The sequence below is a fragment of the Rhinatrema bivittatum genome, chromosome 5, assembly GCF_901001135.1.
Source record: "Rhinatrema bivittatum chromosome 5, aRhiBiv1.1, whole genome shotgun sequence".
Classification (NCBI taxonomy): Eukaryota; Metazoa; Chordata; class Amphibia; order Gymnophiona; family Rhinatrematidae; genus Rhinatrema; species Rhinatrema bivittatum.
Genome location: NC_042619.1, coordinates 351717352 through 351831389, shown reverse-complemented (window position 1 = coordinate 351831389; position 114038 = coordinate 351717352). Strand labels below are relative to the sequence as shown.

The 114038-nt window shown below is 43.8% G+C and overlaps 2 protein-coding genes across 3 annotated transcripts; one reads left to right on the top strand and one right to left on the bottom strand.

Moving 5' to 3' along the window:
- Window positions 1-9908: 9908 nt before the first annotated feature.
- Window positions 9909-12279, bottom strand: SOWAHC (sosondowah ankyrin repeat domain family member C). Its single transcript, XM_029604601.1, has one exon. It carries the CDS (start codon window positions 11810-11812, stop codon window positions 10277-10279), a length of 1536 nt encoding a protein of 511 aa, XP_029460461.1. The 5' UTR covers window positions 11813-12279; the 3' UTR covers window positions 9909-10276.
- A 39-nt stretch (window positions 12280-12318) lies between these two features.
- On the top strand, window positions 12319-100218 carry SEPTIN10 (septin 10). Of its 2 annotated transcripts, none has more exons than XM_029604602.1 (10): window positions 12319-12692; window positions 32948-33062; window positions 34553-34748; window positions 37341-37527; window positions 67066-67227; window positions 71709-71805; window positions 77078-77246; window positions 87418-87550; window positions 95802-95983; window positions 99998-100218. In XM_029604602.1, the coding sequence occupies exons 1-10, from the start codon at window positions 12663-12665 to the stop codon at window positions 100005-100007; spliced, it is 1281 nt and encodes a 426-aa protein (XP_029460462.1). In that variant the 5' UTR covers window positions 12319-12662; the 3' UTR covers window positions 100008-100218. The 2 variants fall into 2 exon arrangements, with proteins under 2 accessions (XP_029460462.1, XP_029460463.1); XM_029604603.1 differs by lacking the exon at window positions 12319-12692 and adding an exon at window positions 32644-32688.
- Window positions 100219-114038: the final 13820 nt, after the last annotated feature.

Genomic DNA, 114038 nt, shown 5'->3' with positions numbered 1-114038 from the left:
TGGGGTCGAGGTCATTACTCCATCTATTTTGTTGTCCCAAAGAAGGAGGGTACTTTTCGTCCCATCCTGGACCTCAAGATGGTGAACAGGTCTCTACGAATCCCCCGTTTTCGCATGGAGACTCTTCGGTCGGTTCTAGCAGCGGTACATCGAGGAGAATTTCTAGCTTCCTTGGATCTCACCGAGGCCTACTTGCATATTCCTATTCTCAAGGATCATCAGCGCTACCTAAGATTCAAGATCTTAGGTCAACATTTTCAGTTCCGGGCCTTACCTTTCGGTCTAGCGACGGCTCCACGAGTCTTCACGAAAATCATGGTAGTGGTGGCAGCTGCATTGCGCCGGCAGGGCGTTCTGGTACACCCTTACCTGGACGATTGGCTCATACGAGCGAAGTCATGGGACCAGGGTTGCCGGATGGTCAGAATAGTGCTCCGCATGCTCCAGTCTCTCGGGTGGATTGTCAACTATGCCAAGAGTCACCTAGTTCCTTCCCAGTCCCTGGAATTCCTGGGAGCACATTTCGACACGAAACAGGGCATGGTATTCCTCAAGAAAGAAAGGGCTCAGTCCCTTCGCGATCAGGTTCTCCGATTCTTGGATCTTCAAGAACCCACATCATGGGATTACCTTCAGCTCCTGGGCACGATGGCCTCCACTATCGATCTTGTTCCTTGGGCCTTTGCCCACCTCCGCCCTCTTCAAAGGTCTCTGCTCTCCAGATGGAAACCGTCCTCACAAGACTACCAGATGGTACTCCCAATTCCGATGGATACCGTCCACAGTCTCCACTGGTGGCTAGAATACCGAAACCTAGCTCAAGGAGTATCTCTGGACATACCAGAATGGATAGTGGTCACCACGGATGCCAGTCTATCAGGATGGGGGGCGGTCTGTCAGGAGAGCTCTCTACAAGGTCAATGGACGGCGGAACAAGCCCGGTGGCCCATCAATCGTCTGGAGACCAGAGCGGTACGTCTGGCGTTAAAAGGGTTCCTTCCTCGGTTGCTTCACAGAGCTGTCAGGGTCCTTTCCGACAATGCAACCACGGTGTCTTACATCAACAGACAGGGGGGTACACGAAGTCTTCAAGTATCCTTGGAAGCGGACAAATTAATGCTCTGGGCGGAAAGGCATCTGTTGCGTTTGGCAGCCTCCCACATAGCGGGAGTAGACAATATACAGGCAGACTTCTTAAGTCGTCAACGCCTGGATCCCGGAGAATGGGAACTCTCGGGGGAGGCAATGGATTTGATAATCTCCCGATGGGGTCCTCCCCACCTGGATCTCATGGCCACAGCAAGCAATGCAAAGACTCCGCGTTTCTTCAGCCGCAGAAGAGAACACGGCGCAGAAGGAATCGATGCTCTAGCCCTGCCTTGGCCGCGGAACATCCTACTTTATGTCTTTCCACCGTGGCCTCTCGTGGGAAAAGTGATTCGAAGAATCGAGAATCACCACGGTCCAGTGGTCCTAGTGGCGCCGGAATGGCCTCGTCGACCGTGGTTTGCGGATCTTCTTCTCCTAACCATGGAAGGCCCTCTACGTCTCAGCCACATTCCACGCCTACTTCGGCAGGGACCCATATTTTTACAGCAGGCCGATCGCTTCTGTCTAGCGGCCTGGCTTTTGAGAGGCGCAAACTGAGGTACAGAGGCTACCAGGAGGAGGTCATTTCGACTCTATTACTAGCTCGTAAGAGATCTACTTCAGTCACTTATATAAGAGTTTGGAAGGTCTTCGAAAATTGGTGCGGATCTCACGACATCCACCCCACCAATGCTTCCGTATCTCAAATTCTCTCCTTCCTTCAGGAAGGACTAGATCTCGGCCTCTCTTACAACTCACTTCGAGTACAGGTCGCGGCTTTGGGCGCCCTCTTATATAGTGGCGAAGGATCGCGTCTCTCCTCTCATCCGGATGTGGGTCGCTTCCTTAGAGGGGTGCGTCACTTGAAGCCTCCGTTACGTCCTCCTTGTCCGTCCTGGAATCTGAACTTAGTTTTACGAGCACTTAGCGGTTCACCTTTTGAACCCTTAAGATTTTCCTCTCTTAAAGATCTGACCTTTAAAACTATCTTCTTGGTGGCAATCTGTTCAGCGCGACGCATTTCAGAACTACAGGCACTATCCTGTCGAGAACCGTATCTCCGTTTTTCAGATGACGGCGTGTCTCTCCGCACGGTCCCATCTTTTCTTCCTAAAGTGGTTTCGGCCTTCCACCTCAATCAGTCAGTTGAGTTGCCTTCCTTCAAATCAAACGAACCCAGGGATTTACGTCTTTTGGATGTAAAGCGATGTCTGTTGCGTTATTTGGAAGTTACCAATGAATTTCGTCTTTCCGACCATCTCTTCGTTCTCTGGTCGGGCCCCAGGAAGGGTCACATGGCATCCAAAACGTCTATTGCTCGCTGGCTGAAGGGGACAATTGCTTCGGCTTATATTGGGGCCGGTATGCAACCTCCTTTGGGGGTTAAAGCCCATTCCGTTCGCGCACAGGCAGCATCATGGGCAGAGTCTAGCTCTGTTTCAGTCCAGGAGATTTGCAGAGCGGCGACGTGGAAGTCTCTCCATACTTTCGCAAGGCACTATCGTCTGGATGTTTCCACATCATCAGACGGTTCTTTTGGGGATCGAGTCATCCGAGCAGGGCTATCCACGGCCCGCCCATAAGAGGGAAGCTTGGGTACATCCCATCGTCTGGAATGATCCTGGTATGTACAGGGAAAAGAAAATTATTCCTTACCTGCTAATTTTCGTTCCTGTAATACCATGGATCATTCCAGACACCCTCCCATTACTATTGAAAGTTTTAATTAAGGTGGGCTATCTCTGCTCGACTATGCTCTCCTTATTTTTCTACTCACTCTAGCACTCAAAGTTGTTTTGTTCAAATATTTATGTGTTAATAAGTTCTCTGTTGAGGTTATCATTCTGTTCTTTAACAGTTTTCAAACTTTAAATTTTAGTTAATACATTTACTTGATCCCTCTCTTCCTCTTGGGCTTGGCTTTGCTAGGCTAGATACTGGGGATGATGACGAGGGTGGTGACGTAGTGTAGCACCTCCCCCAGAAATCTGTTTCTGACTCCATCTGCTGGACAGGGCACATAACCCATCGTCTGGAATGATCCATGGTATTACAGGAACGAAAATTAGCAGGTAAGGAATAATTTTCTTATTTGTTAACTTCATGGAGTGCCCCCCTAGACCTCCTATTATCCGAAAGAGTAAATAATGGATTCACATTAACTTGTTCAAGTCTTTTCATGATTTTGTAGACTTCTATAATATCCTCCCTCTGTTGTCTCTTTTCCAAACTGAACAGCCCTAACTTCCTTAGCCTTTCCTCATAGGGCAACCATTCTATACCCCTTATCATTTTGGTTGCCCTTTTCTGCACTTTCTCCAGTGCAGCTACATCCTTTTTGAGATGTGGTAACCAGAACTGCACACAGTATTCAAGGTGCAGTCTCATCCATCATTTTATTTCCCATTCCCTTCCTAATAATTCCTAACATTGTTTGCTTTTTTGACTGCTGCAGCACACTGGGCTATTTCAAAGTATTATCCACTATGATGCCTAGATATTTTTCCTGGGTGGTAACTCCCAAGACAGAACCTATAATTGTGTAACTACAGCAAGGGTTATTTTTCCCTATTTGCATCACTTTTCACTTGCCCACGTTAAATTTCATCTGTCGTTTAGAAGCCCAATCTTCCAGTCTCACAAGGTCCTCCTGCAATTCATCACAATCTGCTTGAGATTTAATTTCTCTGCATAATTTTGTGTCATCCGCAAATTTGATCACATCACTCATTGTACCCCTTTCCAGATCATTTTTAAATATATTAAAAAGCACTGGTCCAAGTACAGATCCCTGAGGCACTCCACTGTTTACCCTTTTCCACGAGAAAATTGACCATTTAATCCTACTCTCTGTTTCCTGTCTTTTAACCAGCTTGTAATCCACGAAAGGACATCACCTCCTATCCCATGACTTTTTAGTTTTCTTAGAAGCCTCTCATACGGGACTTTATCGAACGCCTTCTGAAAATCCAAATAAACAGCATCTACCGGTTCACCTTTGTTCACACGTTTATTCACCCTTTTAAAAAAAATGTAGATTTGTGAGGTAAGACTTCCCTTGGGTAAATCCATGCTGTATCCCAAACATGTCTATCTAAATGTTTTGTGATTTTATTCTTTATAACAGTTTCCATGATTGTTCCTGGCTCTGAACACAAGGGAGATGTGTTACAGTTGTCTTGGCAATACTTTCCTAGAAAACCTAGCAGGAATCCTTCCTATGCAAAAATCTGACACAGATTTTAACAGGGGTCCTGCAAGTCTGGCGCTATAGCTGTCTATAACCTTTCAGGTATCTCCCAGCATGGTAGGAGTGGTGGGGGTTGGGAGAAGGCTCCAATCTATATGGACAGACATGGCAATAGGCTCTCGGCAACGATAAAACATGTCTTTAAATAAAAAAAAAAAATCCAGTGACAAAACTAGAGCCAAGAAAAAGGAAAAAAAACCCAAAATAATAAAACAGAGTTGACAGGAATTTGAATGCAAGGCATCAATGGTGAAACTCTCCTGGATTATTGGGGCCCCACTATCAGGCCTCCAACAGGACACCAGACACCAGGTGTCTGCACTAGAATCTGGTTTCAAGCAGCATTATCAGAAAATATCCATAAGCCTTTACAACAAAAAGAATTTTAAACAATGTAAAAAGATTATTCTCAACTACTTTAGATAAAAACATGAAATGAGCCATGGTGAGCTGGTTACACTGCTTCCCTTTCAGTATGTTTCTTAAAATTCCTGCATTGTATTCTCAACAAGGTTTTGGAAACATAGTCTGGCACCCTGCTTCACTTAGAAACTTTATTACATGGCACTTCAGGGAGCTCAGGATTGCTTTGAATTAAGCTGCTCAGGTAGCACTTCACTAGAATTGCACTCCCGGCATAAAAAAAAAATAAACATAACATGAGAAGTTAATCAGACAAGGAGAATCTGAACCTGTTAGACCCATAAAATATATTTATTAGTCATCTACTTTCCAGACTGAAAGCTCTGTCAGTTGTACCTTGGTTATGACAAAACCCAGCAACTTTTGCTGCATAGGTGCAATATTCACATTCAGAAACATGGAACATAAAGATGCAAGGCAGGCGTGAGGGGGAAATCAGTGATTTTTGCAAGGCCCTGCTTACAACCATTGTGAAGACAAAAAAAAAACCCAAACATTTTTTTGGGCAATTAAGTAGTCAAACTAACACGCAATTATTTATTCAACTGTCAAAGCATCCAGGCTTCAACTTTTTTTTTTTTTTTAGGAACACAACAAAAAGATTTTAAAAAATGTTTTAAAAGTGATGCAGACTCACTGCCTCACATTACTGCCATTTAAAATCAAGGAGGAAAAAGTGCCACATGCATTATAATTCAATACAAGTGTAAGTGAAACACTGGCTTGCAAAAAAAATCTAATGGAGGTGAGCAGTGCTCTCGGGAATGTCTGAAACATTTTTGTCAGCTAGTAGATTCTTTTCCTTTTGGATCAGTGTGTAAAACTGAACTGAGCTGGCATATAAAGAATTAAGCATAATGGAGCGCATAACAGAGGTCTGGCAGTTTCCTCCTTCTCCTTTTGGACTTCCAGCTCGACTGGAACCAACTTCTACTGGGCTACGACATCAATGGCCTTCATTTGCAACTACCCCGGGAATTTCCCTCATTTTTATATCTCTCACCCGACTCAGCCTAGTCCTTGCAGTGACAGTTCTTGGCCAGAGACCACAAATAAGAGGCTCCTTCCAGACCCCAGCTAAGGCTGACCATAAGTGTGGCAACCAGCAACACTCCCTCCCAGTAGCAGAGGAGTTTGCTGCCTATGTTCTAACCATTGGGGGTCCTGCACTCTTCTTGAGGGACTTGGAGGCCCTGTTCAGGGTCAAACCACGAGACAGCTGCAAGACCGATGCAATAATCTGGGTGCAAAGAAAATGTGTGTTTTTAACCCCTGATGCAGTAAGCTACTGCTATGCTAGTGCATTGGGAGATTAACTAAAACTTTAAAACGGGCCAAACATTTTAACTCAGAAGGGGGGGGAGGAGGATGTCCCTGACAGGCTATCTCCTAAGTGTGGCAACCACTGCTGCCACCTAGCCAGACAAAAACAGATCTATCCATTTATGTGGCAGCGGAAAGCAGCTGCCAGATAAGTCGGTACTTTATTCAGCTAAGTAGCAGTGATCCGCTCCAGGTAGCTGGATCTGACGTATCCGGCAGCTGCTTCCTGATGCCAGATAGACAATAGTATGGCTATCTGGCAGTAGTTGCCAGCACTTATCCGTATAATTAGTACTTTTCTGGGTAAGTGCTGGCAGCCGTCATCACTTCCCTGGATAAGTCAATAATTATCCAGATAGTTACAAGCTTTTTTTTTTTTTTTTAGTCTTTACTATATTTTCCTTAGTGCTGGAAACGTAACTCCAGCCCTGACCCAGAGTTAAGTTTCCAGCACTAAAGGTGGTGTTCTGGCCAGATGCAGTCTGCATCTGGCCAGAACGCCCTCATGTGCATGGGATTCCATGCAAGGACACTAAGCGGTACTCCCATTAAGGAACATCAGTTTCCTGCACGCATAACTTCTTGCGGCATTGGAAGTAAGTTTTGTGCCCAGAAAATGCACGCTCGACCGAATGCACCTTTCTGCTTCAGCCTGCCAGTGGTTAGAACATAGATAGTAAACTCCCACCCAGCCACTACATGTCATCGCTGAAAGGTGGTTGGACTAACCCCAAGGGTTGTGAGCACTGCCTCTGCAGCACACCCCCAGATCCAACTAGCCTAGAGAGCAAAGGCTGGTTCCGGCAACTGAATCCTGATCTTTCACATGGCACTGAGCCCCTGGGCCACTCTACAACTTGTTCTTCTGAAAATCTGGATTGAGACATTTTGTAAATAAGCAAAATGAATAATTACTTGGATGCCCTTAATCCTTGTACCTGGAAAACACTTTTTCCCCCCCAACCTCTTTCACTTAGTACAGAAATGAAGCAGAGGAATGCAAATACCTTAATTCAACAGCATTAGAAGTGTGAGGCGGCACATGACTGCAAAATTGTTTTTGAGTTTGGTTCTCCAAAAGATCATGAGCTCCTTAAGGCATGCAACATTACAATTTCAGGTGCATCACATGAGATGTAAATTGTGTATTTTTTCGTACCATTTAATCACAATCCATAGTTCACATTCAATCAGTCAGATGACTGCATAATGCTCCCATAAAGACCATGTCAATTCATTTAAATTCAGAATTGTGGGAACGGATAAAGTGACTGAATGCCTTAGGAATGGAATAAATATTAAAACAAAGGGGGATATTAACTGTTCCAACTGCCAAAAGATTTCTCTTATTCACGTACTCCTACATTAAGCTGAGGGAAAACCAGCCAGGAAAAAGTTTAGTATTGGGCAATTAGGACACATGGATGAAAAAGGTTTCAAATTAAAACTGTAAATATCCACAGATTCTCATCATTCAGAAATATATTTTTCCATCTTAATTCAGATTAAAAATCTAGAGGCGATTTACCAAAAAAAGTATTGTAAATATTTTCTGTGAAGGAACTTTCCAAACTGCTGTCGAAGAAAATAAAAAGGCCACGATTAATAACACGATACATCTGTACCAAATTCTATGGATTGTTTTCTTCAAACTAAAGGCTTCAAGTATCTGAGTAGGTTTGTGAAATAATACAATTCTGGCAGTTTCACATTCCAGCTATTTTATCTACTAATCAAACTCCCCAAGATCTCTATGTAGATGGTACACAGACTTGAACTATACATTTTTAAACCCTGTCAGCTTCGCCCAGCATTGTAAATATTATCAAAGATGTACAGTTAAGGATTTTTTCCTTCAGAATTTCACATCAGTACTGTGGATACCAGTGGAGAAATACCTTGTTAGGTGTGTAGCATAAATGCCTTTCTAATTTAACCCACTAAAGAATTAGGAAATCCATGGCATCTGTGGTCTTTGAGACAGCATCAACAGCAGGATATGCACAAACAGCATTTTTGAGAGTTTTGTACATCTCATGATGGGTTTGTATTCCTCCAGCATCCATCTCACCATGGGCCTTAGTTGAAAAAAGATTTTACCCATAGGTACAAAATGGGAAAAAAGTCCTTTTTTGAATAAGGCACTATATCTCTGTCATCTAGATTCAGCGTCATCCTTGAGTTTCCACCAATTTAGCTGGCAAAATATATTTGAAAAAACTGTTTTGGTCCCAAGAAAGTAGGACTGCTCCATCAGCATTCCTTTGTTTAACAATGGCGAGCAGGTGCTGTAGAATTGAACGCCAACCATTCCATGAACTGGTGCAGATACAAGTACTACTAGTATGTCTAGATTTGCTATTACAATTCTTCACAGATTTCAAACGTTGGAGCCCAATCCCATGCCCTAGTATATGGAGTTAGAATATATCCATCAAGCAGGTCAAATCGAAGCACATCTGACTCACAGCAGAGCTTATACATTTGCAAATGAAACTGACCTCCTTGACATTTTAGTTAGCAAGCAAAATTAAAATGGAATTAAAAAATCATTACACATTGCTTGTTCTAATTAACAGCTAGGAATGGTTTTAGAAAGTCCTGATTTATCTGCACATTCTATAACCCCATACCTTAGCGCAACTGAGAATTTCTGCACAGCAAACAAATCTCTCCACCCCTGATTATTTCACTTGATTTGGCAAACATACTGGGTCAAAACTGCACCAATTCTAAGATGCACTTTTAAAGATTCTCACAAAAATAGCTACCTGTGAACAGTGCCACAAATCATGTTGGATAAAGAAACTGTTAAAAAGCCAACCTTTATTGAACAATTGTTTATAAAATTCAATTTTTTAATTTTTAAATTTTAATTTTTAAGAGACAGAGACCTCAGAACTGGTAAAACAGGTTAGTTAACCAAGTTTTTTTTGGGAACCAGTAAGTTCAATCATAAGTCTCTATTTGTCTCTCTTTTCTGAATTTTTATTAAAAATGTTTTCACTCTTGAAAAGAGCACTTTTAAAGATTTACATTTTTATCTGGCAGTTTTGTAATCTGGCAAGTACACAGGGAATCTCCCCCTCCAAAAGGAAAAAAAACCTCCTAACAATAAGCAGCTTTCAAGATACAGGACCAGCCCAACACCATCTTTACAAAATAAAAAAGTGCCGCTTATTAGTAAACCCATCATCAGTACCTGTAGTAAATATTTTCTTTGATATAAAAACTCTAGTGCGAGCTTGGCAGTTTATATACTAAAGATTGTTTTTCACTCAGCATAAACATACGGTGTTTTTAAGAGAGCCCATAACTTGGACCAAAAACCCAACCTTTCAGAAATAAATAACTGAACAATTAGCCTTTGAGGGCACACAATTTTACAGGGAGAGAGGTTTTAAAATGATTCAGTGGAAGCATTTTCCAAAGCTAAGTGCTCAGTTCAACAAAGAGTCTATTACAAGTGTTTTTGTTATTCCCCAGTTTCCAATAAACCCGTACCACATCTACCGCTATGGATTTTTTTCCCCTCTGTATTTTCTTCTAAATGATAAAAATCATTTAGGCGAGATCCAGAAACTTGTTGGCTTTCTAGAAAGCTTTGTATTTATTTAAACCTCATCCACAGTCAAGGTTCTAGATTTGTCTTCATTCAACCATGATGGAACTGGGGTTAATTTTAGAGTATAGCACTTTCCAATGGAATTTCAATTACTTCTCAAGTATTTTCAATTGGTATTTGAAGTCCTATTTATTACGCTAAACTGAGGGAAATATTTGTAAGAACTATTAAGCATTAATTCCTATTTATAAAGGCACAAAAACATATCTATTACATTTTGCTCTTATTGTCAAGGTTCTGGGTGAATTGGCCTTTTTTTTTTTTTTTAAATGCATTGATACATGGCACAAATGGAATGTATAGTGAGGTTAACCGGAATGCACAATATTTTCCAACTCAAATTTTCAAACAATCCAGTACTCAAAGTTCACAGTGAAAAATGGACAGTTTCTAATTAAGCCCACCATTGTTAGACCAGCCATCCTATGCCTTGTATTTCAGAAAACATTATAGCTCTTGATAAATCAGCAGCTTATAAAAACTGAGTGCTTCGTACCACAAGCTGCAGACACAATTGTACCCGACCCTGCCGTAAAACCAACATTTTTTTTTTTTTTACTTCTTCTTCACCCAAACACATTGGACTTGGGTCGCAACTTGATGGGGCTTTTGAGGGCGCGCTCCTCCTCCTCGGAGTCCCGGAACGAGGGCGTGGTGTGAATGATCTGCGTCCGGAAGCGCATCTTGTTGAGCCGGGGCTTCACCCTGCTGCTGCCGCCCGACAGCTTGCGGCTCACCTCCCTGCTCTTGGGCCAGGGGCCGTCCGGGTGGTCGTCGCCCAGCAGGGGCAGCCGGTGCACCGTGATGGTGGCGGGCAGCACCCGGGAGAGCCGCCAGCGCCCGCTGCCCAGGCTGCTGACGCCGCCGCCGCGGCTCTCCGGGTCGGCCAGGGCGCCCACCAGCCCCTTCATGCCCTCGGCGGCGTCCCGGCTCAGGTACTGGCAGGCCTTGCGGCCGCTGTAGTCCCGGACGTCCACGTCGGCGTCGTAGGCGCCCACCAGCAGCTTGACCACCTCCAGGTGGCCGTGCATGGCGGCCAGGTGCAGGGCCGTGTAGCCGCCGCTGGCCCGGGCGTTGATGGCGACGGGCAGCCGGTGCTTGCGGGCGAAGCCGACCAGCAGGGCGAGCAGCTCGTGCCGGCCGTGCTTGGCGGCCCAGTGCAGGCAGTTGAAGCCCGTGACGAAGTCCCGCTTGGCGAAGAGGGCCGGGTCGCAGCCCAGCAGCCCCTCCAGGCTCTCCCACTTGCCGTCGGAGGCGGACAGCATCCAGGCGTGCTCCAGGGGGTCCAGGGTCACCGAGCCGCCGCCGCTGCCGCCGTTCTCCTCCGCGGAGGCGAGGGATGCCGTGTCCGAGTCTCCCCCTCCGCCGCGGGCCCCCGGGAAGAAAGTCCTGCGCAGCTGCGGGGAGCTGCTGATCATCCGCTCGCGGAAGGTCTTCCGGCTGGACCGGGGGGTGGTGGTGGTGAGGCCGCCGGGGGAGCAGGGGGAATCCGCCGGCGAGCCGTCCCCTCCGGAGTCCTCCGCGCTCAACGAGGCCCGGGCCGGCAAGCAGCGACGGGCGCTCTCCCTGCCTCCCTCTCCTCCCGGCGGCTGGGGAGCGGGGGCGCCGCCGCCGCCATCCTCCACCTCCGCTGCGCCGAGCTTCGACTTCTCCCGCGGGGGCAGGCTCCCGGCTCCTGCCGCCACCTCTTCCTCCTCCGCAGGCTGCGGGTCCCCGCCGCCGCCGTCTCCTCCCCCATCCTCTGTCCGTTCAAACACCGGCCGCCGCTCCTCCTCGGGCAGCGGGGACGCTTCGGTCACCGAGATGCTGGGCACCTGCTCCGGAGCGGCGGGAGCCGGGCAGGCCTGGGTGCCCGGCGGCGGCGGCGGCTCCCCCAGGTACCTCTTCCGCAGGCACACGTACTTGACGCCGTCTTCCTGCCGCACGCTGCCCAGCCGGTTGACGATGTCCTTGAAGCGCTGGCGGGCGGCGGCGCGCTCCTCTGCCCCCGGCGCGGCGCCCAGCCGGCCCCTGAAGTGCTCCACCAGCTCGTGATTGGGGGCCCGGCCGCCGCGCTCGCGCAGGAACCGCAGCACCGCGTCCTGGCTCAGCTCCTCGGCCATCGGCGGCGGCGGCGGCGACTGCTCCTCGCTCGCTTACTCACTCACTCACTCGCTGTCCTGCTGCTGCCGCCGCCGCTCTCCATCCTCCCGGGGCGCGCGCGCTTATCTACGTTCGGCCGCTCGCGCTGTGGTCTCTTCCCTCAGCTTTCGCCGCCCGGTTGGTTCCCCGGCTCGCGTTCTCCCAGATTCCACTCCGCAGGCCCAGCCTCCATGGCAACTCCACCCCATCCTCCTCCTCCTCCTCCTCCTTAGCAACAGCCAAGTTCCAGCCCGCCTGCCTCCCTGGTACTCGACCAAATAGAAATTGTGAGTCGGTTGGAAGGAGGGGGCGGGTGAGAGAGAACAGGGGAGCAGACGCTGAAACCGTTACATTCCGGCAGTATTTTCCCGCCTCGGTAAACCGAATCGGGATCCCCCGCTTTCGCCCCGAATATGTGCGCGATGAACGGCAGCGGCGCCGCCTGCCTTCGAGTTTCTTTCGCAGAAGCCGCCGTGCACGTGCCAGCGCGCGCGCTCTCTCTTTCTCTCTCCCCCCCCCCGGATGGTAGAGCCCTACACCCCCAGGCCGCGCGCGCTCTCTCTTTCTCTCCCCCCCCCCCGGATGGTAGAGCCCCAGGCCGCGCGCGCTCTGCTGCTGCTGACATTCCTGTGGGATAGGGATAGGAGGAGTTGGAGGGCTGTGCCCTCCGCCCGCCAGCGCGCGCTCGGGCCGTTTCTGTACATTCTGGGGGCGGGGGCTCGCGCACGTTTTCTCTCCAGAAAAAAAGTAAAGTAGGGAGTGGGGGGAGATATATTTGTTTTTCGCTTTTTATAATTCTACAAGTAGTTTTTTTTTTTTTTTTTGTGCTCAATGGCTTCCTCGGACACCGCCCGCCGTTCGGTAAGTGCCTGAAAGCGGGCGATGGGGTGGGGACGGGGAGATAAAGGCCGCGTCTTGTCAGAAGTTCGCGTTCCGGACAGTGCGGTGTCCGTGCGAAACCCGGGAAGTAACGAACACGTCGTACACGCAGGATGGCCCTCGAGTTAACGGTCAGCAAGCAAGTACCGCCTGCTGACCTGGTGTTTGTTTCCCGAAGAAGAAGAAGTTACATTTTGGGCAGTGTCTCGTCACTGCAACCATTAGAGTTGCATTGTCCAGAAAAACACAGACCCCCGCCTTCCCTTCAACCGCCTGATTAGAGTCTACATAGCTAAACAAGCTTGCTCTAGATTTACTATGAAATCTGTGCTATCGAGGTAAGGAGATGCAAACTATGCAAAATTGCCTTTTAGCACAGTAAAAAAAAAAAAAAAAAGTCCGTGGAAGATCTGTTTCTCAGATGCATTAATTTGAAAAAAAAAAACCCAAAACTTGGCTCCATCTCGCAGAGGTGCAGCAATTATTATTTGTAAATATCCTATGTGTGGAATTCATGCCTAGTTTGCATGTCATTTACATAGGTTGTTAGCATGGGCAGTACATTGTGCTTGTGTGTGTTAATGACCAGTGTCAGTGCACTATAGTACGTTGGGCCCTTGTAGTGCATCGCTCTAAATCTGGCAGCTTAGGGCCAATATCAAAAACCCTGTCCATTTATTTATTTTCCACTTACTTTCAACATTCAGGTAGTCCAGGTATTTCCATATCCCCAGAGGGTTTACAATCTTAAAGGATGGATTTACTAAGACTTTCCCCCATTCTGTCTGTAGGGAACAAGTCCAGTAAATCAGGCCCTAAGCTTGAAAGGGAGTATAAAGTGACTTGCCCAAGGTCGCAAGGAGTAGCAGTGGGATTTGAATGCTGGCTTTCATGGCTGTAGCCCAGTGCTTTAATCACTAGGCTTCTTTATTAAAGACTGGGTGCAGAAATTCAGTGTATAGTTTCTTAACATAGGCACTAAAAAGAATTAACTCTCCATTTAGTAAGCAAATGGTATGTTACTACATCAGCAGTTAAAAATATAAGCAAACACAAAAATGTGTGCCCAACACCAGGTTTAAATGTGTGGGTTGTGGGGAGAGTCAGACAGTATGCACACAAATTTTGTGCTTTGTTTGCAAAAAAAAAAAGACTTAATGCACACAAAACATGTTTTATGATCTATGCATATACAATGATTTATGTGCAGCAATGTGCTTTCAGGGCAGAAATCTTGTGCACATAAATCATATTTTATGTGTAGGAAACATGCTTTGTATGCACAAAGTATATTTATTGTGCATAAATCTCAACTATGGGTCTTAGTATCAGAACTCCTGCTTCTACCTATAGATTAATACTAGTGCTGAAAACTTTACTCCACCACTGATCAGGAGTAAAATTTCCAGCTATAGCCAGCACAACTCACTGTATTTGAGGGTACTAAGTAGCACACATTTTTTTGTGTGCAAAACTCCTTGCTGCATCAGGAGTACAGCTTGTGCACAAAAGATGTGCAAAGCACTGAGGGTAAGTATATGCTCTATTGTGCCTACTCTACTACATAGGGCCCTTTGATAGTGACAAATTACTTTTGGCCCTAAATGGGTTTTTGAGAGACTCTTTGCAACTAAAACATTTTTATGGCTCACCCAGATGTTTCAATACAAAAAAATTGGCACAGTTTGTAGTGATAACTATGAAAAAACTATCTAAAACGTGATAGTCATTTTAATTACACGATAATAAAAAGAATATTTTAACTTTACTACACAACTTCAAATATTGGGATTTAATTCTGTGCCAATATAGGTTACATCAACTAGTGATTTTTTTGGTTCAACCAGATGTTTACCAAAACCTTTTGTTTCCATCTTGGAAAGGAATTTGACTTGCTCGTTACAGTAGTACAGATGACGGCATACTAAAATTAAAGCGGGTGTTCAAATTTGAGTTAATTATACTGTGCACTATCCCTTTGGTTAAAAAAAAAATCCTTCCATTTCCCCAGGTTGTTTATTATTAACTGATACATAAGGCAAACATAGTTCTTAAAGTATTTTGCTATTGTAGCTCACCTAGAGTTGTTGTTTGTTTATTTATTTAAACATTTTTATATACCGGCATTAGTTGTGGACATCATGCCGGTTTACAGTAAACGGGTTAAGCTTGGAAATTTACATTTTAGCAGGGAAATCAAAACTGGGAGAGGGGGTAACAAGAGGTAGTTGAGAAAAGACAGGTAGTTGTTTGATCAGGTGAGACATAAATTCAATTAAATAATTATTTTGGAGTTCTAATTTAAATATGGCTATGGTTCTTAAGAGGATTCCAGTTTGAAGCCTACTCCTGCATTCTGGATTGTAAATTTTGATTGAGCAAACAAAGATATGTAGTGATGCTGTAGACTCTTTGGATGGTGGGATAATGGCGACAAAGAAGCATTGCAGCTCCAAAACATTTGTGGCATTGATTATCAAATGAAAAACACTCTAAAATTAAAAAAAGAAACACAGTAAAGGTGAAATACATGTACATTTGAAGTATTAAGAAAAAATATGGTGGTAACATTTTTGAATATGTCCAGGGCTCAGTTTATGTGTTTTTGTACAGTGCTGCCTACATCGAGTAACATTTTAGAAGTGATAAGAAGTAGTATACTCCTGGGGGAATTCTGCAAACTTTATATTGATCAAAATAACACAATTTGCATGACGGTCTTTAAGTAATTACATTTTAAATTAATACAGAAAAAGGTTATTACTTAAGATGCAGAATTTCCCTAGAAATTCACTGTAAGAGTTTCCCTTCCACTCGCTCTCCCTTCTCCCCTGGCCACTTTGCCCTCTCAGGCCCCCAACTCCTCCACCTGCCAGTATCTCTGCCCTCCACTTCCAGGCGCAACCCCTTCCACTCTATCGCCAGTCCCAAACTCTGGGAGTTTGGGACTGTAAATGGGGGTCAAACTCCCAGAGTTTGGGACTGGCGATAGAGTGGAAGGGGTTGCGCCTAGAAGTGGAGGGCAGAGATACTGGCAGGTGGAGGAGTTGGGGGCCTGAGAGGGCAAAGTGGCCAGGGGAGAAGGGAGAGCGAGTGGAAGGGAAACTCTTACAGTGAATTTCTAGGGAAATTCTGCATCTTAAGTAATAACCTTTTTCTGTATTAATTTAAAATGTAATTACTTAAAGACTGTCATGCAAATTGTGTTATTTTGATCATGCAAATTGTGTTATTTGATCAGAAAAAGCACAGACTTCCAATTCAAGAGCCATTATCTACCAAGCCTAGATGAGACTCTAAGGGCAGCACTGTCTCCACCTAGAAGTCTCAGTGGAACTCTTGGCTTCTCGGGGGATGAGTGGGAGCCAGTGAAAAAGAAATGCCCTATGTCCCATCCCTCCTCATCTGCTCAAGCTATGGATCAAATTTCATTCATATTCAAGAATTTCTTCGCAAACCTTCCTACTGAGCAACATTCACAAGCTCTCCAGTCGCCTAGACCATCTGAAAGGGATCATTCTCCATTCAGGGAATATTCCCCATACCCAGATGAGGAGGAGGATCAATTGCTACCTCCAGCTGGAAGATCAACCTCCTGGATTCACCACCTACTTTGCAGGGAAGCTCCACAGGAATTTCCTCAGACTCGCCTGAAGAGCCCCCAGAACCCTCTTCCCCGCCAGAGGACCTAACTTTGTTGAGAAGGTGGGCACGCTTCTAAAAGTAGAAACCTACAAGATTCCTGATCCTAGAGCTGAAACACTGGGGATCTTGAAAATCTTAGAGGTGCCAACTGCCCTACAGTCTCACTCGCTGTTGGAATCTTTTATGGATAAGGCGTGGGAGTCCCCTCACTCTGAGACAATAGTTGTCAGAAAGCTGGATCTCATTTAGAAGGCGGAAGTCTTTATTTATTTACTTGCATACTTAAAAAGTGTTTATTTCGCTTATAACAATAATGTGCTAGGCGGATTACAATATGTAGTTACACAAACTAATTTAATTTAAATACAATTTCTCCCCTTCCATCCCAAGTTTATTTTCCTTGTTTTTTGTAACTTTCCCTCTCCCTTTTTCTGATTCACTGTATTTAAAGTTCAAGGTTCTTATTGAAAATATTGTTTTTTACGTTACGTTATGCTTTACACTCCTTGTTATTTGTAAACCGGGTTGATGTGATGCCTATCATGAAACTCGGTATAACAAAAACAATAAATAAATAAATAAATAAATACAGATCATGCACAATACAGGACAAACGGTTCATGCTTAATCTTGGTACAAGCTATCAGATGCCTATTGTTCAGCTCATAAGCCTGCCTAAATAAAACTGCCTTCAGCTGTTTCTAAACATGAAGTTAGTATGTAGCACATTTAAAACTAATCTGAGAAAATTCTTTTTCACTCAATGCACAATTAAACTCCGGAATTTGTTGCCAGGGGATGATGTTGGTGCAGCTGGGTTTAAAAAAGGTTTGAATAAGTTCTTGGAGACGTCCATTACCTGCTATTAATTATGTTGACTTAGAAAATAACCACTGCTATTATTAGCATCAGTAGCATGGGATATGCTTAGTTTTTGGGTACTTGCCGGGTACTTGCCAGGTACTTGTAGCCAGGATTGGCCACTGTTGGCAACAGGATGCTGGGCTTGATGGACCCTCTGTCTGACCCAGTATGGCAATTTCTTATGTTCTCAGTACTGCCCCTCCCTCAGGCTCCCTCTGTCCCTCCCTCTCTCACACACATGCTCCTTCTCTCTAGTACACATACACACCCTCATACAGGCTCCCTCCCTCTCTTGCACATCCACATCCCCTCATATAGGGTCCCTCTCTTGCATACACACCCACACAAGCTCCCTTTCTCTTGCACATACATCCTCACACAGGCTACCTATGTCTCTCTCTCTTTAATGCATCCCTTCACACAGGCTCTGTCTCACACATAAACAATCCCTTCACAGAGGCTAGCACCCTCACATACACACGATCCCTTTTTCATACACATGAGCTCCCAATCTCTCACACACACATGCACTCCTTCACAATCTCCTCATATAGGCTCCCTCTTTCTGAAACTCACAAGCAAGCATCTCCCCCCACCTCCCATGCTCTCTCTCACCCCCTCCTCACCCCCCCTGCTTTCTCGTACACCCTCCCCTTACCTTCCCTCTCTCACCCCCTCTCCTCTTTCATCCCCCCTCCCCTCTCCTCTTTCACACCCCTTCCCCTTTCTCACACCTCTCTTCCTCTCTTTTCACACACACACACTAACTCTCACCGGGACCTTCATCTTCCCCGCAAGCGGAGCACACTCTGTTCGTTGCACATGGGGGCCTTCATTTTTGCGGTGAACGGCACGCATCCTGCAGCACCGGGGGCCTTCATTTTTGTGGTGAATGGCACATGTCCTGCGGCACCGGGGGGCCTTCATTTTCTCTGCAAACAGCACGCTGGGGCCTTCATCGTCGCACACTTCATTCGCGGCATGCTAGGGTCTCCTCTGCCATTTTCTGCGCAGGGGGGAATTCTGCGCGAATTCTGTGCTCCACAGTAGTGCAGAATTCCCACAGGACTAGTAAAGGCTTGGCTCTTTTCCTTAAAGGTACAAGTAGCGGCTCTCGCCTGTTTCAGGGGTCAGGTAAATGGTGGATCCTAATGTGGTATATTTTCTAAAAGGAGTGAAACATGTTCGTCCTCCTTTACGGTTTCCGGTGCCCCTGTGGAGTCTTAAATAGGTCTTGGATTTTTTTGACAGGCTCTACGTTTAGACTGTTACGTACCTTGTCCTTTCAGTTGCTGACCTTGAAAACAGTATTCCTTGTGGCAATTTGTTTGGCTTGTAGTGTTTCCAAATTGCAGGCCTTGTCTTGCCGGAAGCCATTTCTCCAGGTGACTCTAGGGGTGGTACAGCTGCATACTGTTCCTTCCTTTTTACCAAAGGTAGTCACTGGGTTTCACTTGAATCAGACCATCTCCCTGCTGTCTCTGTGTATAAAGAAAGAGATGCAGAGAACTGTCGTCTGTTGGGACCCTTGGATGTTAAGCAACATATTGTCAGGTTACTGAACCTTTGCATAAATCGGATCGCCTGTTTGTCCTTCATGGCGGTACTAGACACGGAGAGCCAGATTAAGGAAGTAGGTTCGGCTGCAATTGTGGATGCTAGGAAGCTGTTGTGTAGTCAGGTTGGGGCTCATTCCACTTGGGCTCAGGCAGTGTCATGGGCAGAAGTGAAATTGTTGTCTCCTATTGACATTTGCTGAGCTGCGAAGTGGTCCTCCTTACACACCTTTTCCAGGTATTATTGCCTGAATGTTCAGTCCCGGGAGGATGCGGCCTTTGCGTGAGCTGTTTTGTCTGGATCGCGGTCAGCCTCCCACCCTATTTGGGAGTAGCTTGGGTTCATCCCAGTTGTTCTGGATTCATTTGATTGGACGCTAGGAAATGAGAAATTACCACTTATTTGATAATTTCCTTTTCTTTAGAACAGTCAGATGAAACCAGCTTCCCTCCCTTGGCTGCTGTGTAGTTGCATATTGTTCCTACTGTGTGCCTAGATGTTACAGGGTTTACTGGTAAGCGTTACTCCAGTCCCTAGACTAGTGTTATTAGGTTCTTATTGGAGCTCAGTGTTGTCTGAGTATTGACATTGTTAGTTGTTTTTATCAAGATTTTTGACTAGTCTGTCCCCAGTTGCTTTTGAAGAGAATACTGGTGGGCTGTTGTCATTGCAGGGGTATATGAACTGTGATGTCAGCTTGCTCAGTCTCCATCTGCTGGTAGGAATGCATAACCCACTTGTTCTGGATTCATCTGACTGTCCTAAAGAAAAGGAAATTATCAGATAAGTAGTAATTTCTCATTGTGTACTTGTTCTTTGAGTGGCGCTTATTCTATGGATGCCTAGGTATTGGGAACCTAGAGTTGGGACGCCTAAATATCCGATGCCCAGCATTTGGATGCCCAAGTTTTGGACGCCTAGAATATTTGGATGTCTTAAAAAAAACAAACAACAAACCCCCCAGCTAGACGCACAGCTCCAGCTGCTGCTTAGCGCACTGTTGGCCATAATGGCGCCTATCCCTAAAAAGGCTAAGCACCATTCTCTTTGCTCTGCCTATCATATTAGGGCATCTCTGCCAGGAGTGCCCGCTAATTTTGTGCCAGTGCTGTGGAGGCTCAGGGAGATTTATCCTTTTCTGATTTTATGAAGCCTGGTTGTTCCCAGCTGGATGTTGGTCTAGGTAACGATGGCTTAGGTGGGGCACCAGAGTTTGTAACTCCCCTAACTGGTTCCTCAGCAGGGGATGGTAGCTCCGTGAGTATGCCCCAGGTGCCTCCTGGTTTGGATAGTTCTACATTTTGCAGGGTGGAATTTTTCCAGGGTTTGCAAGCCTTTTCAGGCACAATCCTCAACTTGATCCACTGCTCCTAGAGTGGAAGAGCAGGTAGGAACTTTGCCTGGACCTTCTCTTAAGCGCCGGAGTACTCCTAGATTGGCAGCAGGTCCTACTAATAGATACTTGGATGGTATGGATGATGACGCTGATGCTGATTCTCTGGAGGATGGTGAAATCCCTCCAGGTCTAGAACCGTATAGCACTATGCTACTGTTCTTTTATAGAGATGAACTGCCAGCTCTGATCTCTCAGCCCTTGGAAATGCTTGGGTTCCCTGGCATGGATTCCAAGTCAAAGAAAAATTCCATTTTGGTTTCCTTGCGTAAAGCCTCTTATTTGTTTCCTAGTTTGGAGGCCATTCAATAATTGATTGATCTTTAGTCGGGTGCCCAGAGGCTAATTTCAAAGGGGGTCGGATTTTGGAAGGCCTGTACCCTCTGGATCCAGTAGTAAGAGAGCGCTTAACGTTTTCCGAAGGTAGATGTGCTTGTGTGTGCAGTTGCCAAGTGGACCACTTTTTCCATGGAAGGAGAGCGGTCTTGAAGGATGCTCATGATAGAAAGATTGAGACTACCCTCAAGCAGGCATTTGAAGCAGTGGCAATGACCTTGCAGATTGCTTCTTTTTGTTCCTTGGTGGCTCGCTCTTGTTTGCTTCTCTCCCAGGAGGTGATTGATTCTGGGGTTAATTCCAGGGCAGTTATGGAACCCGCTGTTGCCTTCTTGATTGATGCGGGCTGTGATTTGATCCGCACTTCAACCCCGGGGTGGCTTCGAGAGTAGCGGCCAGCTTCGAGAGTAGCGGCCAGGTGCCAGTTATGGATGAGAAATTGGTCAGCCGATGAGGCCACCAAGGCTAACCTCACCAAGTTGCCATTTAACGGCTTGCTTTTATTTGGGAGTGAGTTGGAGAAACTGGCCAGTAAGTGGGGCGAATCTTCGGTCCTCGTTTTCTGGAGGATAAGAAACAGACACAGCGCCCCTTTACCATGAGGGATCGTGCTACAGGATTCAGGCATTTTAGACCCTATAGAGGAGCGGCCTTTCAGAGGACTCTGCTTTTGGTAGGTCTCAATCCTTTTCGTCCCAGACAACCCAGATGTGGTGCAGGCTCGGGTATTGGAACCTCCTGGGCCTCCCAATGAAGGTTTGATGACTCACCTCCAGGAGATGCAGAAAGTCCAACCCTATAAGAACCTCCCTCACAGTATATTCCCCGCCACTTGTTCTTGTGCTCTTGCCTGTATAACCTTGCCCTTGTTCTTTGTTCTTGGACCCTTGCCTGTTTATAGCTCCTTCTCTGTTTAGGTCTTGAAGCTTATCTGTGCTCCTTGTCTTGTTTGGACCTATCCTGTATTCTGCCTGCATTCTGTGTCCTGTCCTGTCTGTCTAGCTCCTCCAGTGACCTCCTTTGTGTGTTTCCTAGTTGTGTTTCTGTTCCCTGTGGGCCTCCCAGTGGCCCTTCTGTTTCCCGTGGGTCTCTAGGTGGCCTTCCAGTTCTCTGTGGCCCTTCCAATGGTTTTCTGCCTTGTGGGTTGCCCAGTGACCTTTTTGCTCCCTGTGGGCCTCCCAGTGGCCCTCCTGTTCCCTGTGGATCTCCCTGTGACCCTCTGGTGTCCTGTCTAGGTCTCCCATTGCCTAGCTGTGCTGTGTGTTTCTTGCCTTGTAATCTGTTTCCTTGCCCTGTCTTTGTTCTTTCCTTGTCTTCCCTGTGTTACATGTGCACTCCTTGTTCTGTGAGTACACTGTTCCTGACCTAGTGCTCCACCCCTCCAGAAGATTTCCCAACCACTGCATCAGAGAGCTCAACCCGAAAGGAAGGTGGCTGGACAGGCAGAAGGTTCATACCAGTTCTGCCTGCTCCTATCCTCTGCAGAAGACCGCATATGTCTGACCTCTGCTTAGGGGCATCCCCAAATCAGCCAGCCCGGCCGTGACAAAATTGTACCTCTGCATTTGGTTGTCGAAGAAAAGGGTCGAGGTGTGATTAACTCCAACAGGAATATTCAACTTCTGTCCTCTGGTCTGTTTCTCAGGATATCCACAATGAATATTTGTGAGAGAGATCTGGTCTAAGAAAAAAAATCTTTGCATATTTTATTTGCCCTGAAAACCAGAATAGGTTGTGTCTCTCAAGGAAGTGAATTGTGTAGTCTTTATCTCCAACAATGTTGAAGATAGTACGGAATGTCAACTAGGATCCTAGAACACACCAACAGAAATGTTGTTGACCTAAAACATGAGGTGGTTTTATCTAGTTAAAATACATGTAAGAGTTTTTAAAATAGTTTAAATCTAAAGGTTACCCTTAAGTAAAAGTGTTTCTCAGCCTCTTTTTGGCTAAGATTGACTGTAAGGTCTGAGACTTGAAGGTGGTCCTTTCTTGGCCTGAGGCTGAAATGGTGAACCTGTATAATATGGGAGGTAAATGCCTGCCACCCAGTCCCCTTGGAAACTCAAAAAAACAACATTGGATCCTGGCCACACTGGGAGTGTTGAACCTCCTGTGTGTGTTTAAAAGAAACAACACTTTTTGTGGTATGGGAGGAATTTGTAGGCTGTAACTGCATATCAAGAGTGATTAAAACATTCCTATGATATTTAATTAAGTTCAGATGTCTTAATTTTGTTGCATGGAAATAAAGGTTAAATAACAAAACAAAAAGTTTAAGGTGACACCTTTTTTAAATGGACTAAATACATTTCTTGACTAGCTTTTGGGAGCCAGTACTCTGTTTCTCAGGTCAGAATAAAGTAGATTTTGTTTCAACTTTATTTTCCTTCTCTAAAAATAATTAAATAAAAAAGCACCAGTTAAACGAAGTTGCAATTATGACTTTGGTTTGCTTCAGAAAATCCCATGAAGTGGTTGCCTGTGCAATAGAAGTAAATTATTTCATAGTCGCACTTCCAGGCCCCACCCCACATGCCAAAATGTTCATAGCTGACAAAGAGCAGTCATTAATGAATCAGTTGTACTGGAATGTGGAATAGGTGCTTGGGGAGAAAAGTGAACTTTAGCATATGGTAACACCCAGTTGATTAGTAGAAAGAAGGATGAGAGTGTCTGCTTGTTTATAACTTTAGAAAGGATGAGACGTGCTTTCCTTAAAAACCATATGTATAAAAGTAATTTTCTTCAACCAAAGTTCTTAGCTGACAGGGTGTTGAAAAAACCAGCATATAGAACGAAATGATCAGAATTGAGAGGCAAGTGATAAGGCTTTGGAAACGGATGGCAGAGACCTGTTCCCTATTATAAAGGTATCGTTGACGTTTGCTCAAAAGAGCATAAACACACTTTTTGAAATGTTCCATTTTGTTATTTCTAAAATGTTAAGACTTGGATAACATGGATCTTAAAAATTGAATAAAATGTAAATGATAAACATTTGATCATATTCGCCCCTAGATGCACTAAGCCACGTTGTTTTCTCGCAGGAGGGGGTCCCATTATTGTGGGGCTTTGTCGCCATGATAGTGGAGCCCCTCCCCTGAAAAATCATCATGGCTGTATGGCGCATTCTTTTGTGTTGCGGCCAAACTTCGTGGCACAAAAGAACGTGGAGACTGGCCCTTTAACACGAGGGCGGCCCAAACCTCACGGGACTGTCATAGCCTTAAAGGGCAATTGCCCCCCCCTCCCAAAAAAAACAACCCATAGCAAACGGGGATGTTGAGCAGGTAGCAATGCTGACCCCATCTCGATCCGGAGTGGCTGGTTGAGGCGGCCCTGACTCCACCAAAATACTTTCAGGCCTTGGTGCCCTTTCCCATCCCCACCCCATCCCTCAAATAACAGCCTCCTCTCTACTTCCACTTTTGTGAAGCGGGACCACCACCGCTCTTCTCCAGTCTTGCGGCACCTCTCCCATTTCCAAGGATCTATTGAACAGGACGTTCAGTGGATCTGCCAGCCAATCCAGGGGATTAGATGTACGCTCTGGATTTAAAGGAAGCATATGCTCATATTTCCATCTATACCTCCTACTGGAGTTACCTGTGCTTTATAGTGGACTTTTCCCACTACCAATGGAACGTGCTCCCCTTTGGCCTATCATTAGCACCAAGGGTCTTCGTGAAGTGCTTAGCTGTAATATCAGCACATCTACTGTGACACAAAATTCAAATCTTCCCTTGCCTGGATGACTGGCTGATGACAGCAAATTCCCAGGAATGTATGCTAACCTCTTTATAAACATTGATACAGCTTTTGCAGTCCTTGGGTTTCCTAATCAATTTTGAGAAATCAACTCTAATTCCCACTCAGAGAATCAAGTTCATTGGAGCATGGATAGATTCTTTACAGGACAGAGCATTATTTCCCTTAGAGTCAGTGATTACTCTCAAGTTATTAGTATACAGATTACTGCACACACATCAGTTGACAGCCAGAGATGTAGTGGTTGTTCTTGGTCACATGGCAACAGCACCTGCACATGCAACATTTACATTGGGGTTTTAATCTCAATGAGACCAGGTCACTCAGCCTCTTAGTACCAAAATGTGGATTTCAATAGAAATAAAACAGGTCTACAGTGGTATCTAGACCTCTCACCCTTGAAAAGGAGGCTCCATTACGGTTCCCCATCACCAAATAATTTGATGATGGATGCCTCCAGTACAGGGTGGGGAGCCCACACCGGCCCTTTCCAAACTCAAGGGACTAGGTTATTCTAAGAGAGACAATTTTAAATCAATCTCTTAAGAACTGAGAGCAATCTGATATGATCTAGTAACCTTTACTTGAATGCTCAAGGGAAAGATCATCCTCATTCAGACTGATGATCAGGTTGCCATGTTCTGTGTAAACAAACAAGGAGGCACAGGGTCATGGACTGTTTGCCTAAAATCATGAAAGATATGGCAGTAGGCAGCCAAACATCATAGATATCAAAAGAGTGATCCAATTTTGCAAAAATAAATCGCAAAAAGATACAAATAGAACATTAATCATATATTAACATGGGCAGTCTTTCAAGTTTGCTTGATCCTTGTGGCACACCAAACCAAATTTTACTATGTCACATATATTCATACCCACTGGTCACTGGGCATGTGACTATGAAAATGCCAGGAAATGTACTTTTAACTAAATTGAACAGCACTACCTTCCCTCCCCAAGGACCAGCCTTAACAGCACTCTTTTTCTCTTTAAACCCAACTCCTCAAGATCCAATCCCAATCTCCTTCTCTCCAATGCCAGGTGTTTTCTTTAAGGATTGGTTTGCTGTGTGCAAACATTTTTACACGTGAACAAAAATCTTTGGTTACGTTACCCTGTGAACACTACTTTCTTTGATGCAAAACACCTATCATTTTTATGCTCGCAGCAACCCAATCTTTAAAGGGAATATTGGCTAAGTCTATATCTTGCTTAAAATAATTGCCTAATATCTACTAACAGCAGTGAAAATAAAATGTGTATGAAAAAATATTTTCAGCAATAACATTCAAAACTGCTTTTCCTGTACGTACCAGGATCAGTCCAGGACACCTGGGTTGTGACTCCGCACCAGTAGATGGAGACAGACTAAAACTTGTGGGCGGAGCCATATAAGCCCCTGTGCCAGTCACAGCCCCTCAGTCTTACTCTGTCTCCAGTAGATGGTGCAGGTCTAGTCACAGCCCTGCCTGACCTGATTCTGGTGTTGGTGTTAGTCAGGTTTGAATTTTTGGGCTAGGTTTTTTGTTAGGCATAGTTGTTTATATACCAAATTGGGGTTTTCTTTTAATCCCTTAGTCTCGGGTGCCCTGCCTCCCAGGGGGGTTGAGAGGTCCTGAGGGGACTACCCTCCCCCGGTTGAGGCCGCTGCCAGGGTCGAGGACCCGGCTGGTCTAGTGGCAGCGTCAGGGGTGACACCGGGGAGCCCGGTTCACTCACCCCTGCAGGACTAGGGCTCCAGGACCCGGGACAGCGGCGTCAGCGTTTTAAAAAAAAAAAAAAAAAAAAAAAAAAAAGAGTTTTCTGTTTTTATTTTGTTGCGGCCGGCTCTCCGTTGCTTCGGCGTCGCTGCTCCGTCGTTTTCGCGCAGGGGGGCGCCGCAGGCAAGAGGGGAGGTCGCCGAATTAGTTTTTTCTTTAATTTTGACGCGCCTCAGTTTTTTACTTCCCGCGGTCGCCGGCTTGCCGCGCGGTTCTTCAGGCAAGGCTTGCGGTTCGACGCGCGCACGGTTTTTTTTTTTTTTTTTTTTTCTGCTCGGCCTGCATCCAGGACGGTGAAGCAACGTCCAGGGCATCGCGGGGGGCTCGGGCCTGGATCGTGCGTTCGCCGCCGCGAGGGGTAGGCCCAGTAAATAGGCCTCAGGACATTTTCCTGCTCAGCGCGGGAGCAGCGGCCATTTTGGCCACTGGCAAGGAATTCTCGCGGACCGCAGCAGGCAATTCGGCTCTCCCTCCCGCGTTATCCCCGCAGCGGGGCGCGGCAGGAGGGGGCGCTGAGGAGGGGCTTTGGCCCCGGGGGGATTCCGGCGCCGATTCTTCCGAATCCGGGTCGTTTCTCTGAGGATTTCGCGGGCTTGCTGCGCAAGGTACTTATGTACAAGCGCAGCAAGCGCTCCCGAGGGGGGGGGCTCTGGGGAGGGCTCCAACCAGGCCCCACCGAGTAAGCGCAAGGCGAAAAAGACCGCGATGCTCGCCCAGGAGCCAGCACGAGGGAAACGGCTTTCCCGGTGCGTACCTCAGGAGTCAGATCCAGAAGATTCCTCCACGGCGGATACTGGTGGTCTCAAGGAGCCCCCGAGGGGGGCTGAGGAGACGGGGGCGGATGGCTCCGCCCAGCCCGGCGCGGGAACAGGTACCCAGGCAGCGGACGGGGATGACCCCAAGGTAGTCCGTCTGTTCCGCAGAGAGGAACTGTCGCCATTCATCCCGGCCATTCTCCAGGACCTGGGGATAGAGGCTTCCCCAGTGGTGGTCCGCCAGGAGGTCAATATGGATCCAGTGCGACTGGGATACCCCGGAATTAGGGTTGATAGTCAGCAAGGCCATGGATAAGCTCTACCCGCTCCCGGAGGAGGCGCTGGAGCTTCTGCAACTTCCAAAGGTGGATTCAGCGGTCTCCACGGTGACGAAGAGGCCCACTATCCCGGTCACGGGGGCGACGGCCCTTCGGGATATACAAGACAGGAAGCTTGTAGTGCAGCTCAAGAAGATATTTGAGGTATCCGCCCTAGGGGTGCGGGCAGCAATCTGCACTAACTTCGCCATGCGCGCTAGTTTACGCTGGGCCCAGGTCCTTCAGGCGAATGCAGGCCTGTTGGCGGAGGAGGCGTCTCAGGCTGATAGATTGGAGGCGGCAATAGCTTATGGAGCTGACGCCCTCCACAACCTGCTGCGCACCTCTGCTAGGTCCATAGTAGCCGCAGTTTCGGCGCGCCGTCTCCTGTGGCTACGCAACTGGGCAGCGGATGGCTCTTCCAAAGCCCACCTGGGTTCGTTACCTTTCAAGGAGTTGGATGATTTGATGGTTTCTCTGGGAGAGAACAGGGCATTCTAGCTGCCCGAGGATAGGGCCAGGGCGCGGCCCTCCTTTCCGGCCAGTGCCCGGTTCCGGGGGCCCAGGAAATCACGCCCTCAAAGATCCGCCGGCTCTTCGTATAGACCATCTTCTTCCCGGAACACTCAATGGCAGCAGTCCTTTCGTGGGAAACGTTACGGGGAGCAAGGTGGGGCCCTGTCGGGTGCGGGGTCCAAGCCCTCGCATTGAACTCCGGCCGGTCCACCTCTCGTTGCGCCTGCGGCACGCCGTTCCAAATGTAGGGGCGCGGTTAACTTTATATTTCGAGGAGTGGACCAGGGTGATGTCGGGCCAGTGGGTCCTCGACGTGATAAGACACGGCTACGAGTTAGATTTTGCTCGCATCCCAGCGGACGAGTTCCTGGTCTCGCCCTGCAAGGCCCCAGGAAGAGGGCAGCGATGTTGGACACCTTCCGTCGGCTGGAAAGCTTGGGGGCCATATCCCCCGTCCCTGCCGATCGGCGCGGCTCGGGCCGTTACTCCATTTACTTCATAGTTCCCAAGAAGGACGGCACTTCAAGGCCAATTCTGGACCTCAAAGGGGTAAACAGATGTCTTCGCGTTCCCCACTTCGAAATGGAAACGATTCGGTCAGTTATCGCTTCGGGGCGTCCGGGCGAATTTCTGACTCCTCTGGATCTCACGGAGGCGTACCTTCACGTGGGCATTCAGCCATCGTGCCAGCAGTTTCTGAGGTTCTGCGTTCTGGGGAGGCACTACCAATTTCGGGCGCTCCTTTTTGGTCTTGCAACGGCGCCTCGGACATTCATGAAAGTGATGGTGGTAGTGGCGGCGCAGCTGCGACGGGAAGGTCTTCTAGTTCTTCCTTACCTAGACGATTGGCTGATTCGGGCGAAGTCAGAGAGTCAGTGTCGACGGGCGGTGGACAGGGTCCTCCAGTTCTTGCAGTCCCTAGGCTGGGTGGTCCATTACAACAAAAGTTATTTGGCTCCCACTCAGTCCTTGGAATATCTGGGGGCCTTATTCGACACGAAACGGGGCAGGGTAATCCTCTCTCAAGATCGGATATGCAAACTGCAATCTCAGGTGCGGCGTCTGTTGTCTCTTCGCCGTCCACGAGTCTGCGATTACCTGACGGTGCTGGGGTCTATGGCTTCAACGCTTGCGTTGGTACCCTGGGCGTTCGCTCACCTGCGGCCATTGCAGTCTTCTTTGCTGTCCCGTTGGATACCAGTTTCAGAGGATTTCTACCTACTGCTCCCGCTTGTGGGTCCGGCGAGATCCAGTCTTCTTTGGTGGCTGGATCCAAGTCATCTGTCCTGTGGCGTATCCCTTCTCGTTCCCGACTGGACGGTGGTGGCCACGGATGCCAGTCTCTCCGGCTGGGGAGCAGTTTGCCTAGGGAAGTCGGTGCAAGGTTGTTGGTCAGCGTCGCAAGCTCAATGGTCCATCAACCACCTCGAGACCAGAGCGGTCTGTCTGGCTCTCCAAGCCTTCATACCCTTGGTGCGGGGACAGGCGGTCCGAGTACTGTCAGACAACGCAACCACCATGGCCTACATCAATCGTCAAGGAGGGACGAGAAGTCCACTGGTGGCGGAAGAGGTGAGAATTTTGATGGCCTGGTCGGAACAACATCTCAGCAGCATAGCAGCGTCTCACATTGCCGGGGTCGACAACGTGCAGGCGGATTTCTCAGCAGGCATCGTCTAGGTCCCGGAGAGTGGGAACTGGCGGACGAGGCGTTTCTTCTCCTCTGCAGGACGTGGGGAGTTCCCCACTTGGATCCGATGGCCACGTGGCACAACGCGAAGGCTCCGTGTTTTTTACAGTCGGCGTCGAGAGCGGGGAGCAGAGGGCGTCGATGCGCTGGTGCTCCCTTGGCCGACGGATGTGCTGCTGTACGTGTTTCCCCCGTGGCCACTGATCGGCAAGATCCTGCGGCGTGTAGAATTGCACCCATCCAACGTGATCATGGTGGCACCGGAGTGGCCACGCCGTCCATGGTTCGCAGACCTCATTCAGTTGTCGGCGGAGGCTCCCCTTCGTCTCCACGGCTTCGCGGGGCTGCTTCATCAGGGCCCCGTCTGTTTGGAGGATGCGGATCACTTTTGTCTCGCGGCATGCTTTTTGAGAGGAATCTGTTAAAGAGCAAAGTTTACTCGGACGCGGTTATTGCTACGCTGCTGAGGTCCCGGAAGCAGTCTCCGTCTCTGGCTTATGTCAGGGTCTGGGTAGTTTTTGAGGATTGGTGTATGAAGCGAGGTTTGGATCCCACCGCCGCTGCGGTCTCTGATATTCTGGCTTTCCTCCAGGTGGGACTGGCCAGAGGCTTGGCGTGCAGTTCCCTACGGGTCCAAGTGGTGGCACTTGGTTGTTTGCGGGGGAAGGTCGGGGGGATCCCCTCTGGCTCTTCACCCGGATATAGCCCGTTTTCCTGAAGGGGGCTAAGCATCTCCGTCCTCCCTTGCGTCCTTCCTGTCCGGCTTGGAATCTTAATTGGGTTCTTTCTGCCTTAGGTTCGGCACCGTTTGAGCCTTTTTGCAGCGCTCTACTGTCTAGGATCTCACGTTGAAGACCGTGTTTCTGGTGGCGATTTCTTCGGCACGCCGTATCTCGGAATTGCAGGCGTGGTCATGTAGGGAGCCGTCCTTGCGACTCTCCGCCACAGGCGTTTCCTTGCGCACGGTCCCTTCTTTCTTCCGACGGTCGTCTCGGCTTTTCATTTGAATCAATCCGTTGAACTTCCCGCTTTCGCGGTCGGGGAGTCGTCGGATCCGAAGACGAGAGACTTATGAAAGCTGGATGTGAGGAGGTCCCTCCTTCGCTATCTGGAGGTCACTAATCCTTTTCGGATAACGGATCATCTGTTTGTCCTCCTTTCTGGTCCCAAGAAAGGGGCTGCAGCGTCTCGCACGACGATCGCCCGTTGGCTCTAAGAGGCCATAGGCTCAGCGTACTTTGTACGGGGAAAGACTCCGCCGGTGGGTCTTCGGGCTCATTCGACAAGGTCTCACGCTGCGTCCTGGGCGGAGTCTTCTCAGGTGTCGCCCCAAGAGATTGTAGGGCGGCTACCTGGCAGTCGTTGCATACCTTCGTCAGACATTACCGTGTGGATGTTCAGGCCGCTGAGGTCGGAGGGTTTGGAGAGAGGGTACTCCGAGCAGGACTCTCTGCTTCCCACCCTCGGTAAGTTGGCTCTGGTACATCCCAGGTGTCCTGGACTGATCCTGGTACGTACAGGGAAAGGAAAATTAGTTTCTTACCTGATAATTTTCGTTCCTGTAGTACCAAGGATCAGTCCAGGATCCCGCCCGCTGACGGAGAGTCCGCTCATCGTTGTTTCCTTGCGCTCACCGCTTGTTCGCTCTCCCGGTTGGGGAGTCCGGTTCCCGCAGGGGTTGGAATTGTTTCCGATTAAATGGCAAGTTTTGTTAGTTAGCTATGGTTGCCCTTTGGGTTTCTACTTTGACATTACGTATGACTGAGGGGCGCTGTGACTGGCACAGGGGCTTATATGGCTCCGCCCACAAGTTTTAGTCTGTCTCCATCTACTGGTGCGGAGTCACAACCCAGGTGTCCTGGACTGATCCTTGGTACTACAGGAACGAAAATTATCAGGTAAGAAACTAATTTTCCTTTCTGCATGCAGGTGAAATTAATAAAGTACAAACCTTGGTTAAAATAGAAATGAAGAAGGGATGACCATAAACTATAAAAGCCAGTGATGAGAAGTTTCATCATTTTCACAGCAAGAATTAACATTACACAAGACAGACCCTCACCAAAACAAAATAGAAAAGGCCATAAAGTATAAATAATAATGTGCCAACAAAAACTGAACTGGAAACCACAAGCCCAGCTGTATTATGCAGTGCAGCAATGGAAAAACAGAAACACCATCATTCTCACAAAACATCAAGCAATAAACAAGACATAAAATATTCATAACATTAAAATCATACTATTAAAACATTAAAACAGCCAACAAACATCCAATAATATAATTAAAAAAAAACTTGTTATAAAATTCCCAAAACAACAGAATATTTAAAAACAGCAGAAACATCAGACACTTCCCAATATTGGGATCTTTTGTTTTCAGTCACCCTGAGATTGTCATGGATTGGGGGAGAGAGGGCTGCGCCTACTTATCTTCTCTCTCTCTCTCACACACACAATAACACATTAATTCTCTCACAGGCACACATAAGCAGGCTCCCAAGCTGTTTCTTTCTTTCTCACTGGCCAGTTAAGCCTCAGCTATTGTTTTCCCCTCCCAGTAGCTAAATTTAGGTGCTTAAAAAATGGACAGTCCTGGAGATATGGTTAGATCTGGGAAAGGAAGTTAGCCAGCTAGCATAGATTTTCTGTGCTAGCCAATTAAGTTGAATACCTAAATTTAGGTGAATCAGTTTTGGCTGGCAAGATTTGTCTGTTTTCAGCCATAATTTAGCCAGTTAGGATATAACTGATAATTGACTTAACTGGCCAAAATCTGGCCGGCTAAGTGAGGTGCCTAGCAGTACTTTGAAAATCTACTCCTATGTGTAGTTAAGGTTCTGTTTAATGTAGATTCTATGAATTGAACTGTAGCGCAAATGTTTAAAGTTAGGGTAAATTGAATCTAAAATAATAAACGGCTTTCTTTATGGTAGGGGTCACAAACTTATAGGATGAGAAGGCTGTTTTTGAAACAATAGCTCTGAATATTGGGCTGTATTTGAGCTCTGTTTGAAGAGTGGAGATGATTAAAATATATATATTTCCCTCTCTGCTTTCTTTCTACCAGCTTTTCCTTTTTATGGCTGATGCTCTTTCCTGTTTCTACCCTACCCCATAATCCATCACTCTTGCCTTTCTGGCTCTGGTATTGTATATTATCACCTGGTAGTCTATGAATAGATTTTATTTTTGTTGGATTGTGAACGTTACTTTGAAAACTGCCTAGAAAAGTTGATAGGTGGTAAATACATTTTAAATAAATAAATAAACAATTCACAGTTCTTTCTTCCACTGTCCATAAATACAGCAACATGCCAGTTGAAGGTATTGGAGATATCCATGGGTACAGAGAGAGAATTCCTGAACAGGGTACATAATGTTTAATGCCAACTAAACAGTAACTGGTTTAAAGGTACATGTACTGTGTTTATTTTTTAATTAACTCTCTGCAAGTTAATGAACTTTACAATGGATTGCATTCTCACTGGAATTGAATTGACATTGCAGGAAATGGCACTTTTTTGATTCCCTTAGTTTTTGTTTTGTTCATAAGTATCAAATCTTTAAAGTTGGTTGACTCTCCCATCATTTCCTGTACAGATAAAAGTTGTTTTTTTTCTCCCTACAGCATGGCGATGTTCGTACCTTACCTCTCTCTGGTCATGTAGGCTTTGATAGTCTACCGCAACAGTTGGTCAATAAGTGCATTAGTCAGGGATTCTGCTTTAATATTCTCTGTATTGGTAAGTAATGCAGCTCAATAAATATGTGTACTGTTCTTGTGCTGTTAGGAATGTCTGACTTCCAGTCACTGTCTTTGACTTGAGCTGATGATGTGCAAGAATCCATGTTTAGAAAGGTAAAAGTAGTTAGCGGACACCATTTTGGTCCTGTGCAATGCAATATGACTTATTTCATTATTTCTGTCATACTTTGAGGGCAGGAGAATTGACAGAATTTGACTCCTAAAGGGCTTCATCAGTGCCTATGAAGAGATGTTTAGAATGTGTCAAGCCTTACACTTTAAAGTCAAATATCTAGATATATATACTATGTAGAGCGTGTCCTCCCATTCTCCCCAACCTCTGCCAGCTCATGGAGAGAGAATTCTGGACATTTATGGTGCTAGTGTACTCTAAATCTGTACAAATTAAATGTAGTTTCTATTAAACAGCACAAAAAAACAGGCACTATAATACTCATTTTGGCATACTGTGAATATTACTAGCTTTAGGAAAAACAAGGTTTCTTAGCGTCCAGTCAGATGAATCCAGAACAAATGGGTTATGCACCTCTCCCAGAAGATGGAGAAGGAGCAAACTGACATCACAGTACATATACCCCTGCAGTGACATCAGCCTGCCGGTATTCTCCATTTTCAGCAGATGGTGGACATGCATCTCCCTACTGGGGATTGCTTCATCTTGAAAAAGCAGAATTAAGAACATAAGAAATTGCCATACTGGGTCAGACCAAGGGTCCATCAAGCCCAGCTTCCTGTTTCCAACAGTGGCCAAAACCAGGCCACAAGAACCTGGCAATTACCCAAACACTAAGAAGAACCCATGCTACTGATGCAATCAATAGCAGTGGCTACTCCCCAAGCATAACTGATCAATAGCCATTAATGGACTATATGAGAATGAAGTTTCCACTTTTTACTTATCTTCAACAGATGTTACTTCATGATATGTAAAATACTATACTCTTTTCATTTGTATTATCCTTAGGAGCCTTCATTTTTGGTTTTTATTTAATTTTTCCTGGGAATTTTTGTGTGTACATTAAAATGAACAAAAATGGGAGAAAATCATTGGAAAAAAATTTCTTTTTCCCATTTATTTACTCATATTTTTGTTTGTTATAATAAATACTGAGAAATTCCCAAGAAAGTTAAATAAAAACCGAAAACAAAGATCCCTAATTATCCTTAATCAGGTTCATATGAAAAAAGTGTGTTCCAATTTACTGGTGCAAGTTGCCAGCAATGAATCAAGCAGCCATGCTGTGGTTTCACAATGCAGTAATGGGTAGTTTGCTAGATTTTGGTAGTAAATGTTAAGTGGTTTGCAAACTAAGTTGAACATTTTTTTTAAATACAATATTTAGTTGAAGGATAGTAATTGGCACAGTCAATCTCATCGACTTTGCTTTAGTGAAGGATGAACATAACTGTTCTTCTGTTCTGTACAGTTCTAAATACTGGATTTAATTTTCCTGTTCTTAATTGTAGGGGAGACTGGCATTGGAAAATCAACATTAATAAATACTTTGTTTAACACCAGCTTTGAGGATTATGAGTCAACTCACTTTGAACCTAGTGTAAAGCTGAGAGCTCAGACATATGATCTTCAAGAAAGCAATGTTCGATTGAAATTAACTGTTGTGAGTACTATAGGATTTGGTGACCAGATCAACAAGGAAGACAGGTTAGTATTTCCTCCTTGGAAATACAGGGTTCTCGACTTATGGCATTTCGAGATACGATTCAGAGTTACTTTTCTAAACTGATAACCATTTATCCAATTTAGAATACTTGTTTTGACTTTAAGGTGCCTGAGCATCTCCCAAGAGGCACACGTTAGTGTGCTGATGATCATGAAGTCTGGTGAAATGATATCAGTAGAAAAATACTGGGGACTTTTCTCCGCAAATCAATGTCAATACAGTGTCCTGTAGACACGTCTTGGTACTTCCCTCTTCAGACAAAAAAAAAATGCTTTAAAATATGTCTCTGCTTTTTACAGTACTGTGTATTATTCTGGGTTATTGTGGTGAAAATAGTGTATTGGGCCCAAGTCCTGGGACCAAGCCCCTATTTATATTGGGTCAGATTTTAAATCTTATGCGCTCGGGGTACATTTGTGCGCGCTACCCGGCGCGCACAAATGTACACCCGATTTTATAACATGAGCGCATGTTATAAAATCCGGGGTTGGCGCGCGCAAGGTGCACAAGTGTGCACCCCCTTGTGCGCGCCAAGCCCGAGGGGAGCCCCAATGGCTTTCCTCGTTCCCTCCAAGGCCGCTCTGAAATCGGAGCGGCCTTGGAGGGAACTTTTCTTTCGGTCCCCCCCACCTTATTTTATTTTTTACACCTGTCTCTTGCAGGCGTATCTTGCGCGCGCCGGCACGGCTGCTGTGCCGGAGGACTCGGGACCGCCCCCGAATCGGCGCCACGACCCCGGCCCACCGCCCCGGCCCGCCCCTTTTTCAAAGACCTGGGACATACGCACGTCCTGCGGCTTGCGCGCGCCGCTAAGCCTATGCAAAATAGGCTCGGCGTGCGCAGGAGTAGGTTTTCAGGGGTTACGCGCGTATCCCTTTGAAAATCTACCCCATTATTGTTATCACTGGACAGTGTTTTGATTTAAGACACTGTTTTCAAGAGCTAATTTTGTCTTAAGTCTGAGGACTTCTTGTAACTTAAAGCAGTGATGCCTCCTACTCAGGGCAGCATTCACATTTACTGCGAGTAGGATGACAGGCCTTACTAGTGTAAAGGAGATGAACTTCTTATTTTAAAATAGTTCCATATGAGGGGAAAAAAAGATATTTCCAGCCAGTTGTAACTAGGAACTGAGAATATGGTCAGTAGCAGGTCGTTGGTTTTCCTTAACCTTCTTTTTTGGGTGAACGTTCAGAATCTTGTAGGTTGTGAGGTACATGATTTACAAGAAGGGTAAAGACAAGGGAGACCAAAGACTTGGGTTTTAGTCCATTCAGTTGGAACATGTTTTTGACAGAAGTAGTACCATTTTAAAAAGAATGACCCTGGCAGTTCACTTACATTACTTTAGTAAGGATGGTATTATACTCAATGGAAAATTGAATTTCATTGCTAGGAGGATGCATTGTTGCTTTATTAACGACTCAAGCACAATGATGACAATTGGCTCAAAGTTTTCAAGAATGTATCTAGGTCATAGATTTTTATTTATTTATTTATTTATTTATTTCGAGGTTTTTATATACCGAAGTATAGCGGGATGCCTTCACTCCGGTTTACAGGATAACAACTTAATACATATTGGTAACATTGGAACGAAATTAATAAACAGTGAACAAGATAACAACTTGATACAGTTTGGTAACACTGGATCGAATTTATACATATTGAACGGAGAGATGTACAGATTTAAAATGGGGGCAGCGATTACAAACGTTTACAAACTTAAAAGGGTAAGAGGGGGAGCGGTGGTTACAATCTGAAAGAGGGTGCTTTAGATGAGCTACTGGTGCATCTATCATGGTGGCAGTCCCATTCAAATTTATTCCAGGCTTATCTTTCAAAATTGAAATACATTTTTATACCAAAAAAGGTATACCAATATGACATTAAATATATTGTGGCAGAAAAGAAAATAACTCTAAGAATTAGACCGAAGGATGGAGTATAGCCAGGGAACAGAGGCGCTAGTATTTTGAATAATCTAGCTAATGCTGCTGCTTTAAATTAACTTTACATACATGTTACAAATCGTTTCATTGAAAATAACTATTACTGATTTCAATGTACTAGCCTAAAAAATCCCTGCTGAATTGTGATCCTTTGTTTTGTTCCAACAAACAATTACTGATGACGAACTGAGCATGCCTCTCATCCTTCCATATACCAAAAGAAGAACATGAACCCCAAAAATTTAGAACAAATCACTACAATTTGGAACACTGAGGTCCCACCCACTCTACTGTAACATCTGAGCCTTGTGCTTTTAACAGCAGTATTTTACAGATACAATGCAACAGTGTAATAGCTAGATATTTTGGGAGCTGCCTTTGTGTAAGGGTGTGGGTAAGTGTATGATGTGCATTATCTTCTTCTCTCATGGTTTTTCACTAGGCTTGGTATCTTTCAAAGAAAATCTTATAAAGAATTACCCATGTGCAGAACATAAATACTTGCTTATATAGTCAAGTCTAAAAAAATAAAAATTATAAAAAGGCTTGAAAAAAATCATGGTATGTAAATGTTTCTAATCTTTTATGTGTAATTTCCAAGGTTTTACAATTGTTTTTCAGCTACATTCCTATAGTGAACTATATAGACCGACAGTTTGAGGCCTATCTCCAAGAAGAGTTGAAGATAAAACGTGCCTTGTACCGCTATCACGATACTCGGATCCATGCTTGCCTGTATTTTATTGCACCTACAGGTCATTCCCTTAAAACCCTTGATTTATTAACAATGAAGAACCTTGACAGTAAGGTAAGATTACAATCTAGACACTCTTGAGCGTACTATTAAAACTGATGATTCCTGATTATTTTTTAATGTTAATACATGTAAAATAGTATAAATCTGTTTGAAAGTTCACAAATAGTAATGTCTATTAAAATTAGATTAATTGCTCCAGCCACACATTTTTTTGTTGAGTTTGGCAGTTTGTGAGCTGCTCCTGCAAACCGCCGCACTCGCCTCCCTGGCCGGACCAGTTATTCCTCCTCCCATTGCGGTGAAACGCTGCCAGCTCTTCATGCGGCAGGACACAACTCTTCTGTTGCGGCAAGATGTTGCGAGCTTACCGCTCAGCAGAACACCACAAGCTCGGACCAGCCATGTTCCTCTAGGTGTGTGCGTGCCCGACGCTACTTTATTTAAAGGGCCTATGGCGGGAAAAGTCCCACGGCACCTCCTGATGGCCTCATACGCTCAGCCCTATAAAGGGCCTTTATTGTCTTTCCCTCACTGCTTCAGCAACAGGTCCAGCTACTGCCAAGTAGTGTGTGTGTTGCTTCCTAGCCATTCCTGCCTTTCTCCAGTCTTCATTCCAGCCTGTCTCCAGTCTTGTTTCAGTCTGTGCCATCCTTTGTTGTCTGCTTGTTCCAGGCCTTGCCTGCCAGCCTCAGCCTATCTGTCCTTCCTCTCCTTTGGATGGATATCTGATTTGACCTCTGTGTGGACTTCGGATATGCCTGACTGCCACCTGTCTACGACCCTAGCTAACATCGGACCTTCTCTTCTGTTGTCAGCAGAGACCCTACCTAAGTCCTGCCGGTCCTGGCACTCAAAAGGGTCAACCTGAGGGGAACTTGGGCTGGTATAGTTGAAGATCCTGACTGATCTCTGCTTCTCCTTGGTCTGCCTACTAACGGTGAGAACCTGCAGGGCTCCTCCCTGTAAGTAGAGTCATTCTTGCCTTGGTCCAAGGTTCCATAGACAACAATTTGCTGAGGCTGTGGACTCGGCGGACTTGACTTCAGGTTATCCCCAGCATAGCCCGCAGGCTGCTAGACCAACCAGTTGCCCTAGAGCTCCTGGCCACAGCGATTGATCGGCTCACCACTTGCTTGGATGCTCTGACTGTGCCAGCTTCCCCACCACTGTGCATTTGTCCGGTTCCCCAATTGCCAACTCCTCCCCAGTATGCCGGGAATCCTAAATGGTGTTGAGGATTTCTCAACCAGTGCGGATTGCACTTCCAACTACAGTCTCCACACTTCCCCAGTGACCAAGCCAAGATTACATATATCCTCTCATTACTAGATTTTATTATTTATTTATTTTATTTATTTATTTTAGGTTTTTTATATACCGATCTTCTTACATAATATGCAAATCAAATCGGTTTACAGAGAACATTTTAACTTGTTTGAAAGCATTACATATAACGAAGAACTATTAAATAACAAATAAATATAAGAAAACCAGTGGCCAGTAGTTGGTGTTCCACCTTCAGGCAGCAAAACACTGCACAGAGCAGCAGTAGCCACAGAGGCATTCACGGAGCGGGATGCCAGTGGCCAGTAGTTGGGGGTTCCACCTTCAGGCAGCAAAACACTGCACGGAGCGGCAGTAGCCACAGAGGCATTCACGGAGCGGGATGCCAGTGGCCAGTAGTTGGTGTTCTGCCTTCACGGAGGGCTGCCATCTCCAAAAAAAAAACAAGAAACAAACAAACAAAGCAGGGGTGGGTATGAGTTATGGGGCAGGGGTGTGGCCTGCTTGTTGCGGCGGTTGCTACCCCTGATTGAGCTGGATGTTCACTGGGATGCGGATACGGCGCTGCTCTCTGCATGGTGGAGGGGTGGAGGGGTGGAAGGGAGAAAAAGGGTGGGAAATAAATAAATAAATGGATGAACTGCGTGGCTTGCTGGGCAGACTGGATGGGCCGTTTGGTCTTCTTCTGCCGTAATTTCTATGTTTCTATGTAACATGGTGATTAGGAAATAATCCTATTATACAGATGCCTTGCAAGAGGCTAATGAAAAAAACCCTAATTAATTAACTAAACATGAGGAGGTATCGGATGAAGTAGGGCTGGGGTGCAGGGGAACCATTTTGGCCTGGGCTGCCCCTCTGTGGGAATGAGGGGATCCTATCCTGCTCAGCCTCCAACAGTTCACTGAAATAGTCTTTGAAGAGTCAGATCGAGTAGTGGCAATGGCCTCTGACCTACTTCACCTCCGCCAAAGCTCCTGGACCTTAGGTGAGTACATGTTGGAATTCAGGACAATAGCCTCAGAATTAAACTGGTGAGGATAGCCTACTCACCATCTTTCTGGAGGGCCTCTCCAGGCGAATCAAGGATGAGCTCACTGCCTGGAGCTCCCTACCTCATTAGAGGCTCTCATTGCCCTCATGGGTAAGATTGACCATTTGCAGTAAAGAGCTTGAGAGGTCCATCCCACTGGAGGAACATTCTTCTGGCATCTTGCTTCCAGCACCCCCTCTTGCCTGCAGCTGCCATACTCTCGGCTTCGTCTCCTCCTCTGATTGAAGAACCAATGCAGTTGGGCCATTGCTGGTCAGACCAAGAAGAAAGGCTCTGTTACAGGGCCTCTGTATCTACTGCGCAGCCCGAGGCCATCTCTTGGCTCAATGTCCGGCGAGGCCAGGAAACTCATGTCCTTTGGGGACATGACCCTAGGCCTTACTCTTCTGGCTCCTTTTGCCAATCACCCTGGAACTAGGTTCCGTGCACTTCTCCACTCAGGCTGTTTTAGATTCCGGCTCCAGAGGAAACTATATTCTACTGGACCTGGTTCACCAACTTTGTATACTCATGGTTCAGATTACTTCCCTGCGGGTGATTTCCCCCATCGATGAGGATCTGCTTCCAGGACAGGTTACCCAGACTACAGAGCAGTTAACTCCGCACTGGTCTATTGCACTTGGAAGAGATCAGCTTCCAGGTGATTTCCAGAACGGTTAATCCTATTATACTTTACTTGCCATGCCTCCAACAACATAATCCCCATTTTGATTGGTCCACCTTGGAACTCGCCTGCTGGGACCATGAATGTACAGACTCTGCTTGGTACCTGTGGAACCTCCTTGCCCTGTAATCGTGGCTTCCGCCCTTCTGAGCCTTCCCACTCAATATGCAGACTACAGCAACGTCTTTTCAAAAAAGAGTGCCGAGATCCTGCAACATAGAGCTGATTCCTGGTGCTACGTCCCCCATTGGGTAGTGTGTATCCCCTTTCTCCCAGAGACTCAAGCCATGTCTGCCTATATCCAAGAGAATCTGGATCGCGGATTCATCTGGCCTTTCTCTTTTCCTCAGGAGCTGGGTTTTCTTCGTCGTGAAGAAAGATGAATCCCTTTGGCCAATCATAAACTACTGCAATACTAAATGCTATCATGAAAAAAGACTGGTACCCCTTGCCTTTAATAGCTGAGCTCTTTGATCACTTACAGGGCAACAAGATTTTCACAAAATTGGATCTCAGGGGTACATAAAACCTTACCTGCATCAAGGCTGGTGATGAATGGAAAACAGTGTTTAACACTCACGACGGGCACTATGCGTATTTGATCATGCCCTTTGGGCTTTGCAGCACCCTGGCGGTTTTCCAGAAAATGGTCAACTTGATCTGTATACCTGCGTGGTTGTATACCTGGATGACATATCGCACCATCCTGCAATGCCTTCAAAAGAATAACCTCTCTACCAAACTGGAAAACTATCTCTTTGAACAAGAGGAACTTCCCTTCCTCGGGTACATAGTCTCGCGAGACAGATTTCAGATGAATCCGGCCAAGGTGAAAGCCATTATAGACTGGCCCCTCCCAGTGGGACTCCAGGCCTTACAAAGATTCCTGGTATTTGCAGATTATTACTACTGGTGTATCTCTATTACTCCTTGGCAGCCTCCCTTACTGCCTTCACCTGTAAGGGTGCCAACACCAAAGACTGGCCATCGAGGCTACTGAGACCTTCCAGAAATTAAAAAACGCCTTTGCTGACAAGTCCTGCTTGTGCCACCCATATCCTGCTTGGCCTTTCATTATTACATAAGAACATAAAATATGCCATCCAGACCAAAGGTCTATTAAACCCAGTATCCTGTCTCTAACAGTGGCCAATCCAAGACACCCTGGGGATAGGGGCTGTCCTCAGCAGTGCAATCTTGAAGGTGTACTTCACCCATGCTCCTTCTTTTTCAAGAAGTTCTCTTTGGCCAAGAGCAAATATAGTATCGGAGATCGAGAACTCCTGGCAGTCAAGTTGGCTCTAGAAGAATTGTGCCATCTGCTCGAGGTGGCTTGAGGTTGCATCATTATATACATGGATCACAAGAACTTGAACATCTATACCAAGCTCAGCAATTCAGTGCCAGACAGGCCTGCTGGCCCTTGTTCTTTGTGTTACATTTGCCGGTTATGGGGGCCCACAACCGGCTCCTTGTACTCACCCGCGCCGCAGCACAGCTCAGGTGGGCCCTGGAAGCTGCTGCATATGCAGCTCCCTCTCACAGGCTCCCCGCTAGACCGCCGCCGCCGGCTCCTCCGGCACTGCTTCTGGCCTAGATGTGGCCGAACGCTGTCTTGCACTCCTCTCACCCCCCCCTCCCCCCGGTGCCTAGGTACGCGGATGCATCGTTCTTTGGAATTTAAAGGGACTGCGGCGGGAATATGCTATGGCCCCTCCCTCCTGAGGTGATGTTCCATCCTATTTAAGGCAAGGCCTGGCCTGCAGACCTTGCCTTTGCTTCTTGGCTCCTGCTCCTGTTTCCCAGGATGTTCCCTAGTGTCTGTGTCTCGGATCTCCTTTGGATCTTGACCTTCGCCTATCTACAACACTAGCCTGTACTACTGACCACAAGATTCGCCGCCTGCCAACGACCTTAGCCTGTACTACTGACTGCAAGATTCGCCGCTAGCCTCAGCCCGAGTGGTGAAGCTCCAGCAGGGTCTCTGCTCTCGTCCAGCCTTGTCAGCCGACAGAGGGGGGCAAGTGGGGCTCCTCCCCAAGGGTGGCACCAACTCCCCCTTGGCCCAGGGATCCACGATCATAACTTGATCATTCTTGACTGCCGGATATCAGAACTCAAAATCGAAGCAGGTAAAGGCTTCGATTTTGAGTTCTGATATCCGGCAGTCAAGAATCAACGCACAGACGCCCTTTCCTGTTCTTTCCAGATCAAAGATATTCCAGGACATCTGAGGCACATCATTGATCCCGCTAAGATATTCCTGGCCATTGTGGCACTTGTCCCTCCAGGGAAGACAGTAGTGTCTTCCAGATTACGCGAGAAGTGTTGAAATGGACCCATGACTCCCACGTAGCTTGACACTCGGGATGGGCATGAATCCTTGAACTGCTTCAATGATATTATCGGTGACCCCAAAAGAAGCCTGATGTCAAGGCCTACATCGAGTCATGCCCTACCTGCGCACAGCAGAAAGCACTGCATGATCGACCCTGAAGGCTGTTACAGTCATTGCCAGCCCCCAGGGAGCCTGGACACTCTTGTCTACGGACTTTATTGTGGACCTCCTTGTCTCTAATGGTGCCATTGTAATATGGGTGGTGATTGATTGTTTCTCCAAAATGGCACATTTTGTCCCATTACCAGGCCTTCCTTCTGCTCCAGAGCTGGCATGTCTGTTTACTCTTCACATATTCCATCTACATGGCTTACTGAAGCACCTACTATCCGATAGAGGAGTTCAATTCACTGTGTGGTACTGGCGCTCGCTCTGCAGAACGTTTGGTTTTACACTCTTCTATACAACAGCCTTCCACCCGCAGGGCAACAGGCAAGCAAAATAAGAACGCAAGAAATTGCCATGCTGGGTCAGACCAAGGGTCCATCAAGCCCAGCATCCTGTTTCCAACAGAGGCTAAACCAGGCCACAAGAACCTGGCAATTACCCAAACACTAAGAAGATCCCATGCCACTGATGCAATTAATTTCAGTGGCTATTCCCTAAGTAAACTTGATTAATAGCCATTAATGGACTTCTCCTCCAAGAACTTATCCAAACCTTTTTTGAACCCAGCTAAACTAACTGCACTAACCACATCCTCTGGCAACAAATTCCAGAGCTTTATTGTGCGTTGAGTGAAAAATAATTTTCTCTGATTAGTCTTAAATGTGCTACTTGCTAACTTCATGGAATTCCCCCTAGTCCTTCTATTATTCGAAAGTGTAAATAACCGATTTACATCTACTCATTCAAGACCTCTCATGATCTTAAAGACCTCTATCATATCCCACCTCAGCCATCTCTTCTCCAATATCAAATCAAAGCCTTAAAACCTTTCTCCACTCCTATGTTAATGAGTGCCAGGACAACTGCAGCCATCGGTTTATCCCCTTTTTAGCTGGTGTATGAGAAACCAATGCCTTTGCTATCACTACCAGTGACAGTTCCTCTGCCTGCGGCTCAGCTTTCATCCCAGGAATTGCATGAACTATGGGAACACAGTTAATTGACAAAGCTGTCAGCTGGGCCAAGAAAATAGAAGCCAGCACCCCAGTTCAAGATAGGTGAAAAGGTATGGCTAAGTCCCCAAAACCTGTGCCTATGACTTCCCTCAATGCACTTAGCTCCACACTTTATTGGGCCTTTTTCAGTGATACGACAAGTGGGCCCAATCATAGCAGCTAAAGCTCCCGCCTACTTTGAAAATCTCTAATGTGTTTCACATTTCTCTGCTCAAATCAGTAATACTTTCTTGGCCTTCCAGAGTACTATCTAAACATCAGGAAGTAGCTGCTAATGGAGACTATATATACAAAGTCCAAGATTTCCGCCGGAGGGGAAAAGGGTCGAGTATTTAGACTCATGGAAGAACTATGGTCCAGAAGAAAATTAATTGGAGCCATCCTCCAACATATTGGACACCAGTCTTTTGAAGACTTTGATCAACGGTACCTAGGAAACCCAGGGCCTCAGGAAGGGGGCTTAAGAGAGGGGGATACTGTAGCGTTTGGCTGCTCCTGTGACCCGCTGCACTTACTCCCTGGCCAGGCTGGTTACGCTGCTTTCCGTCACAGCAAAATGTGAGAACCTGCAGGACTCCTCCCTGCAGATAGAGTAAATCTTGCCTCGGCCCAGGGGTCCACAGACACAACATTTTTCAAGCTCATAGGTGATATTATCTTTAAACTAGCTAAATGAATGACTTGAATGGATTTTCAGAAGGCGTTTGACAAAGTCCCTCCTGAGAGGCTTCCAAGAAAACTAAAAAGTCATGGGATAAGAGGCGATGTCCTTTCGTGAATTATAAACTGGTTAGAAGACAGGAAACAGAGAGTAGGATTAAATGGTCAATTTTCTCAATGGAAAAGGGTAAATAGTGGAGTGCCTCAGGGATCTATACTTGGATTCTGTGCTTTTCAGTATATTTATAAATGATCTGGAAAGGAATACGACGAGGTTATCAAATTTGCGGATGATACAAAATTTGGTTGTCTCACAACAGACTAAAATTAAACACATCAAAAACCGAATTACTTTTCTTATCCACGATTCCTGACTCAATTCACCAACTGCCCAAAACCTTCATTTTTGAAGGGCAAACACTAACTATAAAATCATATGTAAAAAATCTGGGTATGGTTATTGATTCCCGACTATCCGTGACTAACAATATATCAGCATTGGTAAAGAAATCTATAAACTTCATATGCTAAGAAAACTTAAACCATTATTACATCCATCAGATTTTCGATCTGTAACACAAGCACTCATTCTGACAAGTTTAGATTATTGTAATTCTCTATATATAGGATTACCAGCCTCCATTTCTCACCAACTTCAACGCGTTCAAAATTCCACAGCCCGCTTACTATACAGCATATCCTGTCGAGATCATATCACTCCAGTACTACAACATCTCCACTGGCTTCCAATATCCTACCGAGTCACATATAAAGATTCTTACAATGATTCATAATTTACTTTACAACCCAACCACAATATGGCTCTGCACCATACTACAGATCTACAAACCTACTAGACAGTTGTGTTCAATGGACAAATGTATCCTCGAAGTACCCTCAATAAAATCTGCACACTTAGATCTAACTCGTAGACGAGCATTCTCAGTAGCAGACCCAACTCTTTGGATCTCCATCCCCGAAGAAATCCGCTTACCATCTAACACAAAAGAATTTTAAAAACTTCTCAAAACATACCTTTTTACTTTAGCATACAAAATTAGTTAACAGATCTGTACGCACATTTCTTAAAGATAACATCTTAATCAACATGTTTTTATATGATATTTTAAATTAATCTATTTTATTGTATTAATCTATAATGTTATTCTTGCTTTATTATGTATGTTACATTTGTAAACTGCTTTGACGGTCAGCTCTCTGCCCATACTGCGGTATATAAAAATCTATAAATAAATAAATACAGTTATTCAGAGTAGTTAAATCACAAGCGGATTGTAATATATTACAGGTGGACCTTGCAAGACTGGAAGATTGGGCATCCAAATGGCAGATGAAATTTAATGTGGACAAGTGCAAGATGTTTCATATAGGGAAAAATAACCCTTGCTGTAGTTACGATGTTAGATTCCATATTAGGAGCTACCACCCAGGAAAAAGATCTAGGCGTATTAGTGGATAATACTTTAAAATCATCGGTTCAGTGTGCTGCAGCAGTCAAAAAAGCAAACAGAATGTTAGGAATTATTAGGAAGGGAATGGTTAATAGAACGGAAAATGTCATAATGCCTCTGTATTGCTCCATGGTGAGACCGCACCTTGAATACTGTGTACAATTCTGGTTATTGCATCTCAAAAAAGATATAGTTGTGATGGAGAAGGTACTTAGAAGGGCGACCAAAATGATAAAGGGTTTGAAACAGCTCTCCTATGAGGAAAGGCTGAAGAGGTTAGGGCTGTTCAGCTTGGAGAAGAGATGGCTGAGGGGGGAAATGATAGAGGTCTTTAAAATCATGAGAGTTCTTGAACGAGTGGATGTGAATCCGGTAATTACACTTTCGGATAATAGAAGGACTAGGGGGCACTCCATGAAGTTAGCAAGAAGCACATTTAAGACTAATCGGAGAAAATTATTTTTCACTCATCGCATAATTAAGGTCTGGAATTTGTTGCCAGAGGATGTGGTTAGTGCAGTTAGTGTAGCTGGGTTTAAAAAAAGTTTGGATACGTTCTTGGAGGAGAAGTCCATTAACTGCTATTAATCAAATTTACTTAGGAAATGGCCTCTGCTATTATTGGCATTAGTAGCATGGGATCGTCTTGGTGTTTGGGTACTTGCCAGGTTCTTGTGGTCTGGTTTGGCCTCTGTTGGAAACAGGATGCTGGGCTTGATGGACCCTTGGTCTAACCCAGCATGGCAATTTTCTTATGTTCTTATGATGTGGTCACATCTGCTCACTGCTGCAGTTGTGTGAAACGGGAAAGTCTGTAAGACAAAATATACTCAAAAGAAAAATCCCTGTTACTATAAATTATAGACTATATCTTTGTTAACTGCTAAAAATAAAAATTTAATTATATCTTCCCAGCCTATAAAAAGCTATAAAAATATAAAAAGTAATATATAATTAACTTTAAAGCCAACTCTTATTCAAAGTAAGAAATTGCATATAAAATCCTTCATTATTAGTATAGCAAGTAATAAGCAAGGAAAATCCTGCTTTAATAAAAATAATCCCATAAACAAAAATATTTCTGATGTTATGTAAGCCTGCTTTTTAAAGTTTCAACTGTTTTTTTGGCATAGATTCAGCTGCCTTGGATCTCAACTTTTCTCAGTTTGGGACTTGAAAAATTAATCCAAATTCCACATTCTACCCCCCCTCCTCCCGCCTTAACCTTTCTTAAGGGGCTTTTCTGAATCTGAAGTCTCTGTGACTCCTGCCTCAAAATCACCACCTAACTCAGATTCAGTTGCCATGGATCACAAGGTTTGCAAATTTGGAGCTTGCAAAATTTATCTCAAGTACCAAACCTTCCTTTCACCCACTCTAGGGCTCTTCAGGATGTACCTTGGCCCTGCTACCTGATGTTTGTCTGAGTCGTCCTAACACAGATTCAGTTGCCCTGTATCATATGCTATTCTCATTCTATTACGTTTTACTAAATATATCCAAGTTCCTAACTGAACATCCTCCCCCCCCCCACCACTGCTCCATCTTTAAAAGAAAATCCCCACTTTGAGGATTTCAAACACTAGGCATTCACAAATGCTCACTCTCCAAACATTCAGTAATCTTGCTAGCTGTGTTCTGGCCCTAGGGTTCTTGGGGCTGATCCACTCTCCCGGCATTTTACTGACCCAATGCATGAAATGTCGTAGAGCAGGGTTGGTTTTATCAGATCTTCTATGAATTTATGGTAATGTGACTGTTCTTAATAATTTGAAGACCTTATATCAATTTGTCATCTGTAAGACAGTGTATGGCAGGAAGCAGCCCAAAGGCTAATTGATTATGTATAATAACATAATAACATATTAATGATGGCAGATGAAGATAAAATGGTCCATTTAGTCTGCCCAGCAATTTGCTAATGGTAGTAAATGCTGCTCCATGCAGGTTACCCCCTTGCATTCTAATATGGGTAGTAAACCTGTGCCTTTTGTTAAGGGTAATAACTGCCTTTCTCCAAGGACATAATAACACAAAGGGTCAAAATCACCATCTCTTCTTTATTGTAATACGCACTGTCCATCAGAGCTGAAGGGACTCTCATCCCAGGTAGAGAGGGTGGAGCGAGGGGCGAAAAGAGGCATGAACGCAACAAAGAGACGTTACACAGTGGACCTCGTTCACTGAAACATCCTGTTCAGAAGTGGAAACCATGCAAAAAAAAAGCTAAACCCAGCACCCCATATAATTGACACAATACCGATCATGGACTTAAAAAAGCTAGCTGGCATAACTGCCCCAACACTAACAAAAATTATAAACCTATCACTAAAGGAAGGCGCAATCCCTGATACTCTGAAAAAAGCCACAATTAAACCAATCATAAAGAAAAAAAAACATGGATCCCCTAATCCTGAACAACTACAGACCAGTTTCAAATCTACCATTAATTGCCAAATTAATTGAAAAAACGATACAAAAACAACTAGAGAACATCTGGAAGACAACAGCATCCTATACCCGCACAACACGGCTTTCGTAAACATTACAGCACTGAAATCCTACTACTTACACTGTCTGATAATATTCTAAGAGGCTTTGATAGTGGAAAACACTACATCCTGATTATGTTAGATCTCTCAGCAGCCTTTGACACAGTGAATCATGCAATACTGATAAAAAGACTAGAAGAAATAGGTTTACATGGCAACTCAATAGCCTGGTTCAAATCATATCTAAGCAACAGATTCTTCCAGGTACAGATAAAAAACACAATGTCAAAAAAAGTCAGGTTAGAAATAGGAGTACCTCAAGGATCGGCACTATCTGCAACACTTTTCAATATTTACCTGTTACCTTTATGCCATCTACTCGCAGGCCTCGGGATCATACATTACATTTATGCGGACGACATACAACTAATTTTACCAATCGATGACACCATCGAAAAAACATTAAACCTAGCTAACATCTACCTGGACATTATTCAGCAACTTTTAAATCAAATGGAACTAGTCATAAATATTGAAAAAACTGAATTCTTACACGTAGAACGAAAACATTTGGAACTAATACAAACCCCAATAATGTTTAAAAACAATCACAAAATTGAATTAGCAGAGAAGGTTTGGAACCTTAGTGTAATAATTGACCCTTGAAACAACATGTGTCACTAAAAGTAAAAAAAAAGGATATCCAAAGCTAATGGTGCTAAGGAAATTAAAACCTTTATTAACACGAGATAATTTTCGAACAGTACTGCAGGCTCTAATTTTTGCAAGCACCGACTACTGCAACGCCCTATTTTTGGGGCTACCATGCACAATAAAATCACTCCAAATACTTCAGAACTCTGCCGCTAGAGTACTCGCTGGTAAAAGGAAAAGAGATCACATTACCAAAACACTAGCGGAACTACACTGGCTACCCATAGAACAAAGAATACAATATAAAACACTGGGCCGGATTTTAAATGCCCTGCGCGTGTAAATCCGGCCAGATTTACGCGCGCAGGGCAATACAATACAGGACAATACATAAACTAATCCATGATGCTAAAGCCGAGTGGCTTAACACAACTCTACGCGTACATGTGCCACATAGAAACCTAAGATCGGCTAACAAAGCACTACTAACTGTCCCCTCTGTCAAAACAGCAAGACTAACCCAGGTCAGAGAGCGAGCATCGTCACCGGCCGGTCCCATACTATGGAACACAATGCCGCTTGAGATAAGATTGCAGAGAGACTTCAAACTATTTAAAGGAAGTTTAAAAACCTGGCTATACAAACAAGCTTTTTGCACAGAAAACGGAGATAAAGAAAGTAAGTAAAAGCAGGCAATATAACATCAGCACTCGGCACCGTCTCTAGTTGATTTTATTTTAAGATGCCCTTTTTAACGTTAGATATAGAACAAGAACGAGCGACTTGTAAATTAGCAAGGATACATGTTTCAAATGGACAAACATGAGATTAATCATCAAATAGTCTTTATATTGAAATTTTCTGTAATCGGAACCCTGAGGGCACTTTCTATAATTGTATAACCTTTGAAAACATTCTACTCATTAGTATTTTGTGCCTTACTGCAAACCTTTGTGAAGGTCCAAGAAAACAAACCGGTAACCGATCCAATGTGGCGGACAGCAGAAGAATGAAAGGATGGATCGGTTAAAATGGACTTTATTGAAACTTGCCCGACTCTGGCCGAGTTTCGCTCTGCCGAGCTGCCTCAGGGGCTGTGGCACATAAATATAAACAATTAAAAATACACACAAACATAAATATTTGTATCAACATATAAATATGATATAAAACATATTTAAAAAAATATATTAAAAGAATATATTAAATAATACAAATACACAAACGCTTAAACAAGGGGACAATACATGTTTTGTGTGCATAAAATGACGATGTTGCATAAAAAATTACGTGTTTGAAAGTACAGATGCCAATATCTGAAAAATCAATTGAAAAACTGCGGAGAAGAGTGAAAACAAATCTTGCAAAAAACATGGTCTATGGTAATTATCACAATGCATAATGCACTTCATCAAACAGCATATGGCTAATACATGCAAAATTTGTAGTGAAAGGAAGGTGAGAAAAATGAAAAAATATATGAATTGGAATGTATTATTGAGGAGATCAATGTATATAATTATTAATAAAATAATTGCGTTGAAAATTCATATAAAATGTAGTGTATAAGGATAGTAAAACTTAGTCTTGTACCTTGTTGAACCAGAAACTTGGCTCTATATACTTTTGCTGATTTTCAAGGATGAAGGAACATGAGTAAACACACCGAATCCCGACTTGTGATTCATAAGTCACTTGTGTGAGCAGTATTGATGCGATTCTTATGGAACAAAAATTCTTAGTTAACTTAATGAACTCCACTCGTTCAACATCATTATCCGGAGTTGGTATAAATGAAAGATGAACTCATACATTAATTAGACTCAAACTCTGAATGCCTTCATTCTAAAATTCTTTTACATACAGAGCGCAATGCTAACATCTTATGTCATTATTATCAGGCTATTATATATCTCCCTATAGAACATGCTCATCTAGCTGTTCACAAATCAATAGAGAGTTAACAATAAAATAATAAAATCACATCACATCGTGAAACAAATGAATGGTAAACCTTACTACATATAAATACAAGCAGTAATTTTTAACACAGTATGTTAAACCTTGATCTGGTAGTTTACAGGAGCTGTATCCACAAACGCCCGTGAGACCATTCCAAACGTCATATGGTGACGGAAGCGAATCAAATATAAAGTTAAAAGCTGGATGAAAGATCACTATATTGTTCTAAGAGAAATGACATGCAGTGACTATTCACAAAGTACATAAAATTAAAACCAGCAATAAAACAATACAATTATGACACTCGCCAAAAAATGAATAAATAAGTAAAATCCGCTCCAATTCAATGCAAGCAATGATTCTTATAAACAATATGTAAAAAATTTAATCGGGTAGTATACGGGGGGACATATATCAAACCGATTCAATAGTCGTGTGATAATGAAAATAATGCACCAAACTATAGTTAAAATTCGCTGCATTTCTAATATATAATGGTGCTTAAGTCAAGCGGCATGCTGTGGCTGTCCACAGGTATGCATCCAATGGAAACTGTGTCACATTGAATACAAAGTGTACACTTAGCAAAAAAATGAAATCGCTAACTGTTGAAACTAGTGTATGATGGTGCTGAAGTCGAGCGGCATGCAGTGACTGCCCAAGCGCATGTATTCAATAAAAACTGTGTCATGTTAAATACAAAGTATACACTTTAGCAAACAATTAAAAATGAAATCGCTAACTATTGAAACTAAAATGAACATAAGCCAATAATATTTTACCTTTGTTGAACTAGCACCCGGTCACATACCGCTCTGACAAACGCTGCAAGAACCAGTCTATACCTGTATTGGACCTTTATCTATCCCGCTTCTCTATTGAAATCTCGCGAGAGTAGACGCATGTGTGGACAGATTGGCTCACAGACATTGTGAGTAGTGAGAAACATAACTTCAACCCCTCGTAACAGCTCTTGTGTGTCTAAAACGAATTGATCAATTGGTACTGATCGAAACTATGAAGTGATGCAAAAGTACAGCATGTAAAAATATATTGGCAAGAGGAAAAAATATAATAAACAGATATCTGCGGTTGACTCATATTCCTTCAATTATACAACTGCTAGATAGCAGATATACGGTCAAATAATAATGTAAACATGTATAATCACAAACACTCTTAAAGACTGCATCGTTAAGAAAGAAACAAGCAAGAAGTGTAAATTAAATAGAAAGAGGGAAGGGGGGAAGGAAGGGGATAAGGAACAGACGGGGGGAAAAAAGGGGGGGAAGGGGGGGACGGAAGGGAGGGGAAAGGAAAAAGTAGAAAGGGGGAGGGGGGAAGGGGATGAAAGGAAGGGAAGAATGGGGGCAGGGTATGGGAGAGGGGAGGGGAAAGGGAACAAAAAAGTAAAGGCACGACAAAAAATGCATGTAAACATGAATGTAAATATGAGAACACCATATTCCAAAATTAAAAAATTAAAAAATTAAAAAATTATATGTGCCATATATTGACTACAGGAGGGGATATAATTCATGTAAGATGGGGGTCTACAGATATACACTGAGATCTGTTTCACCATTGAGACCCATGGGGGAAAGGGTCTTAAAATCAAAAATGAATTGTTGTTCCAATCTTAGTAACAAATTGTCAAAGTCACCCCCCCTCCAATTCCTTAGCGGCTGTTTGATGGCACAGAATCTGAAGTCTGTGAAACTGTGGCCCATCTCTATTGCATGTGTGACCAATGGTTTACCCTCGCATTTTCTATTAATAGCGCTCTTGTGCTCTATAATTCTTCTACTGAACTGTCTTACAGTTTTTCCTACGTATATTTTTTCACATGGACACTTAGCTATGTAAATCACGCCTACACTTTTGCAATTAGTGCAACTACCGAGCTTGAAGATTCTACCAGTATTAGGGATAAGTATAGATCGTGTTTTGAGATTAACTGGACATACGCTACAATTCCCACAAGGACCATGTCCTGTCTGATCATTGCTAATGTGTTTAATGGATGGTAAGGCTGAAGGTGAAATATATTCCTTTATGTTTTTATCGCGTTTGTTTGCAACCATGACTTCTTTTCCTTTAAATTGTGGGAGAGACTGTACGATGTACCAATGTTTTTTGATGATTTTAATGATGTCGTGTGAGAGTCCTGTGAAGGTAAGGGGACAAATAATCATCTCATTCTTAGTGATCTTCTTTTTTGGTTGCAACAAACCAGAGCGTTCCTGTGCTTTAGCCCTGTTCAAGCAACTTTCCACACAAGTTTGCGGATAACCCCTTTCCCTAAACCTATTCTTCATTTCAGATGACCTAATCTTGAATGTCTTGTCGTCAGTGCACAATCTTTTTAGGCGGAGGAATTGACTGTAAGGCAAGTTGCGTATTAAAGATTTATTGTGACAACTGTCATATGCGAGGAGTTTATTCATGTCCAAGAGGCCTAAGAATTAACAAGCCCCCGAGTATGTACCAGGAAGACTCGAGCTTTATGAACAATTGGGAGGCTATACTTAACAAGTGCTCCCTGGACCTAATGATCCTCATTATAAAGACGGCAAAGAAAAGAGAAGAAAAACTCCAAGCTGAATTGGATGAACAATTACAATACCTTAAAGAAAAAGATTTGTGCTTTAATGTTATCTTTCAGGACTATAAGACAAACTTAGATAAGTTTATCAAGGAATTAAAAAATGATAAATATGAAAAATTTAAAAGGGACGAGAACGATTACAGGAATAATAGCATATACTCTTGGCATAGACAAAATAAAAATTATAAATACAACTATAGACCCAAGAATGACGTTCTCCCACAAAGGCCCAACATTAACAGACATAGACAACCACAAGATACAGATGATCCCGTTCCTGTCAGCCCTAACATAGATAGGGGGGCAAAAAGAATACGCAGTGAAAATGGAGATTATATTGATCCATCAGCATCACTTTTCAGCACAGCACAGGATCAAATTCCACCCAAACCAGTGTATCAGGTTTTTCAGCTTGGCAAGATATGGAAGAAGGACAACAAAACAACGGTTCCAGAGAAAAACTGGGAGACACCTCCAGAGAGAGGGAGGGGGAGAGGAAGAGGGAGGGGCAGGGGCAGATCATTCTACAATCAGAATCAGAAATACCAACACTAAAAATTCATAACTCTGTAGTTAATATCTCCAACAGAGTATTAAATCAAGAGGAGTTAGCAGTCCTGAACAAAGGATTATCTTTTGTGCCCACAGGGAATTATAATGCCTTTAATACAAGGATTGACCTTTTCAAATTCACAAGGCGATTAAAAATCATGGAGATATTTTCCACCAAACCAATTATGACAGACAATTCCATAGTGAGACCCAATAGTAGATGGATGCCAGGTGGTCCGACCAATCCTATTTTACATACTTTGAGACCCTTGTATTAAAAGAAATTGCAGAGAAAGAAAAGAATTTCAAATATAAACATAATATCACACAAGGTGAGAGAAAGGCTTTGAGATCCTTAGGTCAAGACACCACTATAGTCATAAAACCAGCAGACAAAGGTGGAGCTGTTGTAGTTATGGATAGAAAGAAGTACATATCTGAAATAGACAGACAACTTGCTGACACAAATTTTTACAAAAAATTGTCCAATGATCCTACAAGTATCATCAAAAGAGATATAGAGAACATCTTATCCATAGCTGAGAAATATTTGACTAAGAAAGAAACTTCTTTTCTCAGAGTCGTTCATCCAGTCACTCCTATCATTTACATTCTACCCAAGATTCATAAATCTATTTCGGATCCACCTGGCAGACCCATCATTTCGGCGAATGGTTCACTTCTAGAACCAATCTCCATTTTTGTAGATAAATTCCTGAGCCCCTTTGTACCAAAGATACCATCATACGTAAGAGATTCCACTCATATGATTAACATTCTCATGGACTTGATAGTGGATAGTACAGATACTTTTTTGGCAACTATGGATGTAGATTCACTCTACACAAACATCCCCCAAGATAAGGCTATAGACATCATCGAAGAAACAATTTATGGAAGAAATACACAGACCAGGATACCGACCCAGCTGATTTTAGAATTAGCAACATTAGCACTCACAAAAATTTTTTTCACTTTTGACAAGAAATTTTATATACAAATTAAAGGGGTGGCAATGGGGTCAGCTATGGCCCCATCAATAGCAAATCTTTACGTAGCCAAATTCGAGGAACTATATCTTACCAATTGCAAGTACAGTGAAAACATCCTATTGTGGAAACGTTATATCGACGACGTGTTCCTTGTATGGAAAGGCAGTGAGGAGTCTCTGTTGGAATTCAAAAACTGGATAAATAGGTTGGATAGTAATCTTAAATTTAAGATGGATTTCAATAGGGAGAAAATCGCGTTTCTAGATATTTTAATTACGAACACTCCTACAGGGTTCATGACGGACATATACCACAAGCCCACGGACATGAATAAACTCCTCGCATATGACAGTTGTCACAATAAATCTTTAATACGCAACTTGCCTTACAGTCAATTCCTCCGCCTAAAAAGATTGTGCACTGACGACAAGACATTCAAGATTAGGTCATCTGAAATGAAGAATAGGTTTAGGGAAAGGGGTTATCCGCAAACTTGTGTGGAAAGTTGCTTGAACAGGGCTAAAGCACAGGAACGCTCTGGTTTGTTGCAACCAAAAAAGAAGATCACTAAGAATGAGATGATTATTTGTCCCCTTACCTTCACAGGACTCTCACACGACATCATTAAAATCATCAAAAAACATTGGTACATCGTACAGTCTCTCCCACAATTTAAAGGAAAAGAAGTCATGGTTGCAAACAAACGCGATAAAAACATAAAGGAATATATTTCACCTTCAGCCTTACCATCCATTAAACACATTAGCAATGATCAGCAGGACATGGTCCTTGTGGGAATTGTAGTGTATGTCCAGTTAATCTCAAAACACGATCTATACTTATCCCTAATACTGGTAGAATCTTCAAGCTCGGTAGTTGCACTAATTGCAAAAGTGTAGGCGTGATTTACATAGCTAAGTGTCCATGTGAAAAAATATACGTAGGAAAAACTGTAAGACAGTTCAGTAGAAGAATTATAGAGCACAAGAGCGCTATTAATAGAAAATGCGAGGGTAAACCATTGGTCACACATGCAATAGAGATGGGCCACAGTTTCACAGACTTCAGATTCTGTGCCATCAAACAGCCGCTAAGGAATTGGAGGGGGGGTGACTTTGACAATTTGTTACTAAGATTGGAACAACAATTCATTTTTGATTTTAAGACCCTTTCCCCCATGGGTCTCAATGGTGAAACAGATCTCAGTGTATATCTGTAGACCCCCATCTTACATGAATTATATCCCCTCCTGTAGTCAATATATGGCACATATAATTTTTTAATTTTTTAATTTTTTAATTTTGGAATATGGTGTTCTCATATTTACATTCATGTTTACATGCATTTTTTGTCGTGCCTTTACTTTTTTGTTCCCTTTCCCCTCCCCTCTCCCATACCCTGCCCCCATTCTTCCCTTCCTTTCATCCCCTTCCCCCCTCCCCCTTTCTACTTTTTCCTTTCCCCTCCCTTCCGTCCCCCCCTTCCCCCCCTTTTTTTCCCCCCGTCTGTTCCTTATCCCCTTCCTTCCCCCCTTCCCTCTTTCTATTTAATTTACACTTCTTGCTTGTTTCTTTCTTAACGATGCAGTCTTTAAGAGTGTTTGTGATTATACATGTTTACATTATTATTTGACCGTATATCTGCTATCTAGCAGTTGTATAATTGAAGGAATATGAGTCAACCGCAGATATCTGTTTATTATATTTTTTCCTCTTGCCAATATATTTTTACATGCTGTACTTTTGCATCACTTCATAGTTTCGATCAGTACCAATTGATCAATTCGTTTTAGACACACAAGAGCTGTTACGAGGGGTTGAAGTTATGTTTCTCACTACTCACAATGTCTGTGAGCCAATCTGTCCACACATGCGTCTACTCTCGCGAGATTTCAATAGAGAAGCGGGATAGATAAAGGTCCAATACAGGTATAGACTGGTTCTTGCAGCGTTTGTCAGAGCGGTATGTGACCGGGTGCTAGTTCAACAAAGGTAAAATATTATTGGCTTATGTTCATTTTAGTTTCAATAGTTAGCGATTTCATTTTTAATTGTTTGCTAAAGTGTATACTTTGTATTTAACATGACACAGTTTTTATTGAATACATGCGCTTGGGCAGTCACTGCATGCCGCTCGACTTCAGCACCATCATACACTAGTTTCAACAGTTAGCGATTTCATTTTTTTGCTAAGTGTACACTTTGTATTCAATGTGACACAGTTTCCATTGGATGCATACCTGTGGACAGCCACAGCATGCCGCTTGACTTAAGCACCATTATATATTAGAAATGCAGCGAATTTTAACTATAGTTTGGTGCATTATTTTCATTATCACACGACTATTGAATCGGTTTGATATATGTCCCCCCGTATACTACCCGATTAAATTTTTTACATATTGTTTATAAGAATCATTGCTTGCATTGAATTGGAGCGGATTTTACTTATTTATTCATTTTTTGGCGAGTGTCATAATTGTATTGTTTTATTGCTGGTTTTAATTTTATGTACTTTGTGAATAGTCACTGCATGTCATTTCTCTTAGAACAATATAGTGATCTTTCATCCAGCTTTTAACTTTATATTTGATTCGCTTCCGTCACCATATGACGTTTGGAATGGTCTCACGGGCGTTTGTGGATACAGCTCCTGTAAACTACCAGATCAAGGTTTAACATACTGTGTTAAAAATTACTGCTTGTATTTATATGTAGTAAGGTTTACCATTCATTTGTTTCACGATGTGATGTGATTTTATTATTTTATTGTTAACTCTCTATTGATTTGTGAACAGCTAGATGAGCATGTTCTATAGGGAGATATATAATAGCCTGATAATAATGACATAAGATGTTAGCATTGCGCTCTGTATGTAAAAGAATTTTAGAATGAAGGCATTCAGAGTTTGAGTCTAATTAATGTATGAGTTCATCTTTCATTTATACCAACTCCGGATAATGATGTTGAACGAGTGGAGTTCATTAAGTTAACTAAGAATTTTTGTTCCATAAGAATCGCATCAATACTGCTCACACAAGTGACTTATGAATCACAAGTCGGGATTCGGTGTGTTTACTCATGTTCCTTCATCCTTGAAAATCAGCAAAAGTATATAGAGCCAAGTTTCTGGTTCAACAAGGTACAAGACTAAGTTTTACTATCCTTATACACTACATTTTATATGAATTTTCAACGCAATTATTTTATTAATAATTATATACATTGATCTCCTCAATAATACATTCCAATTCATATATTTTTTCGTTTTTCTCACCTTCCTTTCACTACAAATTTTGCATGTATTAGCCATATGCTGTTTGATGAAGTGCATTATGCATTGTGATAATTACCATAGACCATGTTTTTTGCAAGATTTGTTTTCACTCTTCTCCGCAGTTTTTCAATTGATTTTTCAGATATTGGCATCTGTACTTTCAAACACGTAATTTTTTATGCAACATCGTCATTTTATGCACACAAAACATGTATTGTCCCCTTGTTTAAGCGTTTGTGTATTTGTATTATTTAATATATTCTTTTAATATATTTTTTTAAATATGTTTTATATCATATTTATATGTTGATACAAATATTTATGTTTGTGTGTATTTTTAATTGTTTATATTTATGTGCCACAGCCCCTGAGGCAGCTCGGCAGAGCGAAACTCGGCCAGAGTCGGGCAAGTTTCAATAAAGTCCATTTTAACCGATCCATCCTTTCATTCTTCTGCTGCCAACCTTTGTGAAGGTACATAACGACGGTATAGAAAAGATTTTAAATAAATAAATAAATAAAATGTTAGTCCTCACGAAACCTGTCCACCACCCCGCGGAGTTGGGTTCGATACCGTTTTCTTATTTTATTTTTCGCTCATACTTTTTTGCTACAAACGAGACTGAAGGGGGACCCCATGTGGCCAAAGGGTTAGTGGCATGCTCAGTGTGCCAGTCAAAATTCTAGAAGCTTTGACAAAAGTATTCTGTGACAGGGCTCCATCTGATGATGTCACCCATCTGTGAGGACTAACATCCTGCTGTCCTGGAAGAACACCAGTTACAGGTAAGCAACGCTGCTTTTTTTGCCATCATGTTTGTGTGTCATGGCCTAGAAAATATTTGTGTCTCATGATAGAATGTGCACCATTTTTGTACATAATTACAATTTGAAGTCAGTATTTCTATATTGGAACTGATTTTAGGAAATGAACAAACTGAAATATGAATCCTTTTTCTATATTAGGCCAATATTTTATTTGCTTTCCACAAACATTTTCTGTTAGTGGTGGGGGAAGGGAGTATTGAAGGGTTCATATGTGAGAGTGCACAAAATAGAATTTTCCATGTAGTAAGAAACTGGAACAATTGTTTTAATGTAGATGATGTTTAATCTTTATATTTGCTACATAGTTTGCTTTTCGCCTAAAATCCACACACTGTAAATTCTTAGCATGCTAGTATAGTTTGTTCAAGAGCTACACAATCTCTGTTCTAATTGTCATCTGAAACAGTTTTATAATTTAAAGAAGGGATGTTGTAACTTGGCAATTGTAAGATTTTTGTTATGGTAGTTTAATTCTTTGAGAGCCTTAGGCTGAACAGGGTGCACCCAGCAAGGAGACTTGTTGATTATGCAGGATAACTTGTGCATCAACATGTTTTAGGAAAAATAATAGAAGTACATTTCTAAGGTGTGTCTTTGTATCTACATAATCCCATAGGAGGGGTTAACACTTTTAGCACAGAGGAAGATAATTGAATAATTACATAACATCTCAAAGCAACTTTATAGTGTTAAAAAAGAAAAAACGTCTTTGTGCTTATGAGACCACTTACCAATTAATGGTTATTAAAGGCTGGCTTTCAGCTGTGTTTCTGCTAACAGGTTGTAAATTTATATCAACTTTGTAAGCCTCCTTGTTCTTATTATCCCTTGTTCTTATTATGGTTTAGTTTTCTATGCTTTTTCTGTTTTGCCTTTTGCTGTACCTTCCCCATGACCTACATGAAGCTACTAGGTAATATGAAGCTGGTTAGGAGCCAAGAGGAAAACAGTTTGTGAGGCTGAACCTTCTGTGTCAGCAGGTATTATTCATGCTATGTGCTTCTGTCAACTTATACTTTTTATACAAAAATCTTCACCCTTTTGACAAGTTGAAATTATGTTCTCCGTTGACAAGCAGGACTGAATTAGCCATGCTATGTGGATTATGTCATCTGTCAGTACTGAACGGACCCCTCTCTCATAGCTAGTAGCACTTTTGCTGTACTGAGCACATGCAGGAATTTCTGCACGGGCATTGCCTCATAAAGCCCCTCAGTCTTTTTTCAACTGAGCACCAGCACAGATGTGTAGCCACCTATCTCTCTCTTTTTCCGCTGCATTAGCAGCCTCCCAAACAGCACTTTCAGTGCTATTTAAAAAAAAAAAAGAATTCTTTTCTTCACAATGTCCGATTAAAAAAAAAAAAAGCCATAGTAAGTGGTATAAAAGATTATATTTGTGAGAGGAGAATGTTCATTACTGATGGACATGACCTGTTCTACTGGACCACAGCATGCATTGTGTACAGACTACGCCATGAGACCTGCGCCAAAACATTTAGACAAAATCTCAAGACTTGGCTCTTTACACGAGCCTACACATGAACCCCCCTGCTTGTTAGTCCTTCTCCCACACCCCTACCCCCCCTCCCATTGCCTCTCAAGCATACTACCTAACTCCCCCCCCTCACCCCCCCAAGCATACTCCCGATTTCCCCTTCCAAACCCCCACCCCAGAACTCGTCATTGTAAATAATTTACTTGTATATAATTTTGCATTAATACTTTAATACTTGTATATAATTTATTCATTGCTTATATTTAACCATTTTATTACGCGTATCTATTTGTACAGCTTTTTCCCCCTCTTCCCCCCTACCCAGTTCCCTTATCAGTTTCATTGTAAAGCCCCGTTGGCCAGTTTATGTTTCATTGGAAACCGATGTGATGTTTTCTTAACGAATGTCGGTATACAAAAATTTTAAATAAATAAATAAACATAAATCAGTCTATGGCCTAATAGCCCACTCTCCACAGTGGGATCCAGGTTGCTTATTCACATGACTGCCATGATTCTCGTATTTTCACTGACCCGCCTTCACATACAAGTTAGTGGATCTAGGCAATTTAACCCTTGACAGAAAAAGTGAGAATTTCACAAGAAATAAAACAGACACTGTGTTGGTGGCTAGATCCCTACATCCTTCAGGAGGGATCACCTCTATGTCTACTTCCTCATCATGTTATGTTAGTAATGGAAATCTCCTAGAATTGAGAGCGATCAAATATGCTCTAACAGCGTTCACTCACATCTTCCAAGGGAAGAGCATACTCATTCAAACCAACAACCAAGTAGCTATGTTGTACATGAACAAGCAGAGAGGCACAAGTTTATTGACTCTGCCAAGAGGCGATAAAGAGATGGGAGTGGGCATGCAAACATCAAGTTCTCCTGCAAGCAACCTACCTTCAGAGATCTCCAACACATTAGATTGCCTGAGCAGAGTCTTTTGATCAAATGACTGGTGTCTGCAGCAATCAATGGCAGACAGACTGTTCGGTCTATGGGGACTTCCAGCAATCTACGGTACTTATTTATATCTGAGCAAAACAAAAAAAATGGAAAAGTTTTGCTCCATTCTTGCAAGTGAACTCAAATCGGCTCAGGATTCTTTTCTGTTAATTGAATTACAGATTTCAGGTATGCTTTTCCACCAGTTCCACCGATTGCCAGAACAGTCCACAAAGTACTCAAAGACTGTGCCCACCTGATCCTTATAGCTCCAGCATGGCTCAGACAACATTGGTTCCTGTATCTAGTACAGCTTTCCAGTAGTTCTCTGATATCTTTTGGGTCAGATCCATCCTTATTAACTCAAGAAGAGGGACATCTATTTCATCCGATCTTTGCCTCTCTCAGTGTGACAGTTAGGATGATGAATGCTCAATGATGGTCAAATTGCCCTTACCCAAGGTTGAGGACATAATAAATGTCTGCCAGAAAACCATCAACTAGAAGAACCTACGGTATTATATGAAAAAGATTCTTTACATGGTACCAGCACAATACCTTAGATCAGTTTGCATGTGAACCCAAACAGTGAGCTGTTTGCTCTCTCTGTTTCAGGATTTAGCACCTTCAGCAGTAAGAATACATCTCCATGCTATAACCATCTCCAGTCATCTTTTAGTTTCCAAGTTCATGAAAGGCTTATGGAATACTAAACCTCTAGTCGCTTTGCTCCGTCTCCATCTGCTGGTAGAGGTGCATAACTGACTGGTTTTGGATTCACCTGTCTGTAGTAAAGAAGAGGAAATTATCAGGTAAATAGTCATTTCTCCTTTCATTTCCTGAAATGTGCACAGCTTTTGTTATTGTAAGAGTTTGAGAAATGGATATATGTGAACACATGAATATTATTTATGTGATGCGTGTGACTCATTTCATCATGTACAGAATGTTCCAAATTTCCAGCTGGGATTCTTCTCTGCCTGCAACATCAGCACAAATATATTGAATGATTCAGTATGGAATGATAAAAACGTGTACAAATAACAGACAACAATCTACCAATGTTATTCTTAGAACAGTTTAACATGTTAATATCTCATGTTTTGTACAATGCATGTTTCATCTGAGTTTTTTTTGTGTACCTGATGAAAACTGAGATTACTTAATTTGAAATGACTGGAATATTTTCATAAAATTTTGACAGATACCATAATACAATAATAAAAATTATGTATGATGCATTATAAACTAATTTTTTGAACTGGTAGTTTTTATAGTAGTAGTGAAAGTTCCAGCTACAGGGTGAATTGATGTAAATCATGATTTAAATTAAGTTTCCTATTGATACTATTTCATGCATTTTGTAAATAATGATGCAGATCTGATCCCTAAAACATGTTGAGAATTTACTTGTTAAGTAACTTGTAGTAAAAGGCAAAAGGGACCCTTGATGATTGATGCACAGCAAAGTGAAGTCTTCAATTTGATCCACATTGTTGTTCAGACTTATTTATTTCATTTTCTTTACTTTCTTCTCACACGTGCTCAAATTAGTTTACAAAGTTGAACATATATTTGCAGTACTTTTATCTACATTTTTAGCCACATTATTTTCTCCCAAGAAGCAGTTTTCTATATAATGTTTCATTTTTGCAATTAGCTCTTGCATCATTATCTTATACTGCTTGTGCTTGACATATTTTCTTTTTACCTTTGATAAGCAGGGCTGAATTAGCCATTATATGTGGGTGACATCATCCGGCTGCACCAAATGGATTTCATTCTTAGCTTGTAGAGCTTTTGCTCTACTGAGTATGTGCAGGAATTCCTGTTTGGGCGCTGCCTAATGAGCCCCCTCAGTCTGTTTTTTTTCAAGCACCAACACAGACATGTACTTCTCTCCCTCTCTGTTTTTCTGTGAACATTTTCATAGCTTTTGTCTTTAAAGTGCCTCGCTGCTTTAACTGCCTCCAGACAGCCCTTTTCAGTGCTACCCTTTAAAAAAAAGAAGAGAATATTCCAAAATGGTTTTTCTTTTTCTGGCTTTAGGTCTTGAATTTGATTTAGTATTTTAGCAGCCTTGGCAGCCCCTCTACAGCACTTATTGCTGTCAATAAAAAAAATTTAACACAAAAGAAGAAATGAGGGTAAGAAGAACGAATTAGTCACTCTCTAGAGCTATTGAGATTCATTGTCTGGGAGCTCTGGCTTCCATATTGCTCAGTCAAGTGATTGTCTGGGAGCTCTGGCTTCCATGTTGCTCAGTCAAGTGGATCTCCTTGTACAAGGCTCCCCCTAACTAAGGCACTGGATTCCATACCCGCCATGACCTCAGAATTGATTGGGCTGTGGGAGCACAATGCATCTTCCAGTGCTTCAGGAAATCCAGTGCACCGGTGCCATTGATGCTCCAACCCCATTGACCAGGCATTATTGCATAGGGCTCCATAGGACCAATAGGTTTTCTTGGCACCCTTTGTTTTAAGGCCACCCTTGGTACCGTTGACTCTCACGCCATGCTTGACACCATCAAGCTGCAACTGCAGCTCTCTGTGCCATTGATGCAATCGCAGCTCTCTGCAACATCAAAGCTTGTGATGCTTATGGGCTTGTCAATGCAAAAGTCCCAAGGAACCATAAAAGCAGAAGTGTCCAGGATCCTTTGACAGGCTACACCCTATATGATGGGAGCCTGGATACTAGGAGAGTATCCAAGATGGACATCCTCTCGAACCTGGTATGGACACTTTGGGTTACAAGGAGAATATCCCCTCTATAGCTACTTGTTAAACTCATTCTGATGAAAGGTGTTTATTTTACTTCCACAAGGGTGAATCCCATCTTCTTTATGGCCTCAGTCCTAAAAGTCAGCCTAACCCATTTCAGAAAGATCACCTTCAATGTAAAATGCAGAGCATGGCAACTTTGTTCCTTTTTTCGAGAGATCTTTCCCCCAGAGGTGACTGAGGTTTCCCACCTGATCCCTATCAAATGGAACATGGGAAGAAAACTAGACTTCAAATAATGCAGAAATTCCTGGAATTTGGGATAGTGCAGTTATCCTATATTTCAGTTGTTGTAGAATCCGATCTTAAAAGAGTGAAGCAAACACTTAAATTCTCCACCAGGGAAGAATTTCAGTAAATGATATTTCAAAGCTCCATGCTTAATGCACATAAATCCACTTACCCAGTTCTACATGGTTCAGTACTTACATGATTGTATACAGAAACTGAAACCACTGCTGTTGCATCTCAGTGTGCTGATCGGTGTGTTACCAACCCAGCAGGTGTTGGTTCCCCGGGAGCCATCAATGCCCGACCAATGCGGTAGTTATCCCTGACTCCTCCTCCAAGGAAGCCCCGTTGGTGCTGGTGATGGCCCTATGACCTATACTCTCCCATCCAGATCTGCCAGGTCCAGCGCCAGCATCACAGGTGCCTAGGCCTCTGGGCAAAGGCCGAGCACCTAGGGCCCCCATCCCCTGTGGATTACAGTGAGGATGAGGCTCTTACGATCTCTGGAGGGATGACACTGCGGAATCCTCCTCTGAGAACTCAGAGGGTCTCCCCTCAGAACTGTCTCCTCCGGAGGAGTGAAGGAGGTCTCCACCTGAGGACCTAACCTTCGCAGTGTTGCGGCGGCTGGCTGCCACGCTTTGTGGCCAGCCCTACTCACCAAGGCCGTGTACCTTGGTGAGTAAGGCTGGTACACATTAAACCCGGAGACGAGTGGAAGACTGTGTTTAATACACTCGATGGCCACTATGAGTACCTGGTCATGCCCTTTGGATTGTGCAATGCACCTGCTGTTTTTCAACATTTAATGAATGATATCTTTCAGAATCTCCTGTATCGCACCATGGTGGTATATCTAGACAATGTCTTGATCTTATCTAAGAACCTCCAGTCCCACCAACAAGCTCTACGCAAAGCTCAAGAAGTGTGTCCTCAAGAAGGAATCTCTCCCCTTCCTCGGGTATATCATCTCCAGTTCCGGCTATCTCATGGATCCTGAGAAGGTAGCTTGTATCCGCGAGTGGCCTCAGCCTCTGGGCTTCGAGCATTACAACAATTCCTGGGCTTTGCCAACTTTTACAGGCATTTCCTGCCTAACTTCTCCCAGTTGGTTGCACCCCTGACGGCCCTGACCAAGAAATGCGCTAACTCCAGAGACTGGCCCCCCAACGCAGTCACCGTGTTCCTCCAACTGAAGCAAGCTTTCCTACAGGGGCCATGTCTGTGCCACCCGGATCCAACTCGCCCGTTTATCCTGTAGGTTGATGCTTCTGCCATCACAGTCAGGGGTTTCCTAGGCCAGCTCTCCCCAAAGGAATTTTCCTTCCCTGTTCATATTTCTCCCGGAAGTTCTCCCCAGCAGAGAGAAACTACGGCATCAGGGACAAGGAATTCCTTGCCATAAAACTGGCCTTTGAACAATGGCACCAGTGGTTGGAAGGAGCCCAACACACCATCACGGTCTATATGGACCACAAGAACTTAGAGCACCTTCGACAAGCCCAGCAGCTGAACTCCCGCCAGGCAAGTTGATCTCTGTTGTTCAATTGGTTTGATTTTGTGGTGAAATATCGATCAGCAGCTAAGAATCTCAGAGCCGACACCCTCTCGAGGGCCGTCGAGGAAGATAGGGAACCGGATCCTCCTGGGTACGTGATCGACCCTGCTCAAATCCTGCTGGCCACCTCACTCCCTGTTCCCCGCAGGCAAAATGGTGGTACCTACCCGACTTCTGAGAAATTTATATTTTGAGTTTAGCTAGTACTGCTATTTCAAGGTTAGAAAACAATGAATAGAGGAAACCTCCAAGTAAAATAGGGGTACGTGTTTACAAAAGGCCAGTCAAAACATTTACCACCTTACTTCTTTTTATTTACTCATTTCATAATATCTGAAACAAGAAATGTTCTATTTTTGTTACTTTGATACTTTAAAGTTACCTAACCTATCATTTCTTTTATACAGTAAATTAAAATGTAGTTTACTTCTAGCAAAAATAAAATGTAATCTAATTTTAGAGTATAGGAAATACCTAAGTGTCGCAATTACAAACAGAAAATCAAATCCCTGGTAAGCTGAAGGAATTTGTTTTATTCACAGGTAAACATTATCCCAGTCATCGCCAAAGCAGATGCCATTTCTAAAACTGAGCTGCAGAAATTTAAGATAAAACTACTGAGTGAATTAGTCAAAAATGGAGTGCAGATATACCAGTTCCCAACAGATGATGAAACCTTTTCTAAACATAATGCAGACATGAATGTAAGTAGATTGGATGTATTGGATTTGGGGGAATACAAGAATTTGATTTATCTTGATTAGCATGTCTTTCCCAAGATCGAGGCGGAGTTGGGGTGGCGTCAGCACTGGAAGAGGAGGAGTCAGGGCGGCGTCAGGGTGGATGCCGCGGAAACTTCGCTGACGGTGAAAAGGTAAGGCCCCTTATCGCCGCCAGTAGTGCGCCCAATAGCACCACCTTTTACAATGGCGCTATTGGGTGCAAAAGCTGGCAGCAATAGCACCGCGGTGGTGCGATTGCTGCTGGCTTTCGCAGGCCCGCCCCCTGCTTCGCCCCCCCACCCTCCGTTGGCGCCGGGATTCACAAACCGGTATGAAGAAAGAAAATCCAGCCCTTAGTTTGAAGCATTGTTTTTGTTCACTGAATTGTGCTTGTGAAGCATCCTGGGCAGCATGTTATATAAAAACTGAAAATAAGTACATAAATCAAGGCAGAACTGATGGCAATATTCACATACATATAGGGGTCACATAAATTGTTAACATCAAAATTGTATCCAGTATTCAACTAATTTTTTTCATAATACATACGTTATTCACACAATTTAACTTCAATAAACTTTTATTCATATTCATGTACTCATCATATTACAACGACATTGTGTTACAATCTTAACTTAATACATACGAGGGTAAGTCAGTAAGTAAGTCACAAATCTCTCTACTAAGGTAATAAAACATATATCTGTAATGTTGTCATATTCCATAGATGGCAGCACCTTAGAAGTGCTTATGCACATAAATAGTTATTTAAACTGTGCATGCGCAGGGGCTGTGTACACAAGGAAAATAGCTGCCGTGTTGACAGATTGTACGGTCGAAGAACAACATGCTGTTGTCCGATTTTTATGGGCTAAGGGCTTAGTGGCAAAAGACATTCATAAAGAAATTTATCCAGTGTATGGAGAGAAATGTCTCTCGCGTAAAGCAATTTATAACTGGACCGATAAATTTGCACAAGGATGTGCCAACGTGAACGACGAAACCATACCTGGTCGACCTGTAGAGATTGCGACAGAGGTAACTGTGTGAAGCAGGTTGAAGAGATGGTTCGCGCTAACCGGAGGGTAACAATTGACGAAGTTGCCAAAGAAATTGGGTGTCCTCACGGATTAGCATATTCCTTAGTGCACGATGCATTGAACTTTCGCAAAGTCTGTGCAAGATGGGTTCCCAAACAGCTGACCGAAGACAATAAGAACAACTGGATGGATGTCTGTTTGGAAAATCTCTGCCGTTATGCAAACAAAGGTGAATCAATGATGGCACATATTGTTACTGGTGACGAGTCATGGGTGCACCACTATCAACCAGAAGCGAAACGCGATTCCATGCAGTGGAAGCATCCACTATCACCGACACCAAGAAAGTTCAAGCTTATGCCTTCTGCAGGAAAGGTGATGTTGACTGTGTTGACTGTGTTTTGGGACCGAGATGGGAAACTCTTAACCAGTTTTCAGAAGCGTGGTGAATCTGTTAATTCGGCTTCCTACTGTGCTACTCTATTAAAGCTTAAAGGAGCTATTCGTAGAAAAAGCCCAGATCTGGAAAAAAGAGGAGTGCTGATTCTTCACGATAATGCCAGACCACACACTTCGAATGAGACTCGTCAGACAATTGCGAACCTGCACTGGGAAGTTCTTGAACATCCACCATACAGTCCGGATTTGGCACCCAGCGATTTTCACTTGTTTGGCAAACTGAAAAGCCATCTTGGTGGTAAACATTTTACCAGCAATGAAGAAGTGGAACAAGAGGTGAAGCGCTGGTTATGATGCCAGCCAAAAGACTTTTACGCAGAAGGTTTTGACGGACTTTTCAAACGCTGGGACAAATGTATAAATGTTCACGGCGATTACGTTGAAAAGTAGTTGGTTTTTCCAGAAAAACTGTTTTGCATTTAAATAAATTTTATGAATATTTATCCCATGTATGTTTGTGACTTACTTACTGACTTACCCTCGTACAAATCATTATTCTTCTTGTGCTTTACTTATTGCACTTTATCTATTGGACATGCCAGATACTATTGAATTCCTTAAAATGACATCCTACATTCTATTCCCGCATACATACTTCCCCCATTCACACATACCCCTCAATATACCCACCCCCTATAAAACACCCTAAAACACTCTCTTCTGTAATATTCTCTCCTCTTCCTCACAGGTGCTCCCCTTATCCTTTGTTATATCGTTTCTTTTTTTCATGATTCTACCTAGAAGGTTCCTTGTTTCGCCAATGGATTCCTCAGGGGACAATTTATCACCCGATTTCAACTTCTCATATGATGTTTACTTCATATCCCGATATCACAAAAGCACTATAATTCTCTGTTCATGTCCATTAGCAGTTTCTCATGATATCACTCATCCAAGTTTCCTCGGTACCTGTCTTATTCCTTATAAATCTTCAATTGGTTAATCTTCACCCAATCCCTCATAATCTCTTCATTAGCAAAGCTAGGATTCCATGCGTCTTCAATTTTCGCCAGCGTATTCTTCACCCACCATCTCAATTCATGTATCTCCACCAATCCTCCTATGTCTTCCAGTCAGAGTTCCACACTCAACAGCATTTTGTCAAGACCACTACAAATCGAATTAGCCACCAGACCATGGCAGTTATCTCAATCACTGATTGAGATAACTGCCGTGGTCTGGTGAAAATTGAAGGTGCATGGAATCCTAGCTTTGCTAATGAAGAGATTATGAGGGATTGGGTGAAGATTATTGATTGAGATAACTGCCATGGTCTGGTGGCTAATTCGATTTGTAGTGGTCTTGACAAAATGCTGTGAATGTGGAACTCTGGCTGGAGGTCATAGGAGGATTGGTGGAGATACATGAATTGAGATGGTGGGTGAAGAATACGCTGGTGAAAATTGAAGGCGCATGGAATACTAGCTTTGCTAATGAAGAGATTATGAGGGATTGGGTGAAGATTAACCAATTGAAGATTTATAAAGAATAAGACAGGTACTCGACATGAGTGATATCATGAGAAATTGCTGATGGACAAGAACAGAGAATTATAGTGCTTTTGTGATATCGAGATATGAAGTAAACATCATATGAGAAGTTGAAATCGGGTGATAAATTGTCCCCCGAGGAAGCCATTGGCGAAACAAGGAATCTTGTAGGGAGAGTCTTGAAAAAAAGAAACGACATAACAAAGGATAAGGGGAGCACCTGTGAGGAAGAGGAGAGAATATTACAGAAGAGAGTGTTTTAGGGTGTTTTATAGGGGGTGGGTATATTGAGGGGTATGTGTGAATGGGGGAAGTATGTATGCGGGAATATAATGTAGGATGTCATTTTAAGGAATTCAATAGTATCTGGCATGACCAATAGATAAAGTGCAATAGGTAAAGCACAAGAAGAATAATGATTTGTATGTATTAAGTTAAGATTGTAACACAATGTTGTAATATGATGAGAATATGAATAAAAGTTTATTGAAGTTAAATAGAGTGAATAATGTATGTATTATGAAAAAAAATAGTTGAATATTGGATACAATTTTGATGTTAAGAATTGTATGTGACCCCTATTTGTATGTGAATGTTATTGGGAATAGGGGAACATTTTCTCTCTGTTTTGTATCAAGAACTGATGGCAAGCCATCTTGTTTCATACTGTTGGTCTGCTTTTTGTTATGTAACCACTTAACCTTGATTTATACAAATGTGGAGGATTTTCCTTTGTTTATAAACAATTAAAACTGATGAAAGTCCAATAACTGACTTTCCCGTTTTATTGTAAAATCTAGTATTGCTACGTCATCTACATTGATAAAACAGGAACCATTTTAGATAACAATTGCATGGTTCTTTTAAAATTACATCTTTATATTTATTGTGTGGCCTTAGGAATCTTTCCTTCTTTTTCAACATGTTCCTGACGTTGAAATTCTTGTTGCAGTTTTTTTTGTTTGTGCAGGACTCTGAAAATCTGGCTCTTGAGGGCCTCAAACCAGTCTGGATTTCAGAGTAACAGTATTATGCAAATTAACCTGTTTCTTAAACCAAATGCATGCACATATATCTCATGAATATTCATTGTGGATATCATGAAAACAAGACTGGTTTGCATCTGTAGAAGACTGGATTTGAACACCCCTTCTTTCAAGTGAGTGTCAGATCTGTATTGTGACTCATCATATCTTGGTTGATGGCAGTAGTTAGTCCCAGGATATCTGGGTTCTACCTCGCTAGTCTGTTGTGACTGATGTGGTTTAAGAGCATCACTGAGGATATGTGCAGCCTCAAACAAGGGTCTATTACTTCTAGAGTGATAGAAGAGTCTAGCCTCTGAAAAGGCTTCCCTTTTGGCCCTCAAGTAGCCCAGGATTTTAGTTGACCAAATATGACTGTCTTGAGAAGGGAGGCAGGGAAGGATCACATAATTGAGAGATTGTAATGAAACCCTATATTTGTTTTCCAGGGACATTTACCATTTGCTGTAGTGGGGAGTATGGATGAAATAATGATCGGAAACAAAATGGTGAAAGCTCGCCAGTACCCTTGGGGCATTGTACAAGGTAAACATATGTTCTGCAGAAGCATATACAGATGTATGTGAATTATTGCTTGTCAAATATAAAACATTCTGATAATTAAAAAAGAAGTTTTCCTGTGTTTATCAATGAACAGTTTGTCATCAACAGCTGGTCAAGTTGTCTGGCCAAATAGAAAATGTTTTGTTCATGACATTTTTCTTTATTTAGTAGAACTTGCCCAAGATGTTGAATGCACCACAGTATTCCATGGGTACTGTAGTAATCAACATGGAGTTATTCCTAGAAAATAATACCCAATATCACTTGAGAAGTAACTATTTGCATTTACATCATCTCCAAAGTCAAAATGGAGAAGCACTTTAAGAGTAGAGTGTACATGTGAATAGGAATTCAATAGTATCTGGCATAGATTTGTGCGCGCCGGATTGCGGGCACAAATCTACGCCCGCGCGTAGCTTTTAATATCTGCCCCAATATTTCTAACTGTGCTGTCTGTGCCCAAAAGTCTCCTAGAGCCATAAAATTCAGAAGTTTCAGACTCAAAGAATTTTTGACTTCTCAGCTTTCTTGTGTAGGGAATAGGTAACAATCATTGACAGAGGGACCATTACCTATAACAAAAAGGCCAGGGTCCTCTCATACTAACTGCCATGATTAGGCACAGACATCATTTCCCTTCCATTAAAGAGGGTGAAAAACTGTTTTTCAGTGCCAAAGCAGGTAGGTGTTGAGATAGGCCTTGTCTACATACTCCTTGGCACACAGAATTAAGACATCTTTACTCCTTGATGCAGAAATGTCGCCAGCACTGTGGTTAAGTAAGGGAACTGTATCCTAGGCGCTGAGAGACAGATATTGGCATTGACCAATCAAAAAACTTATTTCCTCCGCCATTGATGTTAGCACTTATACTGGAGCATCTGGATGTCCTTCTTGGTGCCCTACCGACGCAGCCGGTGCCTGAGGTGCCCTCGATGTCCTCCACCAGAACAATCCCGATTCTATGGCCCTCCGAGGAGGAAGATACGGCAGGTACCGTGTTCTCTCATCCATGGTTCCCTGAGCCATTGCTGGATCCCTCCAGCTTACCACAAACAATGATCTGCTCGATGTCGGGGGATCCATTGGTGCTATTGATGCCCTTACAGCCTCCGAAGCCCTCGGAGCCCAGGGCTGATGCCCCTCATAGCCCTCGCCCTCAGCGTTCTTGCTCAGGTGAGGAGGAGAGTCTCTATGACCCCTGGGGTGATGACTCTACAGACTTGTCCTCAGACTACAACGATCCCCTCTTGGAACCCTCTCCTCCAGAGGAGCAGCGTCGGTCACCTCCCGAGGACCTGTCCTTTGCGGGGTTTGTCAGGGCTATGGCTGAAGCCGTTCCCTTTCAGCTCTTTACGGAGGAGAATGCTCATCATAAGATGCTGGAAGTCCTCCAGTTCATCGATGCTCCTAAGGAAATCATGACGGTTCCGATCCACGATATTTTTAAGGAACTCCGCATGTGGGAACACCCCCATCTCCATCTCCCCAGTTAACAGAAAGGCCGATGCCACCAACTTTGGTGCAGCAGGCCCTGGGGTTTGAGAGGAGATAGCTCCCCCACCAGTTGGTGGTCGTGGAATCCACCTTAAAGAAGGCACAGTGTTCCCGTACCCATGCCTCCGCTCCTTCGGGACGTGAGCATAGGGAATTAAACGCCATAGGAAGAAAAATTTTCCAAGGCCCCATGCTGGTTGCCTACATTGTGGCCTACCAACTCTATATGACTCCGTACAATTGCAATCTCTGGAAAAGAGTCCAGGATTTCGCGGAGGGCCTTCCCCAACAACAACAGGAAACCCTTGCCGCTATTGTCTCACTAGGTCTGGAAGCAGGAAAAGAAGGTGTGTTCCACCTACATTGTTTTTGAAATTGCAGCCTGCTTAGCCACCGTGGGCATCAGCACCATTTTCTTCCTCACGGTGTCTGGCCAGGAATTCTATTCCTGCTATTTCCTTATCCCAAGAAATCTTTGGGGCTGAGTCCCATCCTGGATTTAAGAAGCTTGAACAAGCATATACTCCGGAAAAAATTTAAAATACAGTAAAGCTCTCACTGTCATGCCAAATACTGGAGATGAAATTAAGGAAGCATGACACAGATCACAGAACAATGTGATATTTCAGCAATTCACTCCAGACTTACCCTCCTTACTGGTCGATTTTAAAAGCCTTATGCGCGCCAAAGCCGGGATATATGTGCATGTCTTGTCCCAAAAGTTAAGTTCAAGCATGGGCAGAAATGTATTGCATTGCAATTTAGATGTGTCTTTGGTAGATTTAATATTTTATTAATGAAGATTGAATAAAAAGTGTTCTTTAATTTCTCATAAAAAAGGCAAGAAAAAACGGGAATATACAGGACCGATGATTATACAGTATATGGCATGCAGGTCACCTGAGTGGTATTACAGTAATAGTTGGCGTAATAAAGCTTTTCTGAACTTATACCACTACCAGTGAACTTTATAAGAAAGCAACCATATTGGGGCGGATTTTAAAAGGCGCGCGAATAGCCTACTTTTGTTTGCGCTCCAGGCGCAAACAAAAGTACGCTGGATTTTAGTAGATACGCGCGGAGCCGCGCGTATCTGCTAAAAACCTGGATCGGCGCGCGCAAGGCTATGGATTTTGTATAGCCGGCACGCGCCGAGCCGCGCAGCCTACCCCCATTCCCTCCAAGGCCGCTCCGAAATCGGAGCGGCCTCGGAGGGAACTTTCCTTTGCCCTCCCCTCACCTTCCCCTCCCTTCCCCTACCTAACCCACCCGCCCGGCCCTGTCTAAACCCCCCCCTTACCTCTGTCGGGGGATTTACGCCTCCCAGAGGGAGGCGTAAATCCCCGCGCGCCAGCGGGCCTCCTGCGCGCCGGGCCGCGACCTGGGGGCGGGTACGGAGGGCGCGGCCACGCCCCCGGACCGCCCCGGGCCGTAGCCACGCCCCCAAAACGCTGCCGACACGCCCCCGAAACGCCGCGACGACCGGGCCTGCCCCCCGACACGCCCCCCTCGGAGAACCCCGGGACTTACGCGAGTCCCGGGGCTCTGCGCGCGCCGGGAGGCCTATGTAAAATAGGCTTCCCGGCGCGCAGGGCCCTGCTCGCATAAATCCGCCCGGTTTTGGGCGGATTTACGCGAGCAGGGCTCTGAAAATCCGCCCCATTATGTATGAGGTCCTATCCGTTTTTATGATTTATCTTATGCAGTTTTCTGGATGTATGGTTGTCTTGTTTCATTGTCAGTATATACCATACAGGAAACAGTTCTGGGTTTTCAACTGTATTAATTAAGGCAATCCCTCAGTAATGCCTCAATTTTTTCTCCCTATATAGCCGTGCAATTTAAACCAGGCAAAATTTTCCAGTATTAAGCCAGTCCCTCAGTAGTGCCACAGTTTTCTCCCTATATATTCTTTAGCAGTGAATTTAAAACAGGCAAAATCCTTCCTTATATTTCTTACTATAATTTCTCCCAACATTATACTCCCTTTGTTTTTGTCTGAATTCACTCAGAGTTTACCTAAATGCTTCAACTTCACAACTTCTTTAAAGGCCAACACAAAGTCCTTTTTTTTTTTTTTCTTCATTTAATGATCTAAGGTATCAACTTAATGGCTGCAAGAATCAGATGGCTCTGCTTCATCTTCTTCTGAGGCTGTCTCCATGGTAGACTCTGTGTATGTCTACCTCTCCAGCCTCTTGTCTGCTTACCTTACTAATGCAAGGACTGTCCTATTTATTGCAACTGGCAGCATCTCAGCTGCAGGGTGGTGGACTTCTCCTGATCAACTGTGCTCTCCTGGGATCATCCTGGATATTAACCCTGGGAAGTCTGGGAATGCCGTTTCTTAGGGCCAGCCATTATTTCCTAATAGGGCTCTAAGCAGCCCTTATCTGATAGCCTTAAAGCTGTAAACTTGCACAGGGACTAACTAAAGACCTAGGGGCTGATGTAATAAGACCTATGGTGAAATCGGTGCTAGTTATCTGTGCGTATTTTTTATTTTTTTTAGCATGTGCAGCAAAATCAGGCTCCTCCGCGAGATGTAATAAAGGATGGGTATGCAAATGAATGTGCGCAGAAAATTCACGCGAAAGTAAAACACGTGCCTAAATGTGCGGTCAAGGCCCCATGTAATAAACAGTACAGAAACCCATACTGAAACCCGCATTAATGTGGTGACCCGCGAGTAATTTATGAGGCGAAAGGCTTCTCCTTTCATAAAACAATGAAGACTTTAATGGTCCGGAAGTGGGACTGAAGGCGGATAGAGCAATATCTAACCCCTTCATATTCCGTCTCTGATCGTGTGGCAGGTGTACCGGTGGATGCTGGTAAGCGCAGGAAATGCAGCAGAGATTTCTTTAGCCAACCTGTAAAATGTACCAAGGCATCCAGAAAAAGTGAAGGTAATCCATGATTACCCCAGAGCTGCACGGACACACAACCACACTAATGCCAGCAATGGAGTAAACTGGCCTCCAGAGAAGCACTTTTTAACTTTAACTGCTGCCCTGACCCAGGCGCTAAACAACCCGCATACAAAAACCTGCACTAACCGATGCGTGGCTCCCTGCGTAGTCCTATGCATGTACTCGCGCAAAACCAGCCATGGGTTTTTAAGTGGGTTTATGTGCATGTTTTTCCCACACTGATCACATTATTACATACATGCCTAAGACTAGCACAGGAAAAATGCGTGCAAAACGCCACGCAAGCATATGCAAAAACCCACAGCAGCTTTAGCGCAGCTTGTTACATTGGCCCCCTAGTAATCATCAAACAATCTAAAGGTCATGTTTATTAGTAGAAAACTTTAACACATAACATGAAGAAAAAACTTATAAATAAGCAATATTGTATGTAATAGTTGTACCTGGATTTTGGATCCTAAATCCAGGCTCGTTGCATGTTACTCATATTTTTTCTCCACTATGTTTGCATGTTATGGACATGAATTTAATTTGGCACCTTATGTTGTGTAGCCTCATATTTGCATTTGGCGTTCTGGGCATATTCTTTTTTTCATTACTAAAATATGGTAAATGCATTTGGGCATTACTACATTTAGAATCTGATCAAGCATGGGAGGAAGGATTCTTTTTTGTACAGTAGTAAGACCAAAATTCCATGCTCACAAAAGACTAAAAAGATATTGCCAGTTATTCTTTCATTACATCTTCCATTACAACTTGCTTTTTTTTTGTAATTTTTATTGAAACTAATTGATGATTCAATTTTAATATTTATCTGGTAGTGGAAAATGAAAACCACTGTGACTTTGTAAAGCTTCGAGAGATGCTTATTTGCATAAACATGGAAGACCTGAGGGAACAGACCCATGCAAGACACTATGAGCTGTACAGACGCTGTAAACTGGAAGAGATGGGATTCAGAGACAATGGCCCTAGTGACAAAGTAGTCAGGTATGAATGTCATTCTTTCTTGAATTAAGTATTGATTACACTACACTTAATGAAGGTAGAAGGAGGAATTGCTGTAGTTGTCTGTGGACCTGTCAGTGCAGGTTAAAAATAGAGGTCTATATTCAAAAGCATTTAGCCAGATAAGTTAGGGGCATTCTGGGAGTGTAACTGGGAGGAGTTGAGTTAACCGGCTAACTCCGATATTCAGAATAAGCCAAATAATTCAGCCAGCTAAGTCTGTTTGGGCCAAGAGCTGTCCTAAAGTTAGCTGGATAAAGTTAGCTGGTTAACCTTAATATAGCCAGTTACATTCAATAGTGCAGCTTCACTATTGAATATACCTCCAAAATTAGCCAGATAAGTTTATCTGGCTAACTTTGCTATCCAGACAGTGACTGAATATGGACTTCAGTGAAACTAAATAAACAGAAGTTTGAAAATTAATACTTGGCGCTCAGATCTGTTTTAATGACAAGAAGTTTATGGATCTAAACTTATTAAATATGATGAGGCTAGATGACTGCAATTGCTGCAAGTAATTCTGCCTATATCATTTGGGCAAGCGAATAGAACCACTCTGACATTACAAGAAACACTGTTAGGCTGTAGTCTTTGTTTTCGTGGTGTTTTGAAAGTGCTGTTAAGCAGATTCAGTGTGATTAAAATTCTAAAAGCATATTTGCAGTAATTGAGTGCATTCCTAAGCCTCCTTCAGGGTTGTGATGCTAATTGTAGTGCTGCTGAACATGCATTCCACTTCCTATATCATATGGAGTTATCACTAAGGCCATCCATTTAAATTGTAGTTCTTTTTATTCCCTTTTCCTTCATATATATTTCATGCTACCCCACAATATTTGGGCAGCTCTCAAGTACCCTTGCTGGGCTGGAAGAAGGCTTCCTTTTACACCTACCCTCTGGATAGGCCTGGATTTAGGGACAGGCAACTACTTCCAGCGCCAAATTTTTATAGATGCTGGAGCATCACCCCCACTGCCATACTTAAAACTGGGCCTGCAGCCACTATGATGCTGCTTGTCTCATCTAATGGTGCCCACTCCAGGGCAACAGTAGCAATTAGAGATTTAAAATATTTAGCATGGGCCTTCCTGCAGCCCTCTGCAATGCCCTTCTTCCTGTGTGGGCTTCCTGTTACCATGGAAACTTGTGCATGGGGTAGGGACATTGCAGAGCCCATCAATGCACGAAGGCAGCAGGAGGGCCCCCGCACTGAATTGTTTAAATCTTGAGTTACTTCTGATGCTTCCCTAGAGCCAGGATCACTACAGGAGACTAGGAATAGCACAATTTGGAGGTGAAGTGGGGAGTGAATGCTGTGAGAGGGGAGGTTTTGGGCAGAAGGGATCATCCCCTCCCTCCCATTCTTTGTCCTGGGGGAAGACTCCCCTCCCTCCATTGCCTATGGGCCCACACCACATGAATCTGGCCCTACCTCTGTGCTGCTCCCTCAGCTGGCAGGAGTTGCCAACATAGTGGCAGCAATCTTTCCTCCTACCTTGGGATCGACATATTGCCTCCACAGTGTACTTTTCTCACAGGACAAGCAGGATGGTTGTCCTCACATATGGGTGACATCACAGGATGGAGCCCAATCACGGAACACTTTTATCAAAGTTTCTAGAACTTTGACTGGCACCTACTAGGCATGCCCAGCATGGCACTAAACCTGCAGCCAGCAGGGGTCCCCCTTCAGTCTTCTTTTTTCCACGCAGCAGTAGCCACGCGGGTTAAGGAGCTCTTAGAGATTCCTGCAGGCATTTTCCTCTCGGAGTTACTTCAAACTTTTATACCCCACAGGGTCCCCCTCTTCAATTTTTACTTCCACGGTACTCCGGTAAGTTTTTTACCCAATTTCAGTCAATTCCCGTTGAGTTTGGCCCTCATGGCCTACTGACCGTCGACCTCACCGCGGCTCAATTTTTCAAAGGCCATGGCATCCGGGTTCCGTCGGTGCCCTGACTGCGTTCGCACCATGTCCATAACAGACCCCCATAAAGTCTGTAATGTGCCTAGGGTGTGAGCACTATGTCCTGACGTGCACCAAATGTGCCTTAATGACACCAAAAGATTGCAAAGCCAGAATGGAGAAGATGGAACTTCTCTTTCGGTCTCAGACTCCGACGACATCTATTGCTTCGACGTTGTCCAAACCGGTGCCTTCTACGTCGCGCCAGCATCGTGCATCGTTCAGTGACTGTCCGGCGTTGACGACTTCCTGGCCATCAACTACCTCTGTTCCCCCTCAGGACCGAGGGGATCGTAAAGAGAAGCATCGACACCGTAAGCCTCAGACCATCAATGAAGGAAAGTCATCGATCTCGCCATCGTCCGAGCCGCCATCGAAGAAGCCCTGTCCAGAAAAGGCACCGTCCCTTTCTTAGACCAGGTCACCGAGGCAACCCTCACCTGGATAGGTATTGGGAGCCTCGACTCCGCCTTTAACGGTGGTCCCTCTGGCTATGCCTCTGCCTCCTTCTTCCCTTCCGGAGCCCGGGGCTGGTTGCTCCAGGTCTCTGTGAAGAGTTGGACTGGATGGTTCAGGAGGCCATTGACAAGGCAATGCAAAGGTTCTAGGTTCCTCCGATGCCAACCCTGGTACCGATTGTGGAACCGACCACCGATCCCATGCCGGCAGCGCTGGCACAGTTGTTCTCGGGGATGGAAGCGCTTATAGCTGCTTTTACACTGATGGATCCCGGGTCACCAATGGCTCTGGTGCCTTCTCCACTTGCTCTGTCATCGGGAGGAGAAACACCGTTCTGTCTTCCTCCATCGGGAGTTCTACCGATGCTGCAGCCATCAATGCCGGTGCGGCCATCGGCACCGCCGTTCCGTCCATCGATGACCTCGATGCCTGCATTGATGCCCTCAATGCCCTCATCTGTGCCTCCAGTAGCTCCCTCGATGCCTTCAGAGCCCAGACCAGGGACCTTCTGGAATATATTCGTCTCATCCCTTTCAAGTTCCTAGAGAGACAGGTGCTGATCCCTATGACACCTGGACCAACGATTCGTCTCCAAACACCGATGATTTACCATCACCAGCCTCTCCCACTGAAAGCAGGAAGTGTACTCCTCCAGAGGACTTATCCTTCATCAATTTTGTGAAGGAAATGGCTGAGTTGGTCCCTTTCCAATTACAGTCTGAGCAAGATGACAGACACCAGATGATGGAGTTGTTGCAATTTCTGGATGCTCCCAAAGAAATCACCTCCATCCCTATCCACCAAGTTCTTCTGGATCTTCTTAAAAAGAATTGGGAACACCCTGGTTCAGTAGCACCAGTCAACCGGAAAGCAGATACCACATACTTGGTCCAGTCAGTCCATGTTTCCAAAAACCTCAGCTGGATCACCAATCTGTGGTGGTTAAATCTGCCCAAAAGAGGGCACAACGATCAAAGCCCCATTCTTCCTTTCCTCCAGGGAAGGAACAGAAATTCCTGGATACCAGGGTCTTCCTGGCATCAATGTTTATCTCTAGAATCGCCTCTTACCAGCTTTATATGACCCAGTATAATAGGGTCTTATTTAAGCAAATACAGGACTTTTCAGAGTCCCTTCCTCAGCAATTCCAGGAACAGCTACAAACCCTGGTTCACAAGGGATTTGAAGCGGGTAAACATGAGATAAGATCCTCTTATGACATCTTTGACACCGCTTCCAGGGTTTCTGCAGCTACAATTTCTGCAAGACGATGGGCCTGGCTTGTCTTCGGACTTGTGCCCTGAAATCCAGGACAGATCGTCCGATCTGCCTTGCCTCGGAGACAATCTGTTTGGTGAACAAATCCAACAAATGGTGGCGCAACTCAAGGAGCATCACGAGACCCTTCACCAGCTCTCTCTGATGCCTTCTGAATATTCGTCTAAACAACCATTTAGGAAAGACACCAAAAAGTCTTTCTACCGTCCAAAGAAGTCCTATCCACCACCGTCTAGAACTCGCTCCACAAGGCCTTTCCAAAAGGCCCAGTCCCGTCAACCTCGTAAACAAAAACCTCATGCAGCTCCTCAGTCAGGCCCTGCTTCTGGTTTTTGGCTTCTGCATAGAGAGCAGCAGCCAGCTTCCACTGCCATATGTTCCAGTGGGAGGTTGATTGTGTCATTTCAACAACATATGGCCCACAATCACCTCAGACCAGTGTGTCCTAGCCATAATCTCGCATTGAAAATTCCAGCACTAAATGCGAGGAACTTGCCATGTTTTTTAGAAACAAAATCACTAATGTCCTCCAATGTTTCCCTGGTAATCCCTTCCCAGTCAACCCCCTCCCCAAAAACTCAAGCGCTAACCTTGAGTCCCTTGAACTCATCTCTCCTAAACAGATTGAACGAATCCTCCAAAAGGCTAAATCCGCCACACATTCATCCGATATAATCCCCACTAAGACTCTTCTTTCCATCCCCACCACCATTTCAAAACTTCTAGCTGACATAATAAACTGCTCCCTCTCACATGGCAAAGTACCCAACCCCCTCCTAAAAAAACCTAACATCGACCCCAGTATCCCAGCTAACTATCGCCCTATTTCTAACTTGCCTTTCATAGCAAAATAATGGAGAAAATAGTCAATACCCAGCTTACCGAATTCCTTGAAGAGCACAACACCCTTCACCCGGCCTAATTTCGTAAAGCCCGTAACACTGAAAGCCTCCTTCTTACACTTTATGACACTATACTCAAGGGATTGGACCATGGTCAATCATACATACTGGCCCTACTTGATATATCTGCTGCCTTTGACACCATCAATCATACCATACTCCTCACCCGCCTAGCAGAAATCGGTGTCACAGGTTCTGCGCTGCAATGGTTCTCTTCTTATCTCGACAACAGAAATTATACTGTAAAAATTGCCAATTGCAAATCATCCCACATTCCCCTCTCTCAGGGGGTCCCGCAGGGCTCCTCCCTCTCTTCCACGCTCTTCAATATCTATCTCCTCCCCCTCTGCTATCTCCTCTCTGATCTTGGCCTAAAGTTCTTCATGCATGCTGACGACGTTCAAATACTCATCCCGCTTCAAGAATCCCTCCCCAAAACATTACAGTTTTGGGATTCTTGCCTTACTTCAATTAACACCCTCCTCTCAAACCTACATCTCACTTTAAATGTAACAAAAACGGAGCTCCTCACAATCTCCAATCCCCCAGCTCGCTCGCTCCCTGCCTTAAGCAACACCAACCCTCCACCTGATACATTCACCTGCAATGTGAGAGATCTTGGTGTCTATCTTGACCAACATTTAAATTTCAAATCTCACATCCACAATACCATAAAAACTGGCTTCTTCAAATTGCACATCCTAAAGAAATGTAAACCCCTGCTATATACCCAAGACCTCCGCACAGTCCTTCAGGCAACTATTTTAACTAAACTGGACTATTGCAATTCTTTATTTCTGGGCCTCCCTCTCTCCACTATCAAACCTCTCCAACTTTTACAGAATGTCATGGCCAGAATCCTAACAAACGCACGTAAATCGGATCACATTACCCCTATCCTAAAAGACCTTTACTGGTTACCCATAACCTCACAAATAAAATACAAAACACTCACCATTCTCCACAATTTATTGTGCAATCAAAATCACACTTGGCGCGAGAATGCACCTCTTTTCTGATCATCTACCCGCCCCTCCAGATCCAACCTTGCTGGTACCCTATACACCCCCTCCCTAAAAACTGCACACCACACCTCAACCAGAGAAAGGGCTTTCTCTATTGCCGGCCCTTCCCTATGGAACACCCTGCCCACGGCCCTCTGTCTAGAACCTAACCTGTCTAAATTTTAAAAAGGGCTCAAAACCTGGCTCTTTACATTAGCATATCCAGATATTGACCAAACTTAGCTTGCACTTTAGCCCCGCAGCCCACCCTTTCCCCCCCTCCTCCTCTCTGCCTCTCCTTTTCTCCCCCTTTCTTCACCCCAAGCAAAGACTCCAAAACATAGTGTTTCTTCCCCCTAAGCAATGACGCCTAAATTCTGTTATAAGTTTCCCCTCACCTTCTTTTAAGCCTACCCTACCATCCCCCCCCCTCCCACCTCTCCTTGTCACTGCCATCACTGGTCTGGTACCTACCAGCCCACCTGTACATATTGTCTATTGTTAATTTATTTTCTTCAAATGTTCCTATCAAATTTCTCTCTTTCCCTATCCTTCCTACTGCTGTCCTCTCTCCTCATTCATTACTGCTCCCCCCTTCCCTTTCCCTGTTTATTGTATTTTTCTCTCTTGTTATTTTGTTACAATGTAAACCGGCATGATGTTCCGACGAATGTCGGTATATAAAAATCAACAAATAAATAAATACATTGATATCACCTGAACTTTCTCTCTGTCCCACCGGATTCCCCACCTCGGCTGACGTGGGGAACATCAGACCATTCACTACTCCTGGATCAGGAGGCCTCCCTCCTCCTTCAATCCAGAGCAATCGAACCAGTGCCCTACTCCCAAAAGTGCCTCAGGTTCTATTCCCGGTACTTTCTAATCCCCAAAAAGTCAGGCGGCGTTCGTCCAATCCTGGACCTGTGTGCCCTCAGCAAGTACCTCCAACGAGAAAAGTTCAAGATGGTAACCTTGGATTCCCTCTTTCCTCTTCTGCAAAGAGGAGACTGGCTCTGCTCTCTAGACCTCCAGGACACTTACACTCACATCTCAATCACTCCGTCTCATCGCAAATTTCTACGATTCCTGGTAGGCCTACAGCACTATCAATACTGAGTTCTCCCATTTGGCCTAGCATCTGCTCCACGAGTCTTCGCCAAGTGCCTTGTTGTAGTAGCAGCATTTCTCAGGACTCAAGGTGTCCATGTCTACCCCTGTCTTGGCGATTAGTTGATCAGGGCTCCCTCTCAGCAAGCAGCTCTGTCGTCCTTATGTCTTACTTTACACACTCTGATTTCGCTAGGTTTTCTTGTCAACTACGAGAAATCCTGCTTAGTCCCATCTCAAACCTTGTCATTCAAGGGGCAGACTTGGACACCTTGCAGGCAAAGGCATTTCTCCCTCGACAACGAGCTCGAGCTCTCATTACTCTCGCACACCAGCTACAGTCTCAACACCGCTCAACTGCACACCATTTCCTCATCCTACTAGGACACATGGTGTCCTCGGTACATGTTACCCCGATGGCCCGCTTGGCCATGAGGGTCATGCAGTGAACTCTACGGTCACAATGGACTCAGTCCATCCAACTATTATCAACCATTGTCCACATCACCAACCCACTTCGTCAGTCTCTAGCTTGGTGGAAAAAATCAGGTCAATCTCCTCCAAGGCCTGTCCTTCCAGACTCCAAATCCTCAAAAAACTCTTACCACCGATGCCTCCAGCCTCGGTTGGGGAGCACATGTTGCCAATTTGCAAACCCAAGGAGCTTGGTCTCCAGAGGAAGCCAAACACCAAATAAATTTCCTAGAGCTACGAGCAATCAGATGGCATTCTGGTCCACCCAAACAGACGATTGGCTAATTTGATCCAAGAGCATCTCGTGCAAGGTGATCTCCCTGCTACAAGAACTAGGTTCGGTGGTGAACTTGGTCAAGAGCAATCTGCAGCTATCCCAGACACTGGAGTTCGTTTCGACACAAAGCAAGGCAGGGTGTTCCTGCCAGAGATCTGCATTCAGAAACAGTTGGCGCAGATGCGACTATTGACAGAAACAATACGCCCGACGGTGTGGTCTTATTTTCAGGGGCTTGGCTTGGCATGGCAGCCAACCTAGAGGTGGTTCCATGGGCAAGAGTGCATATGCATCCTCTTCAGCACACACTGCTTGCATGTTGGAGTCCACAGTCTCAGGAACACACGATACGGTTTCAGTTACCGGTGGAGATCAGTATCCAACTGTAGAGGTGGTTGCAAGTGGATCATCTAAGGAAGGGTGTTCCACTAAAAATGCCAGTCTGGCTAGTACTCACGACAGATGTGAGCCTCCAGGGTTGGGGGGCTCACTGTCAGGAGTTGACAGCGCAGGGGCGCTGGAGTACAGAGGAGTCTCTCTGGAGTACCAGTCGGCTGGAAGCCCATGCGGTTGTGATTCATCGATCGCTTGCAGGGTCGAGCAGTCCGAATGATGTCGGACAATGCGACGATGGTGCTTACTCAATCGCCAGGGAGGAACCAGGAGCAGGAAATAGCCCAACTCATGGATTGGGTGGAAATACATCTTGAGGAGATCTCAGCCACACACATCACAGGAAAGACAACGTAAGAGCTGACTTCTTAGCAGACAGAGTCTGGATCCAGGAGAATGGTAATTGTCAAACAAAGCATTCCAGCTCATAGTGGGCCACTGGGGCCTCCCATTTCTACTTGCTGCCTTTCCCCGTGGCCCATGTTGGGCAGAATGATTCAGAGGATTGAGAGGCACATGCCTCTGGTGGCGCCATATTGGTCCAGAAGTCCATGGTATGCAGATCTGCAGAGGCTTCTGGTGGACTCTCCTGGTCCACAGGGATCTGCTATGGCAGGGGCCTGTTCTTCACGAAGATCCAACTTAGTTTTGTCTTACGTTATGGTCCTTGAGTGGGCTCGGTTGCTGAAGCATGGATATTCTACTGCTGTGATTTCCACCTTGCTTCAAGCGCGAAAGTTCTCCACTTCTTTAGCCTGTGTCCGGGTTTGGCAAGTGTTTGAGGCTTGGTGTGAGAAGCGAGGGGGTTCATCCTTGTTCGGTTAAGATCCCGCTCATTTTGGATTTTTTGCAGGATGGATTGATTAAGGGCTTGGCTCTTAATTTCTTGAAGTTATAGGTGGCAGCTCTTGCCTGTTTCTGAGGTCAGGTGAATGCTGAACCCTTGTCAGCCCATCCGGATGTGGCCTGGTGTTTGAAAGGGGTGAAACATCTTCGTTCCCCCTTGTGGCTGCTGGTGCCCTTGTGAAGTCTTGATCTGGTTCTGGATTTTCTGGCAGGTCCCACATTTTGGCCCCTGAATAGCCTCTCCTTGAGGTTTCTTACCTTGAGCACGGTGTTCTGCGCAAGAGTTTCAGAACTGCAGGCTCTGTCTTGCCGGGAACCGTTCCTGCGAGTGACTCCGGGGGCGGTCCAACTGAGAACTGTTTCATCCTTTTTTGCCAAAGGTGGTCTTGGATTTTCACTTGAATCAATTGACTTCCCTGCCAACATTGGTCAGGGAGAGAAATGTGGATGAATATCATCTGTACGGACCTTGAATGTCAGGCGGCATATCATGAGGTATTTGGAGGTTTCTAAACCTCTCGGGAAGCTGGACCAGTTGTTTATACTCCATGGTGGGGATAAATAGGGTGAGCCATTGCTGTGGGTTATGATAGCCTGCTGGATTAAGGAGGTTATCACAGCTGTGTATGTGGATGCTGAGCAGCTGTTACCTAGTCAGGTTAGAGCTGATTCCACTAGGGCTCAGGCAGTGTCATGGGTGGAGATTAGATTGTTGTCTCCTGTCAAGATTTGCCGAGCTACGATGTGGTCTTCCTTTCACACTTTTTCTAGGCATAACTGCCTGAATGTGCAGGTCCGGGAGGACGCAGCCTTCATGCGTGTGGTGTTGATCGGACCTGTTTGGGAGTAGCTTTGGTACATCCCACTGGTCGTGGATTAATCTGTCTGAATTACATTGGCCACCCTCCAGTCTTAAGGTTCTGGATGATTTTAATAGGTTACAAATTTTTGCTAATATGTCTGAAATTTCATTTTAGAGTTCTTTCAGAACCCTGTGGTATATACCATCCGGTCCAGGTGAAGTACTACTCTTCAGTTTGTTAATCTGGCCTACTACATCTTCCAAATTCACCATAATTTGGTTCAGTTCATCTGAATCATCACCCTTGAAAACCGTCTCAGGAAAGGGTATCTCCGCAAAATCGTCTTCAGTAAACACCAAAAGCAAAGAATTAATTTAGTCTTTCCTAATGGCTTATGTTCCCTAATTTGAAGAATAAATTTCAAATTCTTCATAAATCAATATTGATTTATATTGTAATATTACCTGTGATTTATTAAAATGATTTAAATGGTTGAATATGAAATATCTTTCTGTCTGAATATTCTGTTAATGTTTTTTGAATGTTTTTTATTTTTGTAAAGATTACAATTAGTAAATTATTCACCATAATGTAGACTCTGATGAAAACTAAACTTGATTTGGGTGTGTGGCCTTTAGTTTACAGGAAACCTATGAAACCAAGAGACATGAGTACATGAATGATGTGCATAGGAAAGAGGAAGAGATGAGACAGAGGTTTGTCCACAGAGTCAGGGAGAAAGAAGCTATGTTGAAGGAAGCTGAACGAGAAGTAAGTGTTACTTTTCTTCCAGGTATAATTAATTTGGATTGTCTCTGTTCCTATTATTTTTGGACTGCTGTGATACTAAAATGTCTAACAAATCATGTAGTCACTGTCCAGGAGTATCTATACTTGTGCAGTCTGTGGAAAATATGAAATAGGGCGAAAATTAGAAGGCAGAGTTTTTCATTTAGGTTTATTATCAATTTATATTTTTTAAAAATTATAGATGTATATACCCAAGACATTTTGGTGCATATTTTTCAACTGGCAAAAGCCTATTTACTCTTGCATTCAACTGCCAGCCTGGTGATACCACGGCATTCCGTACTATCATGTATAAAATTGAGCTCTCTTCTAGTTTAGGGTCCCCCTACTCAAGCTGGCTAGGGTTTAAACACTGAAGAGAGAGGGTCCGATATTGAAAGTGCGTTCAACTCTTGATAGCCGGATAAATAGGACTTATACAGCTATCGAGTGGGCTGCTGAATATCAGCAACTGCTAGATAAGTTATCCGGTTGTTCCAGATAAGTGATTTAATACAACTAAGCAGCAATGTTTAGCCTTAGCCAGATTAGTTATGCGGATAAGTTATACCTGCCAAATAGCAGATATTCAGCAGTGTAGCCATGCCACTGAATATCCCTTGAGACTTATCCAGATAAGTCCTATCCTGCTAAGTTACTTAAATGGCCAGCTTTCAATTTTGGGCTCAGTGTGTTTGCTACACTTCGAGACAGTGTGCAGCAGGTTCCAAAATAGAGAGAAACTGCATGAAAAATTGAAATAACCAGGTTTTGCTGATTTACTTCTTTTCCTACCTCCCGCTTTCCAAGCTAGTCTGGAGAACAAGGAATTGCAAGAGGCTAACCGGAATCAATCATTTCCCAGTATGTTCTGCTTTAAATACTTCTCTTTCAATTCCTGGGTGAACTGATTTTGACAAAAGTGTCAAGTAATATTTACATTCTTTTTTTGTGAAAAATATCTTTATTAAAAGAAAGACCAATATATAACACGTAAAAATGCAAAGGCAAATGTTTTTCCCCCAGTTTCCCCCCTCCCCACATCCAAAATAGACTTAAACAAGCCTCATACCAACACAACAGGACCAACATCTGGCTCTGGCATGCCTAGTCCCAAAAGAAGATCATAGATGTAATCCCACCCACTACCCATCTCTACCCTCCCCCCAGATCATCCCTAGAGTCCAGGCGAACAATGCCAAACAACCAGCCTGTCTGGACATAAGGGCCTCCATATCAACAAAAATCAGGCCAGAAAAGTATAGTGGTGGTTAATACTGCTAGAAATCCAGCTTGTCCAAATAAAAGCCATCAGGATAGAAAAACCAAATCCAGCTTGTCAAAAATCTTTTAAAATTCTGGCTCAAATGCAGTGACCACTGCCGACTGTAGCTCATTGATCGCAGAACCCGATAGGGAGGGAGCACCGGAGGCAGTTGTAGCGTCCGCCATTTTGTTAACCCCGGGATGGGTTCTCTCTTTCTCTTTTTCTTTTTCCTTATCTCGCTTAGCGAGTACTGCAGGGACACGCTCCAGGTGCACACACAATGGGTCCTTCACCAGTCGATCATAAAAGGTAGTTAAAACATGTGGGAAGGGTAGCAATAGTTAGAGATAGCACGAAGCACCAAAAATCACATCCTACTCCTGCAAGGCGTCATGTGACGACCCCCCCCTTACATTCTTATGTATTTGGATGTATTTATTTCCATTTGATTACCGCTTCATAGTTATAAACTCAGAAGGGTACAATTACTAACAATACAATTGTGGAAATTAGATTAGGATTCCAGAATTTTGCCCCGGAATTAGATTGAAAAATTAAACTCAACGGCTAAATTCACTGTACTTAAGTATTTCTTCTTTTTATTGTCTGTACGAACAGGAAGAGCACCCAGCCAAGAATGGGAAAGCAGTCTTACCATATGCAGTAACAATTCATACATTTATACTTTTTTTCACTTCTGCTTTATACCAAACAAGGAGAAAAAATTAAACCAATCAAATATCATTATACTCTCTCATGATTATTCATACCATTTCCCAGATATGCTTATTATTTCCCAAGAATATAGAACTGATTGGTCAGAAAAGAGGAACTGCAAAAAAGATACTCATTAGGCTAACAATTATTAGTCACAAGCTATGTCTTACTTTTACAATCTAATAGTCTTTTTATAAATAAACTACTGGTTATGACTGGTTTTATCTGATTTATGTTTACAACTTGTCTATATTTTGCCCTTTAGCCCTCTTTATGATGTACTTCCTTAAGTGATCATTGCCATTTATGAAGAGTTATTAAGTTCTTCTCATAGCTTCGGTATTGCGGGACATCCAAGTTACTTAAATGGCAGCTTTGAATATGACCTCATTGTCTTTTAGAATTTTTTGAAGGTGTAAATAAACATATGATTAAGGGTGAGCTGGTTGATATAGTGTATCTGGATTTTCAGAAGTCATTTAACAAGATCTTCATGGAAATTAAAAAGGCATGGGATAGAAGCTAATGATCTGCTGTGGATTGAGAACTGATTAAAAGACAAGAAATAGTGATTAAGTCCAAATGGTTAGTTTTCTCAGTGGGGAGGCGTGAATACAGGGATGCCCCAGGAATATGTACTGGGGTAAGTGTTTAACACATTTTTTAATGATCTGGAAAAGAGTGATGTGACCAAATATGCAGATGACACAAAATTAATCAAAATAATACCCAAGCAGATTATGAGGCATTGCTGGAACACCTTGCCAAATTGGGTAACTGGACATGTAAATGACAGATGAAGTTTTATGCAGACAAATGCAAAGTAATGCAGATAGAGAAAAGTAATCCTAATTGTATGTGCACAGTGCTGCTTTCCACATTAAGTGTCACCACGGAACAAAAAGGATCTTGGAGTCACTGTGAACAATACATTGAAATTCTCAGCTCAATGTGCAGTGTGCAATAAAGCAAATAGAATATTAGGAATTATTTGGAAAATAATACAGAATAAAATTGTGGATATCATAATCGCTCTGTTCAGATTTGCACACAGTACTGTATGAATCTGCACATACCTTGAGTATTGTGTGCAGTTCTGGTCACATTATCTCAGTGATATACTAAAACTAGAAGTGCAGAGAAGAAAATGATAGAGGGAATGTAACTGCTTGGAGAAGACAACTGAGAGGAGTGTAGGGGTATATAAAATCATGAGCGAGATGTAACGATAAATAAAGAATAGTTAGTTACTCTTTAGATAGTACACAGATTAAGGGACATTCCATGAAACTAACTAGTAGCAGATTTAAAACAAATTTAAGAAAGTGTATTTTCAATCAATTCATAATTAAACTATGGAATTTTTTTTTGCCAGAAAATGTGCTCAAAGTTAGTAGTATAGCTAAATTTAAAAAAAGGTTTGAGATTAGAGACCAAGATGGCCGCTGCATAGCACTTCAGCTCCATGGAAGAATTTCGACTTAAGCCCTTCTCTAAAATTTCTTGTCTTTGACTAAAATGCCTCATACAAAAAGAAAGGCAAAAATAAGAGAAAACATTACCTCAACACCGATTTCTGACTCAAGACAGCCGCGGATCGAAGCAATGTTTGCGGGGTCCATGTATTTGATGCCAGTAGGAGGAGCCGCAGTTGGTGTCGACGAGGAACAGATGCCGAGCGCCTTGGCAGACGAAACATCCCTCAGTCCCAGCACGCCAACGACTCCTAACCCGCCATTTGGAACCTTAAGAAGAACTGAGGACGAGCCAACTAAAACACCGGAGAGACAATCTGCCCTAATGACCTCCGGAGCCCGAGAAGAGACGGCAGAATGCTGTATTCTTCGGAGAGCCCTGTTTTTCAGGGCTCCATGGGCCCGAGGGAGGAGGCACGGCATAAAGACGATGGAGGGAGAGACTCCTGGCAGTAGGAGAAAAAGTTCCAGATATCCACGTAATTTGCAATACTGCTCTGTCTAGACCTCCCAAAATTACCTTAGAAGAAATTTGGAATGTTCTTGCTTCCATGGATAAATCCATTAATACCTTAATTATAATGGTGAAAGAAAGTACAAGTAATGTGCAGTGTTTGGATAATAAAATTATTTCCGTGGAAACAACTCTGAAAGAAATCGAACTTGAAATAAAGAGTGTCAAAAAGGTGCAAAGTAATCTTATAAAATCAGAGAATCTACATATAAATAAAATGGAGAGTATTGAAAATGAAATGAGAAGACCCAATCTGAGGTTTTTGAATTTCCCAAAGTTAAGATTAATACCTCCTAAAGATCTTTTCAAAAGTTATTTAGTCAATATTTTGAAATTTCCTGAGCAATCCATATCGGCAATATCAAAGATATATTATTTACCATCATTCAAGGATGAGAAAAATGGATTATAAGGTCAATCATCTGTTTCTTCTGTGAACTTAATGGCCATGTTGGATATAACTCATGAAATGACTATAGAGACTAGAGCAACTCTTTTGGTATCATTTACCTTTATTTCTGAAAGAAACTCTGTACTGCGAATGTTCTTTCGTAACCAGACGCAGCAATTTCATGGACAACAAGTTCGAGTTTTCCTGGATATTACAAAAACTATGCAAGAAAGGAGGAAAAAATGTCTTGTAATGAGGAGTGAGGTGTCAAGGGGAGCTAAATTTCATTTACGATTTCCATGTAAATGTATTATCATTTTTCAGAATGCTAAATACATCTTTACTGATCCTATGCAATTGCGTGTATTCCTGGACTCTCATTCCTAATGAAACTCCAAGGGGGGATTGGCTTTGAAGGGAAGTTTTTTGGGTATACTATACAGCAAATTGTATTTTGATATTAGATATACTTTTTATGACTGCTTCTTTACTTCTTGGCCTCCCATCATTCCTATAATATTCAGGTTAGTTTTAATTACCTGTATAGAAGGTTTCTAAGAATATTTTCTTTTATTATATAATACTTCTGTATTTTGCTGAGAACATTGTTCTAATGTTTAATGTTGAAAATTCAATAAAAAATAAAATTTAAAATAAAAAAAGGTTTGAATACGCTTTTGGAGAACAGGCCTATTAAGAATTATTAGCCAGATAAACGAGTGTTTCCACTGCTTATTTCTGGGAGTGAGCAACATGGAATGGAATTTCTTGTGAGGATCTGCCAAATACTTCCAAGTGATCTGGATTGACCACTGTTGAAAATAGGATACTGGGCTCGATGGACCATTGGTCTGGCCTGATACGGCACATCTTATGTTCTTAGAAATTCATTTTTATTGTGTCTATTTTGTGTTCTTCCTTTTGACAATTGCCGTTCTATGAAGGCAATTGTCACCCTCCTGGTAGTCAATTGTCACCATCCTGGTAGTCTTCACACGAGGGTGACATCATCAGATTGAGCCCATTCCGGAACTTTGATCTCAAAGATTCTAGAACTTTCAAACATGCCCTACTGAGCAAGTGCAGCTGTAGTTATCACCTTGCTCCTTAGGAAGTGTCCCTCAGTCTCTTTTTTTTTTTCCCATGGAGTCATGTGTTCGCAGGAGCCATATGTGTCACGGTATTCAGCTTTGCTTTCTCCTCACAGTTTTTGTAATCCTTGTGTTCTTCGCTCCTTCTGACTTCCAGTTGGAATGTCAAGGGACGGGAAGAAAAGCTAGAGCATTCGTGGTGTATCTTAGGGTATACCTGCAGGGTAAGATACACCACTTTTTCCCTATATTTTCACCAAGTTCTAGCCAGTATTGCCTTTAGCTTTTCTCACTTCACTGTGTTGTCCAAAGTGTTTTCCTGCTCACCTGAACTACCTGTAGACAGGATGGATAGCCGTGCCCTTGAGAGGGTGCAGTGTGGGTGAACATCAAGCCTAACTTATCTCCCTGTTCGGGGGTTTGGGCTAGCAATCCCATTCAGGTATTGCCTTTCATCCCTAGAAACTCTTGATGCTGTCCTGCGTAGGCAGCTATGTCTGGTACTTTGGCATGTAGGGTCTGTGACAAACCCTGCCTTTGTTGCTGATTGTTCTTCTAAGCATTGCTTGGGTTTTTTGCCCATTGTGCCTATCAGCCAAACAAGGAGGACCCTTCTGCAGCTGCTGTCCTTCAGATGCCAGTGGACCGCAATTTCTTTCTGGAGAGCTCTAGGGCCTCAGTTGGTTTTTCGGTTGTCTTGTAATACCAAAGGAAACTAGGCAGTCTTCGTCCAAGAGTTCTTCTCTTGTTTTCATCTGTAGACTTTTTCCTATATCCAGGAGGTTCTAATTCTACTGTCGTTATTAGGGTTTACTGATCTGAACGCTGCTTGTAATGTTTTCCGTGATGCAGAATGTTTCTTGCTGGCATTTGCATCACTCACTTGCCTTAAGTACCTCAGCTATGCATAGGGGTTTTGTGCCTCAGTTTTGTTTTTTTATATCTGTATTCGTGGGTACATCATATCGGTTTACAGCAAACTTAACAGGTTACAGAACATAAGAACATAAGAAATTACCATGCTGGGTCAGACCAAGGGTCCTTGAAGCCCAGCGTCCTGTTTCCAACAGAGGCCAAACCAGGCCACAAGAACCTGGCAATTACCCAAACACTAAGAAGATCCCATGCCACTGATGCAATTAATAGCAGTGGCTATTCCCTAAGTAAACTTGATTAATAGCAGTTAATGGACTTCTCCTCCAAGAACTTATCCAAACCTTTTGAACCCAGCTACACTAACTGCACTAACCACATCCTCTGGCAACAAATTCCAGAGCTTTATTGTGCGTTGAGTGAAAAAGAATTTTCTCCGATTAGTCTTAAATGTGCAACTTGTTAACTTCATGGAATGCCCCCTAGTCCTTCAGAAAACAATATGCAGTGAACTAAACTATTTACAGTAAAACAGATTGAAGCGAACTTAATGAAATACAATAAAATATAGGGGGGACTACATTACAGGGTGGAGGGGGAGATATTTACAATGAGGCAAGGGGTGTATGAGCTGCATCATGTACTTGAGGGACTCTACCTAGGGGGCAGGGCAATGACTACAGTTGCACATGCTCAGTAGGGAATGTTTGAAAGTTTTAGAATGTTTGAGATCAAAGTTCCAAACCGGGCTCCATCCAATGATACCCATGTGATAGGACTAACATCCTGCTGTCCTTGGAGAACACCTGTTACAGGTAAGCAACTCTGCTCTCGCCTTTCCTATGTTGTTAATTAGGCATTTCAGTTGGTATCACATAAGTGTAGAAAACCACACTTATGTGATACCAATTTCCATGCAAAATCATATCTTATAGAGTAGCTAAGCACCATGAAAAGTAAGAGCAATAATTACTGAGGAAAATACAAGGCAAAAGAATAACCCAGAAAGGATTTAGATCTGTTTTGCAATCAAATTACTATAGACGTGTGATTCTCAAATCTGGTTGTCCAGGTCTGGTTTTCAATGAATATTCATGATATATTTGCATTCATTAGTTCTAAGAACCAGGTTCATTTACACATTTTTGAGTACTTTTACAATCAGACTAGTTATGGATTCTCTGGGCCAGAATTTGGGAACTTCTGCTATAGGGGATAATATAAGATTTGACTTACTCAAGAACAGGATGGGGGAAGATTGATTATGTGTCTGGAAGAGAGTAGGCTGGAGAAGAAGCAACGGTTTGAAGATAGTGAAGGCAACATCTGAACCAGGGTCTTAAATTTCTGGGTGGAAAAGAGAAAAAAAAAAGGAGAGGCTAGAGTGGTAATACTGACTCTGACAGTAGAAGTACATCAGAGCCACAAATTATTTGATTAAAAGTGTATATTATGAGGTCCAAAAGACATAGTAGCAAGGCATGAATGATTTATTAAAGATTTATTGGGAGGCAGTGATGCTCTTTAGGAAGAGTGAAGGGGGGAAGGGGGAATTTTTCAGACTCCCCAAACAAAGTACCCATACAAACACATTTTCAAAAGGAAACTCCTGTGAAGTTTCCCTTGGAAAATGCACCAACACACAGACCACATACAAAAGTATCCACAAACTTTGCACTTGAGGGTGGTAGTAATTTTCTAAAAGCCTTTTTATGCAGGTAAACATAAATTTACCTACATAAAAACCTTTGACAATTGTCTTTACAATCACATAATAGCTCAATAATTCATGTAGTTTCTATGAATGAAAGTGCTTTTTTGGCACAAGTAAATTATTTAGAATGACTAGGCTACCACCTTGTGTTTTCAATATGAATTGTATCTCATGCTTTGGGTTTTTAATAGATAATGAGCAGATATGAACATCTGAGAAGGCTTGATCACGATGAAAGAATGAAACTAGAGGAAAAGCGTCAACTTCTGGAAGAAGAATGGAATTTATTCAACCAAATGAAGGCGGCAACTGAATTATATCCTGCCCAGGGATATGGCAGTGTATCTGGCAGTTTGAAAAGGGACCGTAAAAAGTAAGTACAATATTCAGTCTAGGATAGCAGTAGCAGAGAGTTACTCATCTGCCACTGAATGTGCCAATCAACCATTGTATGTATATTACATATTTGACATGGTATATGGGTGAAAAATTGCAAGATCTCAGAGTATGAAGTAGGGTTTCTCTGAACACAAGCAGAATGGCAGTCCTCACACATGGGTGACATCATCTGTTGGAGCCCAGCATGTAAAACTTGTGTCAAAGTTTCTAGAACTTTGACTGTGTCTCTAAGCATGCTCCAGCATGCAATATACCACCATGCAGGGTCCCCTCAGTCTTTTTTCTTTTCCGCGAAGCCTGGTGTCTCGCTGTGAAGTTTGTCTCTCTCTCTCTCTCCCTCTACTTTTTCTCCTTTCAGAAATTTTGCAGCATTGTCACTGTTTTGGAAATATTTTTGCTTCATTGGGATCATGCGGTTGACTCCTGGTTCTCTCCTCTATCATCTTCGGGTTTTCAACATTTTCAGCAAGTTTCCTTTCGTAATTGATCCCCCCATGCAGTGGCATGCCTTCGATTTCGACATCGCGTCTTTTGTGACGATATGTCATTGACGGGTTTCAAACAATGCCCTCAGTGCATGAGGACTATGTCTATCATGGATCCCCATGATAGATGTGTCCTCTGCCTGGAGTCGCTCACAGGATGGATGTTGAGAAGTTGATCTTGCAACCTCTCAAACTCTCGGAAGATGCGTCTTGTGTCCTTGTGGTTTCTAGAAAACCTTCCACCAGGAAGTCCTATGGATTGAAGTGGAGCAGGTTTTCTATGTGTGTGAGCAATAGGCCCTGGCCTAGACCCTTTCTCTTGCTCAACACAAAACTTCTTGACTATTTTCTGCGCCTATCTGAAACTGATCTCAAGACCAACTACGTTAGGGTTCATTTGATTGGGGCTAGTGCATATCATATGGGGGGATTCTGTGCAAAAAAATGTAAAATTCTGTGCACAAAAAACAAAATGCTGCAAAATTCTGCAAATTTTATATTAGTCAAAATAACACAATTTGCATGACAGTCTTTAAGTAATTACATTTTAAATTAATACAGAAAAAAGTTATTACTTAGAGATGCAGACTTTTAAATATTTTGAGCAGAATTTCCCTAGAAATTCACTGTAAGAGTTTCCCTTCCACTCGCTCCCTACTTCCCTGGCCACTTTGCCCTCTCAGGCCCCAACTCCTCCACCTGCCAGTATCTCTCCCCTCCAGTTCTAGGCTCCACTCTTTCTACTCTATTGCCAGTCCCAGAGTTTGACCCCGTTCTCAGTACTGCCCCTCACACAGGCTCCCTCTGCCCCCCCTCTCTCACACACATGCTCCCTCTCTCTAGTACACATGCACACCCTTATACAGGCTCCCTCACTATCTCGCACACACACATCCCCTCATACAGGGTCCTTCTCTCTTGCATACACACACATACAAGCTCCCTTTCTCTCTCACACATACATCCTCACACAGGCTACCTATGTCTCTCTCTCATGCACCCCTTCACACAGGCTCTGTCTCACACATACACAATCCCGTCACACAGGCTAGCACCCTCACATACACACAATCCCTTTTTCATACACACGAGCTCCCAATATCTCACACACATACACACTCCTTCACAATCTCCTCATATAGGCTCCCTCTCTCTGCCACCCACACTCAAGCATCCCCCCCCCGCTCTCTCACCTCCCATGCTTTCTCTCACACCCTCCTGCTCACCTCCCTGCTCTCTTACACCCCTGTTCTCTCTCACCCTCCCCTCCTCTCCCTGCTCTCTCACCCCCTGCTCTCTCTCTCTCTCCCTCCACTTCCTTTCTCACACCCCTCTCCCTGCTCTCTCACCCTCCCTTCCCCTCTCATACCCCTCTCCCTGCTCTCTCACCCTCCCCTTCCCCACACCCCTCCCCTCTCCTCTCACACCTTTTCCTCTCCCCTTTCTCACACCCTCTCCCCTCCCCCTTCTCACACTCCTCTCCTCTCACATACACACATTCACTCTCACAGAGGCTTTCATCTTCGCAGCAAATGGCACGCCAGGGCCTTCATCTTAGCTCTCTCCGTTCATGGCATGCCGGGGTCTCCTCTGCCATTTTCTGCACAGAATTTGGCAATTCCCCCCCTCCCTTGTGCAGAATTTAGGAATTCTGCGCAAATTCTGCGCTCCACAGTAGCGTAGAATTCTCCCAGGACTAATATCATCATGGTGTAGAGGGTAAGCCCCATTCTCTACAGCCTGTAGTTTATACCTTTCATGCGAGGTCTTCCCTTAAGGCCTCCCGCTGTGTCCTGGGACCTCAACATGGTAATAGTTCAGCTGATGAAAGCTCCCTTTGAACCACTGAAGTACCTAACCTGGAAGGTTGTATTTTTGGTGGTGGTCACTTCAGCATGCAGGGTCAGTGAACTCCAGCCTTAAGTGATGTATCCACTTATACTAAGTTTTTTCACGATAGGGTGGTCTTGTGTACGCACCCTATGTTCCTGCCTAAGGTGATATAGAGCTTCCATCTTAATCAGTCCATTGTCCTGCCAGCATTCTTTCCCAAGCTTCATTCGCACCAAAGCGAACAAGACCTGCACAGTTTGGAATGGAAGAAAGCCTTAGCCTTCTCTCTGGAATGGACAGAAGCCCAGCTTTTTGTTTCTTTTTACCAGAACAGGCTGGGGATCGCTGTTGCCAAGCAGATGTTTTCCAGTTGGCTAGCAGACTGCATTTCCTTCTGTTGTGCCCAGGCTGGACTGCATCTTGGGGGTCATATTAAGGCTTACTCTCTTCAAGCCATGGCAGCAACAGTGGCCACTTGAAAGCAGTCCCCATGGAGGAGATCTGCAGAGCTGTGACGTGGAATTCCATCCACTCATTCACATCACATTACTGTTAGGATAGGGATGGCCGATGTGACAGCAGGTTTGGCCAGTCTGTCCTTTGGAACTTGTTTGAGGTTTAAATCCCAACTCTGTTCCCACCTAGGACCTGTTATTTCTGTTCAGGTGGCCCCCCCTCCTGTTACCAACAAAGTTTTATTGTTGCTATGCCCATTGGCACCTGTTTTGCTGGTCCCCTTTTTTGTCAGGGGGTCCCCTATAGCTAGGGATGTGTAAGGATTACCATCCTGCTTGTCCTAAGAAAAAGCAGAGTTGTTACCTGTAACAGGTGTTCTTCAGGGACAGCAAGATGTCAGTCCTCACGAGACCCGCCCACTTCCCCATGGGTCTCCACTTCATGGCTTTTATTCTTCAATTCTATGTTATAAGACTGAGGGGACCCTGTATGGACGCATGATATATTGCATGCTGGAACATGTTCAGAAAGACACAAGTCAAAGTTCTCAAAACTTTGACGTAAGTCTTCCATGCTGAGCTCCATCAGATGATGTCCCCCATGTGTGAGGAATGACATCCTATTGTCCTTGTAGAATGCCTATTACAAGCAAGCAACTCTGCTTTATTAATTTCTCATAAAATAGTGACTGATCTTTTTCTTATCAGATTTCTTTTTTTCAAAATTGGTCCATTGTTTGGGACCAAAAAAATCCAGCAGTACCCTCAGAAAGAGAGATCCGGGGGAGTCCACAAAATTGAAGGCAATAGGGTAAAATTAGGCAAAGGACATTATTGAAATAAGGTAAAACATCAACTCTTATTTATAATCTCTTGAAATGGACTGGATGGGTGTAGCCTGGGAGCACTCCCACAGAGACATTGCAGGGCAGGGACTGGACATAAGAACAAGAGATATGTCATACTGGGTCAGACCAAAGATCCAGTCACCATTAAGCAATGACCATGACTGCCTACCTCCCCTCTTTGGACGGTTGTGAATGCTGCTTCTGCAGTATCCCAGCCGACCTGCAGCATGGAAACATGACACAGGGATCAAACTGAGGACCTTCCATATGGCAGTGCACATTACTATTCTAGCTAGTCAAATACATTCGTTTTTTGATATGATTTACAGATGAAAAGAATTAAACAAGTTTTTTGTTTTCTTTACAGTTTTATGTAATGCTGAAGACCACATTAGCAGCTGAGTTATTACAAATAATCATCATCTACAACATAACTTCTCTAATTGTTTGCCGAATTTCTTGGAAAATGAAGCTTTTGGGTGACCATAAGCTAATGAACATTTCTACTGCCTGTTTGAAAAAAAAAAAAAGGAAAGTATGTCTCCACACATGGTTAGCATATCTTTTTTATGTCTATCAAGTTCAGTATTTGTAATCTAAATGCATTTCTGTTAAGCTGCTGCCTTGATGTGAATTTGGATCACTGTTACTCAGTCAATGACTCAGAAGCCTCAAGAAGCTCTTGCAACTCCTTCCACCATGTGCAATTTTTAATGTAGCATCAATTAAAGGGAAGCACATTGTCATGTTTAAAACAGGGCATTTGAATGTAGCTCCTTAAGCCGGGTGTCATTGAGTGATAAAAGTTTGAGAACTACTGACTTTACAAATTACCAAGTTAGCAGCACTTCAGAGTCTGTGTACCAAAGAAAAATGTTAACTCCAATAGAATGCGTCAAGTGAGAAGGGGAATGCTGAGCTGCAATGCAAACGCATTGTTTGTGTGTGTATACAAGTACATTTTCAAGCAGTTAGTTTTGTTATCCCACTATGTTAACTGCCTCGCACCATTTGATATAGCTGTTTTAAATAGAGCATCCAATGATGATATAGGAACTGACTTGTTTTATAGACAAGTATTATTGTTTGTTTGTCTGTGGAAGCACTGCCCAGGTTTTCTGACCTCATACAGTGGGCACAATGGAATAATACCATGAGTTTACTTCATAATTACAGTGTTTTGTACTGATAGAAACTTGCACAGAACCTGTGCTCATTGAACAAACATTATCTAATAGCTTTCAGATAGCTTACAAACATAAGTCTTAAGCCTTAAAAAGTCTGAAAGCTTCTAAGTTAAAAAGAGCAATTTTCCAATACTATAAGTGGTCATACTAATCCTGGAGAAAACTTGATCCTATGCAGCCTTCGAGCCATTTTATTGGATCAGCATAAGAATTCTCCAGAGATATGAATCTGAGTTTTCAAGGCCACATACTCATCTCTGGATAACTCTTAATGTCGCTTCACTGAAAGATGTGATAGCCTGCAAAGGATTCAGTAATACAATGACAGTTTCTTATGGCAAAGCCTACAGCCACTGTGCCTTGACAATTTTGTAATTGCAAAACATTTTGTATGTGTAATGTAAATTGTTTGATTATTGATTTAACAATAGAATATTGGAAGCAATTTGTGAGGAAATATGCATGTCTGAAGATGGTGGTGTTTTTTGTATATGAATATATACGTAAATATTTACACACAACTTGATAAATAAAATATATGCTTAATAAAATGTGTCAGTTTACTGTTAGCTTAGTTTTGTGGTGGTTGGTGCTGGAGTGTTAAAGCAGTATAGGTGGCTACATAAATTTAACACAGGGAAATCATAGTGATGGTATTTTAAGGAGAAAGATTTGATTTAAACCTCTGTTTTATTGACAACTGGAATCTAACCAACTAGTAGATGTAGTAAGTGGTCTTACGAAAGATATACTTGCTTTTAATTCTTTCCTGTGAAGCAACATAGAATGGAGCCTATGAGTTTTTGCCTTGATTCTCAGAGACTAGCGACATTCTACAGGTGGTGGTTTTCAACTGTATTGGTGAAGAACGCATTCTATTGCATTGTTGTACCATGCTTTCCTAGCATGTAGATAGATGGACTCAGGACCAGTGGGTTATTCACCTCTGCTAGCAAATGGAGACAGAGCAAACTGATGTCACAGTATGTATACTCCTGCAGTGACAGCCTGCCAGTGTTCTCCGTCTCTAGCAGATGGTGGATGTGCATCTCCCTACTGGGGATTGCTTCAGATGTTACAAGGAGAATTTTATAAAGAAAAGAGTCCCGCTCTCCTGTGGTGATACCAAATGATCCCTCCCCCAGTTGAGAATTCCTGAGGTGATTTCCGTGGTCCATTAGAAATGTGCCTTGGTTTGGTAGCTGGTATTTTAGCCGGCATGGACAGCTGATTGTACAGCTTAAAGGCAACAGGTGCAGGAAGCCAAGTGTGGCGGTGATGGCAGTTGCCCTCTTACCCCACAGCCGGAGACTGTCTCTGTACTCAGCTGCGAAGGGCTGAGCTCAGGTAAGTTTAAAAAAAAAAAGTCCGACACAGAATAGAGAGGTTGTGTAGGACTTTCTTCGGTCTCCGTGCTCAGCGTGCCATTCCACGTTCGTTCCCGCTCCCATTGGGGTTAAGAGAATTGGGCAGCCTGGTGGGTTGAGCAGCCTGGGTGGGCTAGACCCTGCTGTTAGGCTTTTTCTTGTGCACCACGTGGTAGGCTGCAGCAGCATTTTCGCACAGTTTTCTGCGTGTTCAGTTGTTCTCTGCAAGACCGTCTGTGTGCGCAGTGCGTCCAGCTGTGCGTCCAAATCGTGCACCCAGTTTCTTTTTGGTGCACTACCTGTGCACACATTCTAAAACATATTGGTTGTGCGCCTAGGTTTGCTATGGTATTCGTACACTTAGTTTTGCGGCGCATAACCTTGGGAGCCTAACTTTTGTGCGCTTAAATTTTTTCAGTGCAAATCAGCTGGATGCACATATTCAGTCGCCTGTTAAGGGTACTGATGAACTAATAGCGCTGGTGACCAAGAAACCTAGGCGTCTTTCTCTCTGTTGCCTGTCAGATTCGAGCATCTCAGCCTGAAGTGCCCCTCTAACATGTGTCAGCACAGCTTAGAGGCCCAGGGAAAATCTTCCTCTGATTTTGCTAAGCCTGGTTCTTCCTAGCTTGATGATGGCCTGGTTAAGGACTTGTCCAGAGGAACGCCTGACCTTGAAACTCTCTCTTGACTGGTTCCTCCACAGGGGATGGCAGCTCAGTGGGCTCTGCTCAAGTTTCTTATGATTTTGGCATGGATCCTTCTGCCTTCTTGAGTAGAATTTTTTTTCAAGGATTGCAATCCTTTTTTCAGGCACAGTCCTCAGCCCTGCCCAATCCTGTCTGGTTAGATCCTCCGTCTTCCAGTTCTATGTTTAAGCGCTGAAACACATCTCTGTTAGCTGCGGGTTTTCCCGGCAGGAATCCGAATGGCACTGATGATGAGGCAGATCCTGACTCTCTGGAAGATGACTCTCTGAGCTGGGATTGAAACTGTTTAGGATTATGTTGCGGTTCTTTCATAGAGACGAAATGCCGGCCTTGATTTCCCAGTCTTGAAGATACTGGGAGTGCCTGGGGCAGATTTCTATGCCTGAGCCAAAGAAAAATCCTATTTTTGTTTCCTTGCGTGTAAAGCCTCTTGTTTTTCCCTGTTATGGATGCCATTGATGATCTTGAATGGGATGCTCCGGAGACAAATTTCAAAGGGGGGATCGACATTGGAAAGCCTGTACCACCTGGATCCAGTGGTGAGAGAGCATCTGCATTTTCCGAAAGTGGATGCACTTGTCTGTGCTGTTTCTTAAGTGGACGACTATCACCGTGGAAGGCAGCCTTGAAGGATGTGCATGATAGGAGGCTTGAGGCCATCCGTATGCAAGCATTTGACGCAGTGGCAATGACATTGCAGATAGTTCCTTTTGTGCCCTGGTGGCTCACTCTTGTCTGCTTCTCTCTCAGGAAGCTGATGATTCTGGAGTGAATTCTAGAGCAGTTATGGACCCCGCCACTGCCTTTTTAGCAGATGTGGGCTACAATTTGGCCTTCACTTCTGCTGGAGGAGTGGCTTCAGAAATAGTGGCTAGTAAGTGGGGCAAATTCTCAGTTTCTCGGTTGCCGGAGGATAAGAAGCAGTTGCAGTGCTCCTTTGGTATGAGGGGGTCTCAGGGGTTCCAAGCGGTTTCGTCCCTACAGAGGGTCGACCTTTCAGAGAACTCTGCCTTTTGGCAGGTCTCAGTCCCTTTGTCCTAGACAGTCCAAGCGAGGCATGGACTTGGGTAGCGGATCATCCTGAGCCTCACAATGTAGGTTTGCCGCCCCACCCTCTGGAACAAGAGATAGGGGGACACCTCTCTCTTTTATCAGAGATGGTCGAGATTACATTGGATCAGTGGGTCCTGGAGGTGATACAAGAAGGATATGCGCCGGAATTTCAAAGCTTTCTCCAGGATGTGTTCATGGTGTCTCCTGCAGAAGAAGCAGGTAGTGGAATCTACGCTGTCAAGGCTTCATAGTCTGAGGGTTATGGTTCCAGTGCCTACATCTCAAGAAATTACGGAGCGATAATCGATTTATTTTGTTGTGCTGAAGAAGGAGGGCTCCTTTTATCCCATCTTGGATCTCAAAGGAGTCAACCGTCATTTGTGGGTGACTCATTTTCACATGGAAACCTTGCGCTCAGTGATAATGGCTGTGTAGTCGGGGTAATTTCTGACCTCCCTGGATCTGTCTGAGACTTACCTCCATATTCCCATCTGATTAGAGCACCAACATTTTCTGTGTTTCACGGTGTTTGGGCACCATTATCAGTTTCGGGCACTGTCTTTTTGGTCTAGCCACTGCTCCCAAAACTTTTTCCAATATTATGGTGGTTGTGGCAGCAAATTTGAGAAAGGATGGTATCCTAGTACACCCCTATTTGGACAACTGGCTGATTCAAGCCAAGTCTCTGGAAGAGAGCCGCCTGGTGACCAGCAAGTTGATCTCATTGTTGGCAGGAGCTTGGTTGGGTGGTGAATCTAGCCAAGAGCAGTCTTCAGCCATCTCAGTCATTGGAATATCTGTGTGTTCGATTCGACACGAGGCAGGACAAAGTTTTCCTGCCAGAAGTTGATGTGGCAGGTGCATATCTTGGTGAACTACGCCTGATAATGTGGTCCTATTTACAGTACTCTGTTTGATGGCTGCAACCCTGGAAGTGGTGCTGTGGGCGAGAGCACATATGCGTCCTCTTCAGCATTGGAATCCACAGTCTCAGGACTATTCAGTCTGGCTCCACTTGCAGATGGAAATCTGCTCTCACTTCCAGTGGTGGTTGCAGGAGGATCATCTGAGAAAGGAAGTTTCCCTGACGTCACCAGATTGGTTGATGCTCACAACAGATGCGAGTCTCCAGGGATGGGGAGCTCACTGTCAAGAACAAACGGCGCAAGGATGCTGGAAAACAGAGAAGTCTTTCTGGAGCATCAATAGCCTGGAAGCCCTGGCGGGTCCAGTTGGCATGTTTGCCCTACATTTCGACCTTTGCATAGCCTTTCCTTGCAGTTATTGACCTTAAAAACAGTGTTTCTGGTGGCGAATTTCCAAGCTGCAGGCCTTGCCTGGAGCCGTTCCTTCAAGTGACTCCAGGAGCGATACAGCTGCGTACTGTGCCCTCTTTCTTGCCTAAAGTGAGCTTGGATTTTCACTTGAGTCAGTCCATTTCCTTGGATGAGGAAAGAGATGCAGAAGAGTATTGCTTGTTGTGTCCTGTGGATGTCAAGAGACATGCCGTGCAGTATCTGGAGGTTTCTAAACCTTTCCAAAAGATGGATAGTTTCATGGTAGAGGAAAGCAGGGCAAACCAACTTTGTGGGCTACAATAGCTTGCTGGATTAAGGAGGTAGTCATGGCCGCTTATGTGGATGCTGAAAATCCATTGCCTACTCAGGTTAGGGCTCATTCCACTATGGCTCAGGCAGTGTCATGGGCAGAGGTTAGATTGTTGTCTCCCGTCAACATTTGCTGAGCTGCGGTGTCGTCCTCCTTACACACTTTTTACAGGTATTATCGTCTGGATGTGCAGGCCCAGGAGGACATAGCCTTTGCACATGTGGTGTCATCTGGACCGTGGGCAGCCTCTCACCCTATTCGGGTATAGCTTGGGTACATCCCACTGGTCCTGAGACTATCTGTCTACATGCTAGGAAAGGAGAAATTACTTCTTACCTGATAATTTTGTTTTCCTTAGTGTAAACAGATGGACTTAGCTTCTCACCCTTGGCTACCAAATGTTTGTGTTAATGGTGGTCCTGTGGAGCTACATGTTCCAGGGGATTACTGCTATTGAATGAGTTAGGAGGCACCTTAAGTGTGCACACAAGTTTTACCTGTGCACACAAGTTTTATTGTGCGTTTAAATTGTTTTAAATTGCTTATTTTTGGGACACCTAAGTTTTGGACACTTAGGCATTGGGATGCCTAGCTTTGAGATGCTTAAGTGTTGGATGCCTAGTATTTTTGGTCATACAAAAATAAAAAAACTAGACACTTCTCTAGCCACCGCTCAAACATGCTGTCAGTCATAATGTCACCTATGGCTAAGAAACCTAAGCGCCTTTCTCTTTGCACTGCCTGTCATGTTCAGGCATCTCAGACAAGAATGCCCAAAAACGTGAGTCAGCACTGTTTGGAGTCTCAGGGAGAATTGCCTTTCTCTGATTTCACTAAAGGTTTGGATAAGTTCTTGGAGGAGAAGTCCATTAATGGCTATTAATCAATTTTACTTAGGGAATAGCCACTGCTATTAATTGCATCAGTAGCATGGGATCTTCTTAGTGTTTGGGTAATTGCCAGGTTCTTGTGGCCTGGTTTTGGCCTCTGTTGGAAATAGGATGCTGGGCTTGATGGACCCTTGGACTGACCCAGCATGGCAATTTCTTATGTTCTTATGTTCTTAAGCCTGGCTCTTTCCAGCCGGATATAGGCCTGGGTGCAGACTGTTCAGGTGGGGTGCCTGATTTGGAACTCCCCTAACTGGTTCCTCAGTAGCTCAGTGATTATGCCTCAAGTACCTCCTGGATTGGATGCTTTTACCTTTTTGTGGATAGAGTTTTTCCAGGGATTGCAATCCTTTCTCCAGGCGCAACTTCAGCCCTCTCTATTACTTTCAAAGCAGATTCGCAGGTAGGCATCTTGCCGGACCTAGTGTTAAGCTCTGGAGCACTGCTAAAGCGGTAGCAGGACTTCCTGATGGAGATCCAGATGGCACAGATGATGCCGATCCTGACTCCCTTGAGGATGGTGAAATTCCTCCAGGATTAGAACGGTATAGAGCTATGCTACGGTTCTTTCATAAAGATGAACTGCCAGTTCTGATTTCCCAGACCTTGAAAAAGCTTGGGGCTGAATTTTAAGATTTAGGTGAGGGCGTAGATTTGTGCGTGCAACCCGGCGCACACAAATCTCCCGATTTTATAAACATGCGCGCGCAGCCATGCGCATGTTGTAAAATCTGGGATCGCTCCGAAATTGGAGTGACCTCGGAGAGAACTTTCCTTCCACCCACCCCCATCTTCCCCTCCCTCCCCCTACCTAACCTGCCCCCCAGCCCTAGCTAAACTCCCCCTTACCTTTAACTTAGAAGTTGCACCTGCCTCCAGGCAGGCGTAGGTTGCGCGCGCCGGCCAACGTCTGGCCTGCAATCCCGGGCACAGCGGCTCCGGCCCTGCCCCGCCCCCAGACTGCGCGCGTCGCTGGGCCTATGCAAAATAGGCTTGGCGTGTGCAGGAGGGGTTTTAAACCTTTTAAAATCCGCCCCTTGGAATTCCTAGGTTACACTGACTGAGCCAAAGAAAAATCCCATTTTCCTAGCATGTATGCAATGGACTCAGGAGCAGTGGGTTTATGCTCCCCTACCAGCAGATAGAGATGAAGCAAGCTGATTGTCACTCTATACATAACCCTGCAGTGACCCCAGCCTGCCAGAATTCTCCATCTCCAACAGATGGTGAACGTGTCTCTCCCTATGGGGATTGCTTTGAGCATTTTGAAAGGAGAAATTTTGAAATACTAAATTTTTTTTTTCCAAAATACTTATTTCGGAGACAGGCACCAAGAACAATATCAAATGCAGTCACAACAGTCCAACGAGACAAGAGAGGGCAAAATACAAAAACTTCAGAGATATAGAATTACTTCATGCATCCCTCCTTTTCCATGTGTTTCCTTGAACCCCACCCTCTCAGTTCCCCCTACCAAGCGGACACCAACAACCAAGACAATCAGACTCACTACCCATGCAATCCAGTCTCATCACCAAACATCCATCTCCACCCCTCCCACCCTCCCCTCTGTATGACATAAGGCAAATACACAAACTGAAATAGAACACAGTATTATGTCCATGAAGGTGAATAACCAAGGGCTATCAGATGACTGAATGTCTGTTGGCAATAAGGTGTAGCAAACAGCCCATGTAGTGCAGTATTCCTTACTCATCTTTCAACGCCATTCTTTGAGGTCCAGCCACTCCATCTGCATACCGGCAGTGAGCCGATGGTGCCAGGCAACCAATGACGGTGTAGTTAAGGGTTCGATCCAGTGGTCCAAAATTGTATGACAGTATTGCAAACACTTATCTTTTCTAGCACGGACTACTGCAACGCACTCTTACTAGGACTCCCAAGCACATCGATAAGACCACTCCAGATACTTCAAAATACTGCAGCCAGAATACTAACGGGAAAAAAGAGGAGGGACCATGTAACCGAAACTCTAGCAGACTTACATTGGTTACCCATCGAATACAGGATAAAATACAAAGCCTTATGCACCATACACAAACTAATATATGATAAAGAAGCAGACTGGCTAAACACAGCCTTACGAGTACACGTTCCACAAAGAAACCTCCGCTCAGCAAACAAAGCACTACTAACAATCCCTTCAGTAAAGTCAGCAAAATTAACCCAAGTGAGAGAAAGGGCTTTATCATTGGCTGGGCCCATACTATGGAACACGATGCCCCCCGAACTCAGATTACAGAATAATCTCAAAACTTTTAAGAAAAATCTAAAAACATGGCTCTTTAAAAAAGCCTTCACTAAAGAGTGTGGAGGTTAGAGAATGAAAGTACAGGGTAATGCAGATGAGAATGAATTTACTCAATCCTATATTTAAGAAGTAATATTTCAAAGCGATAGTAACTCATTAATATACCTGGACTTGACCAACATTACTCAAATAATGATTTTATTTATGAAATTGTAACCGAACTTTATTGGCACCTGTTAGAATGTAAGATATCCTGCATTTACTTCCCTTAGTCTATGTGCCTATTTGTAAACCGTTGCGATGGTATATAACTTAGCGATGGTATAGAAAAGTTTTTAAATAAATAAATAAATAGCTATTCGGCCAAACCTGTCCTTCGAGAGGGAATATCGCTGTAGGAAGCCTTTCAATCTGGGCAACAATAATGTGCCCGCCGTCGAAAGCCGAACTGCCATACATCGAGAAATAAACTCCCTCAAACTTGAGCATGTGGACAGGCGATGAAACAAAGTCCCAGCTGCTTGATTACATTTAATACAAATCATAGAAGGCAACCGGACCATTTTAAAGCGTCGAACGTCGTCGCAGATAGCATGATGTAGTATCCTAAATTGCAACTCCCGAAGGGTAGGATCAGGAACATGAGTGTACATGTACTTGAAACACGCAAGGACAAAGCCCGGCGTGACGTCCTCGATCCCTGCTGAAGTCCAGTAGGATGCTAACTAATTGATATGTGGAAATTGTCAGAGGTGTTTACTTAAGTCACTCCATCCTTCAATTGAGTTACAAGTCAGGGCCGCATCAAACACCTTTTGCGCAAACTTGGCTTCCAGTCCGTGGCGGTCATCCGTCCAGGAAAAGGTCTGAAGATAATGCCGGGCTTGCAGGTAGGCAAAGAAGTGTGTACGGGGAAGGTGATAAGTCCGCATTAAATTGTCAAATGACTGAAGAGTGGGGCAGTCGGAGTCATACAGATGATAAATGAAGGGTATCCCCAGTGTCCTCCAAGTAGCAAAGATGGCTCCGCACTCCTGGCCAGGCACAAATTCTTTATTTCCCAGCAGCAGAAGCAAAAGGGAGAACATCCCAGGCAGATTTTCTTGGGAGCAAAGCCAGGCCCAGGCCTTACGACATGGAGTAATAAAGTGTTTGGGAATGTCCAAAGTCTGTAAAGTCTGCGGGCGCGCCTGTATAAGGAATAGGGGAGCCCAAGACGCCATCATACTAAGCAAGAGGCCATCTTCGCAATAAGCATATGTGCCAGTCAGCCACTCCCCCACGAAATGTAATTTACATGCTACATTATATATTCAAAAATCAGGGAGCCCCAGCCCTCCAGCTTCCCTGACATTCTGAAGCGTAGAATAGTTTATGTGCACCCGGCGCCCAGCCCATAGAAACTTTTGAAAAATCGAGCGTAACCACATCAGGTCTTTATGGGACAGCCAGCAGGGAAGCATATGTAGCTTATATCACAGTTTGGGGGGCTATAACCATCTTTAACAGCGCCCCTCACCCAAAAAGAGACAAAGGGAGCGATTGCCAGGTCACCAGCTCTGCCTTAATGTCCACCAACGTTTGTCGCACATTGAGGGCTTAAAGATCTTTCAATGCGCGGGGCACCCAGATCCCCATGTATTTTAATTTCCCTGGGGCCCATGTGAAGGGGAATTCTCCCTGCCAAGTATTTGGCAGCTGCGGGTCAAAGGCCAAGGCTTCTGATTTAGAAAAATTGATGCAAAGGCTTGCAATTTTGTGAAAATGAATAAAGGTTCGGATGATCACTGGGACACTGTGGCACGGCCTCCCTACAAAACAGCAAGAGGTCATCAGCAAACAGAGCAAGCTTCAGCTAGTGACCACCAATACTAAGTTCCCAAAAGTCAGGATCCAGACGCAACTTTATAGCCAGAGGTTCTAGAGCAAGAACAAAAAGGAGAGGGGATAGTGGGCAGCCCTGACGGACCCCACAGTGCAGAGAAAAGGGGGCAGACAGGGATCCATTAATCAAAAGCCTGGCACTCAGGTTACTATATAAACCTTTAACCAAGTAACAAAGTGGCCAAAAAACCTGCAGCCCTGCAATGCCCAAAACAGATAATCCCTGGACAGGGAGTCAAAAGCTTTTTCCGCATCCAGACTAAAGATGAGAGCTTCTGTTTGTGGGTGATAGCTCAAAGCCGCTATCAGCTGGCGCACATTCTTTACCCCCTGATGCCCCTTGACAAATCCTATCTGATCAGGATGTACCAAAGAAGGCAAAATAGTACTAAGGCGAGCCGCCAGGACAGCCGACATTATCTTTAGATCAACATTTGAGGTATATGGGACAATAGGAGTCCACCTCCTGAGGATCTTTCCCCTAAGATGATAGAGCCCAGGGATCAGCATAGGGGTGTAAACTTTATCTGTCAGGAACTACACTTACTGGATGTGTGGCGTGCCCTGCATCCTGGAGAAGATAAATATGGTGGATGGTGATGAAGCACATTGTAGTGTGACCTCTAAAGCACCTCTATGTCTAAGGTGGTGTTTGACATATGTGTTTTACGGGGAAGAGGTCTGGGGAGGGGAGAGGGGGAAGGGGTGGGAGGGATAAAGGTAGGGGTTTCTTCCGGTCATTGAGAAGTAATGGATCATTATGTTTGGTACTCTCAGTGTTATTATTTTAGTATGCATATGTCAGCTTGGATGGAATTTTGTGGGTTGGTGAGCCTAGGCTGGGGGGCTCACGGATCTTCCCTAGCAGATGCCTTACTAGATTTACAATTTTTTGTATACCTAGCTAAGTAACCACGAGACTAGCTAGCCTTAATGTTAATGGGCTTGGTACTCAAATTAAGTGGGCAAAAATATTACAGGCTCTTAGAAGAGCTAAAGTTGACATTGCCTGCCTCCAGGAGACCTATTTGAATATCACAGAGAATAGAAGATTGCTTCGTGAATGGACGGGGCAAGTCTACTTCTAGTTTCTAGTTAGATGAACCAGGAACACATGTTCGATGTGACCCGTGTCTAGTGTGGAGACTCTGTCCCGCCAAGACTCTGTCCCGCCAAGGCTCTGTAAAAGAATTTGTGCAAGTCAGGCCATCCATTGAAGCTAGCTGCCTAGTCCCTAGTCCAAATTGCGAAGGTGACCCGGCGATTCGTGAGCTGTAAAGAAAACGCCGCAGGTAACATGCAGCGTCATCTGCACGCAGAGAACTTTCCTGGAATATGGTCGCCTTTGACCTTCAGCGGAATGACATCATGGATCTGCGAAGAAAAACTTTATTTCTAATGTACTAATACACGAACAGCCTTTAACATAAAATTGATTAAAAGTAACTGCTACTGCAGAACTGGAAATCTGCTGCAACTCCCGGAATAACTCGCCAATAAAGTTCACCGCAAGCTATGAAGGTAAATACTCATTTTAAGTCCGTGTCAGTCAGAATCTTGTTGTAGTCCCTCGGTGAAAGATTTTGCTGCCTCCGCATCCGAGAAAAGATGCATCTTTCCCGCATACCATATTTTTAAAGTTGCCGGGTACTGAAGTTGAAATCTGATGCTCTTATTGTGGAGCGCTGAGCAGATTGGGCTGAATGATTTTCTCTTCTGAGTAAGTTGCACCAAAAAGTCTTGAAACATGCACCGTAGACGTGTGGTAAGTAAGGTTGCTGCGTGCTCGAAAAGCTTGCATAATTTTCTGTTTGTAGAAACAATTGAGGATCTGTGCAATAACCATTCTGGGTCTGGTTTCGCCGTCTTTTTTTCTTTCCCAAATGGTGCGCGCACTCTCCCTGCAATTTCCCGGCGACTTCAGGCAGAGACAAGACCTCGGGTAACCATTTTTCAATTAATGTTTCCATATGTTGTTCCTCTATATCCTCCGGTAGACCAGTGATCCGAATGTTGTTACGTCTTGCCCGATTCTCGAGATCTTCAAGTTTGTCAGATTGCTCAGTCAATTTTTTCTCTAGGGCATGCAATCTCGTGGTCAGGGAAAGGTTATCGTCTTCCAAACTAGAAATACGGGCCTCCGCATCTTCTAAGCGTGGCGGGAGCTCTTCGATAGAATGTTTGAGTTCCTGGAACTGGGAAGCTAGTTCATTAAATCGGGAGTCCAAAGCTTTGACCACTGCCGCGGTGTCTTCCTGATTAGTCTCATTATGTTGAGGCGAAGGAGGACTGCATCCGGGTGCTAGCGCCATTTTGTCCGAGGTGTCCTTCGGCTTATCTCTGTCTTTTCTTCCTCCTCTTAAAGATATATTAGGTTGAGATTTAAACATATCTGTCGATTGACATGTACAATACTTTTCTTGTTCAGGAAACGTCTCTGAGCAATCCAGGGAAGCAGATTAAGGTGGATTATGGTGGATGGTGCTTAGAGCTGGGTCGAGACATGTCTGACCAGCTTCACCACATCACGTGACTCCCGCAAGACTTCCTTTTGCATTCTTTTGTACAGTGCTGTGTACATTGGTCTACCAATAATCGTTAAGGATTATTCAAATCAAACTTTAGGGTATCACTGATCACTACAACAGAAGAATGCTAAAAATCCCCAGTATTTTATTTTTAAAATTGTGCCACTCTTAAAATTCACCAGCAGATGGCATCAGATGGTCAATCTTCAAGCTTTCTTGATCCTATGTGCTACTTTTTATTGTGCTGTTCTGTCTGATTAAAAAAAAATTTTTTTCCAAATGGAAAGGATTAAACCAATTCTTGGTGTTTTGCTATAAATTGCGGTATAAAAGGCAAACTCCACTAAAAAAAAACAAAAAACCAACTTCAAGCCAAGAACAGAGATCTTTCCAGTAATTGCTGATAATCTAGCTCAATTCCAGTCAGCCTGTGTTTTCAGCAGCTGTATGGTCTGCCCTAAAGCTAACCCTAACAATAGCTGTATTCCTAGCCCTAGCCCTAACCCTTACCCTAACCCTAGACTTATCCCTAACCTTAGCTACAAACCTAACCATGACCTTATTCCTAACCCTCGCCTTAACCTTAACCCAAATCCTAGTCCTATATCATACCCTAAATTAGCACTAAAGCTAAACCTAACACTAGCCCTAACCTTAACAATAACCCTAACCCTAGGCATAGCACTAACACTAGCCCTACTCTTACCTTAACTATAGCTCTAAATCTAATTCTAACCCTAAACCTAGCTCTAGCCCTAAACCTTACCCTAACTTTAATCCTAACACAAGCCCTATCCCTACCCTTATCCTTGCCTTAAGTGTAACCCTAAACCTACCCCTAATCCCTAACACTAGCTCTAACCTTATACCCATCTTTAACCCTTACTCTAACTCTAGCTCTAACCTAGC

Excerpts from the sequence above, each read along its gene's own strand:
- SEPTIN10 (XM_029604602.1), top strand. The coding sequence starts at position 12,663 with ATGGCTTCCTCGGACACCGCCCGCCGTTCG. Across the intron at positions 33,063-34,552 it reads CTTTAATATTCTCTGTATTG|GGGAGACTGGCATTGGAAAA; the intron begins GTAAGTAATGCA and ends TCTTAATTGTAG. Across the intron at positions 67,228-71,708 it reads AACATAATGCAGACATGAAT|GGACATTTACCATTTGCTGT; the intron begins GTAAGTAGATTG and ends TTTGTTTTCCAG.
- SOWAHC (XM_029604601.1), bottom strand. The coding sequence starts at position 11,812 with ATGGCCGAGGAGCTGAGCCAGGACGCGGTGCTGCGGTTCCTGCGCGAG.